Source organism: Nannobrachium achirus (assembly GCF_963921795.1).
Source record: "Nannobrachium achirus genome assembly, chromosome: 14".
NCBI classification, from domain to species: domain Eukaryota; kingdom Metazoa; phylum Chordata; class Actinopteri; order Myctophiformes; family Myctophidae; genus Nannobrachium; species Nannobrachium achirus.
The window spans coordinates 25,379,824-25,496,703 of NC_137821.1; the positions used below are offsets into that span (position 1 = coordinate 25,379,824).

Sequence of the window (116,880 nt, forward strand, 5' to 3'; positions counted from 1 at the left end):
CGGTCTTCTCTGTGACTCAGATCATTATGTGGGATGATTCCACCGTTGATGTGATGCATGTAAGCGGATATTTCCGCATTTATCCAGATTCTTGCCCGGTTGATTTTGCCAGGTTGTCTGGCATACCTCCATTTCTGCCTTGGGCAGATGGAGGAGAAGAGCAGCTTTGTGTGTGGACACTTGTCCTTCAGCCACGCCAGGTCCTTCTTCATGCGTTGCAGCAGGATGAATCTTGGGGTCTTTCCTAGGTCATTTCCTCCTGCATGGAGGACCATTATGTCTGGTGCGCGTCTGGTGGCCAGTTCCGTGGTCAGCTTTGGGATGACTTGATCCCAAGTCATCCCACCCTTCCCAAACCATGAGACATTGGCCTGGAGTCCCAGATCTGGGCCAAGAGTGTGGCGAGCTCTGGGTTGTGCCCGGGCAATCAAACTCGATCCGATCACCCATACTGATGTACCTGTTAAATCAGAGAAGGTAGACATTTGCTGTTTGATACATACATGAATCATTTACATTAGTTCTTGAAATCCTAATTTGATTAGATAAATACTATCTTATTTGTTCAGAGTAGTTTTACATATTATGGACCTTTGTTCGATCAGATTGTTGGTTTGGTATTTGAATCATTTATACCTAAAGAAACTACACAACTTACATGTTTCTGGGTGTCGAGAGACAGCTTGAGTCGCTGCATGTGGTGTTTCTCCCACGTTGGTATCTGTGACAAATAAAATAGAATTTGTTTAATCTGTGCATTCTTAAGTAGATTGACAGATCTAATGTTGGCCCTGAAAGCAAGTTTTAATACAGGCCTATACATATTACCCTTCTTTGCCTAAAGTCATTAGGTAGTGTAAAACCGTTTGTACTGGGACTTTACAATGATTACCCACTGATGACTATAGTTAATTTGTATTGGCATATTGAACTGAACCTGTCAAATGTAACGTGTTATTCAAAGTTATATTTTTAGTAATCTACTGTCGTTGTAGAAATAGTTCAAAAGAATATTAAGGAGCAATATGGGTGATAGGCCTATTAGGATCTTGCAGATTGAGGAAATTAAGGATAAAAAGGCAGAAAACAAGCTGAGGAATGTCTTTAATAGACGAGTGTGAATAAACTGGTATAGAGGTCAAATGTGTGAATTGTGGTTAATTAAAATTGGAATAGATAAATATTATCCTATTTGTCCTGAGTAGTTTTACATATTATGGCTCTTGTTTGATCAGATTTTTGTTTTGGTATTTGAATGATTTATATCTAAAGAAACTTCACAACTTACATGTGTCTGGGTCCCCAGAGACATCTTCAGTGGCGGCTGGTGTGTCTCCCATGTTGGTATCTGTGACAAATAAAATGAATTTGTTTAATCTGTGCATTCTTAAGTACATTGACAGTTCTAATGTTGGCCCCGTATTTATAGTAATCTACTGTCGTTGTAGAAATAGTTCAAAAGAATATTAAGGAACAATAGGGGTGATATCCTTGAAGATTGAGGAAATTAAGGTAGGCCTAAGGAAGAAAACAAGCTGGGGAATGTCTTTAAAAGACGAGTGTGATCAAACTGTTATAGGGGTCAAATGTGTGAATTCTGGTTAATTAAATATGCATCTAGAGACATTTAAGCTATGTCATTTATCTATTTCAATTGAAATTCAAAGGGCTTCATCGGAATGCGAAAGTAGCCTACACGTCAACATTGTCAAAACAAACATCTAATACTAGTCCATTCTATTACGTTGCAAGTAGACTAAATGTCGAGTATTTGTGGGGTATAAATCTATGCAGAATAAAGAACCAAGTCTCCTTACATTATACAAGAAACACGTCCTGTCGGGTGCTATGTTGGAGTCTGTGGTCTTTGTTGTAGCAGTTCCTTCGTCAAAGTTTGCGACTGTGCTGTTGCTGTTGCTTGAGTGAATGAACTGTATCTGCATTTCTAACCGTTAAAATAGGCGTGTCTCTCTTTTTCCTTTTTTTCCCCTTAAAATTTGGCGCAAGATGTAATGTAGGTCAAAGTATTTGAAAGCCATTGGCTTAAATTCAACGATGATGTCATTAATTATGCGGGTTTTACTTTTTTTTTTTTTTTTTTTCCAGGTTTGTTGCCTAGCATCGCAGCGGAAGTGGTTTCCTGGTGGCTGGTGCCACTTAATTTCCCCCATTCATCTTCACTTTAGACTTTTACAAAAATATTTATAAAAATATGTTCAGCTTCGAACCAAGCCATCCAGGATAGCTATACAAAGGGTACTTATTAAATGTATATCAAATAATGTAATAATAAATTATGTTTTCACAAAGGTTGTATGGTCATGAATGATTCACTGCAGTCCTGTATGGTTTGGTACGATCAGGCTCAACTTTATTGTTACGAATATTTTTGTAATAGTCTCTAGGAGAATTTATTCACAGTTGCCATGGAAATTCGCCATTCTAGGATGTTTTGAAGGAAAGCAATTTGAGTAGGCCAGCTGTGTTCTGACTACGTTAACGATAGTAATATTTTCTTTTACTCAGGACTGATTTTTTTTTACAATCTTAATATTTTCTCCAATACGGTGTTTTAACGTTTTACAAGTATATTGTAATGTTTTGTCATTCTGTGACATTCTGCACCTTCTTTTTCACCTCCTGGGAATTAACACCATGTATTGTTCCTGGTAATAGGCCTATCTCAAGTTATAATAGAGTAAATGTGGAAACAAGTTGAAGCCATGCATTTTTCTATAGACTCATTGTATCATAGTTAGGCCTATTCCTATCTCCTCTCGCACATAACTATTGCTTAATGGTGTCAATTCGCTGTTAGGTCCATGTTCATTAGCTGCAATCATTTCAATGTTAGAAACCAGTCCTAATCCTCGACTAGGTCGCTATATTGTAATAACTCTAATTCACCATTTGATAACACAAGAAATTAACATACTATTAGACCATTTACATGTAGCCTATAGAGTTTATCTTGACATTATCATTTTTCACAAAGGTAGTCGTTTTATACATGCATACTCTATATTCGTTTATGGTAAGGCAAATAGAAACAAATTCTCACATTTTGCATTTCAAGAACGTTATGTGCCCCATTGATAAACTCGTGGATGGTAGACTGCCCAGAACACTTAAAGCCATAGTGTTGGGTACAGTACTTAAATGCTACAGTTGCTTGTACTGTATAGATTATCAATGCTGCTGCAATATAGGTTAGTAATATCGTTGCCATTAGGCCAATTTTTCGCTATCAAAAGGAAAATGTACGTTGTGTTAATGACCATTAAGGTAACTTATTATTCATTGCAACCATTTCTAACCCTGAGGAATTATACATTCGGTTCAGTAGGCAATAGAGGTTATAAGGCATAAATATATAGACTACAGTGTTGATACTGACAAATATAACATTATTGAAGACGTAACATTTAACCATCTATGCTTCATGTGAGATTTAGGGTTTTGGCCATTATGAGCTGGACAAAGACTTTGATTTGCAAACATTTTATTATATTTTATTATATTAATTCTGCCAGTTCTTTGTCTTCCATCTCCATCTCCTCCACATCTTTCTCCATCTCCTCCCCATCATTCTCTTTCTCCTGGGCGATTGGCAACCCTGTTGGGCAGCTGGGTCCTGCCTCCTCGACTGTGTGACTGTCCATGTCTTCGCAGAATGCTGTTAGAGGATAAAAGAGTAATGAATAATCTCACTCAAAGTAAGAGTACTGTTACTTTTTTAGTAAAGGAGTAAAGTACCTGTCCAGGAAATTACTCATGAGTAGTGCTGCTGCAGCCACACCCAAATATCTGAGTGGAATCTGCATTTTGACAATGCATTTCAATGAAAATAGAGTGGATTTTGCAGAAATCCTTTATTGGCATGAAAACGCCCCCGTCTCATTGAAATGCATTGGCAGAACGCAGATTGCTCTCATAGGTATTTTGGTATCGTAAAGAGTAAAAATAGCCTATTTATTAATTACTGAGTAAGCCTATTTAAAAACTACTGTTTTTTTGTTATATTACTGTTACTCAAGCTGTCTCAATGTAATGTCATTAATCAGGAGAAGATGAACACTATTCAGAAATCCCTTTTTTGCAAACTGTGTATAAACATTAGACACATATCAGGTATTGCAAATGTTGGAAGCAAAGGACTTAAAATGATAATGAAATATAATATATAACATTGAAAGTAATAATTTGCTAGCTTTTGTTTTTGCTAGCATTGTCAGGAATTTAGACTATCCAATGATTCATTGTGAGATTCAGATTCATCCATTTTCTCCCAGTCAAAATATTCTTATTCAAAGTCCAAATAAAAGGTAACGAGTACAAGTAATACTTTAAATTCAAAGGTAAGAGTAAGAATAAACCATTTAAAAGTATTTTAAAAGTACTGATCTTCAAAAAAGACTTCTCTTGAGTAAATATTGCTTTAACTCTTTAACCTTAATTGATTTGCGTTTATGAAACGATATGGAATCTATTAAAAAAAGTTGTGGGGGTCCCTGCTTCATCTCTTGCTCAACTAAGGGGTCCTTGGCCTGAAAACGTTGAAGACCCCTGTGCTATACATTAAACAGCAACAGATGTAAGATATCAAAGGAATTCTAAAGGCTCTAACAGTTAAGGGTGAAGAGCTGAGCTATCACTTCATTGCAGTGTACTTTTAAACTACTTTACTATGGTAGAAGTCGGCCCGGAGTCTTACTTTCATCCAAATATGATGAACAATTAGGACAGCTTGTCCTGGGTTTGGGCGGGTGTTTCTCTAGGAACCATATGTGCTTCTTAATGGCGGCATTGGTTGTGGCCATCTCCTTCGCCTGGTCAGCCAGTCGCCTCTTCATTCTCTCCAGGGTAGTGAAGTATCTCATGCTTGCAGTAGCTACTGCAAGCATGTTTTGTGATACTTCAGCGCGTGTGACACATTTGTCATCACCACAGGAGTACTGTTAAAAGAATGATAAAATACACACACACACACACACACACACACACACACACACACACACACACACACACACACACACACAGTCGATAATATTATCAACATGCATTGCAGAGATGGAATAAACTTCGGCATTTGTGTCTTAATGAAGAACAATTTTGGAATTAACGTTGACAGGTTTAATGTTTAAACTTACAACGAGAAGTCGGAGCTTTGCGCTCAATCTTTTCGCTTCCGTAGAGTTTCCTTGGGGTATATTTGCCATTCTGTGATCTTCTCCGGACGCGAGTTGACACGCTTGCTGTCTGGGAAGGAATGAAGGTCAGACTGACTCGCCAAGGTGCATTGTGGTTATAAAGCGAAGGCCGAGGGCGTGTCTGAAAATTGACATCAACATGGCTCTTTGCTGCCACCAAGTGACAATAAAGTCAATTTACAACACATATTTTCCAATGTTAAATGTTTATTTCGTGGCATTGTTCAAGAAATTAGTTGGTATAGGCTATGACTTTCAGTGTTAGGTTGTTCATTGATATTCATTTATATTAATATAACATTATAATACCTTATAATGTTAATGTCTTCTATCTATATTAGTGAATTGTGAATTAAACTTGCATATAGGGTCAGTGTGTATTTTAGTTTTCTGCTGTGTGAAATGGCAGCATTCTGTCAAGCAAAAGTAATATTTTAAATGTGCAATATTTTGTCCATGAATTGAATAAAGCACAGGACTTGCTGGTCTGATTTGTGAGACACAATGTTACATTACAATAGCATAATACACGTGTAACACATTAAATATTGTAGGCCTATTGTGGATAACAGTATCCAATGTCTTGTGTTAATACATTTGTTTATACACTTCCTTGCAAATCCCTAAAATAACAGATAAATACCCAGGGTGTGTGACTGTATTTGTGCTGTAGGCCTACTACAATTTTTATTGTATTGACATACTTGTTCTGTTCTCCATTTTTGTCTAATAAAATACTCAAATACTGGTTATACGTGAGTAAATAAAAACACTGTTTTGAGTAAAACATTACCGTATATCTTCTTTATCTATACACACACACACACACACACACACGTATATTGATAGAATACCTTATAGTGTTAATGTCTCGTATTTGTATTAGTCAATAATGAATTAAACTTGCCTATATATATTGTGTTGTGGAAAACATTAACCTATGTCTTGTGTTAATATATTTGTTTAGCACTTCCCTTGAAATCCTGAAAAACAATAGATAAAACAGTTATTCTAAGTTTAGACACAAGTTTAAAGATGCAGGGTGTATAAATGTACTTGTAATGTACATTTTTATTGTGTTGACTATACATGTAGGCCTACTGTTTTCCTCTGTATCGAATAAATCACTCATTGAAAATAATCAATATCTATAACATGTAAAAACAAGTCAGTTTTTGAAAGAAAGACAAGTTTGGATGTCAACATATTTATTTTACTACAGACTTCCTTGAATTCCCCCAATGAACATGTCATCCCAAGATCTGTGAAATGAACACCGTCATGGCTAAATAAGTGGGCATCTTTGTGACTTATGTCATTGTGTACAATGACTGCACCACTGGCATTTTGATGTATGTGTACATTTTGCATTTATCCAGACCCTTGCCCTGTTAATTTTTCAAGGTTGTATGGCATCTCTCCATTTCAGTCTTGGAATGATGCAGGAGATCAACTTTGAGGACATTTTCTTTCAGACATACCAGCTAGGTACTTCTTCATTTTCTGGAGCAGGATGAAGCGTGGGGCTTTTCCCAGGTTGTTTCATCTTACGTGAAGGTCTAGAATGTCTGGGGCATGTTTGGTGTGTCAGCTCCTTGGTCAGCCTTGGGACGACTTGTTCGTAGATCATCCTCCCATTTCTTGGTAAAATGAGGGGTTTTAAGGGTGGCACTATGTACAGCAAGTTTGTCCCTGATAGTAAACCCATGATCAGAGAGAATTTCATCAGTTTGTCCAAGGCGTTAAAAAATCCAGATTTTACTGTAATTTATGTCAGAAGTTCAGCCACCCATGCCTGGTGAAAGAAAAGAAATGGATCCTGCTGGTGACATCTCACCAAATATTTTATAGTGTTGTGTTAATAACTTTTTATAATATAATTAACTTGTGTGAATAATTTTATTGAGCCTTTGTAGTTAAATTTGACGGCCTGTTAATAAAAATATTTGTACAATCAATGTTGCACCTGCAGTGTTTATACTTGAGTTTAAATTATTTTGGCATGGTTTTTAATACCATATGCTTGCTTGAATTTAAAACCTTACTCATATCAGGGAGTTTACCTTTGAATATTTTGGATAATTGACATTCTGTAACATTGAATCAAAATGCAATATTCTTGTTGCTGAGACCCAATCATAGCTTCTTTAAAATAGGCCCTTAGAGGCACAGACAACCAGAAAGTAAGCTTTACATTTTAGGATCAACCACCCAAAAATAACACCATTAAAGGCCCATTCCCACTGGGCCAGATAACGGATAAAAAAATCTCTTTCTCCAGATACTTTTCTATTCAAAGTGGATGGTAGATACAGATAAAAAAAAATTGCCACAGATAAAAGTATCTGTGGCAAATATCTGTGGTAGATATTTGTTTTATCTGTATCTTCCATCCACTTTGAATGGAAACAATATCTGGAGAAAGAGATTTTTTTTATCTGTTATCTGGCCCAGTGGGAATGGGCCATTAGACCTATGAATAACAGAACACTTGCTGCTTTTCTTTTGATTGAGCTGTAGGAAAACTCAGTGTTTCTCAGTTTTTATTTTAGTTTCTCAGTTTCAGTTTTAGTTTGTTAATGTTCAAGTATAGGTTGACCCACTCTGTAGAAAACTGGGTGAACTTGACTTGGAGATCATCATCGATAACCTTTGGGACTGTGAATTCTGAAAGAGAGGAACAGTATTTACAGTGGTTAAACACTTACAGTAGTGACAAGCTGAGTCCATAGCATGGGCTTATGGGGCTTTTAAGCTGTGACATCATTTTGTAGGCAGAGGAGAACTCTGCCCCCAGAGCATTTTCTGTCCCTCGCTATTTCAACAGATCCGAGACAAAAAATAACGACTAAAGTATATTTCTAACACTTTCCTTTCAACAACAAAGAGAAGAAAAATTTGTAAATAGTACAAATAGTAAAAAGATTCACGGAAACTGGGGGCAGAAATTCTCCTCTGCCTAGAAAATGATGTCATACTTAACAGCCCCGGTCAGCTATGTTTGAAAAGTAATACACATTTTGAGGAGGGAGGGGGGGGGGGGGGGGGTCCTGATAAAAAGACTAAGTACATTACTTGAAGCTAAAGATGAAGTTTACAACACAATCTACACATTAAAATGAATCTAGCATTAATAGGAAAGATCACACAAAAACAAGAATTTTCACAACCATATAATGCTACTATAGTATCATGTCAGCAAGCATCATGGTCAGTATCATGTCATTATGTGGCCATATGAAATCTATGAAAACATTGATGTATAAGACAATTTGATACAGTATACAATGCACGTCCTTGCTTCATCTGTCTCTCCTAAAGGGTCCTTGGCCTGAAAACGCTGACGACACCTGGACAAAAGTGTGTGGGGTTCTTAGTTACCAGAGTAAGGCTCCACTGAGGAATCCTCTTCTATGGCTGCTGTGGATTACCAACATCCATCAGTGGTCTGTGATGAATAGGTTCATCATGTCTTCTTCTTTTCCTCTCAAATCTGTTGAGAAGAGAGCTAACACTTATGTTTCTCATCTACATAATCCAAAAATGAAAAGTTAAAATTGCTCTGCTGTAGCTTAATCCATTGAGATAATTTAAGGAGTGCAAGAAAACCAAGCTCAAATAATGGTAAATGAACATGTAAATTACATAATGGTCTGTTTACCTCTCAAGTTTGGCTTTTCATTTGTTAGGGTCTTTCCTTGAGTGAGGGAAGATTGAAGGCACCAAGTCCATAGATACTGCTCCTATAAAATAAAAACGTTTGCTTTACAGACTGACTGTATGGTTTGTACAAAACATTAAGTAGAACAGTTACATTTGTTTATAACTATAAATATATCCGTGACAGACAATTAAATATAGACCAATGATTAGACTAAAGTATTCTAATCTAACAACATTTCTCACATTTCCGGGGACCCCCAGCCATTCAGCCAAACAATAGTTAGGATCCAAATGGACGTTTATGGGTATGGTACTGTAATTTTGAGAGGGTACAAACGAGGGGACCAAATAGGTTTGGTACCATTTATCCATTCTCATGAGTTAAATTAACATTGATTTTACAATATAGGCTACATTGGGGTCTGAGAGCTAGAAACATCATTAAATGGAGGTCCGATAATGAAAGTCAAATTGGGAGTCCTTGAAATTATAATGGTTGGGATTGTATTCGCAAAAATCTTCTCATAGTTATGGGGGTCCCTGCCTGGCATATCTTTTCAAATGGAGGTCTGTGGGCTAATAAGTGGCAATTTGGGGGTCCTTGACATGAACAAGTTTTAGAACCACTGGCTTAATTCATTTACCTGATATGAAATGGGCACTGCTTAGTCGTGCATTGTTGATGAGATCTTTCCATTTGGTTCTTCAGATGGCTTGCAGCCAAAGCCCTCTGAGTTTCCTATTGAATGCAGTGTTATTCATTGGTATCCGGTAAAAGGCATGATTTTGATTATGACTGTGTCAGTTCTGACAACCAACGTACTGCGCGACACAACTGATATCTCCCAAACACAGTCCAAACATGAGTCTATTGTTGTGAGCTGAGCTGCATGATTGTTGTGAGTCCCTCACTTCCGCACGGTTTACTGCTGCCGGAAACACCGGGGTGGGCGCCTATGGTGCGCACCCAGCAGATATGGGATTTATGGGTCTTTGAAGTGAGCCGGATTTCTGGGATCCGTTCCTTTCAAAAAGCCGTTCAAAAGACTAGCTGATTGTAGTTATACTAGTTACTTTGTAGATTTTGATTATAATTACAAATTCACTTCAACCCTATACATTTCAGCCATAGGCTATATAGGCTACATATCCGCCATTTGAAAATAGCCGATCTACAAGCTCACAATGTGTTGCATTTGAGATGCATTGTGAGCTTGTAGATTTGCTATTTTCAAATCATTTTTCTACATTAACAACTGTAAAATGGGACATTTTGCATAATTTGTATTTTAAGTGTATTTTGATACCAATACTTTACTTTTGCACTTTACTCAAGTACATTTTAATTCCAAACTTCTACTTGTGGCAGAGTATTTCCACGTTGCAGTACCAGTATTGAGTTGACACGTTTACATAAGTAAGGAATGTTTTGTACAGTACTTATTCCACAATTGTTAATTTACTAAATGAACGGCTCCCTACTGTGAACCGGATCCCATCGTTCATTTCAAAGAGGCGTTCAAAAGAATCGATTCGTTCGCGAACGTCCCACCTCCAGCGCGCATCCACACTGTTTTTATACAGATAATTCCTCAAAACAACAATAAACCATGGTTTTAGTATTATAACATAGGAACATTGGTATGTTAAAACACAATGGGTGGCGAGGATTATAGTTGCCATGGAAACCCGTAATTTTAGGTTGTTTGGTAAAGTAATCCAAGTAAATGTAATCCGAGTATGTCATGTTATTTCCACGATATAATTTTCTTTCATAGAATTTAGACAATTGCGTGCCTTATAGCTTTTGTACGGCAGGTAGAGAAGGCCGCGTTTTAAACATGAAGGTGATTTAAAGGTTAGATTATACTATAATTTTGCGAATGTCTGTCTGTCTGTCTGTCTGTCTGTCTGTCTGTCTGTCTGTCTGTCCCAGCGTTTCTCCTCAGTGGCTGGAGCAATTGATCTGAAATCGCATCACCATTAGCATATGATCACACCTGACATATCTGTGAAGCCCGTTTGTCACTTTCACAAATCATATGCTGTATATTAGCATTTTTATGGTGTAACTACTATCTATTCTGCATCTAGCATGAGGCATATCTATTCTGCATCTAGCATGGGGCAACATGGGGTTTAAATAGCTCTGTGTGTGTGTGTGTGTGTGTGTGTGTGTGTGTGTGTGTGTGTGTGTGTGTGTGTGCGTGCGTGCGTGCGTGCGTGTGGGTGGGGGGGGGGGTGTTGGCTGGCCCTCTTTCAGATGTTGTCATGTAGATCGGTACACAGTATCTCTGTAGCCTTTAAACGAAACGGGTATTTCTTACATTGATGCTCCTACATATTATCATGCAAGCACCAAGTTACTTTCCATCCCTCATATACTGTGTGCACAGTGCACACCCCATAACCCACACACTGCACATCATTTCGGAGCTCATATCTTTGAACGGGTTTAACTTAAGGACTAGTATATATAAACTGTAACATCATGACTCTGTACTTTTTTCAATGCAAACTTCTATTAAAGTCTTTAATCAATCAATCATTCAATCAATCATGTATCAAATAAAAATTACCTTATGACCACAAATCCGCGAAATATAAAGATTTTCAAAAACATCCTTTTAGTTTTCCCCATGTTTTATTTTAGGCTTTGTTGATATCAATAAAACCTACATACCTACATTTCAAATTATTAATCCGTCCATCCCACAGACAGACATCATATTTATTCAAGTTTGTGCATCTGTTTGATATAAACGATCATAGTGTATCATAATCACATATTATGTATTAAGCATTAATCAGATGTTTCATTGGTTACAATAGTCTTCTTTTATATTGTCTAATTGTCTGAATAACTCCGAGATGGAAATTATTTAACATGCTGAAGTACACATCTGCATTCAAAAATCAAAATGTTAACCTGTTAATCAAAATGTTCAACCAGATGTTTCCTTACCATTGTGGTCCATTGAACACATTATCCTTCCTGTTCAGTAGCCTAGTTGACCCAGTCCGCTCCACAAGGGAACAGAATGTTATAGATCTCAAAGGACATTCTATAAAGTTTGTTCTGAACTTAGAGTAATTGTCTTATCTGTAATTTGCAAGTTATATAAGCAAATGTATATTAAGAAAAGACACAGGGTTATGTTTCCCCCAATAATGTGTATACTATTTTACTCCTCTGCACCTTTTTTGCACTACCTGCTAATATATTAAACTCTATGTATTTTTCTCGGCAATATCTCACATTATAACACAGTAAAGGTGGTAGTGTCCTAACCTGACATTGCCAGATGGTGGAAGCATTGCGTGTGCAATGCATACGCAATGCTGCAACCATGTGGTGGAGTCATGTTAGTCAATATCCCAATGAAAAATGATTGTTCAGCAGACATTGTGACAGCTAATATTGTGACAGATTTTACATCACCAGACAGGAGTGATGTAATTATGTTGTTTGCTTCACCATCTTCCACAAAGTACAGGGATTGAAGTCCATTCCATCCGGCAGGCAGTGATTGGTCACAAAGAACAATGTCAAATACAAGCTTTGATTGTTGCAAGGATCAAACTGATGTGTGGATAAATAAATTAAACACACATTGTTGATAGTCAATAAATACAGGCAGATAAACAACTTTATTGTGTTATTGCGACCGTAAGGTCGCAGTTTAGTATCAAAACCTCCACCGTCCGTCCGTCCGTCTGTCCGTCGGTCACACGTCACACGTCACACCTTTGCCCTGCTCATATCTCCGCATCAGTATGACATCACACTGCTGACATCAGTATGACATCGGCAGCCATAGTTACACCTGGAATGTTGAATCTCCATATATGGAGATAACCTACGCATCACACATTGTCTGACCTCACCAGCCCATACTTGGGCATGGACGACTTATATCTCCATATACGGAGATGGCCATATATGGAGATATGATGACATCACAGAGTCCACAGCTGATGATGTGGCGTGATGTCATACAATACACAAACAAGCCCTATATAAAGGGGCAATTCTCACCGAAGAAGAGAGCATTCCCCACTAGCTGAGTATCTTAAGATGGTTGGATGTGATGATAAGCTATAAGCTTAGTTGATCCTGGCGATAAGGTCTGAGTCGAGGAATGCTCTCTTCCCTGGTGAGAATTGCCCCTTTATATAGGGCTTGTTTGTGTATTGTATGACATCACGCCACATCATCAGCTGTGGACTCTGTGATATCTCCATATATGGCCATCTCCGTATATGGAGATATAAGTCGTCCATGCCCAAGTATGGGCTGGTGAGGTCAGACTTTGTGTGATGCGTAGGTTATCTCCATATATGGAGATTCAACATTCCAGGTGTAACTATGGCTGCCCATATGACGTGAGAGGTGGACGTTGTGATATTTGTGAGCTTATCTCCAGATTAGGGAGTCTTACTGGTATTAATATAGGGTATGTGTATGGGCTTGTCCATAAGCAGTTACATTTATTCCAAAGTTTAAGTTTAACTGGTTAAGCATAAGTGGTGAAGAACCATTCTGATTGTCGATAGTAAGTACCAAAACATAAGTGTTTTTCTTGTAAATGTTTGAGTACCAATTTTACTACCAGACATTCTTTTCAGGAAAATGCTTTATCGTGTGCAGTAGCTCAGAGTGGAACAGATGTTTCTAGATATCAAAATACATTTTTCTTAAAGCAACTATGTGAGTCTTATTCTTGTGACTTGATATTGTGTGAAGTTGTAAATATTTTGCATAGAGCATAAGTCAGCATGTTTTTGAAATTAAGTACCTTGTTTCTATTTTGTAGATCAGGGGTACATAATTTGCATATAACTCAACATTTATTCAATTCAACTCAAAATATTTCGAAATGTTTGATGGCAACATAAAAATATCTAGACATGGCACATTGACTGACCATTTTCATAAGGTTGCTGAACCTTGTCAATATAGGGATATGCTTTCCCCACACTTGTATTCATTTCTGTCCAATTATGAGATTCAGCACCTTTTATTTTCCTGGGCTGAGAATAGATATAAAATACCCTGTATTGCACTTGGGAACGTTTCACCTTATAATACAAGTGGAGCCAAGGTTGAAACATGTCAAAGAGTTTAGTGGCTGTGTTGAAGCCATACCATTTGTATGCTGTATGATCGATACTGCTCAGCATGTCAGGCACATTATTGAATGGTGTCAAAATGACAATGCAAAACTATTGTTCAGGCTACTTTGTGACAAACTTTATCAGAGAGGTTGGATCCTTGTTGATTGCTTCACCATCTTGCACACAGTACATGGATTGAAGTCCATCCAGCAGGGATCCAGAGAGCATGGATTAGTCAGGACACCATCAATACAAGTTTTGACTCTTGCAAGGATCAAACAGTTATGTGGAACCATGTAAAAAACATTATAACACCAGATTGTAGAGGCAAGAATAATTGGATGTTAACAAACCTTTAAACTGAATGTTCATGGGCTTGTGTATGGAGGTGTATAATGGATTTATTCAAAAGAATCACTTTTTGTTCAAGTGGTGAATAACAATTCTGTTTGTCGATAGTAATTCAAAAACATAAAACACATCTGTATTCATAGTAAATGTCAGACTAAATAGATTACCAAACATATAAATTAACTTTCAAAACAGATTCACCTTTCAAACACATGGTAAAAAGAATAAGAGACACAAACACAGTAGCAGATATAGTTTAAAATGTTTATTAACAAACTGTTATTAATACCGTTACTTTATGCAACACCATAAATATCTGTGCTATTATAATCAATGGTTAGTGGTTATGATTTTACTTTATGCAACACCATAAATATCTGTGCTATTATAGTCAATGGTTAGTGGTTATGATTATATTTAACAATGTTATGGTTCAATTGTAAGATTTGTATGTTATGCTCAAGTTAACAGTTTTACTATTGACAGATATTTTACTATGGTTTATATTGATGTCAGATTGTTATTATTCGTACTATTATTGTCAAAACTAAAGTGGTGGAAAGTCTTACAAAATATGTAAGTGCTTGGCTTTAAACCTCAGCTATACTGGATATGTTCAAAAGTTTTTCTTTTTTATTTTATTTTACTTTTACTCCACTACATCTTATCAAACATTATATTTTACTTTACAAATGTTGATTACTGACATAATACATTAACCACTACATTTACAATTACATTTTGACTATTTGCTATTTACAAATTGTGATTATTAACATAATACATTAACCACTACATTTTAATTACATTTTGACTATTTGCTATTTGAAAATGGCTGATCGACAATACTTTTAACAGTTTTTCTACACATTTATGCAAGCTAAACATTTGTAGTAGTTACCAAAACTGCAAAAAATATATATTTTAACCCTTCATTACCTATTTTAGATTTTCCAGGGTGAAGCGAAAAACCCCTGCCTCCTAATTTCAGAGTGCAGGGGGAAAAATGGTTCACCGACCCCTCAACGGCGATCAAGCAAGCTCCTGAAAAATGTATTTAAATAATAACTAACATTCTGCAACTGATGAACAAATTTAGGTATTGTTTAGTTACTATTTTCTTTTCAAATATTAACACAAAACATTACTTCATTCCTAATTAAATGTTGACTATTTGAAATTAGCTGTTCTACAATCTCAGGAAACATTGCAAAGCTATGTGTTGTGAGCTGGTAGATCTGCCATTTAGCTGTTTGCATTTGAAACCTGTGAAGTGTTATATTTTGCATGTATATTTTAGACGTTTGCTATTTTCTGTACATTATGATGCCAATACTTTTGTATGTTTAATCAAATAAATTTGGAATACTGAACATTTACTTGTAGAAGACTATATCTATCTATCTACTTTTAAGGCAAACATTTGAGTACTTTTACCACCACTGTAAATATTTATTTCTAACTTTTGAGTAAATTTAAGATATTGAACTAGTAACTAACATTCTGTTATTGATTAACTAATTTAGTCTAAATAGGTGTTGCAGGCCTAAAAACAAACAGTGGGTTAAGAAATGATCAATATGCACATGCAAATATAAGATGGGTCATGAACAGGCAGTATAAAATCCAAAGTGGCATTTGGTTAGAGATAGTTAGTCCATGTTTTTGTTATCCAATTTAGGGATTAGCTCAATTCTATGTGAGCTTATATAAATTCAGTACCACATGTCCATGAGCCAGAGCAAAAATGTAATTAACAAAGAAATATTATTTTCAAAGAACATTCCTGAAAAGTAGAAAAGGGTTAAAGGCAGAACAATTCAAACATCTGTTAGCACTGTAGAATCACTCAACGGCATCTGAAAAACAGGGAAAAAAGTGTTAGTATTTTGTAAATATGCAGACGGTTCACAATCAACATGAAAGACAGAAATTGAAGAAACAACAAATGAAGAAACAGAAATTACCCCTGTAGAGCAGAAAAGTGTTAAAGACATAAGTGTATAACAAGTCCACAATAAGAAATGTACGCGCAACTCAAACATTTATTGATAAAGCACATGTAACGTTACAATGGTCAAAGTTGTACATTGATTAAACAAACATTACATAATGTAGATTAGTACACAACATTACAATGTCAAAGATGTACATTGATTAAACAAACATTACATAATGTAGATTAGTACACAACATTACAATGTCAAAGATGTACATTGATTAAACAAATATTACATAATGTAGATTAGTACACAACAATCACAGAAAGCAATGGGTTGGTTGGTTATTTGGTTGGTGTTTAGGTGAGTAGGTCAAATCAGATTTGAGTTTTGGGGAATCGATTTCCATTATTTGAGGGCTATGTGTCCCAGTAAGTGCTGCATCTTGTGCAGAAATGTATTACAGGGCTGATTTGACCTATGTGGCGCCACAGCCTGTTATGGCGTGATTATGAACAGAGCTCATTCTTTCTCATTAACATCTGTGACGTCCACTGTTGGGCAGCTTTATGTGTTATCGTTTGATGTCAAGTGTATTTAGTGGAGTGTATTTATATTGTGCACATTTAAAACCAACTCAAAGCGTTTCCATGAAACAAAATTCGCAATGAAGTAACTCTAACCCTAGCTATGAACATTTTACTGACATCAGAGGCCCGACACAATGCTTTTATTGTGAAGCCAAGCGTTCCTGAACTTCGTTACTCCTGGAGGTTTCTGCATCAGGAATATAGCCGATCTGCAAGCCCGCGACGCGTTGAGCTTGTAGAAAAGTAGGTCTGCGTGCTGCCAGTGTTTGCAAGCACGTCCTGCAGTCTATGCACTAGTCATCTTCGGTGGACAATACGCAATACACAGGATTGTGATAGCTGTAGTATGTACGTAGCACTCCAGACTGTAGACATTGCTGTGGTCTTGAGATGTACATGTGATCCAACAGCGTGTTCTTTTCTGTGGTGGCCTCCTTGATGAGTTGTGCATATCCTCTGGACTCTAGAAGCCTTGTTATGGGCCCAGGAAAACCGTTCAGTAGGTCTTCGTTGAAGTCTCCACAGACTACGATGGGCTGGTGATCCATAACTTCCAAGGAGTCCAGAAGCGCCTTCAGGTTCTCCATAAATGGGTTACCATAATGTGGTGGTCTGTACACCGCAGCGATCAGAAGCTTGACAGGGGACTCGATCTTTACTGCCACAAACTCAAGGTTTGTCACATTGTGAAGGTAACGCTTTTCACTAGCCTGGAAATGGTCCCTCACATACACAGCGACGCCACCGCCGTTCTGTTCTGCACGTTCAGGTAGCTTTGCATATGACACGTGTCTGTTGCGGCTGAACATGGTGTAGCCGTCCAATTGCAGACTGTCAGCCACAAAGGAGCCAGTGAGATGAGTTTCTGTCAAGCACAGGACATCTGAAAGTGTCAGCTCGTGGTGTCGTTTGAGGTCCTGAATGTGAGCCGGTAAACTCTGAGTGTTGTGGTGGACAATCGTCAAAGTTTGGGCTTGGGCTGTCGTCTCTCGAAACTTCAACAGCGGCATGACACCGTCCAGAGACGCAGTCTTCATGGATTCCAGGGCAGCTGTGATTTTAGGATCAGCCCAGATTTTCTTCTCATCAAAGTCAATGATGTGCAATCCTTGCAGTGTCGTTGTCCTACTGAGGGCAACGTAGGACATGCCTTCTAAGAAGACCCCTTTCAAGGAAACCACTGCAGATTGTGTAGTCATCCCTTGGACTTTGTGAGCCGTGCAAGCATATGCCAGCTTGATGGGAAATTGCCTGCGAATCACTTTGTGGTTACTCAGGTTTTCCTCCATCCTCTCGACGTACACCTGTGTGGCGCCAGGCGTAGTTCTCCGGTACTTCAGTCCTGCTTCAGGCTTGTCTAGCACCAGCCAAAGCTTGGTTACTGTAGTTCCGTCCCTGTCGACCCGCATGTCAACACCATCAATCTTGCCAAATGTGCCGTTTACAAGGCCATCCTCCACGTCTATGTTCCTGGTGATCATGACAGGGGCGCCTTCTGCAATTTGCAAGTTGTCCTCAAGATCCTTGTACGGTTTACCTTTCTGGGGTTCTGAGCGGCGAGCCATGCGGTGACTAATTTCGTCTCTCTCGTAGTCTTCTGCGGGTATGTCAACGATGTCAGAGTGGAGCCGAGTCAAAGCGACCTTGTTGTGTTTGTCAACCTGATCGTTGGTTGCAAAGATGTGCAAAACATCCTTAGGACAATGTTGACTGTCAGTCAGTCTCTCACCAAGGAGTGCTCTGTCTGCATCGCTCAGTCGTTCTCTCTTGTTCTTGACTCTCAACCTATTCAGAAGTTGTGCATAGGGCACGTCATCCTTCTGTCGCATGATTTCTGTCAACGTGACCATCTCAAAGTGTTCACACAGAAGATCCGGTTTGCCTTCTTCTGACACGCAAAGTGGTTTCCCGCTTGCCGTTGGAGGGAGCTGGTAAAAGTCACCTACTGCAAGTACCGACATGCCACCGAATGGTTTCTTACTGCCTTTGATCTCTTGCAGTCTCCAGTGAACGTAGGTAAACAATTGCTTTGAAACCATCGAGATCTCATCGATGATGATGATTTCCGCATTTCCCAGCTTTGCTCTCACATCATCCAAACTGTTTCCCAGCCCTTTGTAGGGTGGGTTCAGGCTTCTGGGCAACTTTAACAGGGAGTGCAGTGTGTTCCCCCCGATGTTGTACGCTGCAGTTCCTGTGAATGCCGACAGCAGCACCATGGGCATGGATGCGTCTCTGTCTTCATAAAGTCTGGGGAGTCGACGGAGAATCCTTGTTGCCTCATGGAAGATGCACTTTATCAGGTGTGATTTGCCCGTGCCAGCACCTCCAGTGACAAAGAAAAGGAACGGTTCGGGGTTCTGCTCAAGTACGCTCTGTAAGCACCAGTCCCGTACAGAGTGAAACACTGAGGCTTGTGTCTGGTTTAGGTTTCGACACATTGCACGCAGAAAATCTAGGCTCAATTGTGGGGCCACTACACTATGTGCAGGAATTGTACCCACCTCACGAGTGCTGAACTCTGGCGCATTGTCTCGTTCTTCCTCTTCCAGCAGATCCTCGTCTTGTTCGGCAAGACATTCCATGCGATCTAGCTCGTTTTCTGGGGCAATGTTGGCCCACGCGTTTTCAGCGGGGCCATTTTTCCAGAACTCCTCCACGGCCTCTTCCACCGCTTGACTGTACTTTTCGAACCTCTTCCTGTTCTCAGCAACAATCATTTTCGCGGGATAAATCATGCCTGTTCCAGGCAATTCCACGCACGCAGACTCGTAGAATTCCTTGTACGTGGGGAACGCTTCTGTTTTGAGGGTCGATTGATAGCGATGAGGCAGGTAGACTTTAAGCAAGTTGCCATAGAATTTCTCTGGCTCCTTCTGTTCCGAGAATTTTGCATATCTGACAACTGCATCTCTGCCCTCGCGCTTCTTAATGGTTCCCATGTTGTCAGACAACTTCAAGCGACCTTCGCCTTTTGCTTGTTGGCCGTACACAACCCTGTACTTGGACGCAAAGTCTGCCAAACACATGTTGTCAAACTCGGGTGTTTTGGGCCTGGCGTTGTACTTGTCCAGATATCCCTTCATCCACACTTGGTCTGAGTCGTCTGGTTTGTTCCGCAGCGCGCTGAGGGGGAGACTCATCTTCATTGCATTGTCATCTGTCGGGAGGAAGATAACATCACGGGAGCATTTCTTCAACGGCATGCTGCAAGTCCTGGCCACTGCCTCCTGAGCGCTAACCTGCCTGTTTTTCACATAGGTGTGAACAAGTTGGTTCATCGCATCCCTCTCGGTGACCTGCGTCGGATCGATGCCAACCACTACCTGTTTGAGAAGTTCGCCCATCTCATGTTCTGCCTTTGAAATGTAGGAGAGCATGTATGTGATCGCAATATGGTGATCCAGAACAAACTGGATATCCATGTTAGCATTCCAGGCCTTCAGGAAAACTGGGTTGTAGTTGTTCACAAGGCAGTCCTTCACTCCGCGCTTCATGAGGAGGACGCGGTTCTTCCTCATGTCTTCAAGACAGCTGTCGTACTCTTCGCTGGTCATATTGCACTTTGCCAGCAAGTCCGACAGGTCTGTCACTCCTGACGCAGAGTCCATCAGCATGTCGAAAATTGGTTTGAGTTTCTCCATAGCAGCTTGTGCTCTTGCTGTCTGTTTTTTGCCAAGGCCTTCGGCACGCTTTGCCTTTGTTTTGGTTGCGCTTTGGTTTGCGCCTTCATCCATGTCTTTGTTTGCTTCACTTTCGTCTTCTGTGCCACTGTCATTTGCAGTTGGATCAACCGCCTTTGGGTTTAGTATGCACGTTTTGTCCACTGGTGGCTTTGGAAATCCAAACCTGCATGTCTTCCTACCTTTCCTACAGGACTTTGTATGGTTTCGGCTGTGCATCTGAACCTGTAGGACAATTTGGTAAAGCACAGGATCTTCGTCTGGATCAGGCAGCTGGCACGAAATGTAGCGGTCTGCAAACTCGCAGATCTTCTCATCCGAGTCAACGCCAAGGACGGGGGCGCCGTCGATCCACATCAACGCGTGAAAATGTGGGCTTCCCCTGGCTTGGAACTCGATACGATGGAACCAGTCGATGACGCGTCCGAAAGGTAGAGCTTCTGAATGTACCAGTTTTTTGTAAGCGGATTTAACTCGCTTGTCAAACATTCGCATGGTTGTGACTGCGTTGCTTCTGAGAATGTCGCATTTCCCATTCCAGTCCAACTTTTCCCAATCCACAATCTGGCCTTGCTGTGCTTTTATTGCGATGATGACTTCTGGCCATCTGAACTCAGCAGCACTTGCGGTCACAAAGAAGGTTGGTGGTCCTAACTGACGGACCATGGCAAACAAGTCCAACATCGTCTTGTGCCAGTAAGCTGGAGTCCCTCTAATTGGTGACATGAATCGTGTTGCGTCTTTGCTTCTGACCAGTCTCTCGACTTCACGCTTGTCTTTCAACATCTTGTTGGTGATCCTGCGACCATCATTGGTTAAAGGTTTTCCCTTCTTTAACTGAAAGGAGATGCTGTTTTTTGCAATATGTGTCTCTGAGACAAAGTGTGCAAAGAAGCAAAAGCTTTGGTCTCTAGCGAAACGACCGTCAACATTGAAAAGTCTTGCGTTGAAGTAACGGCTCGGGGACAGACGGACCCTTCTCTTCACATCCAACGTGTTTGCTCCAGTTGGAAACAAAGTAGGGAAGGCCTGCGCTTCGAGGTTAGGGACAGTGCTGTAGCTGACAGGCCTGTTGCCTTCGGCGGGGGCAATGCTAAATATGCCATCACCATAGGTCATCATTTCTTGTGCTATGTCATCTGCCTCCAAGCAACTGTCTAGGCCATGTCCAGGTCTCAGCGCATCTTGCTCATCTTCAACACTGGGGGGATCTTGATCCACTGCCTGCGATGCGTCGAGAGCTTCAGCAGAATCCGCTACTTCCATCATTTCAGCCTCATCACAACTGTCCATGACTTCGTCGGCGGGCAGATTTTCAACCTGGCCCTCCACATCGTCGTCATCATCGATTGTGACCGCTGTGTAGCCTGGGTGAGTCACTTTGAGTGTCCTCGCGCCCCGTACAACCTTCCTCATATTAACAATGTGAGACAAATGATGGCCTTTGAACCGCAGACGTCGCTTTAGCTTCATTCGGTACAGTCCGGATGAGCCGAGCCTTCTCGGTAAGGCGTTTATTGTGGTTTGCACCCGTGATGGCACACACACCACAGCACCAAGTACAGCTCCCTGTTTGCCTTTAGGAAGTGTGAGAATCTTGGCAAACGGTATGGCCAAAGCTAAGAGTTGCCTTTCCAGCACATTCAGATCGCTGAGTTCTGGGGGAATGGGTGCTAGCTCTAAATTGTTTGCGACAGCCAAGGCTGGCATTCTTCCAGCCTGTAGGGTGTCGTGACAATTCTTGCATATCCACTCGAGACGCCTTTCTTCGGGTACAGTGCAGGCTTGCGGGCCTCCACATTGATCGTCACACGAATGGACGTATTTGCCTGTCAAGCAGGCATCAACCAGCTTTCGCTTCCGTGTGAACTTGGAACGACGGCAACGGTACACAGATTCCGAGAAAAGTGCCCGATGGCACGTTGTGCACACATAAGTAGGGCCATATTTGATGTCTTCCTGGAAATCTGCTATAGCGATTTCTTCCAGGCTACGCTGTTTCGCAGCTTCAGCCTCCCTAGACGCTTTTTCAGTTTCCGTCTTCTTCTCATCATGTCTCAGTCTGAGCAGGACTTGACATAACGCCTTGTACCTGCGTTTTATTTTATACGCAGCGCGGATGTCACGGCGCAACTTAAAGTATTTGTCCGTTTCGCATTTGTGGGACATGTACAACCTCATATGTTGGGTGTGTTTTGCCCTGAACTCCGGGTCGTCTTGGAACCTCTTGTTGACATATGTCTTGTGCTTCTCTCTGAACACCAGGTCTTCATGGAACCTCTTGTTGACATATGTCTTGTGCTTCTCTCTGAACACCAGGTCTTCATGGAACCTCTTGTTGACATATGTCCTGGTATATGTATTGTGCTTCTCTCTGAACTCCTGGTCTTCACATTTCCGCTTGTTGAAATATGTCTTGCACATCTCTCTGAAAGAAACATCTTCGATATATCTTCTTCGGAAGTATGTGCTCTTTTGTAGTTTTTGCTTAGCCTTGAATGCTACATCGTAACTGCATCTCCTAGCCCTATACTTCTTCATGTATTCATTTTTCCTGGCCCTAAAATCTGTATTAATTTTGCTTTGTTTTGCCTCAGGAGTTTGCTGTGAAGCTTCCTTCCTCTTCTGTTTTCTTCGTCTCTCTTTATTCAATTTGGATGATAGAATGCCTGACTGCAAAGGAGACTTGGAGCTTGAATGTTTAGAGCTCGATGGTCCAGTGTCACTTTCATCCTCGCTATTCAATTTGGATGATACAATGCCTGACTGCAAAGGAGACTTGGAGCTTGAATGTTTAGAGCTCGATGGTCCAGTGTCACTTTCATCCTCGCTAGTCAGATGGGGTGATGGAGAATTTGTCTGTTCAAATGTTACAGGCATGAAATCGAACTGCATTCTGTCAATCGCTATGGAATGCAAGGATTGATTTAGCTCTTCAATCTTAGCAATCAGATCATCCAAGTGAGTGAAAGTCATCATGACACATTTTCCTCCTCTCCATCGAGGCAAAGGTAGGCCATCAGCACTTCTGGCATGGGAGTCAAACAGTCCATATCTTCCAGACCTGTCTCTAAAGACAGCAATGGTGTATGGTGATACTGTCAGCAGTGCATAATTGACATCTACAGACAGGCACTGAAGTCTATTCTGTAGATTCAACCACCAATTGCGTCGGTGAGTTTCTCCGTCATTTCTCATGTAGCCCATCTCTACATTATATTTAGTCACGGAGTACTTCTTGCGTTGTGTTTGAACAGTCAGGGGTATTTCTTCCATACTCAAAAAGTTGGAGTTGAACAGTTTGTCTTTCTTTAGTTTTGTTATGGTCCTTTTGTACAGCCGGTCTCCCTTGTCCAATATCTTATCGAGATCATTACGCTTAATGTCACGACCTTCATGTTGGTGTGCCAAAAATGTCAGGGCCATGCATGTGCACTGCTTATTCCTTGACATATAGGAAAAGGAAAGATCATTCTGGCTTTTGGATGCCCGCACAGATATCACAGAGGGTGCTGGGATGTCACTCTGTTGTACAGGGTCATCGTTGGAAAGGTCCATGGCTTCTACAACAGATATCAGCAAGGGTGCTGGGATGTCGGTCTGTTGTACAAGGTCATCTTTGGAAAGGTCCATGGCTTCCACAACAGATATCACCGAGGGTGCTGGGATGTCGGTCTGTTGTACAGGGTCATTGTTGGAATGGTCCATGGCTTCCGCACTGCTGTGCGGTTCCTCAACTTCACACTGTGCATGTTGTTGAGACGTTTGTGCCAAATTGTCCATGACCGGGCTAAATATTTGTTTCCCTTCATCAACTTCCATGCAGTTGTATTCTGGGGATTTTGAATGTTTGGTGGCCCATCTATTCTTTGCAGCAATAGATCTCTTCTTCCGCTGAGGCATGATGTCGCAATGCAATGTGATATCTAGCTATGAACTTGTTTATGATTTATTCCAAACCTATCCACGCGATTCCACGCGAATGTGCTGTAGAATTATGTATGGGACACTTCCGGAGAACACGTTGCGTCGCAGATGCAACCGTTGTGAGCTTGTAGATGTGGCAGTGGAACTGCCGCACACCTTCTGCGCAATGGGACGTTGGATATATAAACAATATAACTGACTTCACTCTAAACAAATCAACTTACCGTTAAATATGAAGACACTAATGGAGCTCTTCAGATCTGATGAACACTAGTACAAAATAAAGAAATAAATAAACATACCTTGGCTTGCAGTAGTCGCAGACTGGGTAGTCGGTCAGTCAACCACCGCCGTGTCGACGAATAGAGCAGGATAAGTCCGCGCCAGTGCACCCACAGCTGAAAATAATTTTTAAAATACAGTATTTTAGACACATAAGTTAAACTGAAGACACATTATTGCTGCACATCAGGGTTTTCCAATGGCCAAATTATGTGAAGAATACCAAGCCTCAACATTGCACAACCTGTGAACAGATTGGGGCTTGGGGGCAACGTTCCTGCTACTGCAATGACAGATGTGCAGATACTAGTGTTGTTACTTCTTAGTTAGAACAAAATCTGTTGGGTAATACAAGCAAAAATGTTTTGCAGAGATCCGTCTTAGGGATGGCCAACCAGTAACCACCATCAGCTAATGATATATATTTATGGGTCAATTTAGAACCCCTAAAAACTTAGGTGAGGATTTTGCAAGGTATTTTTAGAATCTACGTCAGTCCTAAATGGGTGAAGCAACATACGATATACTGTTATGTTTTTGTAATTGCTCCTTAAACACTGAGAATAGATGGACCTCAAGACAATGTCCATTTGACAACATTAATACAGGGATTGACGCCAACAATTGCCCGACTGCCCAGGGTAGGTAAATAAAATGGTTGGCCAGTTGAAGTTTGCTACCAGGTTGTCCGACCGGGTAGGTGCCCATTTTAAGTAACATAATGTGAGATTGTTTCTTTCGCCTACTTATTCTTATTCTGTATATTTTTAATCTAATAAATCATTAAAACCGCTGTGTTGCAAGCCTTGAGGTTTGAGAAATAATAGTCACCTATTGGCTGTGAGAGTGTTTTACTGTGCATTCCGATTAGACTAGACACTCAGTAGTATATCCGGGAGGAAATGTATGAGCAGACTTAAACATTCGTAATGCGTCATGGATAGACGTGTTGTGAGCTTGTAGATCTGCTATTTTTGAGGCAACACCACACTCAGTAGTATATCCGGGAGGAAATGTATGAGCAGACTTAAACATTCGTAATGCGTCATGGATAGACGTGTTGTGAGCTTGTAGATCTGCTATTTTTGAGGCAACACCGTTTTATGGCTGAACTGAGCATATCATTATGTTGGTTGAAGTAGAGTCCGAGTGAACCTTGTATCTTTCCATAAGCGAGTCAACTCAATATTTTAGTTCATTTAACTTCCTTGCATCCTTTATTCGTTAAAAAGCAGTGTTGTATTGGTGATTGTTTGGGGGTCGTTGTGTTAATGTTTGACACGCATCTCGCTAAAACTGGAGTTAGCAGACCATTATGCACTGAGACTCATTCCAATGTTAACTCATTTAGTGCCACCCCTTTCACCACTAGAGGGCGCCCAGTGGCCAGAGAAAATCCCATAGAGATATGCTGGTATATGCAGAAGCCCTGCAGCCATGACTTGCCTGAACACTTTCCTTTGTGCATGACTGCATGTACAGGAAGAGGATGAAGTTAGCTTGAAGTTAGCTATTGGCTACCAAGCATTTTAGAAGCCTTATTTTCGTCAACTTAGCCATGATTAAACCTTGCACACCTCATGCATGGGAAAAAAACAGAGAAGAATGAGCTCTGAAAAATCCAATGCAATCCAGAGTGGATTTGTGCAGTTTGTTCACAGCTTTCAAACAAAAAAATCCGATTGGAAATCTGTTCAGGCATTCTTGAGATAATCGCCCTTATGTTTTACATGTAATGTAAACAAAAATGGCTGCCCTGTATGTTAGATGGGGTTGTATGGGGGTGGAACATGCAAAATCGTGATTGAAATCATGTTCACCAGATTTGATGGGGTCCAAAAAAAAAAAAAAAAATTCAAAAAAAATGTTTTCAAAAAAAAAAAAAAAATTTTTTTTTTTTTTTTTTTTTATATCCCGAACTTGTTCGGGATAGGCACCCTGTGATACGATCATATATCCCGAACTAATTCGGGATAGGCACTCAATGAGTTAATGCAGGCTGGTGTGAAGTGACTCGACCCCAATACAACTACAGGCTAAGATGCGTTATGACCAGTAAGACTCCCTAATCGGGAGATAAGCAAATAGGGCAAAAATGTGTTTTTCCCAAATCTTCTTGATCCATGTTGATGACATGAGTGTAGACATGCTGTGTAGTGATATTCGTGATTTTAGGGCAAAAACTGTAGGAGCAGTGTCCAAAAATGTGTTTGAAAAATCGGTCTGAAGGTGGCGCTAGAATAGGGCCATGTGAGAAATGAGGGATGGGGTCTCCGCGTTGCCTTGGCGGACGAATAGGTACCGGCCCTGGCTCTCCCGGACGCTCCTAGCCCGAGTTACGGTATTTTATGTGCGCTGCAGTGGCAGGGGGTCCTCCACTGGGGGCGCCACCACTTTTGCATCCGTTCTGGAGCAGCAGGAGTCGGTGGTCCCCGGGAATTCCCCGTGAGCAGCCCCGTTGGGGTGGTCATTTGGTCATTTTTGCACATTTGGTAATTTTTTACATCTGGGGGTCCCCCAGGGACCTGGGGGTCCCTGGGGCTCCGGGGGTCCTTGGAGGTTGTAGTTTGGCAGTCAAGGAGTGTGTGTGCAAAATGTGGCATGGATGGGGGCAACGGTTGTGGAGATATGAGCAGGGCAAAAGTGTGACGGACTGACTGACGGACAGACAGCCCGTGGAGGTTTTGGTAGTAAATGCGACCTACGGTCGCAATTACATGTTATAATGTAAAGGCTTCATCAGATTATCTCTAAACATGTGGCATAGCTTGCGACCATATAATGCTGAATGCTTGTACATTTATTGGATAAGCATATTAAAGACAAAGTTGAATTGTGAAGCATGACATCACCGCAAGAGCTTCTGTCCAGAATGTCCTTCTAAACTGTGGATGTAAAACTGTTGTAAAACCCGCGGCTGCTACCCTGGACCCAATCTAAGTTGTTAAACTACAGTAATAAACCCAGCAATAGTAAGTAAAGTACTTACACACTGTTGTGACTGACTGACTGACTGACTGACTGACTGACTGATGACACACACAACACACACACACACACACACACACACACACACACACACACACACACACACACACACACACACACCTCAGTGTGAAGGAATGGTGCCCTCTGCTGGACAAAATATGTCATTGCCACTTCCATTCACCAGTCCACAGAAGCCAGGTTTTTATTTATTTATTTTTATATTGGCGGGAAATTTCACCGATACCGATATAAACCGATATGCCCAAATAAGGCCATATCGGTCGCTCACTAATTCATACTGCAGGTCAAATGTCGGAAATAACAGATCTACAAGCTCAAAAAGCATTGCATTAGCCCAGAATTGTCAGACAACATTTCCATGATAAATTAAAGGGAAACCATGCTCTACATAGTAAAACACAGGCCACATGTACAAAATAGCAGATCTACAAGCTCAAAAAGCATTGCATTAGCCCATAGTTGTCAGCCAACCTTTCCATGGTAAATTATACGCCCATACAGTATATAGGCATATATGGAGATCAGGTTATAAACAGAGCATATGGGACTAATCGACATCAAAATCAGCAGTGGCCAATAGATATGGACATGCCAAAAGATGGATGGGTACAACAGGTAATTTAACAAAGCCCCTGACATTATGACTCAGACATATGGGTTGGATCGGCTGTGAGACGTGTGAAACAAACCTCTAGTACATGAAGTTAGTCCTCTGCATCTACATATCCTAGCTGGCGGATTGCACTCTGGGAGCAGTTCAAGTTGGCCAACCGGTAACCACTATCAGCTTATGGTGATATACATGTATGATTCAATTTAGATCCCCTGAAAACTCAAGTCGGGATTTACAAGGCGATTTTAGAATCAACCTTAAGCCTAAATGGGTGAAGTGACATAGAATATACTGTATGTATTGGTAATGGCTGCTTAAACATTGACACCGAAATGGACCACGAGACAATTTCCATTTGCCACATTTACATAGTTACTGTACATCTGAAATTGGTTATTTTGAACCAGAATATTCTGGGCCATGGCTTTTGGCCTGGCAGAGACAACCATTTGCTAGTGTGTGTGTGTGTGTGTGTGTGTGTGTGTGTGTGTGTGTGTGTGTGTGTGTGTGTGTGTGTGTGTACAGTAATAGTGCAACTCATAATAATTCAAGAATCAATGATTTACCATTTCATTATAAAGTCCATTATAAAGTCTGTTTGAATGCAATGCTGACTTATGACAGCAGCCAGTTGTTGTCTACATACAAGCTCAATTCATACTACAGGTCACATGTCCAAAATAGCAGATCTACAAGCTCAAAAAGCGTTCCATTAGGCCAGAGTTGTCAGCCAACTTTTCCATGGTAAATTAAAGGGAAACCATGTTCTACATCTGTGCTACTCAACCCGCAGGCCGCATGTGTCCCTTTCCGCATACTACAGGTCACATGTCCAAAATAGCAGATCTACAAGCTCAAAAAGCGTTCCATTAGGCCGGAGTTGTCAGCCAACTTTTCCATGGTAAATCTTCTACATCTGTGCTACTCAACCCGCGGGCCGCATGCGTCCCTTTCCGCATGTCTGTGCGGCCCGTCATGATCATCAAAATATGATTTTTCTAAGCCTGTCAAAGTTAAGGCGCGATTAATGCGGTGATGTTTGAGCCTCGGTGCACTCTGTAGGTTAAGGATACAAATCAGGAAGTGAATGCAGTCAATGCACAAAGCACAGCAGTGACAGCAGGGCGAGATGCGGCTACACTTGACTAGAGCTAAGCTAAACACGACAGTCAGACAGACAAATCTGCAGAGATTTTGCAGCAGACAACCACAGTCGGGCTCACTGGAGACTGGACGCATCGTGCGATAATGAACGGTCGCGTCCGTCATGTTTCAGGCTAATGAAGACGTAGCCCTTGTCTGTGCTTGTCTCTGCCTCCATGGCTCCGCCGTTATTGAAAAAATAAAGTCTACAGATTGCAGCAGCCAGGGAACTATGTTTATTGTACCACAATCTCCTACAACAAGGTGTTGTGTTTTACAAAGCTCAAAGCATCAAACTGTTTACAAGTGTACAGTACAACAGAGGCTGACTTGAGTTATTTTTCCATACAACTCTCTTCACTCAAAATAGCCGATCCACAAGTTATTTTTCCATACAACTACTCTCTTCATCAAAAATAGCCGATCTACAAGCTCACAACACAGACAATAGTACCATTACTGACATTGCTGAATATAAAAATGTTTTATATTGCTAATAAGCAAAGTAAAAGGGAATCTTTTGGAAACTTTATGGGTTTGTAACTCAGTAAATAAATGGAACCAAATGGACCTGTTCCATTTGTACTCTAGTATATTACCATTTAACATAAATTGGGGTCCCAGTGATATAAATATAATTAAATGGGTGTCTGTAGCCTAGTGTATTTAGAAATCATGGCTCACATTAGCCAAATTGCAAAATAAATATAAGATAAGGCTAACATTTTGAAAATAGCCGATCTACAAGCTCACAGCGCGCAAACAAATTTTATTGAGGACTCAAACCTTTTCTGGGACCCATTTGAATGACCACCTGTGGGTCCCGGGACCCATTACATTGAAAACCTAGTAACATCACTGGACCCTCCAGAAAAACTTGATTCTGTGATCACAGAGACTTGGGTGTCAAACAACGACCTCTAGATTAAATGTGCATCTCTGCATCTGCACATCCTAGCTAACGGAGTGCACTTAATAGTTTGGGATTGTGTATGTTGTTCAGCAACCCCTCAACACCTAAGACCACAGGCAGGGTATAAACTGGGGACCTAAAACTCACATCTATATAATGCTTTTAAAATTGAACTAATAATTGTGATGGAAGGTCGCAGTATGACCATGAGAATTGTTGCACCTTGTGTCAGTCAGTCAGTACGTTTTTTTTTTTCACAATCTATGGTTCTATGGGTTTGTGTGTGGTTCTATGTGTTTGTTGCTCTGACATCACGCTCTGGCTTGATATCCCTTTTATGCCCATATAGTTGACAATGTGCTGTCATGCCCATATATGGGCATTCACACTTGCAATTAGACCACTTGTTAGACCAGCTGTCCACAAACACATGGATGGAGATGGTGAAAACATATTCTGGGCCATGGCTTTTGGCCTGGCGGAGCCAACCATTTGCTCAAATGTCTGCTTGAACAGTAAGTAGGCTAATGCAGATGTATTTGCCAGCGGTACAAATTCAAAATAAGTCCGGAATCAACCATTTACTTTCAAAATGTGTTTGTAATCGACTGCCTGAACAGTAATGCTTTGTCTGCTTGAATATTTACATTTACAAGCTCGATTCATGTGCGATTTGCATGTCCAAAATGGCAGATCTACAACCTCAAAAAGTGCCGCATTAGCCCAGAGTTGTCAGCCAATAAAATAGCCGATCTACAAGCGTATAACGCCTCGCGCTGCGAGGCTTTGTAAGCTTGTAGATCGGCTATTTTTGGCTAATGTTGTACTTGAATAGGGATGCTAGGGGGTTCAAGTGGTTAACGCAAAACACATGATCCTATCACACAAAGATTTGGTGGCCCCCTGTAGTAACTCTGAGGACCCCTAGGGGTCCCAGGCCTCCTGTTGAAGACTCCTGCTCTAGTACATGAAATCAGTTCTCTGCTTTACGGTTAATAGTGTGGGGGTCAGCAGCAATGACTGCCTGTCTACAATTCTTGCTGCCTAAGCTGAGCATTTTTTTATTAAGAACAACTTAATGACTCGCTGTCGAAAAAAGAAAACCAAGGCAAATAGGCAGATCTGCAAGCTCACAACAAGGCTTTCAAATTTCCATCTGCTTTAACCCCATGACAGTATGACAGCGCTAGTACAGGGTCTTCAACGTTTTGAGGCTTTGTAAGCTTGTAGATCGGCTATTTTTGGCTAATGTTGTACTTGAATAGGGATGCTAGGGGGTTCAAGTGGTTAACGCAAAACACATGATCCTATCACACAAAGATTTGGTGGCCCCCTGTAGTAACTCTGAGGACCCCTAGGGGTCCCAGGCCTCCTGTTGAAGACTCCTGCTCTAGTACATGAAATCAGTTCTCTGCTTTACGGTTAATAGTGTGGGGGTCAGCAGCAATGACTGCCTGTCTACAATTCTTGCTGCCTAAGCTGAGCATTTTTTTATTAAGAACAACTTAATGACTCGCTGTCGAAAAAAGAAAACCAAGGCAAATAGGCAGATCTGCAAGCTCACAACAAGGCTTTCAAATTTCCATCTGCTTTAACCCCATGACAGTATGACAGCGCTAGTACAGGGTCTTCAACGTTTTCAGGCCAGGGACCCCTTAGCTGAGAGAGAGATGAAGCAAGTACCACAACTACATATTGTATAAAATTGTGTTGCAGAATAAAACTGTTCACAGATTTCTTAGACAGCTCAGACTTGTTTGACAGCACTGTCATCCTATTGTATATTTTCAGGCATTTAACCACTTGAACCGTCAAATACTTTAATCTGCTCTTTTTTCCCACTACAAACCTTGCCAAAAATAGCCGATCTACAAGCGTATAACGCCTCACGCTGCGAGGCTTTGTAAGCTTGTAGATCGGCTATTTTTGGCTAATGTTGTACTTGAATAGGGATGCTAGGGGGTTCAAGTGGTTAACGCAAAACACATGATCCTATCACACAAAGATTTGGTGGCCCCCTGTAGTAACTCTGAGGACCCCCTAGGGGTCCCAGGCCTCCTGTTGAAGACTCCTGCTCTAGTACATGAAATCAGTTCTCTGCTTTACGGTTAATAGTGTGGGGGTCAGCAGCAATGACTGCCTGTCTACAATTCTTGCTGCCTAAGCTGAGCATTTTTTTATTAAGAACAACTTAATGACTCGCTGTCGAAAAAAGAAATACGTCTATGTTCAGTTTTGTGTCTGTCTAACTGTTGTTCTAACAACAGCCGTTTCTCATTCTAGTGTTGTATTGAACATAAGACTATACTCAATACTCACTCTTGTGCCTCAATAGATGGACCCCAAGATAATTTCCATTTGCCATATGACATAGTTAAGATTTGAAATGGTCAAGTTTGAACATGTGTGAAATTGGTTATTTTATCATACCTTGCAGAAGTCAGGTAACCCTCTGGTCAGGAGTCAACCAATGGAACAGGATCGGTCACCCACAGCTGAAAAATGATTTAGAAAACACTGTATTTTAGACACATCAAATTGAAACCAAAGACACTTTGATGTACATACTAACATACTCTGTTAGTACCATTAACCAAGAGGTTGTTCTTCTGCCTCGTGGGATTGTGCATGTTTGCACAAGATCAGTAGGAGTTATGTCAAAAGAAGTGATATGAAGAAACCAGCCTTCTGGTGGTGCTCTAAGGCGGTGGTTCTCAACCTTTTCAGGCCGTGACCCCCAAAATAATCATAATTAACTGGGGACCCCCCACCCTGACAAGCACTTTGTATATTGTGAAAATAGCCAATCTACATGCTGTGAGCATGTAGATCAGCTATTTTCACAATTTCTGTCTCTAATATTTGACAATTTGGCCAACGTTTAATTTGACATTTTAGGAGTATTAAAAAGTCATTAAATTGTCACTTTAGAAATGTGCAGATACCCTCTATTCCCTTAAACTTTGGTTTGTTTACTGTTGAGTGAGAAAACAATGCTGCACATTCAGTTAATCAGCTAGAGACCCCCCAAAATAATTTGGGGATCCCCCTGGGGGTCCCGGCACACAGGTTGAGAACCACGGGCCTATGTGAAACATTTGGGGCAGTGGGAAACAGTCATGTATCATGTTGTGGTTCTGTTATGGCATCTATGGAGTGTGTGCACGGTTTCATGTTGATCGGTACCAGAGATTAGCAGTCCACAGACACATGGATGGACAGGGTGCAAAAAATATTCTCTGCCAGGCCAAACATTTGCTCAAATATTTGATTGTGACAGTCAGTTAAAACAGTAAGCTAATGCAAATGGATTTGCCAGTGGTACAACTGAAAGTCAAAAGAGGTCAATAATTTACAAAATTTGTTTGTAAGGGCCTTTGCACACAGGAGCATAGCATTTTTTTCCGTTAGCCAATGAGTTTTTACCGCAATGCAGATTTATGACAGCAGCCAGTTGTTGTCTACATAAAAGCTCAATTCGTACAGTGGTTCGCATTTTCAAAATAGCAGATCTACAAGCTCAAAATGCCTTGTATGAACCTGGAGTTGTCAGCGCGGCGTTGTGTGCTTGTAGATCGGCTGTTTTCACTAGTTTTGTGCGACAGAGGTTACTGCCTGCAGTAATGATATTGTAGTGATTATGTGGTGAGGAAAACGTTGAGATAATAGCCATTTTGGTTAGAAATGACTGAAAATAACTTTGTACTAAATATTTTAAGTGTCCAAATATTATCAAATGATCTTGCGGCACCCCTGGACTGCCGTTGCGGTGCCCCGTCACCCACTTTGAAAACCCCTGCTCTACACACTAAAATCCACTGTTGTGCATGCTGGGATGCTGACAGAACCCTCGCTAAAAGCCCCCGGACAAAAATCCACTCGTCCTAGACAGTTTGCCCTCCTGGCCCCCAAACTGTGGAATAAACTCCCTGTCGCACTTAGAACTACAGACTCACTCCCTAGCTTCCGCTGTGGACTGAAGACTCACCTCTTCAGACTCCACCTAAATCCCATAGCACTACTGTAACACTCCCCTTCCCTCAATGACCAATGACCATACATGAAGCTAGATAGCATTTATTTTAGGTTTTACAAGTTTTTAATTTAATTAGGTGCGTGGTCTAACTATGTTATTGTTTTTTAGCATGTATTATATTGCTGTATTGTTGTTAATGTACTGACATATTATCTTGTACTTATTATAGTGATGTGTATTACCTGCGTATTGTAAGTCGCTTTGGATTAAAAGGGTCTGCTAAATGCCTAAACTGTAAAGCGTAAACTAAACTGTGCATGCACATTTCTCATGGATGAGTTGATCTGCAGAGACAGGGAGATCGCGGTTACATCTGAACAGTTTGATTTGCATCAGGTTGGTCCAGTTAAACACACCTTGCAGTGTCCGTCTGGGATGGTCCACCCGTCAACAACAGCTGTGTCCAGTAGTCCACCAAAAGAACAGAACACCGGTCACAGCTGAAAATAATTTCAAACATACTGATTGTTAGAAACAAAGTTAAACTATAGATACTTATGTTATTGATTTACATACTGACATTTATTGTTATGCACATGTGTCAGATATGATGACAGAAATGTACAATTAACAAGGTAATGACATACTGTTTATAGAATGCTGAGACAGCCTAGTGCATGATCACAGGCAAACTACCTAGCAAAACCTAGCATCAATCTAAACCAGGGGTCTTCAACGTTGTCAGGCCAAGGACCCCTTAGTTGAGAGAGAGATGAAACAGGGACCCCCACAACCTTATCATAGATTCCATATAGTGTCATTGTTTGACAACACGATTGTCAGTGTATTTTGGATTCATGTCAAGTTGTGTTTACAGATATTTAACCACTTGATCCGTCAATACTTAATAAACTTGACCTTTCTCTCTGCACTTAGCCTGCTCTTTTTCCCCTCTACACCAAACCTCTTTGCTAAAAAATAGCTGATCTACAAGCTCACAACGCCTCGCAGCGCGAGGCATTGTGGAGCTTGTATATCTGCTATTTTTTGGCTAAAGTTCTCAGAATATGGACATTAGGGTTCAAGTGGTTAAGATTCTATCACACAAAGATTTGGAGGACCCCCTGTTGTAACTCTGAGGAACCCCTAGGGGTCCCGGACCCCCTGTTGAAGACCCCTGATCTAAACAATATAATATAGTTTCATACTGGAGTAATGTTTGCATGCTTTAAAAAGGCATTGTGGAGCTTGTATATCTGCTATTTTTGGGTAAAGTTCTCAGAATATGGACATTAGGGTTCAAGTGGTTAAGATTCTATCACACAAAGATTTGGAGGACCCCCTGTAGTAACTCTGAGGAACCCCTAGGGGTCCTGGACCCCCTGTTGAAGACCCCTGATCTAAACCATATAATATAGTTTCATACTGGAGTAATGTTTGCATGCTTTAAAAATAACAAAGCATTATAATATGCATGCCATTTTAAAATGTGTATAATGCATTGTGCTGCAGTGTGCCCTTAGACATTAAGTGGTTAAATGACGCACGCACACACGCACACGCGCACACGCACACACACACACACACACACACACACACACACACACACACAACGTGCATACACAGGGATACGCACGTGGTTTTTGTTTGCATTGTCAAATTATTTTAATTTGAAAATTGAACGGGATGTTCAATGTTTTTGTGAGTTAAGCCAACTAACCAACAATGGTCGTGTTAAGTTACACAGGTTTGTTCTGGGCGGAAACGGTGCTGTCTTTCACAATAAAACACCACCAGCCTTCAGTTAGCTCGTTAGCTCGTAGCCTTCAAATTATAAAAGTAGCCTACTTTTTCAGCCAATTTCAATGGCAAACGCGGGTACTCAGCCCGGGGCAGGACTCAACTTTATAACGAACTAGAAAGCTAACCTAACGTTAGCATCGATCATACGACAACAAAGCCATTTTGCTTTCAACATGGCCGGTAGCTAACGATAGCTTAAACACGACGTCGTAGAAAACAAAGGATCGTGTTACGTAAAGTTAATTACCTGAGTGTTGCGAGGTCCTGCAGGGGGGAAAAAGATGAGATAAAAAGTGTAACAATGTCAAAATAAATCAATGGAATCGCTGGAAAATAGCAGCTACAGCTCTCGAGTAACAACCAGTCACCAGCGTGTCGTAAAGCAGACTGAGGGGGCGTACACAGGCGTGCTATTGGACATGCCCAGGACATGCCCTGACAAGCCCCCTAAAGCCAGAGCTGTAATTGGACAGAACACCAGAAGCCGCTTCCTGGAAAACACACACACACACACACACATGTGCACTGTTTAAAACATGAAAAAGTATTTGTATTTTACTTGTCCAATTTCCAATACTTTTACTTCTAATAACTCCACTACTTCTCGGATCCAAATATTGTACTTTTACTCCACTACAATTATTTGAAAACTTTAGTTACTAGTTACTTTGCTGCATAAAATAAACCATAATATTATAAAACATACATGAACCACTTAAGCCCTATTTGAGCTTGTACTTTTACTTTTGGTACTTTGTACCTTTAATTTTTATGCCAACACTTTCATACTTTTACTCAAGTACATTTTGAATTCTGGACTTTTACTTGTAACGGAGTGCTTCTACATTGCTAAAGTGGGCGGAGTTAAGGCCCGATTTTACTGCGTTGTCATAACCGACAAGATCAATTGATACTTTTACTCAAGTAAAAAGATTTGAGTACGTTTTCAACCATCAACGTTTATCTATCAACAAAAACAACAACAACAAAAACAACAACAACAACAACAACATTAGTATTCACGCAATTTGTGTGCACCCCAAAGAAACTATTAACCACGTTATCGTTTGTAATGACTTGATTTTATAGGTGGGACGTTCGCGAACGAATCGAATCTTTTGAACGGCTCTTTGAAGTGAACGATGGGATCCGGTTGGCGCAATAGGTGGGACGTTCGTGAACGAATCGAATCTTTTGAACGGCTCTTTGAAGTGAACGATGGGATCCGGTTGGCGCAATCGGTGGGACGTTCGCGAACGAATCGAATCTTTTGAACGGCTCTTTGAAGTGAACGATGGGATCCGGTTGGCGCAATCGGTGGGACGTTCGCGAACGAATCGAATCTTTTGAACGGCTCTTTGAAGTGAACGATGGGATCCGGTTGGCGCAATCGGTGGGACGTTCGCGAACGAATCGAATCTTTTGAACGGCTCTTTGAAGTGAACGATGGGATCCGGTTGGCGCAATAGGTGGGACGTTCGCGAACGAATCGAATCTTTTGAACGGCTCTTTGAAGTGAACGATGGATCCGGTTGGCGCAGTAGAGAGCCGTTCATTTGGGGAAGAGACGCCCCCCCCCCCCCCAAATTCAACATCTCCTTGTACTCCACTGAGTAGCCTACTGACTGAGTAGGCCTACAGTGATTGAGTGAGAGAGGAGCCAAATGAGCCAGTCTTTTGAACGTCTGAGCCATAAATCCCACCTCTACTTGATTTGATCTGGAAGGGATTTAATCATAGAGTTATTTAATAGATAGGCTACAACTGAGCCCGTGGACTTCGGGTCTGTGATTGGCTAACCAATAAATAGCCATTGAATTATAAAAAAAAAAAAAAAAAAAAAAGCTTTTTTTATTTATGATTAAACAGACTTTTTATTTTATTTTGTCACTTTCACAAATCGTATGCTGTATATTAGCATTTTTATGGTGTATCTATTCTGCATGTAGCATGAAGGCATATCTATTCTGCATCTAGCATGAGGCCACATTTGTAACCAAAATCTTCGCTGGCCCGGGGGTCCCCAGAAGAAAAAAATCAGATTGAGATGGGGTCTGCGGCCAAACACATATCTTTTTGGGGGTCCTTGACATGACACAGTTGGAACCACTGATTTATAGCATATGTTTTTCAGAAAACTGTGTGTGTGTGTGTGTGTGTGTGTGTATGTGTGTGTTGTGTGTGTGTGTGTGTGTGTGTGTGTGTGTGTGTGTGTGTGTGTGTGTGTGTGTGTGTGTGTGTGTGTGTGTATGCGCGCGGCGCCGCGCGCGCGTGTGTGTGTGCGTGCGTGCGTGTGTGTACTTTCAACACATTTTCATATTGTTTTTATTATATTACAAATTGATGCTTTTTACATTTTGCTGGATTCTCCAACATTTCTTCTGTTATTCTTACATTTCCACATGCAAGCACCACTAATCCCTCACATAGCCTATTGTACACACCACATCACCTATACTCTGCACATAATTTGAAGCACATATCTTTGAACGGGGTAGGACTATTTACATATATTCATGAATTGAATCCATAGGATCACAATGGAAACAAGCCACAGCTGGCTTTTTTGTGTTTTCCTAATAATGTACAGGGGGCACAGTGGTGCAGTCAGTAGCGCTGTCCCTCACAGCTATAAATGGTTCTGGGTTTGATTCCCGCTGTGTTCTCCCTGTGCCCCCTACGGAAGGTACCCTCACAAAAATATGCAGAAATCCTGGTCTCTATAATGCCTGCCCCTGGCCATATGGAGGGGAAAGGAACTTATTGGAATAACGTGTTCCATCCATGCGCTCAGTCCAACTGTTCAAGGGCAATATATGCGCTCCGTCCAACTGTTTGGGGGCGGTGGGATGTGCGATTTAAAACGGTGCTCATTGAATGGGGCCGTGCGACGCGCGATTAGAAAAGGTGCCGTTGGGATCCTGCGTTCGTGATGTAAGGATATGGTTTCTTGTTTTTAAGAAATGGGCTCCTCCCACAGTTTTTAAGAAATGGGCTCCTCCCACAAATTTTGCAAGGCGATTTTACGTTGTCACGTCGCTCCCGAGATCATTTGTGTTTCGTTTTGAGAGGGTTGTTCCCCCTGAAAAACGCGTTTTGGCCTGAAACGGTTACGTTTTGTAACTTTGTGGCGCCCCCTAAGGGTCGAAGTGGAAATGCTTTTGGGGATTTGTTGAATATCCCACCCGCAACTTGTGGTTAAAATTTGGTGTTGACTGGATGTTTCGTTTTTGATTTATGGCTATTTTTGGCAAAACGGGCCCCTCTCGCTAACTTCGGAAGCGTGTTCCGGACGAACGGTATGGACTATCGAAATATCGCTTGAATATGTTTATCGCGTGGGTTCAGAGATCTTGTGTACCGATTTTTGTGACATTTGGAGAAAATATGTGGGAAAAGGAGCAAAAAGTGTGTTTTGAAGAAAATTCAAAATGGCGGAAAATCTATCCTGACGCAAATGGGCGTGGCCTATATGGGGAGATGCGTCATGACCCAAGGAATCCAGGGAAAAAATAATTTTAATTTTCCGACCTACGGTTCAAGAGTTACAGGCCAAAACGTAAAGTGGGCTGTTATAGCGCCACCATGTGGCCGACAAATTTTGCAAGGCGATTTTACGTTGTCACGTCGCTCCCGAGATCATTTGTGTTTCGTTTTGAGAGGGTTGTTCCCCCTGAAAAACGCGTTTTGGCCTGAAACGGTTACGTTTTGTAACTTTGTGGCGCCCCCTAAGGGTCGAAGTGGAAATGCTTTTGGGGATTTGTTGAATATCCCACCCGCAACTTGTGGTTAAAATTTGGTGTTGACTGGATGTTTCGTTTTTGATTTATGGCTATTTTTGGCAAAACGGGCCCCTCTCGCTAACTTCGGAAGCGTGTTCCGGACGAACGGTATGGACTATCGAAATATCGCTTGAATATGTTTATCGCGTGGGTTCAGAGATCTTGTGTACCGATTTTTGTGACATTTGGAGAAAATATGTGGGAAAAGGAGCAAAAAGTGTGTTTTGAAGAAAATTCAAAATGGCGGAAAATCTATCCTGACGCAAATGGGCGTGGCCTATATGGGGAGATGCGTCATGACCCAAGGAATCCAGGGAAAAAATAATTTTAATTTTCCGACCTACGGTTCAAGAGTTACAGGCCAAAACGTAAAGTGGGCTGTTATAGCGCCACCATGTGGCCGACTGATGTAATTTTTTAAAAATTAATTCTTACAATTATTATGAATCTCCTCTCCAAGTTTTGAAACTGTAGACCCTATGGTTTGCGAGGGAAAAATAATTGAATGTGAGTTTTTTCGATTCCCATTATAAGTCAATGGGGAAAATTAATTCACTAATAAATTAATATCAATTAAACTATACAACTTTTCTCTTAGAAAAGTAATAGCACACTATTCCCGATCAAGCCGGTCGATTTGACATATGGCGCGAGTGTGTGGCGCAAAAACTGTGGGAGGAGATTCGCGCCGAAAAAAAGGTTACACTAGAGGTCAAGAATAATAAAGTTTCCCTAGAACTATAGTGTGTTGCCCTGTTAGGGCAACCACACTAACTAGAAAATTTGCAATTTGGGAAATTGCGAGTGTGGTTGCCTGACTCACCTGGACGCGAGTTGTGGGGTGTGCTGGCGGGACCCCAGGAAAATGGTTTATCTTGTGCAGTAGTTCAGTGGAACAGTTGGTTTAATAGATATCAAAATACATTCTTATCAAAGCAACCTTTCTGAACCTTAATCTTTAGAGATTAGCACAATATGATTTGATATTGTGTGATGTTGAAAATACTTTGTATAGAGTACATAATCTGCATAAAATTCTACATGCATTAAAACTCTGAACTCTGACTGGGGGGCATTGGTAAAGAGGTGGATTAATGTAGTCTAATCATCGTCCTAACAATGTCCTGCAAATCAAAATATGAATGTTTGATGGCATGTCATTAAAATCTATCTTGACATGGCACACTGATTGACCATTACAAAAAGGTGGCGGTAGCCTGTCAATATAGGGCTATGCTTTCCCCACACTTGTATTATATTATGTCTAATTATGACTAAGATTCAGCACCTTTTATTTTCCTGGGCTGAGAATAGATATAAAATACCCTGTATTACACTTGGGAACGTCTCACCTTATAATACAAGCGGAGCCAATGTTGAAACATGTCAAAGAGTTTAGTGGCTGTGTTGAAGCCATACCATTTGTATGCTGTATGATCGATACTGCTCAGCATGTCAGGCACATTATTGAATGGTGTCAAAATGACAATGCAAAACTATTGTTCAGGCTACTTTGTGACAAACTTTATCAGAGAGGTTGGGTCCTTGTTGATCGCTTCACCATCTTGCACACAGTACACGGATTGAAGTCCATCCAGAGAGCATGGATTAGTCAGGACACCATCAATACAAGTTTTGACTCTTGCAAGGATCAAACAGTTATGTGGAACCATGTAAAATAAAGTATAACACCAGATTGTAGAGGCAAGAATAATTGGAAGTTAACAAAGCTTTAAACTGAATGTTCATGGGCTTGTGTATAATGGATTTATTCAAGTGGTGAATAACAATTCTGATTGTGGATAGTAATTAAAAAACCCAAAACACATCTGTATTCATAGTAAATGTCAGACTAAATAGATTACCAATCATATAGATTAACTTTCAAAACAGATTCACTTTTCAAACACATGGTAAAAAGAATAAGAGACACAAACACAGTAGCAGATATAGTTTAAAATGTTTATTAACAAACTGTTATTAGTACCTTTACTTTATGCAACACCATAAATATCTGTGCTATTATAATCAATGGTTATGATTTTACTTTATGCAACACGATAAATATCTGTGCTATTATAATCGACAATGGTTAGTTGTTATGATTATATTTAACAATGTTATGGTTCAATTGTAAGATTTGTATGTTTTGCTAAAGTTAACAGTTTTACTATTGACAGATATTTTACTATGGTTTATATTGATGTCAGATTGTTATTATTAGTACTATTATTGTCAAAACTAAAGTGGTGGAAAGTCTTACAAAATATGTAAGTGCTTGGCTTTAAACCTCAGCTATACTGGATATGTGCAAATGTTTTTATTTTATTTTTTTTTACTTTTACTCCACTACATCTTATCAAACATTATATTTTACTTATGTTGATTACTCACATAATACATTAACCACTACATTTACAATTACATTTTGACTATTTGCTATTTACAAATTTTGATTATTAACATAATACATTAACCAGTACATTTTTAATTAGATTTTGACTATTTGCTATTTGAAAATGGCTGATCTACAATACTTTTAACAGTTTTTCTACACATTTATGCAAGCTAAACATTTGTAGTAGTTACCAAAACTGCAAAAAATATATATTTTAACCCTTCATTACCTATTTTAGATTTTCCAGGGTGAAGCGAAAAACCCCTGCCTCCTAATTTCAGAGTGCAGGGGGAAAAATGGTTCACCGACCCCTCAACGGCGATCAAGCAAGCTCCTGGAAAATGTATTTAAATAATAACTAACATTATGCAACTGATGAACAAATGTAGATATTGTTTAGTTACTATTTTTGTAAATATTAACACAATACATTACTTCATTGCTAATTAAATGTTGACTATTGAAACCTGTGAAGTGTTACATTTTGCATGTATATTTTTAGACGTGTGCTATTTTCTGTACATTTTGATGCCAATACTTTTGTATGTTTAATCAAATAAATTTGGAATACTGAACATTACATTTACTTACTAGAAGACTATTTCTATCTACTTTTAAGTCAAACATTTGAGTACTTTTACCACCACTGTAAATATTTATTTCTAACTTTTGAGTCAATTAAAGATGTTGAACTGTTAACTAACATTCTGTAATTGATTAACTAATTTAGTCTAACCAGGTGTTGCAGGCCTAAAAACAAACAGTGGGTTAAGAAATGATCAATATGCACATGCAAATATAAGATGGGTCATGAACAGGCAGTATAAAATCCAAAGTGGCATTTGGTTAAAGATGGTTAGTCCATGTTTTTGTAATCCAATTTAGGGATGGCCAATAATGTCATTCTATGTGAGCTTATATAAATTCAGTACCACATGTCCATGAGCCAGAGCAAAAATTAAATGAACAAAGACATATTATTTTCAAAGAACATTCCTGAAAAGTAGAAAAAGGTTAAAGGCAGAACAATTCAAACATCTGTTAGCACTGTAGAATCACTCAACGGCATCTGAAAAACAGGGAAAAAAGTGTTAGTATATTTAACCAATGCAGACGGTTCACAATCAACATGACATGACTGAAATAAAGTATTCAAATAAAACAGAAATTAGAATTTACCCATGTAAAGCAGAAAAGTGTTAAAGACATAAGAAGTGTATAACAAGGCCACAATAAGAAATGTACTCGCAACTCAACATTTTATTGATATAGTACATGTAACATTACAATGGTCAAGGTTGTACATTGATTAAACAAACATTACATAATGTAGATCAACATGACATGACTGAAATAAAGTTATCAAATGAAGAAACAGAAATTAGAATTGACCCCTGTAAGGCAGAAAAGTGTTAAAGACATAACACGTGTATAACAAGGTCACAATAAGAAATGTACTCGCAACTCAAGATTTTATTGATATAGCACATGCAACATTACAATGGTCAAAGTTGTACATTGATTAAAAAAACAATACATAATGTAGATTAGTACACAACAATCACATAATGTAGATTAGTACACAATCACAGAAAGCAATGGGTTGGTTGGTTGGTGTTTAGGTGAGTAGGTCAAATCAGATTTGAGTTTTGGGAAATCGATTTCCATTATTTGAGGGCTATGTGTACCAGTAAGTGCTGCATCTTGTGCATTGTAATGTATTACTGGTCTGATTTGACCTTTGTGGGGAACTAGAGCCTGCCAGGAGTGTGTTGATGAACAAAGTTCATCCATATCCCCCATAACATCTCTGGTGTCCACCTTTGGGCAGATATCACCGTAGGTTCAAGTGTCATTGTGCGATTTTAAGTGTGGTTATATATATTTTACATTTAAAATGTAGTTATATATATTTTACATTTAAAACCAACCCAAAGCGTTTCCATGAGACAAAAACCTATAGAACAGTCTATTCACAAAGGATTGGCCCTAACCCTAGTTATGAACATTTTAGTGACATCAGAGGCCCGACACGATGCTTTTATTGTGAAGCCAAGCGTTCCTGAACTTCTTTACTCCTGGAGGTTTCTGCATCAGGAATATAGCCGATCTGCAAGCCCGCGACGCGTTGAGCTTGTAGAAAAGTAGGTCTGCGTGCTGCCAGTGTTTGCAAGCACGTCCTGCAGTCTATGCACTAGTCATCTTCGGTGGACAATACGCAATACACAGGATTGTGATAGCTGTAGTATGTACGTAGCACTCCAGACTGTAGACATTGCTGTGGTCTTGAGATGTACATGTGATCCAACAGCGTGTTCTTTTCTGTGGTGGCCTCCTTGATGAGTTGTGCATATCCTCTGGACTCTAGAAGCCTTGTTATGGGCCCAGGAAAACCGTTCAGTAGGTCTTCGTTGAAGTCTCCACAGACTACGATGGGCTGGTGATCCATAACTTCCAAGGAGTCCAGAAGCGCCTTCAGGTTCTCCATAAATGGGTTACCATAATGTGGTGGTCTGTACACCGCAGCGATCAGAAGCTTGACAGGGGACTCGATCTTTACTGCCACAAACTCAAGGTTTGTCACATTGTGAAGGTAACGCTTTTCACTAGCCTGGAAATGGTCCCTCACATACACAGCGACGCCACCGCCGTTCTGTTCTGCACGTTCAGGTAGCTTTGCATATGACACGTGTCTGTTGCGGCTGAACATGGTGTAGCCGTCCAATTGCAGACTGTCAGCCACAAAGGAGCCAGTGAGATGCGTTTCTGTCAAGCACAGGACATCTGAAAGTGTCAGTTCGTGGTGTCGTTTGAGGTCCTGAATGTGAGCCGGTAGACTTTGAGTGTTGTGGTGGACAATCGTCAAAGTTTGGGCTTGGGCCGTCGTCTCTCGAAACTTCAACAGTGGCATGACACTGTCCAGAGACGCAGTCTTCATGGACTCCAGGGCAGCTGTGATTTCAGGATCAGCCCAGATTTTCTTCTCATCAAAGTCAATGATGTGCAATCCTTGCAGTGTCGTTGTCCTACTGAGGGCAACGTAGGCCATGCCTGGTAGGAAGACCGCTTTCAAGGAAACCACTGCGGATTGTGTAGTCTTCCCTTGGACTTTGTGAGACGTGCAAGCATATGCCAGCTTGATGGGAAATTGCCTGCGAATCACTTTGTGGTTACTCAGGTTTTCCTCCATCCTCTCGACGTACACCTGTGTGGCGCCAGGCGTAGTTCTCCGGTACTTCAGTCCTGCTTCAGGCTTGTCTAGCACCAGCCAAAGCTTGGTTACTGTAGTTCCGTCCCTGTCGACCCGCATGTCAACACCATCAATCTTGCCAAATGTGCCGTTTACAAGGCCATCCTCCACGTCTATGTTCCTAGTGATCATGACAGGGGCGCCTTCTGCAATTTGCAAGTTGTCCTCAAGATCCTTGTACTCTTTACCTTTCTTGGGTTTTGAGCGTCGAGTCATGCGGTGACTAATGTCGTCTCTCTCGTAGTCTTCTGCGGGTATGTCAACGATGTGAGTGTGTAGCAGAGACAAAGTGTCCGTGTTGTGTTTTTCAACCTGAGGGTTGGTTGCGAAGATGTGCAAAACATCCTTAGGACAATGTTGATCGTCAGTCAGTCTCTCACCAAGGAGTGCTCTGTCTGCATCGCTCAGCCGTTCCCTCTTGTCCTTGACTCTCAACCTATTCAGAAGTTGTGCATAGGGCACGTCATCCTTCTGTCGCATGATTTCTGTCAACGTGACCATCTCAAAGTGTTCACGCAGAAGATCCGGTTTGCCTTCTTCTGGCACGCATAGCGGTTTTCCGCTTGCCGTTGGAGGGAGCTGGTAAAAGTCACCTACTGCAAGTACCGACATGCCACCGAAGGGTTTCTTACTGCCTTTGATCTCTTGCAGTCTCCAGTGAACGTAGGTAAACAATTGCTTTGAAACCATCGAGATCTCATCGATGACGATGATCTCCGCATTTCCCAGCTTTGCCCTCACATCATCCAAACTGTTTCCCAGCCCTTTGTAGGGTGGGTTGAGGCTTCTGGGCAACTTCAACAGGGAGTGCAGTGTGTTACCCCCGATGTTGTACGCTGCAGTTCCTGTAAACGCAGACAGCAACACCATGGGCATGGATGCATCTGCGTCTTCATACAGTCTGGGGAGTCGACGGAGAATCCTTGTTGCCTCACCGAAGATGCACCTTATCAGGTGTGATTTGCCAGTTCCAGCACCCCCAGTGACAAAGAAGAGGAACGGTTCGGGGTTCTGCTCAAGTATGCTCTGAAAGCACCAGTCACGTACAGAGTGAAACACGGAAGCTTGTGTCTGGTTGAGGTTTTGACACATTGTACGCAGATAATCCAGGCTCATTTGCGGGGCTACTACTCTATGTGCAGGAATTGTACCCACCTCACGATTGCTGAACTCTGGCACATCATCTCGTTCTTCCACGTCCAGCGGATCCTCGTCTTGTTCGGCAAGACATTCCATGCGATCCAGCTCGTTTTCTGGAGCAATGTTGGCCCAGGCATTTTCAACTGGGCCATTTTTCCAGAACTCCTCCACGGCCTCTTCCACCGCTTGACTGTACTTTTCGAACCTCTTCTTGTTCTCAGCAACAATCGTTTTCGCGGGCCAAATCTCGTCTGTTCCGGGCAATCTCACACACGCGGACTCGTAGAATTCCTGGTATGTGGGGAACGTTTCGGTTTTGAGGGTCGATTGATAGCGATGAGGCAGGTAGACTTTAAGCAAGTTGCCATAGAATTTCTCTGGCTCCTTCTTTTCCGAGAATTTTGCATATCTGACAACTGCATCCTTGCCCTGGCGCTTCTTAATGGTTCCCATGTTGTCAGACAACTTCACGCAACTTTCGGGTTTTGCTTGTTGGCCGTACACCACCCTGTACTTGGATGCAAAGTCTGCTAGACACATGTTGTCAAACTCTGGTGTTTTGGGCCTGGCGTTGTACTTGTCCAGATATCCCTTCATCCACACTTGGTCCGAGTCGTCTGGTCTTTTCTTCAGCGCAGCGAGGGGGAGACTCATTTTCATTGCATCGTCATCCGTCGGGAGGAAGATGACATCACGGGAGCATTTCTTCAACGGCATGCTGCAAGTCCTGGCCACTGCCTCCTGAGAGCTAACCTGCCTGTTTTTCACATAGGTTTGAACGAGTTGGTTCATGGCATCCCTCTCGGTGACTTTCGTCGGATCGATGCCAACTACTACCTGTTTCAGAAGTTCCCCCATCTCATGTTCTGCCTTGGATATGTAGGAGAGCATGTATGTGATTGCGATATGGTGATCCAGAACAAACTGGATATCCATGTTAGCATTCCAGGCCTTCAGGAAAACTGGGTTGTAGTTGTTCACAAAGCAGTCCTTCACCCCGCGCTTCATGAGGAGCACGCGGTTCTTCCTCATGTCTTCAAGACAGCTGTCGTACTCTTCGCTGGTCATATTGCACTTTGCCAGCAAGTCCGGCAGATCTGTCACTCCTGACGCAGAGTCCAGCAGCAGGTCGAAAATTGGTTTGAGTTTCGCCATAGCAGCTTCTGCTCTTGCCGTCTGTTTTTTGCCAATGCCTTCGGCACGCTTTGCCTTTGGTGCGCTTTGGTTTGCGCCTTCATCCATGTCTTTGTTTGCTTCGCTTTCATCTTCTGTGCCACAGTCATTTCCAGTTGGATCAACCGCCTTTGGGTTTATTATGCAGGTTTTGTCCACTGGTGGCTTTGGAAATCCAAACCTGCATGTCCTCCTACCTTTCCTACAGGACTTTGTATGGTTTCGGCTGTGCATCTGAACCTGTAGGACAATTTGGTAAAGCACAGGATCTTCGTCCGGATCAGGCAGCTGGCACGAAATGTAGCGGTCTGCAAACTCGCAGATCTTCTCCTCTGAGTCAACGCCAAGGACGGGGGCGCCGTCGACCCACATTAATCCATGGAGGTGCGGGGACCCTCTGGCCTGAAACTCTATACGATGGAAGCAGTCGATGACGCGTCCTAATGGTAGAGCTTCTGAACGCACCAAGTTTGTGTAAGCGGAACGAACTCGCTTGTCAAACATTCGCATAGTTGTGACTGCGTTGCTTCTGAGAATGTCGCATTTCTCATTCCAGTCCAACTTTTCAAAATCCACGATCTGACCTTGCTGTGCTTTTATTGCCCTGATGACCTCTGGCCATCTGAACTCAGCCGCACTTATGGTCAAAAAGAAGGTGGGTGGGCCTAACTGACGGACCATGGCAAACAAGTCCAACAATGTCTTGTGCCAGTAAGCTGGAGTCCCTCTAATTGGTGACATGAATCGTGTTGCGTCTTTGTTTCTGACCAGTCTCTCGACTTCAGCCTTGTCTTGCAACATCTTGTTGGTGATCCTGCGACCATCCTTGGTTAAAGGTTTTCCTTTCTTTAACTGAAATGAGATGGTGTTTTTCGCAATGTGTGTCTCTGAGACACAATGTGCAAAGAAGAGAAAGCTTTGGTCTTTAGCGAACCGACCGTCAACACTGAAAAGTCTTGTGTTAAAGTAACGGCTTGGGGACAGTGGGATCCTTCTCTTCACGTCCAACGTGTTTGCTCCAGTTGGAAACAAAGTAGGGAAGGCCTTTGCTTCGAGGTTAGGGACAGTGCTGTAGCTGACAGGCCTGTTGCCTTCGGCGGGGGCAATGCTAAATATGCCATCTCCATAGGTCATCAATTCTTGTCCTATGTCATCTGCCTCCAAGCAACTGTCTAGGCCATGTCCAGGTCTCAGCGCATCTTGCTCATCTTCAGCACTGGGGGGATCTTGATCCACTGCCCGCGATGCGTCGAGAGCTTCAGTAGACTCCGCTACTTCCATCATTTCGGCCTCATCACAACTGTCCATGACTTCGTCTGTGGGCAGGTTTTCAACCTGGCCCTCCACATCGTCATCATCGTCTCTGATTGGGATGTCTCTGTAGTTTGGGTTAATCTGGTTGAGTGTCCTCGCGCCCAGTATAACATTCCTCATATTGACAGTGTGAAACAAATAATGGCCTTTGTGCCGCAAACTCCGCTTTAGCTTCATTCGGTACAATCCGGATGAGCCGAGCCTTCTCGGTAAGGCGTTTATGGTGGTTTGCATCTGTGATGGCACACACACCACAGCACCATGTACAGCCCCCTGTTTGCCTTTAGGGAGTGTGAGAATCTTGGCAAACGGTATGTGCAAAGCTAGGATTTGCCTTTCCAGAACATTCAGGTTGCTGAGCTCTGGGGGAATGGGTGCTAGCTCTAAATTGTTTGCGACAGCCAAAGCTGGCATTCTTCCAGCTTTCAGGGTGTCCCGACAGCACTTGCATATCCACTCGTGACGCCTTTCTTCGGGGACAGTGCAGTCTTGCGGGCCTCCACATTGATCGTCACACGAATGGACGTATTTGCCTGTCAAGCAGGCAGCAACCAGGTCTCGGTTTTGTGTGAAGTCGGACCGATGGCAACGATAAACTTGTTCCGAGAAAAGCGCCCGATGGCACGTTGTGCACACATAAGTCGGGCCATCTTCTATGTCTTTCTGGAAAGTGGCTATGGCGATTTCTTCTAACCTTTTCTGTTTTGCAGCAGCTCTAGCAGCAGCTCTAGCAGCAGCTTCAGCTTCCCTTTCCTTTTCGTCATGTCTCAGTCTGAGCTGGACTTGACACAACACATTGTACCTACGTTTAACTTTCAATGCAGCGCGGACACGGCGGCGCAACTTGAAATACATGTCCGTTTTGCATTTGTGGTCCATGTAAAACTTCATGTGTTTCCTGACCTTTTCCCTGTACTCAACATCTTCATTGAACCTTCTGTTGCGATCTGCCTTCTTCTTCCCTCTAAACACCTCATCTTCCCTGTACTTCTTGTTGCAATATCCCTTCATCTTGACCTGATGCTGCTCTCTGAATTCCTCATCTTCCCTGTACCTCTTGTTGCCATATGCTTTCTTGAATTTTTTTTGCTGTTCCCTGAATGTTCTCTCTCTTATGCTTCTCATGGCCATGTATTTCTGCATATAGGCCTTCCTCTGAGACCTAGGTTTTGGCTGAGCCTCTCTTTCCCTTCTCATCATTCTCCGTCTACGTTCTTTATTCACTTTTCTGGCCCTATCAGGTGTTGTGTTTGACATCACTATTGGGGATGGTTCATAGCCTACCTGCAAAGAATGTTTGGTGGTTGGATGACCAGTGTCAGATTCATCCTTGATAGTCAGATCAACAGGCTCTTTTTGATGCAGGTTGACAGGATGCATGTGCATAGTTGACGGACGTGGTGACAGAGCACTTGTGTGTTCAAATGTCACTGGCATGAAGTCAAACTGCATGTGGTCAATGCGTGACGAATGCAAGAAGTCATTTAGCGTGTCAATCTGAGCAATGAGATCTTCTAAGCGAGTGAAGGTCAACATTACAGCTTTTCCTCCCTTCCATTGAGGCAAAGGTAGGCCATCAACACTTCTGTCATGAGAGTCAAACAGTCCATATCTTCCAGAACCGTCTCTAAACACAGCAATGGTGTACGGTGATACTGTAAGGAGAGCAAATTTGACATTTTGTGACAGACACTGAAGTCTTTCCTTAAGATTCAACCACCAATGTTGTCGGTGAGGCTCTCCCTGATCTCTCATATAGCCCATTTCGATGTTCTGTCTTTGGACAGAGTACCTATTGTGTTGGGTTTCCACAGTGAGTGGCGTTTCCTCCATAGATAAATGTTCGCTCCTAAATTGTCCTTGCCGTTTTATTTTTTCTATTGTTCTTTTATACAGACCGTCACCCTTGTCCAATATCTTGTCAAGATCATCCGATCATCGGTCCAGACCTTCATTTAGGTGAGCCATAAATGTCAGAGCCATGCATGTACACTGACGATTCTGTGACATTAAGGAAAATGAACGATGATTCTGGCTTTTGGATGCTTGCACAGATATCACAGAGGGTGGCGCGATGCATGGTTGTTGTACAGGGTAATTGTCGGGGTCATTGTCGGAGAGTTCCATGTCCTCGCATGGTTGTTGTACAGGGTCATCATGAGAAAGTTCCATGTCCTCTTCAATGTTGCCTTTTTCTTCAACATCAGACTGTGCCTGTAGCTGAGGCTCCAAGGCTGGACTAATCGTTTCTCGCTTATCTTCATCCTCCTCAGCGCAACCATTTGGTGATGTTTTACATTTCCTATCAGCCCACACTTTACTCATATGGATCGATCTTTGTTTTTTTCTCGGCATGATGTCAACGTTCTAGGTCTTGACTTGAATGTAAAATGTTCACTCTTTAGCAAAAGAAAAACCTTCAAATATGTAGACTAATCACAATATACTAAGCATCACTAATCAACTTACTGTGTGTGTGTGTGTGTGTGTGTGTGTGTGTGTGTGTGTGTGTGTGTGTGTGTGTGTGTGCTTGTGTGTGTGTGTGTGTGTGTGTTAAACTAACCTTGTAGTAGTGTCACTCTGGGAAGGTCGGTTGGTCAATTGCAGCCGTGTCCAGATGTCCAGCCGCAGAATGGAAGAGCCCACAAGCCACAGCTGTAAATAATTTAAAAATACAATATTTTAGATACAGAGTTAAACTGAACATACATGTACCAACAAGTCTCCCTAATCGGGAGAAAAGCGACCGTAACGTAGCATACACAAACTTGATAATGAAAGCTGCAAGCAGCAGTGACCGGGCCTTTACAGGTCTATTACATCACAAGGGGCAGCAGTTACACTATTATAGTTATTACACTATTACCCTATTAAACCATTACACTTATTGAGCTATTTCACTATTACCATTATTACACATATTACACATATTGCACTACAATACTTATTGCGCTATTACACATATTACACTATTACACTTATTATGCTATTACACTATTACACTTATTACACTTATTGTGCTATTACGCTATTTCACTTATTACACTATTAGGCAGGTCTAAGCCTACAATCTTTCGATAAAAGGGTTTACCAAACTTTACTCAGTCGATTCCTATGTATTTTCTCCTGTAGAATCCATTTCTGCCATGTACATTTTTGTATTGTGCATAATTAATGAGATAATTAGCATATTTGACACAAGGGCGGAAATAACAGGGCAAACCCGATAACAATTTGATAAAAGGGTTTAACAAACTTTTCTCAGTTGATCCTTATGTATTTTTCCCTGTAGAATCCATTTCTGCCATGTACATTTTTGTAGTGTGCATATTTAATGAGCTAATTAGCATATTTGACACATCGGTGGAAATATTTGTATAATAATCTTATCCTGTGTTTCTTAAACTGGCAATAGGCAGACATAATTATGTATTTAGGCCACAGAATATTTACATTTGATCAAAATAAACCTATTTTTAAATAAAAATGATATAAAGGTTATCTTAGCAAATGATAACAAATGCTAATGCTAACAAATGCTAATGCTAACACATGCTAATACTAACATATGCTAATACTAACATATGCTAATGTTAACAAATGTTAATGCTAATAAATGCTAATGCTAACAAATGCTAACAAATGCTAATGCTTACAAATGCGAATGCTATCAAATGTTAACAAATGTTAACTCAGTTACTGCCAATTTAATATTCATTCCTTCGGTTCTCCCTGCCAGCCCTCTCCATAGACTTCCATGTAATTTATAGTGCACAGATCATGCACGCCCATGCACAGATCATGCACCATGTTTGTGCAGGCTGTTCACAGCTTTCAAACAAAAAAAAGATTTGAAATCCGTTCAGGCATTCTTGAGATAATAGCCATTATGTTTTACATGTTATGTAAACAAAGATTGCTGCCCTGTATAAAGATGGGGTTGTATGGGGGTGGAACATGCAAAATCGTGATTGAAATCATGTTTACTAGATTTAATGGGGTCCAAAAAATATATATATTTTCTAAGTCAAAGTCGATTTAAGTCGTCTGGCAGGGAGGTCCAGAGTGAGAAAGTTGATCTAAAAGTCGTTTGGCACTGTATGAGTTAATGCTAATGCTAACAAATGGTAATGCTAACAAATGCTAATGCCAATACATGCTAATGCTAGTACATGCTAATGCTAACAAAAGTTAATGCAAAAAAAATGTTTGCACACATTTAGCGAGCTGCAGGAACACTTAAAACTTCTTAGAAAATGTATTTTCTAGTTATACAAATATTTCCACCGATGTGTCAAATATGCTAATTATCTTATTAAATATGCACAATACAAAAATATACATGGCAGAAATGGATTCTACAAGAAAAAATACCTAAGGATCAACTGAGAAAAGTTTGGTAAACCGTTTAATTAAATTGTTATAGGGTTTGCCGTGTTATTTCCGCCCATGTGTCAAATATGCTAATTATCTCATTAATTATGCACAATACAAAAATGTACATGACAGAAATGGATTCTATAGGAAAGAATACATAAGAATCAATTGAGAAGAGTTTGGTAAACTCTTATCATTTTTTAAATAGGGTTTGTCCTGTCATTGCCACCCATGTTACAAATAATTTGACACATGGGCAGAAAGAACTGGGGAAAAAAAATCATAGAAAATTAAATAAAAGGGTTTACCAAACTTTTCTCAGTTGATTCTAATGTTTTTTTCCTGTCGAATCCATTTCTGCCATGTACATTTTTGTATCATGCATAGTTAATGAGATAATTAGCATATTTGAGTCAAAATGCTAATTATCTCGTTAATTATGCACAATACAAAATGTACATGGCAGAAATGGATTCTACAGGGGAAAATACATTAGTATCAACTGAGAAAAGTTTGGTACACCCTTTTATCGAAAGATTGTAGGCTTAGACCTGCCTATATTACACTATTTCACTTATTACACTATTACACTTATTGCGCTATTACACTTATCACAAACCATTGAAAGATATAGCAAATAGGAACTATCAACTGTCGACCAATCAGAAGAGGGGGCGGGGCTAAGTTACCCTAAATAAGGACAATTAAGTCAAATGGCATCACCCATAAGTTTGTACGACAAACCCTTGACAATCAAGTTTCAACCTATCAGAAGAGGGGACGGGGCCAAGTTAAACCACTTAAAGGTGAAGAATTCTGAAACTAGTCAAATGACACGACCCACAAGTTAGTACGACAAATGGTTGATGAGTTATAGCCAAATGGAAAAATCAAGTTTCAACCAATCAGAAGAAGTGGTGTGGCAAGTTAAACCAATTAAGAACAGGGACTTTTTATCATGTGACACCACCCACAGGTTTGTAAGACAAAAAAGGAATAATCAAGTATCGACCAATCAGAAGAGGGGGCGGAGCTAAATGACACCAATTAAGGACAAGGACATTGAAACAAGTCAAATGACACCACAAGTTTGTACGACGAACGGTTGATGAGATATAGAGGCACTTCCTGTTTGGTGAGGGGCACTTCCTGTTTGGCGAAAAAAGAACCAGTTAAGGTTAAGGACTCTTAATCATGTGATATGACGCCACCCACGCGTCTGTACGACAAACGGTTCATGAGATATAGAGGCACTTCCTGTTTGGCGGGGGGCCCTTCCTGTTTGGCGAAGGAAGCACCAATTAAGGTTAAGGACTCTTAATCATGTCATATAACGCCACCCACGCCTCTGTACGACAAACGGTTCATGAGATATAGAGGCACTTCCTGTTTGGTGAGGGGCACTTCCTGTTTGGCGAAGAAAGAACCAGTTAAGGTTAAGGACTCTTAATCATGTGATATGACGCCACCCACGCGTCTGTACGACAAACTGTTCATAAGATATAGAGGTATTTCCTGTTTGGTGAAGGGCACTTCCTGTTTGGGGAAGGAAGCACCAATTAAGGTTAAGGACTCTTAATCAAGTCATATGATGCCATCCACGCGTCTGTATGACAAACGGTTCATGAGATATAGAGGCACTTCCTGTTTGGCAAAGGGCACTTCCTGTTTGGCGAAGGAAGCACCAATTAATGTTATTAAGGACTCTTAATCAAGTCATATGACGCTACACGCGTGTCTATACGACAAACGATTCATGATATATAGAGGCACTTCCTGTTTGGCGAGGGGCACTTCCTGTTTGGCAAAGGAAGCACCAATTAAGGTTAAGGACTCTTAATCAAGTCATATGACACCAGCCACACGTCTGTACGACAAACGGTTCATAAGATAGAGGCACTTCCTGTTTGGCGAAGGGCACTTCCTGTTTGGCGAAGGAAGTTTGATCCTTCGCCACGGGCACGCTGTTTTACGAAAACTCACGATTCGAGCAACTTTTCATCGTTAAGGTGTCTTGAGTATGCCGAGCGAATGTGAAGTTGATCCGATTAACCCCATAGGAGGAGTTCGTTAAAGTGCGACCCGTGAAAACGGCCAAAAATGCGCCAAAACGCCACTAATTAGTCAAAATGGCTTACTTCCTGTTTGGTTTCGGACATGGCGCCAAGAGACTTTTTTGTGAGTCCAGACATGACACAGGTGTGTACCGATTTTTGTAGTTGTGGGTGAAACCGTATAGTAGGGCTGTTGCGTTGACATTTTGTACTTTTAGTATTGTTTTGTGATTTTAGGGCAAAATTTGTGGGAGCAGTGTCCAAAAATGTTTTTTTTTTTTTTTTTTAATTGGCCAGATGGTGGCGCTAGATGGAACAGATGTATTTTAATGACATGATTGTAGAGATACTGTGTACCGCTTTGCGTGATTTTAGGGCAAAATCTTTAGGAGCAGTGTCCAAAAATGTGTCTTACAAGTCGGCCTCATGGTGGCGCTAGAAGAGGGGCATGTGAGAAATGAGGGGTTGTGGTTTGGCAGCCAAGGAGTGTGTGTGCAAAGTTTGGCATGGATGGGGGCAATGGTGGTGGAGATATGAGTAGGGCAAAAGTGTGACATCACGTGACGTGACTGCCTGACAGCCGGTGGAGGTTTTGATGGTAACTGCTAACTGACAGTCGCAATTAATGGTTAAATTTAGTCCCCGTCACCATGGAACGGTGGCAGAGAAATGAGTAGGGGAAAAGTGTAACAGGACGGACAGACTGACTGACAGGCAGTGGTGGTTTTCATACTAACTGCGACCTGACGGTGCAATTAATGGTTTACATACTAAAATCCATTATGCACATGTGGAAAGTTTGTCCGTCACATTTGGGATTAATTAAAATGTTCAACTATAGAAATCAAAAGTTCAATAATTTCCCAAATATTTTCATCATAAGGCAAGAGATATCACGTGTGGCATTTTTTTTTTTTTTTTTGGAAAATAGCAAGGCAGGCAGGGAGACATGTTTAGAGCTTGTAGATCGTCTGTTTTTGCTTCTTGACATGAAGCAGGTTCATTTACAAAGTTAAAATCCAGAGATAAGAGGTTTCATGCCGACAGTATATGCAATGTGGCCTTCAGGAGTGAGTGGTGAAAAATTGCGGCCTTCTCCAATAACAAAGTTGGCCTCTCCTACTATAGAGGTACTGTGTAACGATATGCGTGATGTTTGGACAACATCTGTAGGAGTACTGTAAAAAGCACCTCCTGGTAGCACTATGCCAGATAAGCAACTGTCACTTCGCATACACAAACTTTAGAAGGCAGTCGTAGCCAATCAGGAGGGAATACGGGGATTTGGGACAGATCCATGTTGATGACATGACTTTAGAAATACTGACTGACAGCCGGTGGAGGTTTTGATAGTAACTGCGACCTAACGGCAATTAATGGTTTACATACTAAAATCCATTATGCGCATGGAAAGTTTTTACGTCACATTTGGGGTTAATTACAATTTTGTCATTTTACAACAACTATAGAAATCAAAAGTTCAATAATTTCCCAAACAAATATTTTCATCATATGGCAAGAGATCACGTAACAATTCTTTTTTTAGCTTTTAGATAGCTATTTTTGCTACTTGACGTGAAGCAGGTCATTCATTTACATTCAAGTTAAAAAATACGTTTCTGGCCGACAGCATATGCAATGTGGCCGTCTGGAGTGAGTGGAGAAATATTGCCATCATCGAAGTTGGCCACTAGTGATATAGAGGTACTGTGTAACGATATGCGTGATGTTTGGACATGGTAGCACTATGCCAGGCATATGTGAAAGATGTGGGGGAGAGGTTCTGCCCTGTCATCCAGGGAGTGTGTGTGTGGTCAGTTTCGCTGCTCACAGACAGAAACAGACAGAAACAAGGTGCAAATCATATTCTCAGACATGCCTTTGGCCTGGTGGAGACAATAAAGTGTGTGCTAAAATAATATAGAAAATGTATCTTCAGAATTGTAATGGCATCGAGGACATACATTCTGGTGTCAACCCCAATTGTTATTCATTTAGTAGACCCTCCAGAAAAACTTGATTCTGTAATCACTTAGGTGTCAAACAACAAACCTCAACAAACCAAATGTGTATCTCTGCATCTACACATCCTAGCTAACGGAGTGCACTCAGCAGTTTGGGAATGTGTTCGTTCAGCGACCCCTCAACACAGCGACCACAGGCAGGGTATAGACTGGGGACCTAAAACTATGACATCAGTCTATATAAAGGTATTACAATTGAACTGTAGCTTTCAAATTTTTCAAGCCACGCCCCCCCAGACTAATCATATTTGAAATGGGGACCCCACATGCTGACAAGCCTAAGTGCTAGTCAATTCAGTTTGACCCTGCACCACAGATAAATATGGTGAAATAGCTGTTTTGAAAAATCACTACACCTCTCATTGAACTGGGGAGACCCCACCCCTAAAAGCATTTGGAATTACAGACATGACATTTCGTTTTGACTCTTAGGGATGAGCACCATGAGAACCACTATCAGCCAATAGTGATATACAGTACTGTATATATGTATGGGTCAATTTAGATCCCCTGAAAACTTGGGTCAGGATTTACACAGTATTTTTAGAATCAACCTCAGTCCTAAATGGGTGAAGTATACTACTAAGTAGGCTAATGTAGATGTATTTGCCAGTGGTACAAACTCAAAATAAGTATGGAATCATCCATTTACTTTCAAAATGTGTTTGTAAATGTCTGCTTGAACAGTACTGCTGAGTCTGCTTAGCTAGTAGATCTGCTATTTTTGGCTAATGTTCTACTATAATAGGGATGCTAGGGTTTAAGTGGTTAATCCTATCACACAAAGATTTGGCGGCCCCCCTGTAGTAACTCTGAGGACCCCCTAGGGGTCCCGGCCGGACCCCCTGTTGAAGACTCCTGCTCTAGTACATTAAATTAGTCCTCTGCATCTACTTGGGATGTCATTAACGGTTAATTTACCAGCTGGTTAGCCATCAAGTGTGGGGGTCAGCAGCAATGACTGCATGTTTACAGTTCTAGCTTTTTTTATTCATACAGCGGGTCCCATGTCCAAAATAGCAGATCTACAAGATCAAAATGTGTTGCATGAGCCTGCAGTTGTCAGCAAATACAAAAATCCACTGCCATGCACATTTCTCATGGATGTTATAGTTGATCTTCAGAGACATGAATGGAGATCACTGTTACATCTGAAACTATTTGATTTGCGTGTGTCAGTTAAAACAAACCTTGCAGTGTCAGTCAGTCTGGGAAGGTCGGTCCGTCAACAACAGCCGTGTCCACCAAAAGAACAGAAGAATCTGTCGTCGGGTCACAGCTGAAAATAATTCAAAAAAGACTGTATTTTAGACCCAACTGAAGATACATGCATTATTGATTTACACACTGAAATCCATTGTGCACATGTGTACTTAAATATTTTAAATAGTTATTAACAATTCACCCTTTGTTAGCCTTCTGGTTGGTCCCGACTGACCAACCAGCAGGCTCTATGTATCTTGTTCTGCCTTTTTAAAAATAAAATAAAAAATAACCAATCTACAAGCTCACAACGCCTCGCAGTGCGAGACGTTGTGAGGTCTGCTATTTTTGGCTAAAGTTCTCAGAATATGGACGCTAGGGTTAAAGTGGTTTATATAGAAAAGGAGAAAAAAAGCAGGCTCTATGTGCCTTGTCCCACCCTGGTTCTGCCTTTTTATGTTGAATTTGCTAAAACATAATTTTTGAAGAAGAATAAAAACATAAAAACATGCCGAGTCACTATACTGCCACTGAGCAGCTCCATTTTACTGAAACTAAGTTTGAAATTAGAATTGAACACACATAATAACAATACGAGCAACTGAATTAAAATGTCCACTACCAGTGGATGGAGTGTCCCACCAAGACACAGCAACAAATGGGTGTGAGGAGGGGCGGACTCGGAGAGACTTGAGGTACGGTTGAATTACAAATTAGGCCAGGGGTCTTCAACAGGGGGTCCGGGACCCCTAGGGGGTCCTCAGAGTTACAACAGGGGGTCCTCCAAATCTTTGTGTGAGATCTAACACTTTTTTTTTAACCCTAGAGTCCATATTCTGAGAACTTTAGCCAAAAATAGCTCAGAATGCCTCGCAGCGCGAGGCGTTGTGAGGTTGTAGATCGGCTATTTCCAGCAAAGAGGTTTGGTGTAGAGGGGACAAAGAGCAGACGTACAGACTAGTAAAAAGTCATCAAGTATTGACAGTTCAAGTGGTTAAATATTTGAAAACAAATTGACATGAATCCAAAATACACTTTGTTTCATTGTGCTGTCAAACAATGAAACTATATGGAATCTATGAACAGGTTGTGGGGGGTTCCTGCTTCATCACTCTTTCAACTAGGAGGACCTTGGCCTGAAAACGTTGAAGACCCCTGATTTAGGCATTAAGCAGATTCATGTACAATTAGCAAGGTAAACACATGCTGTTTAAAGAATGCTGAGTGACAGTAGTGCTTCTAAAAACTATGATCCCAGGCAAACAACAAATAAAAAATATAGACTTTAAAAATTACACTAGTATTATATAATATACAAATATTGACCAAATATCTGTACCTGCCATTTTAAAATGAGTAGGTATAATGCGTTTTTATCACATGGCTGCAGTCTGCCAGATATTTGGGAAATAGCAGATCTACAAGCTCACATTAAGTGGTTACACTTAAACCTTGAACCAGTGTTCCTCATGCCAAATACCAGCATCTCTCTCTCTCACTCACACAATCACATGGCTGCAGTCTGCCAGATATTTGGGAAATAGCAGATCTACAAGCTCACATTAAGTGGTTACACTTAAACCTTGAACCAGTGTTCCTCATGCCAAATACCAGCCACAGCCCCCCCCCCCCCACACACACACACACACACACACACACACACACACACACACACACACACACACACACACACACACACACACACACACACACACACACACACACACACACACACACACACACACACACACACACACACACACACACACACACACACACACACACACACACACACACACACACACACACACACACACACACACACACACACGTGAAGGAATGGTGCCCTCTGCTGGACAAAATATGTCATTGCCACTTCCATTCACCAGTCCACAGAGGCCAGGTTTTTATTTATTTATTTTTATATTGGCGGGAAATTTCACAGATACCGATATAAACCGATATGCCCAAATAAGGCCACATCGGTCGCTCACTAATTCATACTACAGGTCAAATGTCGGAAATAACAGATCTACAAGCTCAAAAAGCCTTGCATTAGCCCAGAATTGTCAGACAACATTTCCATGATCAATTAAAGGGAAACCATGCTCTACATACTATCAGCTTATGGTGATATACATGTATGATTCAATTTAGATCCCCTGAAAACTCAAGTCGGGATTTACAAGGCGATTTTAGAATCAACCTTAAGCCTAAATGGGTGAAGTGACATAGAATATACTGTATGTATTGGTAATGGCTGCTTAAACATTGACACCGAAATAGACCACGAGACAATTTCCATTTGCCACATTTACATAGTTACTGTACATCTGAAATTGGTTATTTTGAACCAGAATATTCTGGGCCATGGCTTTTGGCCTGGCAGAGACAACCATTTGCTAGTGTGTGTGTGTGTGTGTGTGTGTGTGTGTGTGTGTGTGTGTGTGTACAGTAATAGTGCAACTCATAATAATGCAAGAACCAATGATTTACCATTTCATTATAAAGTCCATTATAAAGTCTGTTTGAATTGCAATGCTGACTTATGACAGCAGCCAGTTGTTGTCTACATACAAGCTCAATTCATACTACAGGTCACATGTCCAAAATAGCAGATCTACAAGCTCAAAAAGCGTTCCATTAGGCCGGAGTTGGGAAACCATGTTCTACATCTGTGCTACTCAACCCGCGGGCCGCATGCGTCCCTTTCCGCATGTCTGTGCGGCCCGTCATGATCATCAAAATATGATTTTTCTAAGCCTGTCAAAGTTAAGGTGCGATTAATGCGGTGATGTTTGAGCCTCGGTGCACTCTGTAGGTTAAGGATACAAATCAGGAAGCGAATGCAGTCAATGCACAAAGCACAGCAGTGACAGCAGGGCGAGATGCGGCTACACTTGACTAGAGCTAAGCTAGTACAACACGACAGTCAGACAAATCTGCAGAGATTTTGCAGCAGACAACCACAGTCGGGATCACTGGAGACTGGACGCATCGTGCGATATGAACGGTCGCGTCCGTCATGTTTCAGGCTAATGAAGACGTAGCCCTTGTCTGTGCTTGTCTCTGCCTCCTAGGCTCCGCCGTTATTGAAAAATAAAGTCTACAGATTGCAGCAACCAGGGAACTATGCTTATTGTACCACAATCTCCTCCAACAAGGTGTTGTGTTTTACAAAGCTCAAAGCATCAAACTGTTTACAAGTGTACAGTGCAACAGAGGCTGACTTGAGTTATCTTTCCATACAACAACTCTCTTCACCCAAAATAGCCGATCCACAAGTTATTTTTCCATACAACTACTCTCTTCACCAAAAATAGCCGATCTACAAGCTCGCAACGCAGACAATATTACCATTACTGACATTGCTGAATATAAAAATGTTTTATATTGCTAATAGGCAAAGTAAAAGGGAATCTTTTGGAAACGTTATGGGTTTGTAACTCAGTAAATGAAGGGAACCAAATGAACCTGTTCCATTTGTACTCTAGTATATTAACATTTAACATAAATTGGGGTCCCAGTGATATAAATATAATTAAATGGGTGTCTGTAGCCTAGTGTATTTAGAAATCCTAGTTCTAAGTTCAAACATTAGCCATTGCAAAATAAATATGAGATAAGATAAACATTTTGAAAATAGCTGATCTACAAGCTCACAGCGCTCAAACACATTTTTTTGAGGACTCAAACCTTTTCTGGGACCCATTTGAATGACCACCTGTGGCTCCCGGGACACATTACATTGAATACCTAGTAACATCACTGGACCCTCCAGAAAAACTTGATTCTGTGATCACAGAGACTTGGGTGTCAAACAACAACCTCTACACTTAACAGTTTGGGATTGTGTATGTTGTTCAACAACCCCTCAACACTTAAGACCACAGGCAGGGTATAAACTGGGGACCTAAAACTATGATCACATCAGTCTATATAATGAGTTTAAAATTTAACTAATAATTGCGATCGAAGGTCGCAGTATGACCATGAGAATTGTTGCACCTTGTGTCAGTCAGTAATTTTTTTTTTACAATCTATGGTTCTATGGGTTTGTGTGTGGTTCTATGTGTTTGTTGCTCTGACATCACGCTCTGGCGTGATATCCCTTTTATGCCCATAGATAGTCGACAATGTGCTGTCGTGCCCATATATGGGCTCGATCACGCTTGCAATTTACAAACTTACAAACACATGGATGGAGATGGTGAAAACATATTCTGGGCCATGGCTTTAGGCCTGGCGGAGACCACCATTTGCTCAAATGTCTGCTTGAACAGTAAGTAGGCTAATGCAGATGTATTTGCCAGCGGTACAAATTCAAAATAATTCCGGAATCAACCATTTACTTTCAAAATGTGTTTTTAAGCGACTGCTTGAACAGTAATGCTTTGTCTGCTTGAATATTTACAAGCTCGATTCATGTGCAATTTGCATGTCCAAAATAGCAGATCTACAAGCTCAAAAAGTGCCGCATGAGGCCAACCCTTCCATGGTAAAGTTAAGGGAAACCATACTCTTAGTCTAAATACTAAAACACACAGTTATGCACATTTGTCATGGATGTTATAGTTCATCTGCAGAGACAGGGAGATTGCTGTTACTGTGATTTGCGTGTGTCAGGTTGGTCAAGTTACAAACCTCGCAGTGTCAGTCTGGGATGGTCCGGCCGTCAACAACAGCTGTGTCCAGGCCACCAAAGGAATGGAACACCAGGCACAGCTGAAAATAATTAAAAAGTATGAAAAAAAACTGAATTTCAGAAACAAAGTTAAACTATAATACATATATTATTGATTTACATATGGACACATCCATTCTTATGCACATGTGTCATAGTGTCAAGTTCCTCAGTTACATTTGAAGTAGTTATTTAGAATAACAATTTGGGCATTTAGCAGATATGCTTGATAGAAATGTACAATTAAAAAGGTAATGACATACTGTTTATAGAATGCTGAGACAGCCTAGTGCATCAAGAAACTCATGATCCCACTGCCAGGCAAACTACCTAGCATCAATCTAAACCAGGGGTCTTCAACGTTTTCAGGCCAAGGACCCCTTAGTTGAGAGAGAGATGAAGCAGGGACCCCCACAACCTTATCATAGATTCCATATATTATAGTGTCATCGTTTGACAGCACGGATGTCAGTGTATTTTGGATTCATGTCAATTTGTGTTTTCAGATATTCAACCACTTGATCCGTCAATACTTAATAAACTTGACCTTTCTCTCTGTACTTAGCCTGCTCTTTTTCCCCTCTAAACCAAACCTCTTTGCTAAAATAGCTGATCTACAAGCTCACAATTGTGGAGCTTGTAGATCTGCTATTTATTTGCTAAAGTTCTCAGAATATGGACATTAGGGTTCAAGTGGTTAATATAAAAAAGGAGAAAAAAAGATTCTATCACACAAAGATTTGGAGGTCCCCCTGTAGTAACTCTGAGGACCCCCTAGGGGTCCCGGACCCCCTGTTGAAGACCCCTGATCTAAACAATATAATGTAGTTGCATACTGGAGTAATGTTTGCATGCTTTAAAAATATCAAAGCATTATGCAACAAATATGGGGACTGCCCATAAGTCAGAAATGTCATTAGTCAGAATTGAGTTAGGGTTAGGTTTTAGGGTTAGGTTTAGGCCTAGTTACTGAGGTTAGGGTTAGAGTTTGGGTTAGATTTAGGCATAGTTTTACTGAGGTTTGGGTTCGGTTTAGGCATAGTTTTACTGAGGTTATGGTTTGGGTTAGGTTTATGCATGGTTTTACTGAGGTTAGGTTTAGGCATAGTATTTTCCACCAGGTTAACATCACCAGATTCTGACTAATGAGCTTTCTGACTAATGAGCCTTCTGACCAATGCCATGGCACCACAAATATTCTTCAAATATTTGTAAATGCCATTTTAAAATGTGTATAATGCATTGTGCTGCAGTGTGCCCGTTTTTTAGACTTAGACATTAAGTGGTTAAATCACACACACACACACACACACACACACACACACACACACACACACACACACACACACTTGATTCGTCAATACTTAATAAACTTGACCTTTCTGTCTGTACTTAGCCTGCTCTTTTTCCCCTCTACAAGTTAACAACTTTCCATACAGCCATGGGCGAGAACGCGCATATACAGCGATATAGTACCAACTATTAGTAAGCTGAGCTAACGCTAGCTTCGTTTGCACGTCCACAAAGCCATTGCGAGTTAGCTCACATTGCCGTTAGCTTTGCAGCTAACGCTAACGCTAGCTTCGTTTGCACGTCCACAAAGCAATTGCGAGTTAGCTCACATTGCCGTTAGCTTTGCAGCTAACGTTAGCTTAAACACACAACAGTGTCGTATAAACAAACAAAGGATCAGGTTACGGAAAGTAAAACTTACCTGAGTGTTAGGTCCTGCGGGGAAAAAGATGCAAAAAAAGTGTGACAATGTCAATGTAAACCAAATGGAGTCGTTAGCAAGTAGCAGCAATTGCTTTCTGTGTTCCGTTAGCAGTACTCTCTCAAGCGCTTCAGGATGAAGAAAGCAGGAAGAGGGGGCGGTGTCCCCCAGTCTTATAGCAGCCGTGCGATTGGTCAAGCCGGTCAAGCCCCCTAAATCCCCGTGGAGTTCCGGTCTGTGATTGGCTTGAGACGATGACGTAGAGGCAAAGATTAGATGTTTGTCTATTCTGCATCTAGCTTAAGGTCACAGACATATTGCGATTTTATGGCTTATTTTGTAACATTACTGTAATGTTTAAAATTGAATGTATAAACAATGGGATATTACCAAGGTTACTCTTATATAGAAATTCAATGTAATGTTTAAGAATTAATACATATCCATGAAATAATAAAAGGCATAGCTTTATAAAAAAATAATAATAATAATAATAATAATAATTCATTATTAAAATATAGGCTACCTTTGTTTGTTTGTTTGTTTGTTTGATTGATTGATTGAATACTTTAATAAAAGTTTGCATAAGAAAAGGTACAGTTTCATGACAGTACAGTTGACTGGTACAAGGTTAACTAAAAGGAGATCCTAGTAAGCTTTTAGGCATATTTACACAACCTTTATGTATCTCATATAATATTGAATGACATACGGATCGAACAGAGTACTATGCAGTAGATATAGTCAGAAAAAAAGGTCTATTCTGCATCTAGCTTAAGGCCACAGACCCACATCTAGCGTTAGGCCACAGACCCTTCCAAAATAGATGATTGATTGATTGATGGATTGATTGAATACAATAATATAATATAACATTGAATGACAGACGGATGGAACAGAGTACTATGCAGTAGATATAGTCAGAAAAAAAAGGTCTATTCTGCATCTAGCTTAAGGCCACAGACCCGTTGGGAAATGAGTTTGGGTCGACTTCGAAGTGTATCCTTCCAAAATAGATGATCTACAAGCTCACGACAGGATAAGTGTTATTAACAGTACTGTCCTGTTTAAGAATTTAAGAAGAAACACTAGCATAACAAAGGATAGGTCTACTCTTATATAGAAATACATTGTAACATTTAGACCTAACTATCAATAAATATGCATTAATTGTTATAGTGTTGGAGATGTATTGAGTATTATTGAATGTCATCCATCCATAGCATCACAATGGAAACAAGGCCCAGGCTTTTTCATATTTTCCTATTAACAGGGGGCACAGTACTGCATTCAGTAGCGCTGTCGCCTCACAGCTATATGGTCCTGGGTTCGATTCCCAATGTGGACGCTGTGGGCGTGGTCTTTCCTCTGCATCATGGGGTTCTCAACCTGTGGGTCGGGACCCACCAAATTATTTTGGGGGGTCCCCAGATGATTAACTTAATGTGAAACATTACTCACTGAACAGTAAACAACTCAACTGTAAACAAACCAACCTAAAGTCTAAGTGTAGCCTATAGACAATAGGGTATCTGCACATTTCTAAATTGACAATGTAAGGACTTTTGAATGGCTAACATGACAAATTAAACATTGGTCACATTTTCAAATATTAGAAGCAGAAATTGTGAAAATAGACGATCTACATGCTGGCAACGCCTTGCAACGCGATGCGTTGTGACTTGTGAGCATGTAGATCGGCTTTTTTCACAATAGAACCGTGTTATACAAAATGTAATGCCTCAACTCTTAGTGCTCATCAGGGTGGGGGGGGGGGGTCCCCAGTTAAAATATGATTATTTTGGGGGTTGCGGCCTGAAAAGGTTGAGGACCACTGCTCTAGGTGCCAGTGTTGGCAAAAGGGCCTTTCTATGTGAAGTTTGCATGTTCTCTCTGTGGCCCCTAGGTTAGGTACCCTTAAAAAATATGCAGTAATCCTGTTATCTATAATGCCTGCCCCTGGCATATGGAGGGGAAAGGAACTGGTTGGAATAACGTGTTCCTTCCATGCGCTCCGTCCAACCGGTCGGAGGCCAGAAGACGTGCGATTCAAAACAGTGCTCATCGGATCCTGCGTTTGTGATAAATGGATAAGGTTTATTGTGTTTAATATATAGGCTCCTCCCACAAATCTCGTAAGCTCCTCCAACAAGTTTTGCAAGTCGATTACGTTGTCACATCACTCCCGAGATCATTTGTGTTTCGTTTTTAGAGGGTCATTCCCCCAGAAAAAAACGCAATTTGGCACGAAACAGTTAATTTTTGCACGAAACGGTTATGTTTTGCACATTTGTGGCGCCCCCTATTGGTTGAAGTGGAAATCCTTTGGGTGATTTGTTGGGTATACCAGCCGCAACTTGTGGTTAAAATTTGGTGTTGACTGGATGTTTCGTTTATGATTTATGGCTATTTCTTGCGAAACGGGCCCCTCTCGCTAACTTCGGAAGCGTGTTCCGGACGAACGCTAGGGAGTATCTAAATATTGCTTGAATATGTTTATCGCATGGGTTCAGAGATCTTGTGTACCGATTTTTGTGACGTTTGGAGAAAATATGTGGGAAAAGAGGCAAAAAGTGTGTTTTGAAGAAAATTCAAAATGGCGGAAAATCTATCCTGACGCAAATGGGCGTGGCCTATATGGGGAGATGCGTCATGACCCAAGGAATCCAGGGAAAAAATAATTTTAATTTTCCGACCTACGGTTCAAGAGTTAGAGGGCAAAACGTAAAGTGGGGTGTTATAGCGCCACCATCTGGCCGAATGATGTAATTATTTGTTAATTAATTCTTAAAATTATTATGAATCTCCTCTCCAAGTTTTGAAACTTTAGACCCTATGGTTTAAGAGAGAGAAAATAATTGAATGTGAGTTTTTGCTATTCCCATTATAAGTCAATGGGGGAAATTAATTCACTAATAAATTCATATCAATTAAACGATACAACTTTTCTCTTATCGCAATAATAGCACTCGATTCCCGATGAAGCCGGTCGATTTGACATATGGCGCGAGTGTGTGGCGCAAAAACTGCGGGCCGTGAAACGCGCCGAAAAATAGTTTATCTATAAAGAATAAAGTTTCCCTAGGACTATAGTGTGTTGCCCTGTAAGGGCAACCACACTAACTAGAAAATGTGCAATTTGGGAAATTGCGAGTGTGGTTGCCTGCCCTGCCGCCCCCTATGGGTCGAAGTGGAAATGCTTTTGGGGATTTGTTGAATATCCCACCCGTGACTTGTGGTTAAAATTTGGTGTTGACTGGATGTTTCGTTTGTGATTTATGGCTATTTTTTGCGAAACTGGCCCCTCTCGCTAACTTCGTAAGCCTGTTACGGACGAACGGTATGGACTATGGAAATATCGCTTGAATATGTTTATCGCATGGGTCCAGAGATCATGTGTACCGATTTTTGTGTCATTTGGAGAAAATATGTAGGAAAAGGAGCAAAAAGTGTGTTTTGAAGAAAATTCAAAATGGCGGAAAATCTATCCTGACGCAAATGGGCGTGGCCTATATGAGGAGATGCGTCATGACCCAAGGAATCCAGGGAAAAAGGAATTTTAATTTTCCGACCTACGGTTCAAGAGTTACAGGCCAAAACGTAAAGTGGGCTGTTATAGCGCCACCATGAGGCCGAATGATGTAATTATTTTTCAGTTAATCCTTGCCTGCATTATGAACCTCCTCTCCAAGTTTTGAAACTGTAGCCCCAATGGTTTGTGAGAGAAAAATAATTCAATGTGAGTTTTTGTGATTCCCATTATAAGTCAATGGGAAAAATTAATTCACTAATAAATTAATATCAATTAAACGATAGAACTTTTCTCTTAGAAAAGTAATAGCACACGATTCCCGATTAAGCCGGTCGATTTGACATATGGCGCGAGTGTGTGGCGCAAAAACTGTGGGAGGAGATTCGCGGCAAACTTTTGGTTACACTAGTCAAGAATAATAATAAAGTTACCCTAGAACTATAGTGTGTTGCCCTGTTAGGGCAACCACACTAACTAGAAAATGTGCAATTTGGGAAATTGCGAGTGTGGTTGCCTGCCCTGCCGCCCCCTATGGGTCGAAGTGGAAATGCTTTTGGGGATTTGTTGAATATCCCACCCGTGACTTGTGGTTAAAATTTGGTGTTGACTGGATGTTTCGTTTGTGATTTATGGCTATTTTTTGCGAAACTGGCCCCTCTCGCTAACTTCGTAAGCCTGTTACGGACGAACGGTATGGACTATGGAAATATCGCTTGAATATGTTTATCGCATGGGTCCAGAGATCATGTGTACCGATTTTTGTGTCATTTGGAGAAAATATGTAGGAAAAGGAGCAAAAAGTGTGTTTTGAAGAAAATTCAAAATGGCGGAAAATCTATCCTGACGCAAATGGGCGTGGCCTATATGAGGAGATGCGTCATGACCCAAGGAATCCAGGGAAAAAGGAATTTTAATTTTCCGACCTACGGTTCAAGAGTTACAGGCCAAAACGTAAAGTGGGCTGTTATAGCGCCACCATGAGGCCGAATGATGTAATTATTTTTCAGTTAATCCTTGCCTGCATTATGAACCTCCTCTCCAAGTTTTGAAACTGTAGCCCCAATGGTTTGTGAGAGAAAAATAATTCAATGTGAGTTTTTGTGATTCCCATTATAAGTCAATGGGAAAAATTAATTCACTAATAAATTAATATCAATTAAACGATAGAACTTTTCTCTTAGAAAAGTAATAGCACACGATTCCCGATTAAGCCGGTCGATTTGACATATGGCGCGAGTGTGTGGCGCAAAAACTGTGGGAGGAGATTCGCGGCAAACTTTTGGTTACACTAGTCAAGAATAATAATAAAGTTACCCTAGAACTATAGTGTGTTGCCCTGTTAGGGCAACCACACTAATAATGACAATATCTAAAGTGTGCTCGCCTTATAGGCGAGCCCACAATTACTGAACGCACAGGAACAAGGGACCCCTCCAAAGATAGATCTCAGCGAGGTGGAGGCAGACGCGGGGGTCTGAAGGTACGAAAAACGGCCGAAAGACGCGGACGCGACCGCGGTTCGCTATAGGGCTAATGACCACTAGGTGAGCAACTTACACAGTATGGCTTTAAAGGGTACAGTCTTTGTTCATTCAAGTTTTCCTCTTCCAGTCTAGCTGTCATGTATAGGCTAAAGGTGAGGTGAGGGCTTCACCTCACATCAGGTAAGAGGTTACGCAAAATTCTAATGCAGGGGTCATCAACGTTTTCAGGCCAAGGACCCCTTAGTTGAGAGAGAGAGATGAAGCAGGGACCCCCACAACCTTTTCGATTCCATATTTCGATTCCATTGTTTGACAGCACAATCATCAGTGTATTTTGGATTCATGTCAATTTGTGTTTTCAGATATTTAACCACTTGAACCGTCAATAATAAACTTTACCTTTGGCTTTTACTCTGTACTTGGTCTGCTCTTCTTCCCCTCTACACCAAAGCTCTCTACCGAAAATGGCCGATCTACAAGATCACAACGCCTCGCAGCGCGAGCTTGTAGATCTGCTATTTTTGGCTACAGTTCTCAGAATATGGACACTATAGGGTTCAAGTTGTTAATATAAAAAGGATTAGAAGATTTGGAGGAACCCCTGTAGTAACTCTGAGGACCCCCTAGGGGTCCCAGACCCCCTGTTGAAGACCCCTGACCCCTACTGCATGGGCCAGACTGAAAAGAGGAGACCCATATACTGAGCAGTCAGAGACATAATAAGTGCATGATGACCATCAGCTCTGCAGCCAGCACCAGGATGAAACCATTCCCTGGAGACATATGACGGGCCAATTATGGAAAGATGTGAGTCTGCAGTAGGCTGGCCCTGTGGAGTTACCAGGGGAAAAGAGGTGTCATTTCAGAAGAAAATTGGGGTTGGCAAAAAATAATTAAGCCCCATTTCCTATACACGTGTCACATGTATGGACGGGCATGGATTGAGATGCACTCAGCATCGATCTTAAATCAGATTAAAATTTCAACAACAACAAAAAGTTCTGAGTTAGTGTTGGGATAGGCTATATGCATAAAATAACAGAATTTGAGGTGAGACCCCAAATGATGCCCCTGATAGAAGGGCAGGGGCACCAGGTCTTATGTCAATATGGTGGGGAGTCTGGGGCCCATGATGTAGGTATATTGTTTAGCCTATGTACTGTACTGTATTGTACTGTCTGTACCATTGCATGGCTGATCTGGACAGATATATTAGGCTATAACTCTATGGGGGGAACACCCCCAGGGTCATGCCTGTACTTATGGGAGGCTGAACTAAACCTTTTTAAGACCGATCAGGTGAACTGATATCGTAATAACTATGAATGTAATAACTATGAATGCAATAACTATGTAATACATGATCATTGCAATTGTTCAGAGTACTACTACCAGGTAATTTGATTGTTGTTAATTTTCAATACATAGGCTACATGCTGATCTTGTTGGCCTCTATGATTGGTTAGTCAACAGCGCCACTCTGTGGTTGTGTCCGTATACGGCGACTGGCGTTGTATGTCAGGCATCAGCTGCTGTGCTAATGCGTGTCGTGTGACCATTTCTATTCATTAAGTATCGCTGAATTAAATTATTATTATTTGAATATATTATTTGAATATTTTCATTTTCGATAATGGTGCGGTCCAAAACACCGGCGACTCAGTCCGAAACACTTCCGCTAGTTGTCTTCAGAAACGTCACTGACGCATCCTTGGTGTGTTCGTTCTTGGTAGAGCTCCCCATGCCTGTTGTTGTTTACATGCAGTCAATCCTTCACATTTACCTTGACAAACGCAGACTTTATGGTTGTAGGCGAGTGGTGAAGGTAAGGCTACACCATGACACTGGTCAGGGAACATACACGGTCCTTTAGACTCATTTAAGCTTGCTTCTGTCAGTGGAATCAGACGTTGTTTAGCATGGTAGCTTCAGCTTGCTTGTTAGCACGTTCAGCTGAGCCACTCTATGGAGCCACTGGCACTGTCATGCAGGGGTGGTGAGAAAAGTACTCACATGTTTTACTTTAGTAAAAGTATAAAATGTTGCAATATAAAAATACTCTGTTACAAGTAAAAGTCCGGAGTTCAAAATGTACTTGAGTAAAAGTACAAAAGTATCTGCTTCAAAATGTACTTAAAAGTACCAAAAGTATAAGTACTCATTATGCAGAAGCAGTCAAGTTTTCAAATATTTTGAAAATGGCAGATCTACAAGCTCACAATGCGTAAATGTACCACATTTCAAGAGATTAAAAAGGATGGAAATATGCTGTAAGTTAACATTCCATTTAGTAGATAAGAAATAGAGCTATTAGCTCTATTTCTGCCTGTCATCTCTTAAAGAGATGACATGCAGAATATAGGTTGATTCCTTATAATCTAGCAAGCTATGGCCAATGATAACTAACTACATATCTAGAAACCTGCTGTGGATAAACATTACAGTATACTGACTGGGGCAACGAATAACAATTATTTTCTTGGCGATTATTCTATCGATTACTTTTAATAATCAGTGTATGTGTGTATGTTTAAGCGATTGATAATGAATCAGTTATTTGTATTGAATTATCAATTATCGAGAAAGTAATGTTTACATTGATTAGTACGAATAATAACTATTATTAATAACATGATTGTCTGGTCATTGTAACACGCTATGTCATTGACAGCCTAAGCAGAGATGAACAGTGACAACTTCACCCTGAGTGAGAAGATAGTCTCACCGTCCTACATCCGACAAGGGAGTCAGGCACGTCGCAGCCATGAGCAGCTGATCAGGCACTTATTGGACCAGGTAACCAGAAAATGATACAACAAAACAAGTCTGTATAATTTCCCAAGAGATCATGATGTGGCCATAATGTGTCATCATTTGGAAGAGTGCTGCGATCCTTTTCAATTCTATTTGAAAACCTCTTTATCAGGGGTCTTCAACAGGGGGTCCAGGACTCCTAGGGGGTCCTCAGAGTTACTACAGGGGGTCCCCCAAATCTTCCAATCCTTTTATATTAACCACTTGAACCCTAGTGTCCATATTCTGAGAACTGTTTCTGCAAAGAGCTTTGGTTTAGAGGGGATAAAGAACAGACTAAGTACAGAGTGAAAGGTTTTTAAGTATTGACCGTTCAAGTGGTTAAATATCTGAAAACACACCTCTCTTCAGCTAGAATTAACTAGCATTATTTGGCCTCATTCATTGTGATTGTAGCAGACCACAGGTTAGCCTTAATAGTTAAATGCCTGGACTATTTGCTTTCCCTTCCATCCAGGGCAAGTGTCCAGAGGAAGGATGGAACGAGAGCACCATAGAACTGTTCTTGAGTGAGCTGGCTGTGATGGACAGCAATAACTTCCTTGGAAACTGTGGCGTAGGAGAGAGGGAGGGCAGAGTGGCATCCAGCCTGGTGGCCAGGCGACATTACAGGTAGGGTTGGGATCCCAAACCAGAGGAATTTGAAGTAACCGGTTCCTACATTGAGGGGGAAAAAAATCGTGTGAAAGCCGCTTCCAAGGAGTGGCTTTGTGTGTCCCCCATGTCCATATATGGTCATTTCAGTCCAGAATGAACAGGTTTTATCTGTCCCGTACGTCCAGAATATGTGTGTAGTGTCCGTCCCGGTCTGATGATTAAAAATGTCCCTAAAAATGAGGATTGGTCAAGCTTCACATGACAATCCGGCCCTCCAGATTAAATCATTCATTCAGAATTCTGTAGCTCTAGACAATTTTATACTCAGATTTTTTTGATTTTTTATTTAATCTATGAATCCATCTCAAAATATGTTGTTCCAGGGACCACCCAGAAGCAAATATTTGAGTTACAAATGTTCGCTTTTAAAAAGATTATTCAAAGACTTGCACAAATTTTTTTTTTTGATTTTTTTGATCTACAAGCTCGCAGCGCTGTTGAGCTTGTATATCTGCTATTTTTTAATAGTTAAAGCATTTAATAATTCTAGGCCTAAATCAGAGCTTGTTATGTGGACTTCGCATCTGCAATTACAATACCGGTGGTTCTCAAGCTTTCTAATTTCAAGGACCACCATAATTCTGTTACAGGCCTATAGTGTAAGGATCCATTTGGAACCCCCTAGTAATCGTTAAAGTTAGAGATGTGCCGAATGATCCATGAGTGATCGCGATCCTCCGATAATGCCTCAATCGGCATTGCCGATCTTCAAGCTAAATCAGCTATTTTTACAATATTTATCTGTGGGACTCCTACAAGTTGAATTGGATACTTAAGGACCTCAGCCTGCAATCCTAAATGTTTATACTTAATATACAATGTCAATGTTTTGTAAGAAGAATCATTAAATATATAAATGCTGCTACAGTAACACAATAAATAGAAGAATTTATGGATTTGACGCTGTGATTGGAAATATCGGTATCAGCAGACACTGATTCCAGTTGATCGGTGATCGGTATCGGCCCCAAAAATCGCAATCGGAGCATCTCTAGTTAAAGTGAACCATTAAGGAATTGGACTGTTAAGAGAGATTCGTTAAGGAACCGGAATCGTTAAAATCCTAAAGCACCCAAACCCTAATTACAGGTTCGTCGTTTGACCTAAGTCTGGGAGACGTTATAGTACTTTGTCGCTTGAGCAGAATAACTGTCTTTCAGTTGAAAGACATTCATTCTTGTAAAGTGACACGGCCATACTAATGAAGTTGGTTTGTATTCTGATCAAAACGGCTGTATATTATGTTAGATTTTTAATGTACAGATAGGGCTGTCACGATATGAAATTTTACATGACGATTAATTGTCACTCAAATAATTGGCGATTAACGATTTAATTGTGTATTTGTCGTTGATAATTACATTTCTGTTTGGCTTTTAGGCTTTGAAGTTGCATATGGTAGATATGATACATAACCTAAATATACAAATACATTACTGACATATTTGACAACTTACTACTTAAAAAATAACATTGATAGTTGAAATAGCCGATCTACAAGCTCACAACGCGTCGCGATGCGACGCGTTGTGAGCTTGTAGATCTGCTATTTCCACTATTTCTGACATTTTTCAACATTCACGATTATGACGATTATGACAAAATAATTGCGATAATGTCAAATAATCACGATTAGACGATTATGTAATAATTGTGACAGCCCTATGTACAGAATACAGTAGGTAATTCCTCGCCAAAGGCCCAGATCTGTTCAGAAATGATTTTGTGCTGGCATTCTAACATTCGATGGCTCTAATAAGGACCTGTGCATTGCAATGCAGGTTGATCCATGGCATAGGTCGATCTGGAGACATTGCCGCTGTTCAGCCCAAAGCAGCAGGATCCAGCCTGCTTAATAAGTTGACCAACTCGGTTGTTTTGGACATTCTAAAACTGTCAGGTGTGTACAGTATATCAGTTAATTGAACTAACATCTTCAAAGACAGCCAAATATTGTCTGTCCAATTAAAGCTTTATTTCTTTTTTCTAGAATGTTGAAATCAGTGTTGAAATGTGTCCTATAAAGCTCTTCATTCCGATTTTAAAACCTCAGGTGCGAATGAAAATATATTCTAAGGTTAGTTATTAAAGTTTTTTTTTTTTTTTTTTTTTTATCTATAACAGGTGTGCGAAGTGTGGCTAGTTGCTTTGTGGTTCCCATGGCAACCGGGATGAGCTTGACCCTGTGTTTCCTGACTCTTCGCCACCAGAGGCCCAAGGCTCGCTACATCATCTGGCCCCGCATCGACCAGAAGTCATGCTTCAAATCCATGATTACGGCAGGTGAGAGCACAGTCAGCACACACAGGTCTACTAATCCAACTGAGCTTTCCTCGTGGCATAACCGATGTGTCAAGTTCTCAAGTGGTTGTAAACCATTATGTCTACCATTGGTTTTCCTTGACCTAGGGCCAGGCAAATAGCCGTTCGTTCGCTGAGGTTTTGATTGCTATGAAAGGTGTCAAAAGACATTACCAAAGATTGTTTTTTTAACAGAGAGACAGACAGACGGATAAGGTATACAGACAAGATAAACTTGCCACAAAAAGTTCGGAAATCTAACTTTGGTCGATTATATCTACCCTTTAATAAACCCAAATGGTATTGTGTTTTATATCATTTTCATTGCTGATTTGTCACCTTTACAACGAGGTACAGCTTGTAAGCATCGGGCATTCGAGGCATGAGCTACACAGCCAAACGTGTGGGTTGCGCTGACCCAAAATTTGCCAACATTCGGTCCATTATATCCACCCTTTAATTGTGCCAAATGGTATTGTGTTTGATATCATTGTTATCGTTGATTCGTCACCTTTACAATGAAGTACAGTTTGTAAGGATCTGGCATTCGTGGAATGAGAAACACAGCCAAACGTGTGGGTAGCGCTCCTCCAAAAATTGTCAAAATGGCCTGGCAGGCCTGCAATACTGTTCTTTTGGTCTTCACCTTTGTTACTTGGGGCATTGAATGATTGCACTCTCTCACAGTAATAAGGAAAAGAAAAAACAACACAGCAATTTTTACACTTTATTAATGTTAAGCTCAGTGTCAGGGAAGCCCAAAACGAGAGTAAATGCCAGCAGAACAGTATATTGCAAGCCATTTTGGCAAAATTCTGGTCGGTGCTACCCACACGTTTGGCTGTGTAGCTCATGCCTCGAATGCCCGATGCTTACAAGCTGTACTTCGTTGTAAAGGTGACAAATCAACGATAAAAATGATATAAAACACAATACCATTTGGGTTTATTAAAGGGGAGATATAATCGACCAAAGTTAGATTTCCGAACTTTTTGTGGCAAGTTTAGATATAAATAGATAGATAGCTTGATTGATCCCAGTGGGGAAATGACACAGTAAATGTTTCTAATTCAATAAAAGCAATGCTGACATTGCACTGTTAAATATAGTTAAGCTAAAAACTATTTGGAGTCTGTACCATGGAAATGTATAGCCATAACCCTACAAAAATGTTGTTTTTGTTTTTTTCTAATTATCACATCCTGAAACTCACAGGCGTTACTGCTCACTTTCTTTGGCGTGTACAACAGCAGAGTACTGGAGAAAATGACAGTGATTACAATCTGATCTCTACAGTAATGTACAGGATGTAATTTTATACATTTTATATCATCATTTTCCGGACAACAATAGTGTTACTTGTCTGATCAGGTAATGTCCTGTGTCAAAGCTCAACGTGTTTTTATGTGCAGTCAGAAATTACCTGGTGAAAGATCAATAGTGTGTGTGACCCCCTCACCTGTCGTCCATCATGTACTGTAGTCTGTATTTACAGAAAGTTGTGTAGTGTAAACTGCACAGTGATCTGACGACAAAGTGTGTGTCCTGCCATTAGCTGTTTTAATTGGTGTAGTTTTGCAATGATCAACCCCACTCAAAGAAGAGTGAAGCTTCTATGACTAAAGCAATACAGATGTACATGAATGTACTGTAGATGTCATGTCTAGATGGATACCTGTGTCATGGATTGTATCTCGACATGTGGAAATGTAATATGTGGCCAGTAACATATTCTATTCTATTCATCTTTGGATACAGTCTAATTAAATTAGAAGTTCAGTCTAAATTCCCCCATTATTATTCACAACTCTAGTCAGTTATGTTGCTAGACTGTTTTTGATTAGAGTCACTTACTTTTGCGAGAAATTGTGACCATCAAATCTAGCACATTTCTAACTATATTGTCCCCACCATTGTTAGGGTTTGAGCCAGTGGTGGTGGAGAACACTCTAGAAGGTGACGAGTTGCGGACAGACTTGGAGGCAGTCGAGCACAAAATTGAGGAGCTTGGTGCAGAGAACGTCCTGTGTGTCCACTCTACAACATCCTGTTTTGCTCCACGTGTCCCCGACAGGTAATTATATGCTTTACATTTTATTATGCAAGTTTGTCTTGAAAACATTCAGTCCATATCCTGCAAAACATAAATTATGTAATGAATAAAAATATATTTTAACCAATCTGTGTGGTTTGGGAGGGCCTGTAGGCTGTTTGTGTAGCCTGTACCCATGCTATGGTTACTCCGCTCACCAAGCCTTGAGGCATACCTCATGAGCCTGAAAGCCTCATGTGTCAGCACAGCCAGCCACCCGATTTGGTAAACGGAATAGATTATCACCTATTTTAAAATGCAGTTCGTGGGCTAGGTAGGTAGCAACATAGTGTAAACAGACATACTTTTTGCTTTGCAATACACACGGTTGAGAATTGCAGACCCTGGTGTCGGGTAGGATACCTTCTGGTTGACATAGTGCTGTATCCCCTCAGGCCAAGTGAGGATTTCCTCTTGGATGAGGGAGGGGTCCATGTGGTAGGGCATTCACGAATAGTGATTTTTAGTATTCGACTATTCGACCCTAAAGGTATTCGATTAGCTTGAGTATTTGTAAAACACGGTTGTATTGTGAAAATAGCAGATCTACATGCTCACAACGCCTTGTGTTGCGAGGCGTTGTGAGCATGTAGATCTGCTATTTTCACAATTTCTGCCTCTAATATTTGAGAATTTGTCAGATGTTTAATTTGACATTTTATTAAAAAGTCCTTAAATTGTCTCTTTAGAAATGTGCAGTTACTCTATACACTTAAACTTCATGTTGTTTTGTTACCGTTGAGAGAGAAAGCAATGTTGCACATTGAGTTAATCATCTGGGGACCCTCCAAAATAATTTGGTGACCACAGGTTGAGAACCTGTTATAGAGTGAGTTTGTAAATACATCTCAAACTGTAGTTTGATCTCAGATTGTCTTTAATTTGCCCACGTTATGTTGGGATCATAATCAAATAGGTAAGTTCCATTCTCTTCTTGTCTTGTCATGCAGGCTTGAGGAATTGGCCACTATGTGCGCCAAATACAACATCCCCCACATTGTTAACAATGCCTATGGAGTGCAGTCATCCAAATGTATGCACCTGATACAGCAGGTTGGTACTGTACTACTAATGCCCATGTTATACCTTACACGACTGCACATTCCCACTCCAATGTCATCAAACATATAATTTTCGGAATGTCTGAGTGAGTGTCTGTCTGTCTGTCTGTCTGTCTGTCTGTCTGTCTGTCTGTCTGTCTGTCTGTCTGTCTGTCTGTCTGAAACAGCGTTTCTCCTCAGTGGCTGGAGCAATTGATCTGAAATCGCATCACCATTAGCATATGAACACACCTGACATAACTGTGAAGCCCGTTTGTCACTTTCACAAATCATGTGCTGTATATTAGCATTTTTATGGTGTATCTACTATCTATTCTGCATCTAGCATGAGGCATATCTATTCTGCATCTAGCATGAGGCAACATGTTTAACCAGGTGTGTGTGTGTGTGTGTGTGTGTGTGTGTGTGTGTGTGTGTGTGTGTGTGTGTGTGTGTGTGTGTGTGTGTGTGTGTGTGTGTGTGTGTGTGTGTGTGTGTGTGTGTGTGTGTGTGTGTGTGTGTGTGTGTGTGTGTGTGCGTGCGCGCGTGTGCAGGCGGGTGTATGTGCACTGCAGGCGGGTGGGCAGGCGGGCGGGGGGGACACAGTATCTCTGTAGCCATTAAACAAAACGGGTATTTCTTACATTGATGCTCCTACATCATGCAAGCACCAGTTAAAGTTACTTTCCATCCCTCATATACTGTGTGCACAGTGCACATCCCATAACCCACACACTGCACATCATTTCGGAGCTCATATCTTTAAACGGGTAAGGGCTAGTTTCATTTAACACATGAAAGCTTTTTGCACATAATCCAAGACTGAATTTGACCCTTGCATGCATTCATTTCCAAAATAATTTTTAGATTATTTGTTATTAATTATTAACATTATGTTAAGTTTTTGTTTGACATGTAATAACTGACATACATTATAGTTGTGTGCTCATTGTTGCCATGGGTATTGTTGTGTAGGCTATCATTTCATTGAACTGTCTTCACCCAGGGTGCTCGTGTTGGAAGAATTGATGCCTTTGTACAGAGCTTAGACAAGAACTTCATGGTGCCAGTGGGTGGCGCCATAATAGCAGGTTTTAATGAGTCCTTCATACAGGAGATAAGCAAGATGTACCCAGGTTGGTGGCCATACTATTTAACAATGTGTTCATTTGGAAGGCAGCCTGGGAAGACTAATGAGTGCCATTACCCTGGCTGCCTGTAACCAGCAGATACGTTAGGTTAGAGTTATATTTTGTACAATATCAGAAATAATTGAATTTGAATATATACCGTATATGAATTCATTTTACTTAGTAGCTTGGTAATTCTAGCTTCACAAAAATCTCTCAAAGTAATAAGGATAAACACATAGAAGACACCACTTGGTTAAATAAAGACTGTAGTTTCAGAATTTGAATATGTATTTACATAAATGAATTTGTTTGATTTGTAACCTTATTCTGATTCAAATGTATAACATAGCAGCAGAGAGTGAAAAGAAACAGAACCAACTGACCTGGATTTGGGTAACAGCCCCACCCATATACTGTAATGCTATGGCACCATCTTGGTTACATGTAAATAATGTAGTCCAGCGGCAACATGTACTGTACATAGTCTCCTGCAATGATGGTTGATTCATACAGTCAATCAGAGGGCAATTCATATTAATTATTAATGAATGGCATATGAATGCTCTGCTGATTACGCATTACATACGTGGCTGCATTACACAGGCAGTCAGTGGAAGTAGGCTCTCTCTGTGGCAACATTATTTTGACTACACATTCTTCTGAGAAATTTAAGGAAGTCCAAGGTTTTTCCTAATGTTTGTTTTTGTTTATGTGGGTCTCTGGATTGTCTGCCGAGTTATATTTAGAAGTAGTATTGTTTCCATGAGAACTTCAGATGCACAAAGTTGTCAGAATTGTTGAATTGCTGTTTTCCTAATTTGTTCTGTGTGAGCAGGCTGTTAATTATCAATTTCTACCCAAAAAGGTATTGACAAAAACGTATAAAATGTTATTTTCTCAGGGCTGTATTGTGAGTTTGGGCCGCAGAAAGAATTCAGCATTTCCAAAGTGAATGCCAACTTCCCAGATTGTCTTTCTTGTTTGAACATTGAGCAAAGGTGAACGGTACACTACAGTATGCATTACCTCTTGTGTCCAGGTCGAGCATCGGCTTCACCTTCCCTTGATGTTCTCATCACCCTGCTCACACTTGGAGCCAGTGGCTTTAAGAAACTCCTGGCAGAGAGAAAGGTAACCATGTACTGTTACATACAGTATATGCACACGCGCACGCACACAAGTAGCCATGGCCACCATGACCACTGCAGCTTGCAGCCATCAGGCTCAACAACCAATCCTGATATGTGAGAACTTAATACTGTACCTGCACTGTCCGTTACTGATTATTGACTTCTTGACGGGGATTCTGGCACTCTTAAATACAGGCTATTAGGATATACACTGCCAAACATTGACATATGCTTGCTAGGATAACTGTTTATGGACTGTACGTACGGTATATTCATCCATATATTCATTGGTGATAGACTGCACATATATTGCTTCCTACAGTATATTCATTGGTGGTGGACTATAATATTCCTTCATATATTCATTGTTCTTAGTTTATAATCCATCGCTTGAGGAATCATTTGCCCAAGTAGGCTTGTCACAGCCGACAGTTCTGTATAATTGAGACACGACAAAAGAGCAAATCTTTGATTCGGAGGAAGATGACAGTGTTGCTTGTAGGTTGTGGCCATATAATAATCCTACTGGAGCAACGAGAAATCACACCCAATTTAGACACCTGGGCGGGACGTGAATCTCCAAGGCGAGAGTAACAGTTGAGCGTCTGGAGGTAGCCAGATGCAAGACCATATAGGCTCTAGTACAGGGGTCTTCAACAGGGGGTCCGGGACCCCTAGGGGGTCCTCAGAGTTACTACAAGGGGTCCTCCAAATCTTCGAGTGATAGAAACCTTTTTTTCTCCTTTTTTATAATAACCACTTGAACCCTAGCGTCCATATTCTGAGAACTTTAGCCAAAAATAGCTGATCTACAAGCTCACAACGCCTCGGCAAAGAGGTTTGTTGTAAAGGGGAAAAAAGAGCACACCAAGTAGAGAGTGAAAGGTCAAGTTCATTAAGTATTGACGGTTCAAGTGGATACACATCTGCTAACACAAATTGACATGAATCCAATATACACTGATGATCGTGCTGTCAAAAGATGAAACTATATGGAATCTATGAAAAGGTTGTGGGGGTCCCTGCTTCATCTCTCTCTCAGCTAAGAGGTCCTTGGCCTGAAAATGTTGAAGACCCCTGCTCTGGTATATATACAGTAACTGTAGTCCCGGGTTTCCAGAAGGCAGCATATAGCCACTTCCTGTTCGGTGTTCTTGGCTCTGTTGCAGATTGGAACACAAACAACACCTGCATGTGTGTGTTTCCCATTCAAACCTGTCGGCGAGCCAATTAAATGAAGCTATGGTAAAATGAACCACAACAGGATATTTTTATGCCACCTTCTGGAATGCTGGGACCACACCGAACAGAACCTATTACCTCTTTACTGACCGCCGCCACATGTGATCTGAAGAAAATAATGCAAATATCGGAGGTGAGAACATGGAGAATGCAGAGTACGTTTAAATCACAACTGATGGCTGGATATCCACGACAATTACATGTCATTTTATGGTTTATGTGGAACTGGTCAGTAGAGTGCTCCAGACGGGAGTGTTGCGTGCATGATGCCGACATGCACGCATAATTGATTAGACCTACGTTCCCGCACTGCATTTTAAATAAGATTACGTAACCTGTCTGAATATTATAAGCGTTTCAAATAGATTTCATATACTCTAATATGTCTTTCGAATGAGATTTGGCCATATGGATAGAAAGATTATAATTTTTTTGCCATTTTCAAAAGATATTTTCTATAATTTGAATAGACGTTTAACTTCTTGCCTGCTAGTCGACTTTCAGAACGACTTCCTCACTAGGAGACTCTCTGCAGAGCGACTTTTAAGTCGATCGGCAATTTTTAAGCAATTTATTGGATATTTTTTGATGAATAAATGGTCTAGCCTACCTTGTACGATGGTTTCGAGTGACCGTGTAAAGTAAGGATTGGTTCGCAACGTCACCGCTAGCTCAGGCCTCCTCTGTGTAAAATTTGGTTTCAATACACACTACAATACATAACGGCGCGTCATTACATCGGATTTTGACCCGGTTTGAAGTGTCTGTGGCGTGGATACATGTCCCAGCCAATGGGCCATCATAATATTTACACCATCAATCGCGCGCGTGGCGCACACGGACCCACGCTAATGGTTAGCTCCAGGCCCATGTTAACGGACGCAGTAGGCCAACTATGGCCACGTGATCACTCCATCCTTGAAAAGCTTAGATATATGTTGAAAGGCTTATCGTTGGCGCGCTCTAGTGGTATATTAAATTCAACACAGCCTCTAGCCATTCAAAGCCACGTAATGTTCTGAAAAATGTATGATATTCCTGGCAGTATTAGCGCACATCCATATTTTAAGTTCGCAGGGAATGGGTTTTAACATGCATTGTTTAAATGGCAATGAACTTAACCACAGACTGTGCATATCCCTAGTGTATGACTATGCACACACATCAAAGCTGTCTTTTATGAATCCTACATTGGTCTTTATTTACAAGCAAGTCTACACTAAAAAATAATAGACGTTTAAGAACAGTTAAATGGCAATGGTCAAACATGACAAAACATAAAATAGGACTATATCAAATATTAGTTATTACAAATATAAAATAAGTTTAAATATATAAGAAAGGAAATACTACATACTTTAAACCAAACCAGGTTTGTGAAATCCCCCGGAGCTCCAGGGACCCTGGGGGACCCCCAGGTGTAAAAAATGACCACATGTGCAAAAATGACCAAATGACCACCCCAACGGGGCTGCTCACGGGGAATTCTTGGGGACCACCCACTCCTGCTGCTCCAGAACGGATGCAAAAGTGGTGGCGCCCCCAGTGGAGGACCCCCTCCACTGCAGCTCACATAAAATGCCGTAACTCGGGCTAGGAGCGTCCGGGAGAGCCGGGCCTGGTACCTATTCGTCCGCCAAGGCAACGCGGAGACCCCACCCCTCATTTCTCACATGCCCCTCTTCTAGCGCCACCTTCAGGCCGATTTTTAAAACACATTTTCGGACACTGCTCCTACAGATTTTGCCCTAAAATCACGAAACTCACTACACACTATGTCTACACTCATGTCATCAACATGGATCAGGAAGATTTTGGAAAAACACATTTTTGCCCTATTTGTGGAGATAAGTGACCTACGGTCGCTTATCTCCCGATTAGGGAGTCTTACTGGTATATATATACACACCTGTATATATGCTTTTAAAAGAAGACACTGTTATAACATACTGTACTTGAATTCAAGTGGATGCAGGAGAGCAGGACCATAATGACCACAGTGAAGGCACAACAAACTAATATAGAATGTATTCTTGGTTTAATCCGTAGACCTTTATCTTATGATCTATTCCGAGGGATCTGTTTAGTGCACATTCAAGTACTTTTTAAATACATTCTTGCTTCATTGGGAGCCAGTGAAGGGAAGCAGGAGTGAAACAGGAGTGATGTGTTCAAACTTTGGTTTTTAGTTAAAAGTGTGGCTGCAGCATTCTCAACAAGCTGGGGATTATATAACGGCTGATTTGTCAGTCCAGCAGAAACAGTAATCAAGTCTACTGGAAATAAAAGCTTTTCAGAAACTGACTGTGACAGCCTGACAGAAAGCATACTGTATAACCATATGGTATACCATAAATATTTGTAAGCCTTTTTTAATCTGCTAATATCATTCAGAACCAGTTCTCAATTACGATAACATAGTAAAAACAAACAACATTAAAAATGAGGACATTACAATAGAATACAAAATAAAGAAAGGAAAACAGCCATTAAGTGTTTTCTTGACACTGGGCAACCAAGATTTGCTTGGGCGTTTTGGCTGTAGTTACTGTTTTGGTTATCCTGAAGCCGAGCTCACACACAATGTCTGTTTTCAACTCCCACCTGTGTTCTGACAACATGCCAACTCCAGTGAGTGTGAGCCATTTGTGTTCAGTAGAAGGGAATGGTATATAGCAAGAGAGACATTTCTTTTTACTCCAAAACATCCCCCTGTGGCGTCCCTCTCCAAAGCAGAGTTGGCTAACAATGCAGTATTCTCCTCGTCATGCTGTTATGCAATGCACCAATCCCACACACCCTGGACCTGATGTAGAATATTAATATCTCTTTTGCACGGCTGAAAAAAACACAAACTCTCCTTTTCAAACATTTGGTGAGACCACAACTGCAATATGTCTTTCCAGCTGAAATGCTTTAGACAGATCCCCCCCTTTACAAATTACCTCCACCGTACTTTGCCGTTGTAAAGACTTTCTTAGTAAATGCCTTCGAGCATGCAGTGTCTGATTACATATTGTACACGGTATAAAGTGACCCAGTGATATCTAAAAATGGCACTCCCTACAGGCTGGCATGCAATACCCAAATACTATTAGCCGAAATACCGCTGGCCCCAATGGTCTCGGAAATTCCTCTGGTCTATCACATGACCTGATACTGTCAGGACGTATTGATTTTTGCCGGTCCAGATTATGCATAATTTAACCGGTTTGCCATAGTGTCTGCAGAATGGAGAATGGAGTGACTTCCATAGCCCCCAACCCCCCTACATAGGCCATGGCCTTTAATAATTCAAGCCACAGATATGCCTTATTTTCACGGCTGATGCTGTATGTGGATGTCACCAGTCGTCATCTTAATGGCCAGTGCTTGACGCTGTGGTCATAGGCCATACCAGTGTAATGACATCAGAAAACAGTGTCTAGAAAATAGGGAATAAGGATTATATTAAGGAAATTATTTATACCCTCTTTTGGGCATCAGACACATGTATGTACACACTAAATTGTGTTCCATGTACCCAACACATATTATAGTCCATTTTAATTCAAGAACATGGGCCATTTAGGGAGTTTTCCTGAAATTATTGTGGACTGTTTGTATTTAAGTCACCATTGAAAGCTCCCAACAGTTGCTGATAATGTGTCTTTTATTGCATGTTGCTACACCAAAGAACTTAGTAAATCCAACCATCAGCTAGCTACAATACCCCTTCACACTGACACTGCAGTTAACAGCAGCATTATATTGTCTAAATGAAATTATATAATCTTGTTGTGAACAACGTGGGGACAGCATGAATTGTTGTGCTGTACATAAATTATCTACTTAAGCTATTGACAAAATAAAGTTTGCTGTGATAGAACGGCCAATTTGGAAGCTGAAGGTAGTCATCGCTGAGATTTCAAATGTTTATCGATTAATCTTGCAGCTCCTTCTGCATTTTTGTTTTTCTGCACTGCTCTCTATCCTGTTAACATCCTCCTCTTATGATATCTGCAACTGTGGAGCAGGCCTTTCACCTAGAGAAACCATCCCCACACACACACACACACACACACACACACAACATTTTGTGCTGTACATTTTGCTGGGGCTCTGAACCACAAACATACACAATTCAATTCAATTCAATTCAAAGGGCTTTATTGGCATGAAAGAAACATACGTTTACATTGCCAAAGCAGAAGTGTACACAATACAATACAATACAATGCAATACCTTTTGCACAAAGTAGTGCATTGCAAGATAGAGGGCGCCAGATCCCTTTTAGTCACACCTTACCACTACTTCCTGTTCATTCACAGAGCATTGATTCTATTCATTTTCTCCATTAGATTAAAGTGCTTTCTCTTCACTTTTTTCAACTTTTATTACTTGTCAAAATACATTTTATTTGTCTGCCTCATCTATTTTTACCATCCCAAGTAATAAAAGTTGAAAAAAGTGAAAAGAAATCTAATGGAGAAAATTACTAGAATCAATGCTAGTAATTAAATGGTTTCCTGTTGAAATAAGCTTAGTCTTTTCATGGATCTCCTTTTAGTAGACCTTGTACCAGTGAACTGTACCGTCATGAATCTGTACATTTTCCTATGCAAACTTCTAATAAAGCCTTCAATCAATCAATCAATCAATGCTCTGTGAATGAACAGGAAGTAGTGGTAAGGTGTGACTAAAGGGATCTGGCGCCCTCTATCTTGCAATGCACTACTTTGTGCAAAAGGAGAAATACAATACAATACAATCGGAAAATAAAATATGTACAGGCAGAGCAGGGATATATACAATGTTTTTTTTAAAGTGGTTGTATTCCATTTGATATCCTTCTCCTATCACAGCAGCTCACGAATCTTGCTGCTGTGTTCACTTCACCCAGCAGGTATGGGAGTTTTTCATCATTGGTCATGTTTTCAAACTCTCCTTGGGTGGTTATGAAACATACACACACTCAAACACACACACACACACACACACACACACACACACACACACACACACACACACACAAAGTCAGCTCTTTAGCCGCATGTTAAAATCTAAGGCTAAAAGCCTGCTTCTTTCCTCCCGTGCCTCCTTAATTAATCCCAGGGGCAGACTACAATAATGATCCAGACAACAGCCAGAGAGGGAGTGGATGCGTGCACGGCCACATTTCTGTCCTTAGACAGGTGAGCTACGGTGCTGAAGCTAGGAGGGGCAGAGGGAGGGAGTGCAGACAGACCGAAGAATGGAGGAGAGTTGGGATAGGCGAAGGAGGCAAGCTGCTCCGGGGCAGATTTGCTTGATTAGCAATAAACCCGAAGCTGCATGCTGGTGCTAATTTAAGCTTGTGTTGGGACGGGGGGCAGAAGGGGAGCATTGGTGCTGCTATTAATAGTACTTTCCGTGCGTGTGCGTGTGTGTGTGTGTGTGTCTGTGCGTGTGCGTGCGTGCGTGCGTGCGTACACACGCCTCTTCCCCACATCTGCCCCGGCTGAAGGAGATGTACTCCCTCCTGGCTCAGGAGCTCAAAACTCTGGCCGAGGCTCACGGGGAGAGACTGCTGCACACCCCACATAATCCTATTTCACTGGGTGAGCTGGAAACCCTGGATTTACTAGTAATGCTGACTTTGCACAGTCACTACATACAGTAGTCAGTAAAAGTCGCAAGAGTTAAATATCCTCCCTACTGTAATGCTTGGCGATGCTATTGTACACAATGCCAAGCACATTCTGAGAGTGCATGTCACGTTTCTTTGTTTGTTTTTGCTTACAGTTGTACTTGTCTGTACAATGTGGAAAGAACCATGAGCCTTCAGGCATCATCTTGCATTTGCTGAAAACGGCAAATGAAAGTCTGCACCACTTGTAGCTGCCCTTTGCAGATTTGGAATTAAACACCATTAGTGACATTTTGGGAAGGAATGCCCTTCTTCAGGCTTGAAAATACACATAAAAAGCACTGGTGTAAAGTAACTGAGTACATTTACTTAAGTACTGTACTTAAGTACAATTCTAAGGTATTTGTACTTTACTTGAGTATTTCCAATTTCCAGTACTTTGACTTCTACTCCACTACATCTTGGATCCAAATATTGTACTTTTACTCCACTACAATTATTTGAAAACTTTAGTTACTAGGTACTTTGTAGATTGATTATTATAACAAAACGACGCATTGTGAGCTTGTAGATCGGCTATTTTCAAATATTTTTATAAATTCTAAAACTTATGAAATGGGACATTCTGCACAATGAGTAGTTTATACTTTTGTACTTTAAGTACATTTTGATACCAATACTTTTGCACTTTTACTCAAGTACATTTTGAATTCCGGACTTTTACCTGTAACACTATTTCATTGCAGTATTGAACATTTGAGTACTTTTTCCACCACTGATAAAAAGTAATTGTCTCAAATACTATATGTGTGCGTGCGCGCGCGCGCGCGCGCACACGCGCGCGTGTGTGTGTGTGTGTGTGTGTGTGTGTGTGTGTGTGTGTGTGTGTGTGTGTGTGTGTGCGTGCGTGTGTGTGTGTTCTCCTCCAGCCGTGTCTCTGGACGGGCTCCAGGCTGAGAATGACAAGGCAGTGACTCAGCTTGGCTCCATGCTGTTCACCCGGCAGGTGTCCGGGGCCAGGTAGGAAAAGAGACTCGCGCAGCCGCAAAAGCACCATGAACAGCCTGCACATGGCGGGCTAGGAAACTGAGGGCTTAACGCCAGGGACGGGGAGAGAATGTTCGAGAGGCAGGGGCTGACATTTCTAAAAGGGCATTTTGGTGAAAATACCGAAAATAGCAGACCTCCAAGCTCACAACACGTCACGCTGTGACGCGTTGTGAGCTTGGATTTTTGCTATTTTCGGTGCATGATACCACACTGAACTAACCAGTATCAAGTCAATACTGGAGATATGGCATAACAGCATGGATTTCTACACAGAGAGGGCAATTCTTTCAACATAAGATGCCACATTCAAGTTCAGGAGAGTTTAGACAAGGCAATTCTCTTGAATACTGCCTTGAGGTAGGGCACAGAAAGAGGGCATTTGCATTTCTTTCACCATAGTAAAACTGCATTCATGGTCTGGAGAGGGCACTTTTTACAGACGGATAAAAGGGCAGGGGCTCAAGTCCCCTTTGATGTCTATGTGCACGTGCCTGCTTAACGCTAAAATGAGAGATTTCCCAAAGCAGCACTGCCTGCTCCCTTTTTTGAACCCCACCCCAGCATCCTTATGCTGAGAGGAACATTAGCCTGATCCACGCAACACGTTTTGAGCTTGTAGATCTTTTGTTGAAGAGATTAGGTTTGATTGATTGAATTTATTGAATATTGTATTAGACAAAAATGAAGAACAGTACATGTATAGTCAAAACAAAATAATGTAGTACAGTACAAGTACAGTTAAACACCCTGCCTAAAAGGAACTCCCCAAATAAGCCCTTTACGGTCTTGTTTACGTTAGAGGTCCTTGGTATACAATTCATGGACATAAAAAATAGCAATAAAAAAACCTTCAAATATCATCGCAATTATAAAACACTTGTACAGAGTAGGGGGAAAAAAGGGGGTTCCAGGTGGTCCTCAGCTAAATGATGGAGAGTTGGTGACCAAATGGACCCTTATTAGACATCCAACTGAAGGCAGCTGTCGGGTTGTGTCTCTGTCTGGTGAGGAAGCACGGTGCAGACGCCACTCACACTGATTAGAGCATCCAGCGTCGTACCATCAGGGCCATCTGCTAATTAATGGGGACGCTTCTACTGCAGCTCAGCTGAGGCGACAGTTGATTGGCAACAGAGCTGTGTTGTTTCTGCGAGGACGCTAATGTCCAGAGACATGTTGTCAGAACCAGCGGTAGTGTTCGACGGTTGTCTTTGCAGAACAGAGGGATCTCTGTCCATTCTTGATTGTTACTTTCATCTCAGTCACCCAGTAGTCCATATTATCTACTGTTAACAAGCTGGCAGGATTTTAGTCCTTTTTTTCTCATAGTTTTCTCATAGTTTGCATACTTTGCAATCATGCATGCGAGACATAGTGAATATGTTTCACTTTCAGCTAATGAAAGTTTTCATTTGCTAGCAGAATATAGAATTAACTGATCATTAATGGTTTCTTGATACCACTGCAACAAATAATGGTGGGTCTGCAAGACCATTGCTTCAGCTGAGACCTGCATCCAGCCAAAAGTACAGCTACCTTTAAAAAAGAAATCAATTGTAGGCCATACTCTTATGCAACAAAACAGATTAACAGAAGCCCACAGCTTATTATTATGCATTTCAGCTCCATAATGCTTCCCACCATAACCTTCGACTCAATAGGTAGCCTAGCCAGTAATTGATTTTGCATTAAAGTGAGTCTGAACTGCACTGACAGAGACACACCCTGTTCAAAACTTCAGAGCCAATAGTACTGTTGCACAGTTCCATAATTTGGAAGCTATGAATGGAACTCATCCCTGAAGTACAATTATGAACTGTTTTTCACACTCTTAATAGAAGCGATGGATATTTAGCTTTCAGGTTTGGCTAGGGCTGTAATTACCCAAAAGTACAAACCGAATATTTAGGACCAACTTAGAACCAAATACTCGAGAGGTATGTTCTTTCTTTGTTCTTTCTTTTCATAGTTTTTTTTTCTTATGCAGTATATCAATCACACAAACAAAGTCCAATATATATTTTGTATTGGAAATCTCTTTGTTAAAGATCTGGTGAGACAGGGAGACTCCTCCTGAATTAACGCTATAGCAATGATCAGAATATATAGTGCTTTAACCTTTTAACAAAAAGCTGTTAGTTTTAACCACAAACTACCCTACTTTTAACCTTGTATTAAACTTAATTGTACAATGGTGTTGTGTAAGTATTTTTGTGTACCAAAATAGTAAAAATCTGCAATTCGTGAGCTTGTACTGTATCTCCATCTCCATATATCTGCTCTTTTCACTTTTGTAATCTCTTTTTGTACAATCGTTCATTAATCGTAACCGAGGCAAAGGTTTGGAAATAATCGTGATGTTGATTTGTAGTCATATCGCCCACGACGCCCAGCCCTACGTATGGCTCTAACTACAGTAGAGCAGCACTGTAGCTGTTATCTTTTTGAAGCAGACTGCTGTAGACTAAAGGCTTGCTGTGCGTTCAGCAGTGGATGCTGCAGTGCCTCGTGTGTCTCAGCTCTCAGCTGTTTGACAAAGCACAAGGAGGCTGCATAAAGAGAGAGGTGCGTTGCTGGGTGACTGGTGAATTCACTTCCTATAGAGACGACTAGAACTAATGGGACAAGCACGTTGACGTGCTTGGAAATGATTGGTTTCAGCTTTGTGCTACTAAAAAGTCATTGATAGAACGGTTCGTCCTGCCGCCTACTCAAGATATGTTTTGACAGTACACCCTCCCTGCCTAGTCGAGCTGGCATTTTTGCGTGTGTTGCAGTATTTCTCCTTTTACCTATTGTTCTTGGTTGAGGTTATATCCATCAACCGGGAGCGTGTCGCTGTTACTGCATGTCATCTTTTCGACACCCGACTCTAACCCTCACCCTAACCTTAACCTCCGTGGAGTGAGTCGCTAACCCTCCGGTCGAAATGATGGCCGTGCGCAAAAGCGAGATTTCCCCCCATCAACCAACCACTTGAACCCTAGCGTCCCAACATGTTCATTCCCACGGGTTGCTTATTGTACTTCTTGTATCTTGAGGACATATAGGACTATTAAAATGATACATTTAATGATATAATTTTCTTATGGCAAAATATGCTTCTACAATTTACCCCATACTTCAAGTAGCCTACACTCACCAATCACTGACTTTTCCAAAGGTGAGACTACATCACAACTAGGGATGTCAAAAATGGACCTTTATCAAAATCGATTATTCTATAGCAATAATCGAATATTATTCGAAAATCGATAATTAATTATTATATATTTAAAAAAAAAAAAAAAAAAATGTCTTCTGTTTTTCTTTTACATATGTACAACATGGCTCTTCAGGTAATTGGTAGCCTAACTACTACTCTTAATCTTTCTTTTTAGTGTGCCAGTGTACTGTTCACCAAACAATCAAGCCTGAATCAATCACACCTGTGTCTGAGACAGGGGGGGAGGGGAGTGTGTAGCAGGCAGCTGCCACTCTGCTGTGCTCCTTCACTCTGTCTACACAGTTTACAGTTGGTGCTGGTGTGAATAATAAATCAATGGCCATTTACTATTATCATTAATACTATTGTTAGCCTATATTCTATATTTTGGTTGAAACTAACTAACTAAGCCAAAAAATAGTATAAAAAAAAGAAAACAAAATATTAATATTTTTTCGATTTTCGATTATGAAATATTAAAATCGAATATTGATTAATCGAACGAATATTCGAAAATCGATTATTCGGTGACATCCCTAATCACAACGTCTTTATTATTTGCTTGTTTTATCTAATAATACAGATACTCAATTTCTTTTAGACAAACATTGAGTTCGTCTCCCTCTAATTGTGGGCTCGCCAGTAAGGCGAGCACACTTTAGATATTGTCATTATTTCTATACTATACTAGGCAGGCATATCAAGTTCTCCTCAAAACTTGGGCACCTTTCTACTCCTACATACTTAGACAGAAAATGAAAATAAAAACATCAATTTGTTCAGCTTACTGTGGCGACGTGTGCTATTACTTTTTACAGCAATCGGCCAAATGGTGGCGCTGTAGGAAGCCTTCGAAAGTGAAAACTTTGAACAGGTATAACTCATGCTCTGTTATACGTACAGCCATGAAACCTGTATACACGTATGCGTCTCCTCATGCTGAACAACTTTCACCCTCTGACTTTTGACCTCTGACCTTTAGATCTCCCACAATTTTGAATTATATGAAAAACAGTAAAAATCTATCTCCTCCTGGGATTTTCGCGTTACGCGCATGAAACTTTTTTCACATGAACTTTGGACCAATACGGTTTTAATAATTCAATTAATATTGTAGTTTTATGCAAATTATTCTTCTGCCTCTAAATCATACATGCAAAGTAACATGTTCATAGCATTTGGCAAAGATGTAGAGGGTTAGTCCAAATATCACTAAAACCAATCTTACCCCAATTGGCCAAAGCTATATCATTTTGAGCAGTTTGTGAAACGCTTAAACCCGTTTTTATTCTGGGATTTTTTTTTAGCAATTTGCATGAAACATTCTACACACAATCTAAGGACCTTTATCTAACATGCCTATGAAGTGCACACAAAGAATAATAATAATAATAATAAATATAGCTGCAAGCAGCGATAAAGTGGCCAAAAACACCTCAAATCATGAACACGTGCGTGAAATCTTGCAAGCACATTCCCACTAGGTCAAGGAACAGATGCCACCCTTCTCACATTGGCCTGTTATAGCGCCACCAGCGGGTCAACTTTTGCATAACACATTTTTGGAACAAAATGCCTCAAATCATGCATGCAGCGTCCGATTGCGTCAGTAACGTCAAAGAGAGCACTGCCTGCGATCTTGACATTTTGTACTTTTATAGCCATTGTTTTCTGGCTTGAACCGAGCCCACAGAATATTTTCTAGTTGTGCATAATATTAGCTTAGAGTTAAATGTGCATTTCACTTTAAAACACTTCTGGGGTCAAACTACTCTGGCTTTTGTGTCTAATGCGTGAGGGGGCTGTGTTTTTTTTTTTTCAATTATTATTCTTACTGTAAGTAGTAATAATTATTTAGTCCCTAAGTCTGAAAAGAGTAGACATTAAAATGACAGAAGTGTTTTGAAGTGAAATAGCCCTTTTCAGCCCAGTTATAGCTAGGAGGGTCAAAGAATAAAGTGCAGAAATGCCACTGTATTTTGTCATGCTGCCCACCATAATGAATAATTGCTCAGACCTAGGGCTGTCACGATTATGACATTTCGACGATTAATTGTCACTAAAATAATTGCGATTAACGATTTAATTGTGTTTTTGTCATTGACAATGACATTTCTGTTTGGCTTTTAGGCTTTGAAGTTGCACATGGTAGATATGACACAACCTAAATATACAAAGAAATTACTGACATATTTGACAACTTTATACTTAAAAAAGAACATTGATAGTGGGAATAGCCGATCTACAAGCTTGTAGATCTGCTATTTCCTCTATTTCAGAAAATGTTTGTAAATGTATGAACATGTTTCAACATTCACGATTATAACGATTATGACAAAATATTTGCGATCATGTCAAATAATTGCGATTAGACGATTATGTATTAATTGTGACGGCCCTACTCAGACCTTGTACTAAAACATCCTGCTTCTTGTTTCTAGGGTAATACCCCTGGGCAAGGAGCAGACGGTGAGCGGATACACATTCCGCGGCTTTATGTCCCACTCGGAGGTGTACCCTTGCCCCTACCTCAACGCCGCCTCTGCCGTGGGCATCACGCAGGAAGATGTGACGCTGTGCATCAGAAGACTGGACAAGTGCCTGAAGGCGCTGAAGAAAGAAAGCAGCGTTGCCCGAAGCGGTTCACCGGTGACCACAACAGCCAAAGAGGACTCTACTGGAGAGTAAAGACTTGTTTATACTTAATTGCATGACACTTGCGTCAAGTGTCGCTTGACTGAAGAAAACGTGTCAAAGATTTCATTTAGAATTGCCTTATTTTTGTCAAGCCAATCAGTTGAAAACACAATGTTTGTCGTGTGACACTTGTCAAAAGGTTTGTGAAGTTACCTTTAAATGATCAAGAACGATCACGACAACCACTGTAACCACTACTGCATTCTGAACAAATTAATGTAAAAAAGGAAATGCCACTGCTCACGTCTTTCTACTAGGACAAGTGTGACAAAATAAAGCAACTTCGATTTTGTCTCGTTGCCGTTCCAACCGCTGGGGTCTGGATTAGAGTAGACCAGATCCCTTGGACCGTAACATATGTTGCACAGCACTTATTGATGGATGTTTTGTGGCCATCATTCCAATCCTGATGAGAAAAGGGCAGAAGACACGCACATCCCAAACCTACTAGGCTAAGACACGCACATCCCAAACCTACTAGGCTGGGTGTTGGATCAAAACTTCAACATGTAAACAAAAGAAAAACCCCACAAAACTATACTTAGCATTAACACCCTAATATAACAGGATTATGTGTGGAGTTTGTGTATTTTGATATCATTCCAATCCTCTCATATGGTCAAAGACTCTTATGTCCATACATTTTCTTTTCTGTATCCCCAGCTGATGATCAAATGTACCTTTATTTCCTACATTACTGTGAAGAATGGTACAACTACAAGCAACATGGCACCAGAGATTGAGGAAACATCTTGAGTTTATTTGGTGTTTCACAGTAATATCTGAATGTGTTAAGGATGTTTTGGTTATTATTCTTGTCTATTTGGGACTTTACATGGCCCCGTAAATAAATCTATTTTGCTGACTTTTAATTCCTTTTTGTTCCTATTGTCACTAGAAAAAGAAGAAGCTTTATTTGTCATTGTAACATTAGATTAAAGTCCTGGCGGGCCATCCCTTATACTGCATTCACTCATTCCTCCTTCCCACAGTATGAGGTCTGGACTTCAGCAGATAGGCACCGAGTATGAGAAGTTGGCCCCGATCATTTTCTGATCGGGGCCAATCAGTGACTGCGTTTCAACTGCTGTCCGCACAACAAGTGAAAAGCTTCCCCTGATTGGTCCATGTGTAGATTGTGACATAGACGCTTGCTGCAGCATTTTCAAAACAACATGGCTGCCCTCGATGCAACAAGTGTAACAGTTAACGCTGAAGTTCATCGGTCGAAATCGGCCGAGTTCATCGGCCGAAAAGGCGTGTTTGTTTGCCGTTCTTCCGACTGGCTGAGAGATGTTTTGCTATGCTGATTGGTTAAAGGTGTCTGTCTGTCAAGGCAAGTACTACCGCCCACTTTTCAAGCTGCCTATTCACCATATTCCTGGCCATTCTATGGAGGCTGCCATTTTCCTTTTACAGAGGGCGCTGGAGCATTTTTCTTTGTGTGCTGCTTCATAAACATCTTTTCACTTCCTCACAAGTAAGGAAGTGACATGGAATTGTCTGTTGCCAGATTTTGCCAAAGAAATAAGCCCAACAGAAGCAACTACAGTAGGCTATACTACTTTACATTCACATTTGAAAATAGCAGATCAGCAAGCTCACAATGTGTCACATTGCGACACATTGTGAGCTTGTATATTTGCTATTTAAAAATATTGAGGGAAAACATTTCTTTGAATATTTTTTTAACTTTTTAACAACATAAATCTGTGTGGAGGTCCCTGGCACCACATGTTTTCAGATGGGGGTCTGCGACTGTGGACAAAAAGATTTGGGAACCACTGGTTTAAAAATATTAGAAAGCAACTAATTGCTTATTATAAGCAGACATGGCAACCCAGGTACATTCAGAGCCTAGAACGCCAACTACTGACACTTTAATGCAAGGACAACAGGAAAACAAATGATGTTTTTCAGGCCAGCTTTTTCAGCCTCCGCCTCTTTCAGGATATGAACAGGAAGCCAGGGGCGGGGCCAGGAATAACGTGAATAGCCCAAAGTCCAGACTCATATTGTGGGAAGGAAGGAGTGAGTGAATGCACAGTATGAGGCTGGCTGGCCAGGCTATGTACACACATGTATAGTGTATACACATCAATACAGCATCTAAATCCAATAAACACATGTCACACAAAAGGCCAAAAAGGTGCGGATATCAATTCAAATGTCTCTAAATTCTTAAGCAATACTAGGCAAGAAAACCTAAAGAAAATGTTTTTGTTTTTTTTAATTAATAGTTGTCCATGATCCATGCAGACTGTCATGTATTGTGATGGACAGTATTACAGAGTATAAAATGAATTTATATAATGCTTGTGTGTTCTGGTATTCCTCTAGGTCGCTGTAAGTTGTAATAGGATACAAATGCCATGGGAACATTAGCCCCCATTTTATCCCACTCTATTGAATTCACTTATTCATTTTCCTATGTTACTGATACTACCAACAGAGGTAATTCGGGTAATCAATGAGTCAACGACACACATCCAACATAGATCTGTAGAGCACAATGGAGCTTTTTCCTCAGTTAAAGTCTGTGTCTGTGCCGATCATTCATATTAATAGTGAACGAATAGCAACACTTTCTATTTCTATAGTGTATAATTGACAATCTAGGTCTTGAGCTACAGTAGACCATGGGGATTGTAGCTGTAACCAAAGGACTGTCTGCTGAACTTGCACATCAGATTTTTCCATTAAGCCTAATCTCTTCACTATACTGTAGATCTGCAATTTCTTTCTATTTTTGAAAAAAACTGGACAATTCCATTGATAAAGATATGCCGAAAATAGGGATGGCAGGGTGAATGTGGTTAGGAGGTGGAACTCCCAGTGAAGCTTCACTGACTAACAGGGGCGTCACACCAAATTCTGGGCCCTGGGTACGAGGATTCACTGCGGGACCCCCATGAATGTTAACTGTTGAAAAATAGCAGATATACAAGCTCACAGCTGTGAGCTTGTAGATCTGCTATTTTTTTTGAAAAAAATTGAAAATGTGTGCAAGAAACCTATGTTCCCGCATGTCAGTGGTGCTCAAACATTTTCATGTGAAGGACCCCCAAGATGATATGTATTTGGCCACGGACCCCCATCTCAAAATATTTTGTTCCATGGACCCCCCCTAGGAGCAAAATTTGAGTTACAAATGTTCGCTTAAAAAATACATATATTCAAAGATTTGCACACATTTTCACGACTTTTCAAAAATAGCAGATCTACAAGCTCGCAGCACTGCACTCGGTGCCGCGCTGCAAGCTTGTATATCTGCTATTTTTCAATAGCTAAAGTTACTAGGGCCCCTCCACCTTGGGCCCTGGTAACTCAGTCCCACTTTCCTACCCCTTGTGACGCCCCTGCTGACTAATCTATATTTCGATACTGCACTCACTGTACCAAAGTCGTCCATATGCGACTGCTGACATCTTATGGAGAGTATTGAGGTTGATTGTGCTTTGAGAAGCTGCAACTATGTGAAATAGCAGTCGGTGCACTTTCTTAAATCTGAAATATTGAATACATGGATTACTGGGTATTGGACTCGATTCTTAAAATGCCCTGCATCACAGATTTATTTGTCTTTCTTTTCCACACATTCTGGCAGAGAAGCAAACAGATGGAAATGGAGATGCTGTTCTTCTCCACAGTTGAATTGCCTTGGGTTCCACCACCCTCTCTTTGCACTTTTGAGACGCAAAGGCCATGCACAAAATCCTGAAAGAACTCCCTGTTCCATAGCCTGTATACAGTATCTGTTTGTTTTTGTTTTCTAGTTTGTTTGTCTGTATCATTCAGTCTCACAAGCACTCCGCAGTTGTTTCCTTTTTTAATGTGGTCTGCTTTCCACTGCATCAACACAAGCAAGCTGAGTGTATTGAAGTGGTCACTACTCACTGCACTGAGGTAGTATATTCCTCGCCTTCTCCCTGTCCCCAACTCGACTTGCCTCCTTGTCTGCTGCTGTGCTGATGTTGCAAGGATGCTGTGAGCACAAGAGTCAGTCATTTTTCTTTTTTTGAGGTACATATTTCTTTTTAAAGGTGTCTTTATTGATGGGACATTTCTTTTTAAAGCATGCCTTATACGTATCAATGCCATACCATGCCACATGCTGCAGTAAATCCTATTTATTGAATATGCCTTACACTTATAAATGTGACTCGGATCGACCACTTTTTCACATTATGACCACTGAAAGATGGTTGGTGATGAAATGTTTTGCAGCAATGGAACATTTTAAAATGGAAACACTTGTAATGCAGTTAGTAAACAGAAGCTTTGCAAATGTGACAAGAAGCGCCATGAATGGATGCATACATTCAGGCCGGGAACACATTTTGCTGTTTGGGAGGGGCTTACAGTACATGTACAGTATAGCAAAATATTTGTTTTTGTAGGCTAATTTAGGCCTAAATGGGTTAAACATGCAGAACTTAGGCTAGTCAGTAGTCACCTCCAGAACTAGCTGGCAATGTAAATAAAGAGCTTTTGGTACCCTGAAACCCAAACAAGCTGTTTACTGGCATCATCCTCGCCCAAATAGAACGGCCTTTAAAAATAGCCCACCTGGCACTTGTGCTGCACTCGATCATAAGTCTCAAGTACCCCAGGGACACTGCCAGATAACAAATCGCCCCCGGCCCCAACTCTGTGCAGTTGCCAGGTAGGCTACGGTCCTGTGACGATACCCGGTTTGTGTCAGCAGGGACAAGTGCCTCGTGGGCCTTCTCGGCTCCTACATTATGTAATAGTAGACCTGGCTGCATTTAACTCTGTTATACAACAGTGTACCAAACACAATACATATATACAGTCCTTAATGTTAAATATAATGGTTTTCAAATCATGACTGATGCGATTCTTCTGCTTTAATAAAGTTGGCATATGAACCGTCTACTTGGCACTGTCCGTGGTGCTGAAATCATGCGCTATATGTGAGGCTGAGCCATGATCGGATCACACTTTATGCTACACATCATGTTCTCATAAAACAGTAGCCTAGTAAGCCTACGAATAATGATGATTCAAAACGATGACTCTCCTATAGGGGGAGTCCCATTGGTTTCACCCCAATCACTCTCCACCATATCATGATGCCACCAAATATATCATCATGATTTCATTAGGCCTACACAATATTTCGAGTGTTGAAAGAAATGAGCTTCGTGGTACATTTTTTTCCCCCACCACATTATAATAGCCCAAGGATGTTTTGGCCAACAACAAACCGAAACCCTTTATTTAATAAATAATTAAATCGCGCAGAAGGGAGAGAGAGGCTGAGAGCTGCGGCTGATCTGCTGATGTCAGGCTTCCAGTGCAGCATTTCATGGTGCAGGGTGTAAACGACGCGCGGTGCATGCGTTCCGTCTCCAAGCCTCGGTCACACATGCAAGCCCGACAGGGAAGATGTTGCCACTGCTTCTCCTTCGCGTTTGGACGTTGTTCCTGGTGTCATGGTTGTGCCTGTCCCCGCCGGTCCATCTGAAGAAGGCTTTCCGATGCCCGTCGGCATGCAGCTGCTCCAAGGAGTCCATCATTTGCGTCGGGTCTTCCAATGTCCCCAGGATCTCCCCCAACGATATCAATTCTTTGTAAGTATAGATAGAGCCTATAAACCCTGAGCTGTGTGTCTGTTTTTAAATGCTCTTGGATATTAGGATAGCATGTGTTTCATAATGAGCCGTTACCTAGTTAGTATTTAGGCCTATAGGGCTATTATCACAATATCTTGTTAATGTCAATATCTTAATTATTAATGTCGCAAGTTCGGCTATCTCTGGGTCTTGTTTTGTTCAGGTATAGCCTATAGCCTACATTTCATAAACACATATGAATATGAATTTAAAAAAAAATCCTTTGCATGATTACCAAATGTGTAAGAGCCTTTTTCGTTCTTAAACGGTTATTGGAATAACGTTTAATTGTGTTCATTCTTTTCGACTTGTTTCCTGACAGGAGCATCGTCAATGGGACGTTCTCTGAGGTCAGAGAGGCTATGTTTTCCCACATGCCTTCACTGCAACTACTGTAAGCCTATTTCACTCTCTGTATCCCTGCTGTGTTATCTTATAGGCATAATATCATAGCCTTCATGCAACTATACTGTAAGCCTATAGCCTATTTCAGCCTCTGTATCCCTGCTGTGTTATCTTATATAATATCATAGCCTTCATGCAACTATACTGTAAGCCTATAGCCTATTTCAGCCTCTGTATCCCTGCTGTGTTATCTTATAGGCATAATATCATAGCCTTCATGCAACTATACTGTAAGCCTATAGCCTATTTCAGCCTCCATCCCTGCTGTGTTATCTTATAGGCATAATAGCATAGACTACTGTAAGCCTATTCCATCCATATGATCCCTGCAGTGTTGTATACTATTATAGCCTACATGCAACTACTATAAGCCTATTTCACCCTCACCCTGGCCTGCAATGTTGTTCTATACTATAGCCTACATGCAAAAATACTAATAGCTATAGCCTATTGGACTGCCCTTATCTTGTTTTCAAAGGCACATTTCACAAAGCTGGATTCATTTACTATTGAGATTTTAATGGACACAATTATATAGCATACAGTAAATGTTTAAAGGAGTAGTTCATCCACAAAAGGAAGTTTTTTCTATTGATTACGCATAGAGACTTGAGTTCAATTATATATAAATATATATATATATATATATATATATATATATATATATATATATATATATATATGTATATATATTTATATATTTATATTTATATATTTATATATTTTCTTTTTTGTATTTGTCGCATTCCTAAGACAACAACGTGATTATAGTACATTTACCCCCATTGCATGGCCCTGGATGGGGAAATTGTCAGGGTAAGTTTACTATAATCAAATTATTGTCTTAGGAATGCGACAAAAAACAAAAATATTAACCAAAATATTATTGAACTCAAGTCTCCATGGCATGAGTAATCAATAGGAAAAAAAAAATTGGGGGGTGAACTACTCCTTTAAGTTTCTTAAGGTGTGCCTATAGTGACCAGATCAGACCAACCGTGATCGGGAGGGTGCTGTGATAATTCACAAGTCAAAGACACACGCTCAACAGCCTTTAATGATTGGGAGGGTTTGGGATCCGGAAACCGGAGGAACCGGATCCAACATTGAGGAACCGCAATCGGTTCCATCACATTTGGAATAGTCTTGCGTAGCCAGACAACCAGGGACGTGTAGAGAATGTTAGAGGCAGGCGCTGAAATTCCTAAAAGGGCCTTTTGGTGAAAACATCGAAAATAGCAGACCCCTAAGCGTCGCGTGTTGCGAGCTTGGAGGTCGGCTAGTTTCGATGCTACACATTCCTTGATTTCAACATAAGATGCTGCATTCAAGTTCAGAAGAGTTTGGATTGATTGATTGATTGATTGATTGATTGATTGAGTATTTTATTAGACAAAATGGAGAACAGTACAAGTAGTCAATACAATAAAGAATTTGAGTACAGTTAAACACCTGCCTAAAAGGAGCATCCCAAATAAGTCCTTTTACAGCCTTTTTTTTTTACATCGGAAGTCCTTGGTATTCAATTCATGGACATAGGCAATTCTCTTGAATGCTGCCTTTAGGTATGGCATGGAAAGAGGGCATTTGCATTTCTTTCACCATAGTAAAAACTGCATTCATGGTCTGGAGAGGGCACTTTTTACAGATGGATAAAAGAGCAGGGGCTCGAGCCCACTGTGATGTCTATGTGTGCACGCGCCTGCAGACAACTATCCCACAATCTCCGAATGCTATAAAAAACAGAAGAGGCTATTGGAGAACCTGATTTGGATAGGGACACATGATCTGATGCAGGACAATGTCACTATGACAGAAAGAGACAAGATGGGTCTGTTCCAAACCAAATACTCTGTTGCTACACTCATTCATTTCCCCCCATAAATCCCAATGGAAGAGGGGGAATGTGTTGTGAAATAAAAGGTCAGATTCTAAGACTGGAATGCTCTGTCTGGAACTACAGCTCCGGTAATGGAAGCTGGCATTTCCGTTCACAAAAGTATATTTTTAAATATCATTTCTGCTAAGCAGAAAGCTAAATATGCATAGATGATTTTTATTTATATTAGGATAAATGTGCGCGATGGTAAAAACAAAACAGAAGTGGGGAGTAGGCGTCACTTCCGCCTTATCCCATGCTCATCATTAGAGCTTCCGTCACCCAGACTGTATGACTAGGGCTGTCACGATATGACATTTTACATGACGATTAATTGTCACTCAAATAATTGGCGATTAACGATTTAATTGTCTTTTTGTCATTGACAATTACATTTCTGTTTGGCTTTTAGGCTTTGAAGTTGCACATGGCAGATATGACACAAAACCTATACACAAAGAAATTACTGACATATTTGACAACTTACTACTTAAAAAATAACATTGATAGTGGAAATAGCCGATCTACAAGCTCACAACGCGTCGCGATGCGACGCGTTGTGAGCTTGTAGATCTGCTATTTCCACTATTTCTGAAATTTTTCAACATTCACGATTATGACGATTATGACAAAATAATTGCGATAATGTCAAATAATCACGATTAGACGATTATGTAATAATTGTGACAGCCCTATGTATGACAGGAGCATTTGCAAATTGTGGGAGTCAACAGTCTGGCCACGCGAGACTACATTTGGAACTGTTATTGGAACCGGTTTTATCACTATCAGAGCTGGTATGTGGACTTCACGTCTACTATACAATTCCAGTACTCTTGGTTCCTGGTTCTCAAACCTTTTACTTTCAAGGACACCACCACAACTCTAAGGTCTGTAACTCTTAGGCGCCGTACAGACATTTGCGTGAAACATCTTCTCCGTATCGTCTGAGAATGGCCACTGGGGGCGCCGTACTAATGCATTGTCAATGGAAGGTTGTTTGGTGTTTTGTCGTTGCTGTGTCTCTTGGCCAAAAGACAGGCTGCGGTTGAGCTAGAGACACGGCAACGACAAAAAACCAAACAACCTTCCATTGACAATGCATTAGTACGGCGTTCCCAGTGGCCATTCTCAGACGATACAGGGAAGATGTTTCACGCATATGTGTGAGTCCAGCCTTACAGGTCTGTAACTCTCAGAGTGGTTGGTTCCTGTTGCCTCTTGGGAGACAACACACACTGTTGTTAATTCTAAATCCTCATCACACTTAATTGGCACAAGCTCCTGCCATGCTTGATATGGATATTCACACTGTGCGACAGATATGGGCCCACCTGTAGCTATGTTGTGGCTTATATTACAGCTATCGCTAAAGTATCAAAGGGTCTTGTTGCGAACCAATTGAATATCCACATGGAAAATAATATTTTGAATCCAAAAAATACAAATAGGTGTGCTTATAGGCCTGGCAGTCCACAACAAGACAACGATTACATCCATTATGTTAAGGAAACATCTCGTAACTTGCCTGGCTGTGACTGACTGATGAGTTGGGGGATGTTATAACGTTCACAGCTGTTCAGGTGTTTTTAACAACTTTAACCCTGGCGTCCCAGTTTTGAGCATCTCATTATATAGGCGGTTTAAATTGAACGAGAAATAGTACTGTCTGTACCGGCTCACAACACATACTGTAACATCACGCCTGGCTGTGAGCTTGTAGATCGGACTTACAGTAAGTGGGTGAATTATGCATCTTCTATAACTGTAGTGGATTTGAGCTTGAGAGCAATCCACGCCATACTGTAATCATACTGTACTTACCGGAAGCCATTGATCTACTCCAATATTGATTGTTATGATGTCAGCGTAAACATAGGCGTGGCAGGTGTGCTAAGAGCATTTCACCCCTAAAGAGAGAGTGCAAAATCTCTCCTTTCCATTTGTCTATAATTTTGCCTCATACTATTCCCCGGAACCATAATCTGAAGCTTAAAGGGGGGTGTAGGTCATATGTATGATGTTAAAATCAGTGTTAAATTGCTCTATATTGCGTTAGCAATCATTGCTGAAGAGTGTTTGTTCAGTAACAGGGGTCTCCCCATCCCTCCAAATCTTAATACCCATTATGGTCGAGCGGAGTCCCTCAGGGCTCTATACTAGTTTTCTGTTATTGTGGGTAAAGATTTCACTGAAAATATCCAATTGACAAGCCCCACGACACGTTTGTGAGCTCGTCAATCCGCTATTTTAAGCGAACGCTTTCCCCGCTGGGGTTTATGTGGTTAATTGTAATTAGTTGTAAAAACTTGCCCAGATATGGAGTCATGCATCATATAGATAGGTCATACAGTAGGTGACTGACGTCATAGATGACTGATGTCACTGCCTGGCCACCAGGGATGGGTATCGTTCACCTCTGAATCGATACGATACCTTTTTCGATACCTGGGAATCGATACGATACCCTTTTTAATACCATTTTCGATACTTTTTATTTAAGTTTAACTTCAACACGGAAAGAGTGGTGACTTGCTGCTGTGGTAGAGCAGAGGTGATGATGATGATCACACAGTGTGGCGTAACGGAGAGTATAGACGTTGGATAATCATCATAATAATAAACATTATAGGCTATTGTCGGCTATTTTCCACAGTAACAAGTGTAACCTACTAAAGCAGTCATTAAACTCTCAGTAGCCCAACTGTTACAGATGCGACCGGCCAGGGGTGCGTTCCAGAGTATCGAAACAAGGTATCGTTGTTTTTTACGTGAACCGATACCCGATAGTATCGACGTCATGCGATCGATACCATTAAAAGTATCGCAGACGATACACATCCCTACTGGCCACATGATGTCAGAGATCTATATCAGAGCCATGCCGCTCCCCCATGTGGATCCCGAGATCCACGTTTCGATGTCTTCACTAGTACAAACCAATAACTTACAGTATCATTAGACCTTTAAAAAATGTAACCGCTGGAACACAGTCTCTTCAATGTCAAAATGGGGGGAAAAAACAGTGACATCAATTATACAGTATATATAGGGGGTATCTGTAGCTTGCACCACTGAGGTTGTAACAGCTTTATTGCACATTCTAAAAGTAGGCCTTTATTTTTGCTTACAAGTAGTGTTGGTAACTGGAGCATACTGCTGATCACGACATTTCACAGTACCAAAATACAGTGGAATGGTGAGCGTGGGCAAAAAGTAAGCACATGATATGATCACCCTCTTCAGTCTTTGTCTCATAGCAGTGTAAGCCAGGTACTGTATGAGAGCATTATATAGCTCTCAAGCGATGGCAGCTGTCCTGCAGCCTATGAAACTCAGACTCAGGTTAGCGCCTAGTCACAATTATTACACCGCCTGATCGCAGTTATTTGAATTAATGACAATTCTTTTGCATAGTTGTTAGAATCGTTTCCATGAATCTGAAACATAAATGACATTTCCACCATGTTGTTGTTCATGAGCTGCTTACTTGACCCGTCTGCCCGTCTCTGGCCCCGCCCTGCCTGCTAATGCCAGCGCATGACTTCTGTTTGGGGAAGGGTCAGAGCAGCAAGATGGTGTACATTCACGAATAGTGATTTTTAGTATTCGAATTATTCGACCTTTAAGTATTCGAATATTCGACAGGACTGGCCAAACTGTCAAATATTAAGTCAGCAAGAGGGAAACATTGTGAAAATAGCCGATCTACATGCTCACAACGCCTCGCATTGCGAGGCGTTGTGAGCATGTAGATCTGCTATTTTCACAATATTTATCTGTGGAACCAAGTCACATTAATACCTACAATTCCAAGTGCTTGTCAGGGTGGGGGAACCCAGTTCAAATATGTTTATTTTGGGGGTCATAGCCTAAAAAAGTTTGAGAAGCCCTGGTATAGAGCATTAACAAATTCATCCACCAGGGGCATTGACAACTAATTTTTATGACTTCCTATCTAGCCAAGCTTTATAAACTATATATTTTTTAAGAGAAAACAATTTAAAAAACAATTGTTCGGTGAACAATGTCGAATAGTGACTTTGATATTCGAATATTCGAATATTTGGTGAATGCCCTAGTATAGCCCTTTGCAACACAATAGTCATTGTAGGAGAAAATAACAAGTGCAAGTGTCCAACAGGATCGATAGACTGTAACGGTGGTGGGTGCACTGAGCAGGATAGTGCATGGAAAGATCTTGCATAGGTAGTTTTGTGTGCATCAGTGATCTTGAAAGAGTCAGACCAAACTTGCTCATACTAGGACATGACGTACTGTACGTATGTGTAGGCAGAAGAATGTAATGTTTTTAGTTTAACAATTTTTGACAATTGACGCTTATAAATAAATGACATGCCAAAAATGGGAACACCAGGTTGAAGTGTCTGTATGTGGGTTCTATGAAATATTATAACAAAAAGTATTAACAAGATCTTGACTAAATAAGAAATACATTGGATCCATTGGAACGCTGGTCCCCCCGCCCCAGCCCACCCCACCAATTTTCTTAAAAGTAACGATTTTGGGCATAGAAGTGTGCAAAAGAACATCTACAAATCAACCAGTGGTATCATTTGATCGCCATGATGTCATATAGAATAACAAAGATGGGTGAAATTGTACACTAGCTCATGGGTGCTACGTTTGGCAAGGTTTGCATCATTTGGACTATAATGGGTGCTGGATTGCTAGGCAAGCAAGGTGAATGGCCTTTCAAAATATATTTTATGTGCATTCTCTCTGTTCATTACATGAAAACACGTTTTCAATGATCAAGCTCATCTTGCTGTGACATGTGTTAATACATTCTCTACACTACTGATTTTTTCAGGCTTTTGAATTCGAATTCTCTTACAACTATAAGGGATGATGCATTCTCTGGTCTTCCTCACCTGGAATACTTGTAAGTACCCTTACACTGTTTGTTCTTCTACCAAGACCGTTGTACACACTTTACACACTACTCTTACACATCTCTTTACATTTCCATTTTGGTACTTATTACTGCCCAGTACTGTTGTATGATAACTTTGTTTTTATCATACTTTAAAAAAAGAAATAGGTTTTTAGTGTCTCCGCCGGGCAGAAGGCGTGGCTGAGACTATGTTTTCGCCCCTGTCCGTCAGTCTGTCTCTTTGCCTCCTTGGGTCATTTCCCAAGCCACGCATTTCCACCTGACAAACTTAGTGTTCTGCCATGTTGCGTTTCCTTTGCAAAACACAGTTTTTGCTACTTCTCGTACCGATTTTGTCCAAACCTCAACCAAATTGGCACACCTTATCTCTATTGTCATGTGATCAAGTTGTATCTGTCAGATTCTTCGAATTCTATTCCGACTATATGACTACGATTGGGGCCTGTTTTGCAAACATGCTACAAGCACCAATGAACTGATCGGTGGGAAACTTTGCATGCCAGGCTAAGGAAGAATCTCCACCCAATTGTTTTTCAGATTGGACAGTTATATCGCCACCATGACACAGAGGTTTGTGAAAAAACATTTTAGTTACTACTACAGATTTTTTCCAAACCGCAGGCAAATCAGTAAAACATTATCACTGTAGTCATGTAATCAAGTTACTTCTCATATTCTATTCCGATTGTCTATGATTGGCTTCCAAGGTTTACGGGGGTGGCCCGTTTTGCACAAAACGCCACACATCACACACGCACATTCCCAGTTTTCCACTAACCCAACCTCAATCGCAAATATCTAGTCTCATGGTGGCGCTACAATAGCCCACTTCACGTTTTGGCCTATAACTAGATCGCACAATCACAATTTATGGGCTCTGTTTGTGCCAGATTAAAATTTTCTGCCATAGTGTGTTTTCTGCATAACACGCTTTTCGCTACTACTCCTACAGATGTTGTACAAAACTCACACAAATCGGTACACATTATATCTGGGGTCATGTGATCAAGCCCTGAGTAGACACCTTGGAAGCCAGTCATAGACAATCGGAATAGACTATAAGAAATGTGACACATATGACTTGATTACATGACTATGGTTTGGATAAAATGGTGGCACTATAACTGATCAATTTGAAAAACAATTGAGTGGAGATTCCTCCTTGGCCTACTGGCATGCAAAGCTTCCCCCGATCAGTTGCTTATCGTAAATTGCTCTGGATTAAGAGATAAATGCTTAAATTGTAAATTGTAGACAACCTGGCCTGGTGGAGACCTGTGCTCAGAGGAGCACACTTTTCTAGTTATACTGTATACTGGACCTGTATGCTGGACATTGTAAGCACCGTCTGGTCGAGTATGCTACACCAACATTTCCCTGCACATACTTGTATGAGCATGTGACTAATAAAACCCTGTGAATCTTAAACACTTAAACCCTATATATGCAGTTGACTGGGATCTCCCAGGGCTCTTCAACAAATCGCTTAGGTTGTAGATCTGCTATTTTTACAGACTGTTTGCCCCAGACTAGGGATGCTAGGGTTCATGTGGTTAAAGTACAGTAGAGGTTGATATGAGAGTAAAACTAAATACAACCATGGCATTGTCAGCCAGAAGATTATAATGGAGAGAAGTTTATGAAAGTGGCTGTAAATGCCTTTTCAGGCATCTGAGTTTGGAGTTACTCTCTGTGGTTGGCAAATGGCCCATAGTAGAAAAGATCATTGCATTCTGATTACTACTAGTAGTGTTATGTAAGCAGCGATATTCTGCCTCTGTAAAGGAAATGCTATTAAGCTGTCTGGTTCTTTTAACCAACAGCCCACGTAATCTTAAACCTTAGCTAGCTCTACAAGTTCACATCCATGGCACTGCATCATTTCAACATGTTGTGAGCTTGTAGATTGCCTATTTTTGGTAAAGAGATTTGGTTTTGAGGCAAAAAAGAAGTGGACCTACAGTACCTAGTATAGAGCCCTGGAGGACCCCAGCCAACTAAATATATATTTAAGTGCTTAACCTCCCAAACCCATGCCTAAACATACTGGGTTCTATTTTCGTCCCCCTTTGCCCTTCTTTACTATTTTCAAATTTTTAAATATTTCAAATAGCTGATCTACAAGCTCATAAATTGTCGATGTAGACCAGCTATTTGAAGTATTTAAAAATGTTTTTCAAAATAGTAAAATGGGCAAACAAGTTAAGGGCTAAGGGGTAAAGCATGGACAGAAATATAGCTAACTGTGCCTAAACTGACAGCTGCTTATACTATATGCGATTGCCGCTCGACCAAGGAAATTATGTAATTTGTGAAGTCAGCTGGATCCACAACCTTTTCTGTTTGTAAAAGGGAAGTTGGAACGTATTGTCATTTAGATATTTTGGGAAAAATACACACATCACCAAAAACAAAAGATTTGTTCTCGTCACGTCCATAGAAAAGAAGTACTCTGCCGTAGCTTTGCAAACTTCCAAAGTATGATATTGCAACATTTTCTGTGATATACCTTCATAAATGCAGCTACTGTATGCCTGATAAAGGCATATGACCAAAACATTGCATCAATAATCTTTGATGATATTGTAGTGATTGCCACTTCGTAGCAGGTACACGCAAACGTATCCATATATGTATATTCACTATTTGATTATTTCATATCACTACAGCTTTATGTTTTTCTGGTTTATTTGCTAGAAAGGTGTTTCTTCTGATTTGTGCTGTTGTGCTGCTCTGCTCCACAGGTTCATTGAGAGTAATAAGCTAGACACTGCTTCCAAATATGCCTTCAGAGGACTCAGGGACTTGACTCACCTGTAGGTTTCTAATGCTGTCATCTCTCTTAAAGAAATTCTATTTGGGGAATATTTTATACACTATAAATAACTGTTGAATGTTAAGTCTTACTAGAGGAAATAATGATAAACTAGTTTTGACTACTGCTAGTACTGCTGCTGTGTAAAGTTGGTTTTCCTTGTCTATTGCAAGGTTCACGATCAGCATGGTGAACTTTTATATTTAACCAATTTAACTAACATATTATGCTATATTTAAATATTATATAAATATATAAATATTGCTCTAATACATCATTATTGCACAGGCATGGTTTTCCCCAAAGGTTTCTTTGAGCTTAGCTCATCTATCCCCATTGCAATCAAGATGAACTCGTACTGTACCAAACATACTTTGTGATTGTGAAACCCAGCAGGATGCTATTTATCACATTGTCCTCACATTGTTGTTGTCTCGCAGGTCTTTGGCAAACAACTGCATAAAGGCCCTGCCCAGGGATCTCTTCGCTGACATGGATTCACTCATAGAGCTGTAAGTTTGTCCTCTGGTCGCTCCACTACACATGTACAATTCATGAGGCAAATCATGAAGAAATCTGTTCTGAAAGATTGCAGCGGGGTGCACAGACCATGGTTGTTACTGTTGGGTAGAAACCTTCTCCATATTTAATTGTTCAATATATATTATTATTTATTTATTTTCATAAATGAATGCTCTATTATTTTATGCCTTAGTGAAAATAGTCGATCTACGAGGGCATGTTTTGCATCACCTTGTAAACTTGTAGATCCTCCATTTCCAGTATTTTTGAAATATCTTGAAAGAATATTAGTGACATACCTAGGGACGCCAGGTTGAAAGTGTGGATTGTATAAATATTTAACCAACAATAAGTATTAACAACAGCTTGTGACTAAATAAGTGAATTGGATCCATTGGAACAAAGGTTCTCTTTTTCCATTCACTAACAGTTTTGGACATCCGGTACAAGGTCTGTGTCCGACAGCGATGATATGCTCATTCCGAGTTTGAACCCAGCCCGTCTTGTCTCAAATGTCTGTCCTTTCTCTCTCTCTGCTATTGGTTTCCTGTCTCTCCGACATCTCTCTCCATGACATCCCAATTTGTTTATCCGCACTGACAAATGCCCTTCTTGCAGTGACCTGCGAGGCAATGCCTTTGAGTGTGACTGCCGTGCCAAGTGGCTGATGATGTGGCTGAAGAGCACCAATGCCACGGTGTCCGATGTCGTGTGTGCCGGGCCCGAGGACATGAAGGACAAGCGGCTCAATGATATGACCAGTCTGCACAACGAATGCATTTCCACGGGTGAGAAAAGACCTGAGCCAGCTGGAAACGTTTTTTTTTTTCTTTTTTTTTGCTGAATACCTAATTCATACTGCCATACGACATTGTTGCTCGACAGAAATAACAGATTTCCGAGTGCAAAAATGGGTTACATTACATCACATTCAAGAGAATAATAAATAATTATCAGTTATTTCCGGCAAGTGACATCATTGTAGAATAAATTATCAGCTTAAAGGGATAGTTTTTTTCCTATCGATTACTCACCCTCATGGATATTGTTTAGTTTTTCTAAGCCACGCCAATAATTTGAGGAGACTCTCCACAGGGAACAAAGCAGGCTCTTTAGCCCCTTTTCGACTGCAGCTTTAGCACCACACCACACCGCACCACATAAAAATATCTACATTTTCCATTACACAAAAGTACCCCTATCGGTAAGAAACAAATTGACCCTTTTAACTGTGATTATAATACAATATACATTTGTATTACAACTATCCTAAATTATAATACACTATAATAGATTATAACTGTGATTATAATACACTTTAAAGTATTAATGTATTACTATGATAATTATAATTCACTATTATAGATTATAATAGTGGTCCAAACTCAATAGAACCTATTATCATGTATTACAACTATATCCTGGTGGGTCTAAATGAAAAGTCAGTGAGTGATCAGTCATTATGAAGTGTTTGGCCCCGTTTGGCCTAGCTCAGACCTACTCTAGAGTGGATACTTTTTAGTACCACGTTTAGTACCACCTTCACACCACTCTACCCAGTTCCTTGTAGTGGAAAACCTGTCACAAGTGGGCGGTGTGGTGTGGAGTGGTGTGGTGTCGGGCCTGTGGAAAAGGGGTTTTTGTGTCTCCATAGGGAACCACTGCTGGTCATCAAATTATTGGCTTAGGAATGCGACAAAAACTAAAAGAAAATATCCATGAATTCATGTCTCCATGGGGTGAGACAGAAAAGAAATTGGGAGGGGTATAAGGCAGTCACTTACAGCAATCTACATTATAAATAGGCAGGGTAGACTGAAGTGAATTGACATTCCTGGATCAACCTTTTTGTTAGATGAACTTCATACCCAAAACCTAAACTCACTTTGGGAATCGTTCTCTTCACAGATTTCATCCTCCACCAGTCTGTGGTATCCGAGTCTCTATCTGTCGACACATTCAACTATAAAAACGATGTCTACGTGACAATCGCAGCTCCCAATGCGGAGAGCTGTTTGGTTTTCCAATGGGACCACATAGAAATGAACTATAGGACTTATGACAACATCACAGGTACAGTATGGCTATAGCTTAAACGTTAGAACAAATTACTCATGAATGGCTTAACCACTTATACCCTTTACTAATCGTTCCAGGAAGTATAATATACTTCCTTGACAGGAATCCCCCAGGGATCTATACTAGGCCCCACCTGTTTTCCTCCTCACGGAATCTCTAATTTCACCAAATGTTCACCTACTGTCAACTCAACTCAACTCAACTCAAATATTATTTATAGAGCACATTTCAAATGGCCGAAGCCAACCCAAGTGCTATACAACACAGCAGGAGAAAATAACAATGACATGACAAATACATGCAGTCTTGAAGTATCAGGTTTAACTGTGCTTGAAAGCCATATAAAGGATATATGTCTTCAATAATTTTCTATGGACTGTATTATGACATTAAAGTAAAGTTAGCCGAGTGTTAGACGAATCTGGGAACTAAATCAAAAACCAATAGCTTTCTTCACAAATGTGTTCATAAAGATGTCTACTATCACCTCTGAAATTTCTCAATCACAACTCCCTTCGGAAACTTTGTGGGAGCCAATCAAAGTTGGGGGTATCAGGATACCTGGACCTGGGATTAAAGGGGATAAAATAAAGAAATGGCCAATATGAGCATATGGGGTGTGTAATTAGGGTATTTTTGGGCTGCTGAATCCATTCCAACCATTAGTTTTCAGTTAAAACGACTCCTTGGCCATAAAATAGGCCTAATTGGCTAAGGCTTAGCCAATCATGTCATTCGAGTTCACCTGTGTCCTGTTAGTCCCTATGTTTTAAACCCTTTTGAGTGTTCCTTGTCAGATTGTATCATGTTATCCTGTGTGTCATGATGTGCGCTTCGCTTACCCGCCTGATCTTGAATAGCTTTCATGAATTCAAACCCTACTCCAACCATTTTTTTATTGCCAATATTATGTCTCGTGTCGTGGCCTATTTTATGGCCAAGGAGTAATTTACTGATAACTAATGGTTGGAATGGATTCAGCAGCCCCAAAATACCCTAATTACACACCTCATACGCTCACATTGGCCATTTTTTATTTTTCCCCCTTTAATCCTAGGCCCTCGGGATACCCCCAACTTTGATTGGCTCCCACAAAGTTTCCGAAGGGAGTTGTGATTGAGAAAGTTCAGAGGTGATAGTAGTCACCTTTGTGAACACATTTGTGAAGAAAGCTATTGATTTAGATTTAGTTCCCAGATTGGTCTAACACTCGGCTAACTTTCCCTTACTATGTGGTTAATTTTGACCCTCAAATGATCAAATTACCTAATGTTATTGATTTTTATTTATTGATGTTCATAGCCATGGCTGTCATTTCCCTGCTCTTTAGGTCAGTCCATTGTCGGGTGCAAGTCGATTGTCATCGAGGATCAGGTGTTTGTCATTGTGGCTCAGCTCTTTGGTGGCTCACACATCTACCGGTTTGATGAGGACCAGAGCAGGTTCAACAAGTTCCAGGACATTGAAGTATCCAAGATCTCCAAGCCCAATGACATTGAGTCTTTCCAGATCAATAACGAGTGGTACTTTGTGATCGCAGACAGCTCTAAAGCGGGGCTGTCCACCTTGTACAAATGGAACGACAAGGGCTTCTACTCGTACCAGTCCTTGCACGAGTGGTTCCGCGACACTGACGCAGAGTTCTTAGACTTGGACGGCAAAGCCCACCTCATCTTGGCGAGCCGCTCCCAGGTGCCGGTGATCTATCAGTGGAGCCGGAGCAACCAGAAGTTCGCCCTGCAGGGCGAGATCCCCAACATGGAGGACGTGGTGGCGGTCAAACACTTCCGCATCAAGGAGGAACTCTACCTGGCCATGACTCGCTACATCGGCGACTCCAAGGTCCTGCGCTGGGGCGCCAAGGTGTTTACTGAAATCCAGGCCCTGCCGTCACGAGGTTCCATGATCCTACAGCCGTTCTCCTTCAAGGAACGCTACTACCTGGCCCTGGGCAGTGACTATACGTTCTCTCAGATCTACCTGTGGGACGATGAACAGAAAATATTTGAGCGCTTCAAGGAGGTTTACATCCAGGCACCGCGCTCCTTCACTGTGGTCTCCATTGACCGCAGGGACTTCCTCTTTGCCTCCAGCTTCAAGGGCAACACCCAGATCTATGAACACATCATCATTGACTTGAGCTTGTAAGCTAGTTTGGGGCTGTGCCTTATTGCCCCCCCCCCCCCCACCCTCATCCCACCCCATGCATCCAATGTCTTCCACTTAAAAAAAAGATGACATTTTTGAAGGGGAAACAGGGGGAGGGATGGGATATTTACTAATAAGTGGCGATTCTTCTTTGGTTCTTCTGTTATTTATATTAGACCTGGAGCATTCAGCTGAGCTTGGTTGAGTGTATATTTCTTGTACAATAGAGGCAAGCCTTGTTTTATGATCTGTTCTTGTGGCCTAACATACTTTGAGAAGTAGAACAGCTTAGGAAAGCATGCGAAAGACAGTCAACCGGGGAAACAGTTAGAAATGGCCATTTCGGTTCCCATAGGCACCCTGGCACCCTCTAGAAAACTCAAGGTTTGTTGAAGGCTTTGAAACACATTTTGAACTGTTTTGGATGTACAGTATGAATTTTCAAACGATTTCATAGTCCTGGTCCTTATTGTTTTATACTCAGAAAACCCAAAAACAAAACTGTACACTAGACCCCAATATCATAACATTACTCACTTTGTTTAACTTTACTGATGAATCGTGGTGAAGTTAAGCAGCATGGAGTTTAGTTGTTCATCATATGCCATGTACCTCATATCTGCGTGCCCATGTTAATGTACAGTATGTTGCCTTATCAGCATTGGGGTACAATGTTCTGGTGGGCCTGTGGTGCCCCCTTCTGGCCATAATGAACGATCACACCCCTTTGCTTTTTAAATACAGGGATGTTTATTTAATTGAAAGCACAAACCTTTAATTATATACCCCAGTCCCTACAGAATAGTTGTTAAGTCAAATTTGATACTGTAGTTGCATAGATTATATTGCATACAGCAAAATATTAAATAGTGTTTGTATTAGGAAGATAACTATTTAGAGATGGTTATATAGCCAGACTCCCCATTAAAATATATATTCAGTTCAGAATTAAATGATAATTTGATAGGGGTAGAAAAGTCACCTTTTCCATTTCATTGAGAGGTCTTTGTCTCAGAAATTCAGGGAAATTTACCCCATGATAAAGGCTGAAATTAAAAAAAATCACAATTTCACAAATAACACAGGTATGTATTATGAAGAACATACATGACTTCTGAAGGCCACAAAGAAAGATATTAAAGGATGGCCTGAAGA

The 116,880-nt window shown here is 40.9% G+C and overlaps 3 protein-coding genes and 1 long non-coding RNA gene across 6 annotated transcripts; 2 read left to right on the top strand and 2 right to left on the bottom strand.

The window, feature by feature from the left end:
• Window positions 1-24,108: 24,108 nt before the first annotated feature.
• On the bottom strand, window positions 24,109-36,594 carry LOC308298319. Its single transcript, XR_013962698.1, has 4 exons — window positions 36,469-36,594; window positions 34,835-34,918; window positions 32,873-32,937; window positions 24,109-24,880 (listed from the first exon to the last, which is right to left on the bottom strand). It is a non-coding gene; the product is annotated as an uncharacterized lncRNA (long non-coding RNA).
• A 5,401-nt stretch (window positions 36,595-41,995) lies between these two features.
• Window positions 41,996-65,473, bottom strand: LOC308298746 (uncharacterized protein). Its single transcript, XM_080742406.1, has 4 exons — window positions 65,335-65,473; window positions 63,581-63,661; window positions 58,924-59,012; window positions 41,996-51,933 (listed from the first exon to the last, which is right to left on the bottom strand). The coding sequence occupies exon 4, from the start codon at window positions 51,109-51,111 to the stop codon at window positions 44,596-44,598; it is 6,516 nt and encodes a 2,171-aa protein (XP_080598532.1). The 5' UTR covers window positions 51,112-51,933; window positions 58,924-59,012; window positions 63,581-63,661; window positions 65,335-65,473; the 3' UTR covers window positions 41,996-44,595.
• Window positions 65,474-72,054: 6,581 nt separating this feature from the next.
• Window positions 72,055-95,319, top strand: sepsecs (Sep (O-phosphoserine) tRNA:Sec (selenocysteine) tRNA synthase). Of its 3 annotated transcripts, XM_080741797.1 has the most exons (13): window positions 72,055-72,175; window positions 73,022-73,146; window positions 73,622-73,776; window positions 75,603-75,721; window positions 75,946-76,104; window positions 78,043-78,196; window positions 79,165-79,267; window positions 80,261-80,390; window positions 81,427-81,518; window positions 87,605-87,645; window positions 88,246-88,339; window positions 89,298-89,388; window positions 95,065-95,196. In XM_080741797.1, exons 2-12 carry the CDS (start codon window positions 73,033-73,035, stop codon window positions 89,340-89,342), a joined length of 1,206 nt encoding a protein of 401 aa, XP_080597923.1. In that variant the 5' UTR covers window positions 72,055-72,175; window positions 73,022-73,032; the 3' UTR covers window positions 89,343-89,388; window positions 95,065-95,196. The 3 variants fall into 3 exon arrangements, with proteins under 3 accessions (XP_080597923.1, XP_080597921.1, XP_080597922.1); XM_080741795.1 differs by lacking the exon at window positions 87,605-87,645 and having other exon boundaries at window positions 95,065-95,319; XM_080741796.1 differs by lacking the exons at window positions 72,055-72,175; window positions 73,022-73,146; window positions 73,622-73,776; window positions 87,605-87,645 and adding an exon at window positions 74,642-75,092 and having other exon boundaries at window positions 75,501-75,721; window positions 95,065-95,319.
• Window positions 95,320-100,652: 5,333 nt separating this feature from the next.
• On the top strand, window positions 100,653-115,725 carry lgi2a (leucine-rich repeat LGI family, member 2a; the record flags this gene model as incomplete). The annotated part of the gene is given in 9 exon segments (XM_080741744.1): window positions 100,653-100,689; window positions 100,692-100,917; window positions 101,282-101,353; window positions 108,078-108,149; window positions 110,906-110,977; window positions 111,417-111,488; window positions 112,117-112,286; window positions 113,407-113,571; window positions 114,908-115,725. Coding segments are annotated over 9 exon segments (1,704 nt in total).
• Window positions 115,726-116,880: the final 1,155 nt, after the last annotated feature.

Excerpts from the sequence above, each read along its gene's own strand:
- LOC308298746 (XM_080742406.1), bottom strand. The coding sequence starts at position 51,111 with ATGGAGGAAACGCCACTCACTGTGGAAACCCAACACAATAGGTACTCT.
- sepsecs (XM_080741795.1), top strand. The coding sequence starts at position 73,033 with ATGAACAGTGACAACTTCACCCTGAGTGAGAAGATAGTCTCACCGTCC. Across the intron at positions 75,722-75,945 it reads GGACATTCTAAAACTGTCAG|GTGTGCGAAGTGTGGCTAGT; the intron begins GTGTGTACAGTA and ends TATCTATAACAG. Across the intron at positions 79,268-80,260 it reads GTATGCACCTGATACAGCAG|GGTGCTCGTGTTGGAAGAAT; the intron begins GTTGGTACTGTA and ends GTCTTCACCCAG.